Source organism: Aulonocara sp. 'chitande type north' Nkhata Bay, linkage group LG10, assembly GCF_057382095.1.
Source record: "Aulonocara sp. 'chitande type north' Nkhata Bay isolate Kocher_YH1m ecotype deep benthic linkage group LG10, A_spYH_male_GT1.1, whole genome shotgun sequence".
NCBI lineage: Eukaryota > Metazoa > Chordata > Actinopteri > Cichliformes > Cichlidae > Aulonocara > Aulonocara sp. 'chitande type north' Nkhata Bay.
Window position 1 is genome coordinate 33,017,880 of NC_141353.1, and position 121,896 is coordinate 33,139,775.

At 40.2% G+C, this 121,896-nt stretch overlaps 1 protein-coding gene across 2 annotated transcripts; it reads right to left on the reverse strand.

Annotated features, from left to right (window-relative positions):
- Positions 1-3,105: 3,105 nt before the first annotated feature.
- Positions 3,106-121,632, reverse strand: gabra3 (gamma-aminobutyric acid type A receptor subunit alpha3). Of its 2 annotated transcripts, XM_086309586.1 has the most exons (11): positions 121,229-121,632; positions 91,469-91,566; positions 59,536-59,657; positions 53,973-54,040; positions 33,085-33,305; positions 25,095-25,177; positions 24,158-24,301; positions 21,869-22,021; positions 19,302-19,507; positions 9,774-9,812; positions 3,106-9,628 (listed from the first exon to the last, which is right to left on the reverse strand). In XM_086309586.1, the coding sequence occupies exons 2-11, from the start codon at positions 91,549-91,551 to the stop codon at positions 9,320-9,322; spliced, it is 1,428 nt and encodes a 475-aa protein (XP_086165712.1). In that variant the 5' UTR covers positions 91,552-91,566; positions 121,229-121,632; the 3' UTR covers positions 3,106-9,319. The 2 variants fall into 2 exon arrangements, with proteins under 2 accessions (XP_086165712.1, XP_086165713.1); XM_086309587.1 differs by lacking the exon at positions 9,774-9,812.
- Between the last annotated feature and the right edge of the window lie 264 nt (positions 121,633-121,896).

Here is a 121,896-nt window from a genome sequence, read left to right on the forward strand (position 1 = left end):
GCTGGTCCCTTTTTTCTTCTCGTGCTTCATTTTATTTATTTATTTCTTTTTCTTAAAAAACATTTTAAACCTCTTTTGCTCTCTTTCTGTCTCTCCTTGTCTGTGGTGTTTGTCACTGCTACGTCCCAAGAGGCATGGCTTCTGCTGGTCACGCTGGTTCTCTGGCTGGTGCACCTGCTCTCCGTTAACTGCTCACTCACCCTCTGAATTTAAACACCAGCTCTTCCACCCACTCTTTGCCAGATCTTTCTGCCAGCTCTGTGATTGTATCAGTCAGGCTCCCTGATGTTTTGGGGGTTTTTTTTGTGATTCTTTGTGCTTTTTTTTTTTTTTTAAATCAAGGGACATGTCTTGTTTTTCGCTGCGCTTCAGATCTCCTTCCTGTGTGTCATCACAAATCCTGACCTCTAGCCCCTGCATCAGAATTATGTCCACTTTTTTTTTTTTTTTTTACTTATTCTCTTAACTAGGGAACTCTTGAATAGGTGTTCTGGTGGCTAAATCATTACAAATAACCAACTTGGAAAAGTAATAACATCTCAAATATATCTGTATCTTAATTTAAAAAGGGTCAGTGGTTGATTAGTGGAATTAAACTAGAGATAATTCGACTGTGTGACTCTATTGTTGCAGAAGCACCATATTTTCGGAGTGTTTTGAAGATGTTTGCATTACTGCAGTTCGACTTGTCTCTTGTTTTAAACAAAAACTTCAAGGTGAGGTTGTAGTTGATTGTGATTGGTTGTTGATACTAAATCCATGCCAGCAAAGGCACCTGCCTCCAAGGACGAGGAGTGCAGACTGTCAAACATTAAGCAAGCAATAACCTCTGGTGCTGAAAAATAAAGCCAAAGCACAAGTGCCAAAAAAAATGCAGTTGTGGGAGTTGCAACTTGAGGCTGTCTCAAAATAATCATGGTTTCATCTCAGTTTCACGTACAATGGGAACACGGCTGCTTTGATCGACAGTTGGCAGCTGCAGTCCATGGCCAGGTCTCACTTATACTAATTTAAGTCGCTAACTGAATGAATGGACAAATATTACAAGTTTCTGTGTTATACATTAAGTATCTGATGAATGGCGTGCGATCCAGGCTGTATTCCGTCTCTCTCCTGGTGTCAGCTCCTGTCCAAGTGGTAAACTTGATGGATGAATGAAAGGATATATAATGTGTGTGAAGAGGGAAAGGACACAGCTTAAGTGAGCTTGCTTGCATTAACTGATAAGATAGCAGTCAACATCTCATCTAAATACCACCCCCCCACCCCTCAAAAAACAATCAAGCAATCCAAAAAAACCCAACATGGTGCACGTTCTCACTTTAATGTGGCAAAAACTCACAATAAGTAGTGACGTGTTGTACACAACAGTATATAACGTTCTAGATTCGGGTGTGTTAAAGAGTTGGCTATTCCCCTTTTTCTGGTAAGAACACTTTTTTGTGCCCGTTTTCAGTAACTTTAATTAGCATCCCATTCAGTATAAAGCCTATTCACGTGGTTGCCGTGCCACTTAACAGAGTATGCAGCATGCCGAATTACTCAAATAAACAAATTAGTCCTAAATTGTGAGTCAGATTGCCAATCGTAATTCTATCAATCCTTTGGCCAGATTGTTGAACCATAACTAAACAAGAATAACCTCAAGTGTTGGATTACAGGATTACATCAGCAGAGCTGGCTACTTCCTCTCTGCTTCTTGTTGCTTGGGAGACTCTTCTAGTCTTTTTGGTTGTCACATAATTATGTTTGGGTTAATGTCACAATCTTTTTATACCTTTTTTTTTCTCTGTCAAGGTTAGTTTATGCTACTGCCACACTCAGCTGCACTCATTCATAGCTTCACTCGTATCTGTACTGAAGGTCATTTGCTGTATAATGGTAGAGCTTCTGAAATATTAATATAGTTTACTTAGCATAGAATAGCTCTCGAGTTTAATTTTCCATCTGCCTTTGAAGATCCAGTATTTGTTTAATTATTATTTCTTTTATAAGACTTCTCCTCTTGAATAATCAGGCCTCATTTTATCTTAAAGACCTCAGAGTATCTTATCATCCCAACAGGGCACTTTTCTCTCAGACTGCAGCCTTATTTTTGGTTCCTATTATATTAGCCTATTAGTAGCCTATTTAATAGTAGAATGGGAGGCAGAGCCTTCAGCTTTCCTGCTCCTCTTCTGTGAAATCAGCTCCCGGATTGGATTCATGAGGCAAACACCCTCTCCACTTTTAAGATTAGTCTTAAAACTTTCTTTTGGGATAAAACACATAGCTACAGCTGGACCCAGAATGATCAATGAATTATGCTGCAATAGATCTAAGCTGTTGGTGGACTTCCCATAATGCACTGACCGTTTCATCTTCACTTAACTTTTTTTTTACTCTCCATGTGTTTATACACTAATATGCATTTAATCATTAGTTATTATTAATCTCTGGCTCTCTTCAACAGTGTGTCTTTTCTCCTTTCGCCTCCAATTGGTTGTGGCAGATGACAGGGCCTCCCTGTGCCTGGTTTGCCTGACGTTTCTTCTTGTTAAAAGAGTTTTTCTTTTCCACTGTCACCAAGCGCTTGCTCATGGAGACAATCTATCAATCTATCTATCTTAAACTGAAAATGAATTGAATTGAAACAAATTCTCTGGGATGTTTGGTTGTGCTTTGTTTTGCAGTGGTCACATGTCAGCTGCAGTTGTTCCTCTCTTCTACATAATCCATGTGACTTTGGTCCACTTTGTTTTTGCTGTCTTGCTGTTCTAAACGTGGTGTGTCTGGTTTCAGGCAATGACTAGGCTGGGGTTTACACAAACCCTATTAACCTTGTCCGTTCTGCATTCATATGAATCTGTTCCACGTGAGCTGGCTGGCTGTAATGTTAAGATGTGTTTCTGCACCTTTGAATTACATTAAAGTCACCCCCCTGAGCTAGCTGCATTCTGACGGTATTGTCCCTTGTGCAGAGTTGCACGTCTGTGAGATTGAAGACTCCCCTGAGTGGCTTTTGGTGGACTAGACTTGAGGTTCAGTAGCCTATTCTCTATAATGGTTTTCATTAACTGAAATCAGACATTTATCTGACCAAACACTCAGTCACACTAGCAGAAGCATGAAAGCACTTTAACTTTATTTACTGTAAAGAACAGCGATTCCCGGACAAAAGGATGGAGACAGCTTGTCAGCAGCCCCACACAAACCCTGTGTAATAGAAAGGTGAAAGGTTAAAATAAAAGAGCTTATGCCTAACAGCTTTGCTTCACAAGTAATTAGAGATGAGCGTCCTTTACCACAGCAACCCATTTTTTTTCTTTCTTCTCTTTTTACATCAGTGAGTTCCATCCTTCATCAAACCAACTTCACGTCACAAAAAGAAGCGCATTAGCCCTATTAGCAAGTTAGGTGTCATCATCTACTGGCTTACCATAGTAACTGGTCTCCAGTTTGCATAAATTATACAATAAATTTACTGATGGCATGTGCGATCTATGCAACTTGGCATCTTACTGAAAGAAAAGCATCCTTTGTGTGATGTCAGGTCACTGGTGAAGTGAAAATAAAACTTATCTTTGATGCTTTACTCAGTGTCCTGCTAATTCCACTGGGTTCACAAAACATTTGTGTGTCATCACGTTGTTCCGAGATGTGTGTCGGGACTCTCATTTTAGCAAACGGAGTGGTTATCCCAGTGGAAGATGGTGTTCACTCCACTGAGTGTGAACAGGTCTTTAGTGTTGCTGTAGTCAAAGCCTTTTTCCACGTTTGAGCTCTGGGAGATGAACAAAACAGGCGCGCAGACAATAAAACAAAGAAAAACAAAGCACTTTACGGGCTAAGAGATAGCGCGCACAATATCCTTTTAGTGTTAATGAGTAACTTCATTTATCATTGCACAAGCATGAAAACAACCTTTTGTGTCTATGTCGTGGGCGGGGTGGTGGTCTAATTTTCTCAGGCGTGCGGTTGTAGCTAAATTTAAAGGTTGTAGTTTTACACATGACGCCGTTCCTGTGCAGTTGAAGGCACCTACAGGGCAGTCAGAACTGGACTCCAGCCAGACAGCAACAACTTTCAAAGTCTGTGGACAACAGCACAGCTGCCTTTGTCAAAAACACAAGCTAGTGTTCATCAAATGTTCATCATCAAAACTCTTGTGCTGTGCAGATTTTACTTCATTTTTAATTCTCTGCTGTCACTTCAGTTGCAGTTACTCTTTGTAACACTGATGCCTCCCTCCCCTCTAAAAGCCGTCTGGCAGTTTTTGGCAGTTTACTCATAGTGAAAGGCTCTCGAGGGTTGCATTTTTTTTTTTACTTTGTAACGTAATGTGTGTAATGTAATGTCTGGCTCATGTGCCTTCTGGCCAATGTGCAGCATTAAATCAAGTTTTACAGGTAACCTCCAGTGTGTGTACATCTACCAACAGTTTTTTGTGTGTAATAGAAAACTGTAATTTCATAAATCCTGACCATTAAAATGTATGGGAATAACACTGCATCTGTTAATTTGGACAATTCATTAATAGCAGGCAGCACATGTTAAATAACCATATAAATGAGGTACAACATTAAATATAGACTATTTATCATGACATATATTAAAATCGTCAGCATACACTTTAAGCCAGATGTTGTGCCCTTGCTGTTTTGTCTGATTTGTGTGTAATCTACAGTGGCTATAAATGTTGTGAAATATAATAAATTTTAGGTGACTGTGCTTTGACTTGAATGTGTGCAATATGTTTGTTCCCTGTAGGATGTCTTCAGGCTGTAACTGAATTTTCCCCTAATCAACCACAAACAAAAAGGACCCGCATGCACAGCACAGACAAACACACAAAGGGTTAAACAACAATAGTCGTCAAATGAGCCTCTAAAGGAGCATCAGGTGAGTCCAGCGTGTTGAAAGCGTGCACCTTTGAGGCTCGGATGTCACCAAGAAGGGCCTTTTAACTCCAAGACAAAATACACGGTCCTTTTAATCCTCATTTCCATTTGCTATATCCCATACAGTAAGCACACGAATGACAGAGGGCAACACAGAGTCCAGTCACTGAGCATATAGAGACCACTTCCTAACGAAAACACAAAGTCCACAAAGTTCCCGGAGCTGTCTTTGTAGAGGAAGTCTTTGATCTCTCAATGCGTAGAGACATGCAGTGAAATTGCTGGAGAGAGAACACAGTGTGTACGACTCTGCTTGCAGACAGCTGCTTATTCACAGTTAGGTTTGAAAAGTGCACACAAGGTACGGATCGTGTTAATAGCTCGATGAGTATTATCTCTACTGTACATCTTTATAATACCATAACACGTAGTGTTACAGAGCTCAATGTAAGACAGCAGTACTTATCAAATGTAAAAATAAATGACATGACATATCAATATTCACAAAAACTATCGGAATTAATTTCACAATATCTACAAATTCACAACTTAGTACTATTCTGAGCAATTATTCTGCGCAATTAGAATTGTTGCCATTTAGTTGAATCATTTGTTTAGTTTGCTTATTTTATCTACAGCTTTCTACGCATCAGGAGTTTTGCATAAATGCTGTTGAGGTTACGTCGTATAAAACATAGAATATTTAATGCTGTACTGAATAGCATAAATATATTAATATAGTAATATAGTCTTAATATACTCTATCTCATATGGATGACATGTTTCTGCTGAAGTTAACTCTGGCCCTGTGAGAAAAGGATTTACCACGTGACTAACACAATCATAGCAGAGCCTAAATGGCAACAGTACAGTGGAGTCCTGCTCATCGAAATCATCCCAGGAATGTTCAAATCAATCAATCAATCAAAACGAAATAAAACAATTACCACAGGTGTACATGCAGACTCTTCAAAACACAGTTTTTTCTTACAATTTCTAGTTTTAAAAACTGCTATTTCTGCACTATGACATGTGTTGGCTGCTATGGTCTTTCCAAGCAGACTGGATGACGATGATTACGCTGTAGTTTAGCGGCAGAGTGAAGTGGTCGTGGTCTTATAGCTCCGGAAGTGTTTTACCCTTGTTTGCTAGTCACAAACACACAACATATGCGGATTTAAATTTTTTTTATAATTGAAGAGGTGTAGAGAAGTATGTTATTCTGTAAATATTTAACTTGATCAGTACAGTCAGTACAGCTTGGCAGTCACACTAATTTCATGTTGTGAATGGGGTTAGACATGAGTTTATGAATGCTGTAGTACACATGAAATCACAAAGCAAATTGATCTTTGGTTATCACATTATACCAGATCCTGACATGACAAGGGTCTTTGGGCATATTAAGTAAAGTGACTGTTTCTGCTTAGAAGTACGTACCTACAGTACATTTATCCCACTACCCAGAAGAGTCATACACAAACATTAATGCTGTTTAGCAGCAGCCAGCAGGGTTTATAAACCCTCAGTGGATGTGTAAAATGGATCATTTTGTTTGAGACTAAATTCTAAAAAAAAGAAGAAATAAAGAAGAGGAAACAGGGTGTTTTCATTGAAAAGTGTATAAATCAATGAAATGTATCGGATTAAAAAAAGCTATACCGTGCCGGGATGATGTGTGGTGTTCAGAAATATTTAGAGGTAATACGTATCATTAAGACACAGCGACGTGCTTCACCCTGTTTGTTATTATACATTTAATTTGCCCGATGAAATGAAATGAATTTCTATTCCTCGATTTCAGTGCAGAGGTTAGTATCACGCCTTATTTTGCCATTATAGCCACTGTGTTTCTAATGTCTGTATAAGGTTTACAAAGAAATGCACATGCTGTTGCAATTTAGCTGCATGTGGAAGAGAGAGATAGGGTCTAGCTTTGTGTGTATGTCCACATATGTATGGCTTGAAATTAGACGCACTGATTTATCGTAATGGCTAAAAGAGTCAGTGCTCTACAAATAGCCACTGATTACATTTTATAATAATAAAAATGTAAATATCTCATTTGTTCTTCATTTGATTATATATCAGTTTTTAAAAAATATAATAATACATCTTGTGTTAAATTATACACATTATTTGATAAGAATAGCTTGTTTTCATCATGTTATATGTCGGTTAAATTCACAACTTGTTCGATGTACTTAACTTAATTCTTTCAATCATGGAACAAAATTTTCTATTGTATTGTTGTTGTCCTGTATCTTCATGTATGAACTGGCTTAACATTATTTAAGATGACTGCAGAGCCAGTTCAGTATGTGCGAACTGTGCGTGTGTGACCAAATAAGGGTAAAAACACTCCCAAAACTCTGTACCAGCTGTAAAGCATAAACATTGCATTAGTATGCACAAATAGTTGGAATTATGCGTGTTTATACAGATGCTGGGTTATGAGAGGTTATGAGTAACTGGGATGAAGTACAACACATTGATACCAAGCCCTATTTCCTTAGTGACAAACACCAATATTTGAGGCCAAAGACGAAAAAACGTGTACAGACTTCACCATGCATTAAGCTATGACTGAACACTTCTACGTGGTTTGTATTAACAAACCTTTACAGGTGCCACAACACGGTTCACTCACTGTCCTAAGCTTACCACTGAAAATGGTAAGCTTAATGTATGAAAGAGTATCGAGTACAGTGGTTGTCAGAGCAGGTATTTAACATGATGAAAAACAGTTTGCTTAGCATAAAAAGCAACAGAAATGGCTTTAGAGTTACACCTGCATAAATGCTTAGCACACATAACACAGAGTGTCACAGGAATACAGACACCGCTAAACAAATCAGAGACAAATTCAATGCACGAGCGATCATCGCTCCATCGTTAGTGGCTCTTTGGCGCAATCAGAACAATTTGTTGTTGTTTTATTATTATGAATTTTGCAATGCAACTGTCGCCAGCGATGGCAGTGTCTCCGAAATGTGTTCAGAAATGCTGCATGACTGTGACTCGACTTTTATTACAAAACACAGTATATGGAGACAATCAAATCAACACCGACCGACTTTACACGATAAAGTATAAAAGGGCAAAAAATACAGCACGAATCAAAACGCTTGTGCATGAGTGTGGCTACGGTGACCGATGGAAACAAAATAAGGGTGAAAAACAAAAACAATAAAAAAAAAGGTTTCAAGGTGCCTGCTCACAGTTTACTTAAAGGGCGAGTGTCTGCTATGATTTAATTTGTGAAACGTGTCACGTTATTTGCATTTGAACGGCGAAAAAAAATAATGTGTGAATTCGACTTCAGTCTGAGGTAATGGCGGTAGTTTGTAATGACTGCTCAGCTCACAGAGATGTCAAAACATAAATGGCACACGGACTATGATATATCCTTTAATATCTTTGCTTCAGCTTTTCACTAGTGCTGAAAGGTCTGTTAGCCTTCGGCACTCATGGGAAACATTTACACTTTATACCCATCTCCCCCGGCGCGGTGCGTGATGCACAGCCCATACTGCACTACACTGCAGAGCATGGATGCCAGTTTGTAAATGTTTGTATGTAATGTAAACACACAGACCGTCGTCTATATGTGTGGAAATGCAAGTGTAAGCATGTCAAAGCCTTTTTTGCTTCGTGATGTGTGTATTTACCAAGGCACGTAGCTTCTCTGTCGTAGGACATAGCCAATTAAACCTCAAAGAGCCACTGAACTAGAAAATGTACAGGCAGCCCAATGAGACGCGAAAGCAGTTGCAGATAATACTGTATTGGGACTGTTGAACTTCACCGCAAGCTGAAGGTCAGACACTGACGATTATTAACGATGTTCCTATGGACCTACACAGGCTGCCCCCAGCTAACAGAATAACAGTAAAGCGACCAGCAAATGGCTCTCTTGGTGTCTTCTGATGCATGTGTTCGTGTGCATGTCTGCATGCATATCTCAACTCAATGCACGTGACAGTCTTATTATTGGTAATGAGCTACAACGAGAACGTTGAACGCATGCTTGCCCTGACTTATCATAAGAAAAGCGCAAACATGTCCAAATTTGGTGGAAAATGCAATTTGACTACTCTACAAAACAGCAAGCCGTCAAAGGTACAGCAAAGATCACCGGGTTACTCACAACAGAGAACAGGGCCAGAGCTAAGTGTGGAGGGGACGAAACTAAAAAGAAATGCTGCACAAACACAGACTGACGTGACAATGTGCTTCCTCCACGGTCCACTACTCTATGTGAATCTACTGTATGGTCAAATTTGCCTTCGATCTATACGGACGTGCAAAATATCAGATGCCTAAGAAAAAACAGACACACAAAACATGCGCGCACACACGTACACACGCACAAAAAAAGATGTAATGGACTTGGCACACCGAAACCAAACCCAATCAAGCCGAGCATTTGGTCAGACTCAGTTTAGGTTGTTTGCCTTCATGATAGCGGGCTTTCTGTTGACATATGTGGCCCAGTAACCCAAGTTGAAGATGAAGAACAAAATTGGGAAAATGATGCGTGATATCTTGTCCACTTTGCTGACGCGGTTGTAGGATTTCTTGGCCTCTATGTAGGGGTCAGGCATATAGGGATGCTTCGCCGATGCTCCCGCGCTCTTGGAAATGGTCGTTAAACCTTGATCTTTAGCTACGTTGATGGCGTAGGTGGTTCCGACAATGTTGAAGGTGTTGTTCGCCTTTTTGGACAAAGTCGCAGATTCTCTTCTCTGAAAAGGAAGAAGGAAGTAAAGCAAAGGTCGTTAGGAAGGGGGGGGCACCAGACTCAACCATACTTCCATTTGAACTCATAAAGAGGAAATAGAAGCAACACCACGAGACACGACACACACAAGAACAAAACAAAAGCCTAACCATATCTTTAATCCTGGCCATGTTAGCCTGAAACGGTTCCTGAAAAGAAAAGTAGAAAAGAAAAAAAGTTTACCAATTATATTAAAATTACCCAACTTACATACTGTATTCATCAGTATCTAGCTGGAACTACTTTTGAACATACCGTCAAATCAAATCTGCATCATACAAATCTGGATTGCAGAACGTAAAGGACCAAGATCGAAAAAAAGAAAATCATGATGAAATTAAGAGTATGGGAATAGGAACAGTTCTGATTTGCATCATTGCAGAACCAGGCTGGACTGGCGTCTGATACTGCTAGCAGTAGCAGTAGCAGCACAGAGCAGGATTAGAAGGAAAAGCAAAATAACAGCGCCTGAAAACATGTCTGACAAACTGTATCAATGAGAGCAGCCAGACCTCTGCAGGCAAACAGATTGCGATACAACAAACACGACAAAGGCTCTGTGTGATAAAGCTGGCTGGAGAGACTGCCGTCTTAGTTCTACTAGAGGGAAATCATTAGACTGTCTTTCATATTGAAGTCGCACAGGGAGCCAGAATTTTATTTGCTAAATTGGTACTGGCTCAAATAGCTAAACTTGCATCACTAGAGGATCCTGTCAGCCTAGCGAAGAACAGTACAGCGCACACAGTAGATGTGGGAGAGTAAGTAGGACACTAAGATTGATTACCAGGCAGAGTTTTAGTTTCCTGTGTGGCATCCAGTGTGCGAGTCTGTACTGTGGTAATTTCCTTCACACCATTCATCCCCACTGTGGCCACTTTAAGAAACTAATTCAGTGCGTGTCTTGTAACAGATTTTCACTTTCACAGCTCCCCCTTTTCACTTTTGCTTTGAGCCCAGTTTTAATTTTTGCTCCACTTTTTTTTTTTTTAGCTTCATTTAATTTTCCTTCCTTTTTGCTTCTCTCCATCTTTTTAATTAGCATAACTAATGTCCCCTCTACCCCAAAGTGCTTCACGGTGAATCTCTTACAGCGCACAGCTCATCACCAAATATTTTGTTTGGTCTTTATGCTCAGTGTTCACATATACTCACGAATGGAGGCACAGCAATGGTTTTACACATGACAAGACATGTGCCGTGGCTATGTTCAGTGTCTCGAGTGCGTGTAAATCTCACAGGGAGTCCTTTTTAATGTCTGCCAGTAGGTTTTGCTTGTTTGTTTTTTTTTGACTTTGTACTGGAGGCAGCAGGATTGAGGAGGAAATATATTTACTGTCATAAGTGTGTTTCCTTGAGTGAGCAGGGCAACAGGATGAGTATGATCCTTCAACCTTGAGGAGAGCTAACAAACTTGCAGGCAGTTGATTGCTTTAAACCGGTGCTTGAAGCACCTGCTATCTTAAGTCAATTTGAACAGAAAAAGAAAGAAAGACAGAAGAGTCACACTCTTGCTCCCAGATAACCAGGTACCTTTCAATGATATTGATTCTAACTAGGGTTGCCAACCGTCCCTTAAAATACGGAATCGTCCCGTATTTCGAAACAAAAGTATTGAGCTAATAAGGGACGCACTTTGTCCCGTAATACAGTGAGAATCAAAAGTAGTCTATAAATGTTAATGGAATTAACACTTTGTTTGAAAACATAATTCCCAGCCCCTCTCCTGCTTTGTGACCAATGAGCTGACAGCACACTTATGACAATTCGAGTATGACAATTCAGATTACCGCTCATCTCATTGGTCGAGGAAAGGTCGCTTGCGGAGAAAATACCGGAAGACAACAGATGACCACAACAAGAAGCATGGCCAACAGGGGAACAAACGCCGACACTGCGGTGCAAGTCTCGGATGACAGTACACCTAAAGCTGGGCAAACACTGTGCGATTTTTTCAGTCACGTTATTCAGCTCCTGCTCAAACTGCACGATTGACTCGCAGGGGTTAGAAGTTCGTATGTCACGATGTACTCTCACACTATACCGCCCGATGCTCTGATGCGACCTGAGAGCTCACACTGTGCCTCCATAACATGAAGGTTATAACAGAAAATCTGTCGCTCGCTCTCTCTGTCTTTCACTCACACAGACACACCACCACCATCAACTTTGCTAAACTGCTAATGAAAAACATTGATCAGGCAGCTGTGATTGAGCAGCGATGTAGATCCAACTATTTTCACGGTTGTTGTGGTCGTGATAATTTTGTGATGCCACATCGAAAAGGCTCGGATGAGCTTTCCAAAGTTCTACAAGTTGTGCCTCCATCGCTTGTGTCCAGATCACACGCTGCACAGCCGTGCTGCTCCGTCTTTTTCACCAACGTTTACGTTTGCGCGTGAGCAGTGTGAGCCCCTGTGGTGAGACCCTCACGAGCGATTGATGATCGGGAGCTGGTCGTGAGGTGTTAATCACTTCTCTTTACCCCACGTATACTACACGACGCACGATGAAGGCCAAAATCGGTCCGAATACTCAAAAATCGGCTCAAAATGGGCCAAAAATCGCACAGTGTGAGCCCAGCATTAGAGCAGCAATGTTTGTTCCCCTCAGAGAAAGGGAAGAATGGGAAAAGGAAAACACCTGGCTGGAAAACGTTAATATGGGCATGTGCAGTGAATATCAGCGCTATGTGGCCAGAAGTGTGATAATATAATTTATTTTGTGTAATAAACAACTGCAAGGATAGATGATTACAACAAATTGATGACTAATACATAAAAGTAATACATAGATGAATAATGATGATGAGTTATGATGCGTAATCATGGGAACAAGCGGGTTTACAAACAGGAGCAGCTGATTAGCATTAGAAAAGCTGAAATAATACCTCAACTGAAGCCAATTGTACTAAATGCACTAAATGTGCACTGTTACAATAATATTTTTCTTTCTATTGTTTTCTATTATTTTAAGTTAAGCAGGACAGAGTGCTTTTAAAGAAAGATTTACTTATATTCTCAAAAGTTAAGCATGACAGGCTTCTGTTTAAGAAAGAGACCTGTTTTACTGTGTTAATGTTGTCATTTTGAGCTAAAAATAAATGGCTAAATGATCATTTGTTTCACATGTGTTCATATCACAAAGAATAGAATATGCATCTACTTAAATCAACTTCAAGTCAAATGGTTAAAAAAATAATTTCACACACAAAAAAAGAGCTAGAAAATTCACCACACTGGGAAGGGTGAAGACAACTCGGTCGCCCGGCCCTGGCCACGAGGTGTCCCTTATTTATTTTTCAGGGAGTTGGCAACCCTAATTCTAACACAGAATGAGCTGCTCTATTGGAGGTTTCTGTCAGCAGGAAAGGCAAATTACTACAATATCACGCATCAGGGATACATCAATTGTAGTAACAATATAGCTCAATATGGCTACCCGTCACGCATCTTTAAAGAGCAGAAATTCAATCATAAAATTTGTGAAACTGGATCGACTGCAAAATGGATGGAACACAGCAGATAGCCATCAGTCACTGCCAGTGGTGAGTGTCATGTCCGACAGTAGAATGACTTGGCTGATGAATATGTGTATCCGAAGTGGCAAACACCAGTCCTGAGAAATGAAGCCAAACCACAACTTGATTTCCTATAATGGCCACTTGAGACTGGCTCCAAACGCAAGTCCACACAGACTCCTGTGTTTTCACAGCCTGCTACAAAAATCAGTTTTGGCCTCGATAGCTAACAGACACTCAATTTTAGCCTCGATAGCTAATGACCGCTATACCTTTTGCCACTGTACCTGTCAGGCGCTATTGTTTTAGCTTTGATTGCTAGCAGACAGTATATTTTTAGAGTTGATACCTAACAGATGCTATATTTTTGTCCTCAACAGCTAACAGATGCTAACAGATGCTACCATTCTGGCCACTATAGTATCTTCACGGAAATTGTATAAGAGGCCTACGGTATGTATGTTTGGAGAGGGAGCTTCAAATTAATAAGTATGTAGCCGCTTTGAATGACAGGTGGGTGCTAACAAAGGATTCTGTAGTTGCTAACCGCCTGTTTGCCTTCCCCTGAGTTAACTTGAATGGCTAACTTGAGAAAACTCTCAAATGTTCCTGCGGTGCTGCCTTTAAGAGCATTTTTAATCAACAGAAATACTATGTTTAGAGTTCTCCACCAGTCTGGAGAAGAAAGCCTGAATGAAAGTGGTTATTAGCCTGTATTTAGAAAACATAAATTGCAATTTTATGGTCGCTAAATTAGAGGTCAGTTTATGTCTGTTTATAGTGAAACTTTCAGTGAGTACTAAAAGTGTTTGGCCGTCTCAATTTAACTTGCTGTACATTATGAAGGCTGTGTACCAAACTTCTAAAACCAATTTTCATACTGATCAGTGAATGTTCTGCACTTACACCTCTAAGCTCTAATAATACCATCCCAAACTGTTCAGTCTTTTAGACTATGGATGCTATCTGCACAGTAATGTAGCAAATTTTCTCTTCTTTTTTGCTGTTCCATTGTCCTTGTAGGTAATAATTTATATGGTCTAATTATTGGGGGAACAGTATGTAGCACTGGGCTGTATGCATGTTTTTATGAACCTTATGTAACAGAGCACATAATTCACTAGCAGCCACAGATTCCTGTGTACTATTCAAAGTCATTTCAATAGCTGCAGGCAAAAATACTCCATGAATACAATGCATCTATTGACCTTGTCTTTGTAACTTCTGAAAATTGTTGCATCAGAATTTCTTGATGAGTGTGTTTAAGTGTCCTGGGGGTAATTGTGCCTTGCTGTGTCCTGCTGTTTGGAGCTCAGTGTGTGCATGTGTGCGTGTAACTGAACCTTGTGACAGTCTGTCCCTCTCTAAGACTGGAGCTGAAGTGTTGGCGTAATAAATAGCCCCAAGTATGTGAGCATGTGGGTATGTGAGTGTGCAGACTGTCTATAGGGAGCCACGATGTCCCTGTTTGTGTTCCTGTGGACACGTTTTGACGTGAGCATTTAAGTGTGTATTTAGGTAGAGGCACTTGCACTATCAAAATTTGGAGGAACTTGCTAGTTGCATGGGTGGCCTCTCTTAATAATTATGTCATTTAGTTATGATATTATATATAAACATGAAATAGACCTTTCTGATTTCACTTAAGGATGTGTTAATGTACACTATATGGAAAATAAGGATTCTAACATTTGAATTCAGGTGTTTTCTGTCCTTTTGCCACAGATCTATGAAATCAAACACCTAGCCATGCGGTCTGCCTTTACAAACATTTGTTAAAGAATGAGTCACTCTAAAGAGTTCACTGATTTCAAGTGTGGCACTGTAATAGGGTGCCATGATGGCAACAAGTCAGTTCGTAAAAGTTGCAAGCTATTCCACAAAGAGCTGTGAGAATCTTGAGAACTGGATGAACTCGGGCAACGTAAATTTACAGAGTGGGGCTGCCATGTGCTGAGGTGCATAGGGTGTGAAAGCCACCAACAGTCTGCTAACTCTGGCATTAACATCAGCACAAAAATGGTGCACCAGGAGCTTCATGACATGGGTTTCTTTAGGAGAGCAGTTCCTGTAGGGTCTAGTGTGTAGGCGGCCTATTACATTTGTTAATATAGCATCGCATGGAAAACGCCAACAACAAGGGGTCAGCAATTTAGTGGTATTTCATGCTTGCTACATCAAAAAACTTGTACAAAAGAATGCTTCCAAGTATCCTCCTTGCAGTGAGGAACACAGCTTAACACCCAAGTATCTCTATCATTATTGGGACTGAAAAAGTACAAAAGTGCACCCCTGGCCTCCAGAAATGTCAACTCACCTTTGTTCTTTCCACCTGAGTGCATCAAAACTTCCAGAATACATTCTACTGACATGCAAGTGCTTGTGCTAATAAGAGATAATGAATTATTCTGGTAAAATGTTGATGAAGTTATTATGTACTGCAGGTGCGTAGACACACACATGCGCACACACACGCACACACGAAACCGCGATCACCCCTTGGCCGCAGCAGAGCAACCCACAGCCAGTGCTTCTGCCTCTGCTGATAAAACAGCACATGATATCCAACATAGCAGTGTCCAATCATGTGTCACAGAGTGCTGAGAATATGCAGGCTTTTCCAACCAAACTCCCCACCGGCTAATTTCTGTAATAACCTCACCTTCAGCCGGAGAGGGGAGAGCTAATTAGGCAGATTGCCTGTCACAGAAAATGGTCGAATAAAAGCAAAGGAAAACTACATCGATGCTCCATAACCAGTAAAGTAAATTAGTGCGCACACACTCATCTGTGGATCATATCTGAGACCTAAAAAAAGAAAGCAGCCTAAGGGTGATGAAGTCATCATTTGGTTCCGGTAGGAGTGGTGGCTGAAACCCTAGCTCTGATGGCTGCGGGGCTAGATTTTTAAAAAAGACTTACTAGCTAAAACTTCTCTCCTGAAGAAGAGGTTTTGCTTATGTAGCTCGTGCTCATTAACAGTCATTTTTCTAAATTTGCTAAAAAAAAAAAGGGAAATATATGCAGTGCCTGACTGCTTTGGATTCCAGTAGCTCGTTCTAGCAGGCAGTGTGTTAGGAGTGTCACGTCTCCCTCTGTGACCCCATTCTATTTTATCTATCATGACAACTGCATGCTCAGCACAGTCCCTGAGAACCCAGTCCAGGCTGTTGCCATTAAGACGAGCCATCAAAGAGGAGGGGCGGGGAAAAAAAAGAAAAAGAAAAGAGAAAAAAAACTCCTCTCTGCAGCAGTGTAACGCAGCAAATTATCCCCACCAACTGAAAAGTTCTGTGGCAGCAATATGCATTTCTGCCAATCGCTCCGAGGACCAAATGTCAAACTATAGAAAAAGCGGGAAAAGGCTGTACTGATTGTGTCAAACAGTTTGTACAATGGTAGCAGAAAATAGATTCGTGGCACTGTCTGTCACAGAAGAAATAACTTTCCCTTTATGTTGTGTCTGTGGCTGTGTTTTTATGCGCTCACAGCAATACAGTAATAGCACTGCCACTATTTACCACTGGTACAGCTTCATAATGTTTCTTATATGAGTCTTATATGTTTTTCCAAGCACCCCAGAAGGCTGTCCTTTTAATATAGCTTTGCTTATAAGCCACAGTTAATACTCCTTTTCTCAGTTTGAAATGGACTGTGTTATACATATATCAGGTAAACTCATTTTAGCTGCACAATTACTAACTTATATTAGTCTTTTTATGCTGGTGTGCTTTGTTTTTATTGTTCTAATGTTCAGTTCTATGTACCAGGTCTGTCCTTATTGAACTTAAGCTACTTCTTCATGCAGCCCCCCCTTTTTTAGATGAACTCACTCTGATCATAGACTGTATATAAAAGATGGGTGTAGCCACCAAGACCCTGTTTTGTTTTTTTGTTTTTTTGACAAAAACAGAAAAAGTCTGACTGATCACCCCAAAGCATACCCAGCCTTTTGCTCCTTTTTGAGTCTAATGAGGACAGAAAGCTGTAAAAAGAATATCATGCACATTCAGTAAGACTTGAAACTATAGCTCTCATGGCTGGGGACTGCAGAAAAGTGTTTAGTGAAGTCAAAGTTTAAGTGAGCAGTAGGGTCATTTCCCCAAAGAGAGACTTCTTCTTGCATCCAGAGAAGTTGCCTCCTGCTGGCCACAAGAAAGAATCCAAACCTGAGCGACTTTAGCACTTTCACTTTTCAGACCTGGAAGCTACGTCAGTGTTTTATATGCAGTCTATAGTTCTAACTGGCTGACATGCAAAATGCTCCTCCAAGAATCTCTCCATGGTTCCAATGTCAGTGACTCACTATGTAAGTTAAGAGAAATAAAGGTGATGTTCAGTACATGCTAAAGTCTTTTGCTTTTGACTTTCTAGGAGCATTTTTACATATGTCTATCTAAGGCTTTTGTAAAAGAGCTAAATAACATGAGAATCTTATATCATAACAGTAAATGACACAGCCTGATTTTAAACTGGTATTTAGTGCCTGGTGAGATTGATGTTAAAAGAAAAGAAGACTATTTTGATATTTAATGTAAGTTTTTAATCTGACTTAGTTTCTTTCATTTCACTACGTCTGTGTGCCTACAATTGTTTTTGATTTAATGCTATCATTTACAAACACATGAAAAGTCCACCAGAGAGGCTCGCCCTGGGCAGGATTAACTTTTAAGGGAACAGCAGAGTATTTTATGTGGGAGTAGGTAATAGATAATAGGTATGGATTTGTAAATAATTGGATATAATTATTATATTATTATATAATATTATACTACTGTATATATTTTTAACTAACTGAGCAGATTTTGACAATACTTTAAACATACGACAAATAACTTCAAAAAAAGGCAGATGTAAAAGTGAGGTCAGAGGTCAAATGTGACATGACATTTAGATGCAAACTATAGTGTTAATATTTAGAACCTCCATATACTGGCAGCATTTCCTAAATCTTCCAATACAAACAAAGGCTGTGAAATTTTAAGCACATAAAGGTCATTTTATGAAGGTCTGGCCTTATTTTATCACCATTATTATTATTTCAATTATTATCAATCAGTTATTATCACTTTGACCTTCAAATCATTGAGTTAAAGAAGAGGTCAGAGGTCAAATGTGACATGATATTTTAAATCTTTCTATATGTTGACAGCAAACACAACGCTTGCCATACGTTTTAAGTTATAAGGCTTTTTGTCACTCTTCGACCAATAAATCACGAGGGTGACCATGAAGACCGTGGTGGATCTAAGACACTTTTTAATGGCTCGTGCTCTACACTACAAAAAAGTTTGATCAGAATTCATTGAAAACTTTTCAAGCTGTCGTGATTACAGACGGAATGATCTTTCCAGTAAGGTAATCATACAGATCATATTGCATTTAAAGGCTGAAGCTGTCATGAGAAACATGTGGCTTGATTTAGGTGTTTTTTTTTTCTCTTTGAACAACAACTTCTTTGGATACATATCTGGTTGTTCCCTCAATATAAACCATTAAATAGGCTTAGGCACGGAGATCTTTTTATTTTATTTTCTTTGTTTGGCTATTGATAATGTACAAGATGTGATTTATCTTCAATATCACGTGATTCATTTTAAACAATATACTATATAGATGTAAATGCACCATCTTTTCTGGGGAGAATAAGGCTGCATTGACTTTAGGATGAGAGTTGAACATATGCTGCCATCATAAATCAGGGCCAGCGTCTCTGGGAGTTTACCTCTGTTTTTGCTCTCACTGTTCCGCCCCACTGTCTCTGTTCCATTTGGCAATGAATAAATAAAAGGTCTCTTTACAGGCTTTACAAAGTACTCCATGCTGCATTAAGGATACTTTCTATGTGTTTCCAAACTGCAATTTCCCCTCATCACTCCTCCAGAATCAAGTGACATTTTTAGCAACTTCTTTTTTTTGGATTAATTTTGAATTTAGTAAGCAAAGAAAAGTTGCGTGAGCCTTTCCCCTGAACTAGCTGCCTTTCATTCTGTTTTTGTCCTCACATATTGGTGATAGTTAATGTTGGTGCGCTGCGATGAATCGAAAGAGCAGGCGTCACACATCCATCATTTTTTTTTTTGATTACATGAAACTGTTGCAAATGAGAATCACTCACCCTTATTTCCATGCCCTCTTTTTTCCCATCCCATGCCCAGCTGCGCTTGGTGAAGTAGTTGACTGTGGCAAACTCAATCAAGGCAGAGAAGACAAAGGCATAGCACACAGCCATGAACCAGTCCATGGCGGTGGCATAGGCCACTTTAGGAAGGGAGTTTCTAGCACTGATGCTCAAGGTAGTCATGGTTAGGACAGTGGTGACACCTGAGGAGAGAATAAAAGATCAGCAGATATTTCATTATTTCTGAAATTAAACATTTGCGGTAATTCAATTCAATTTTATTTATATAGCGCCAATCACAACAACAGTCGCCTCAAGGTGCTTTATATTAAGCGTAAGCAAGTGCCATGTAGTTCCTGTGCATTCAAGAGAAGGAAATTTTCTACCAATGTCTTCAGTCACTGGGAAATTCTCTTCAAAAATTGGATAAATAACAATGTGGCAGTGAACTGTCCCTTTAAAAGAAAGTTACTTACAACTCAGTCATGGTTTGTTTGGGTTTTGCTATCCTGGCACTAAACTCTCACTTTATACTGACCAACATCTCTTTAGAGATTTAAGAGAAAAGAAAGCTGCACTGCAACATAACAATAGTCTGGATTATGGCTAGAAAAAGAAATGTTAATGCGTACTGTCTCTTTAAACCTAATATAGATTCACTTTCCTGGGTTTGGTATTAGGTGTAAGTTATAAACTAAAAATGATGGTGTAGTTCCCTGCATTGCAGAGCTTTACATAATCTACTGTATGAAATCAAAAAGTCTAGCCTCATACAGATGACATAACTCAGTGGTGCATAAACATTCAAAGTACACTGGGTCAGTCTTGCAAGTTCAAACAATGAGAATGTAGAATCTCTGTAATGACCCACTACGGAGGATTTTTCAGGCTATGTTCTTCTGTTCAAACCAGTCTGATGAATGTATTTTCTTACTAGACTTATCTACAGTACAACGAATGAAAATATTGAAAGTTTCCTTTAGCTTATACACAAACAAAGAGACATGCTATTGACCTGCATACATAAAGCACAACCTGTCTAAGCTGCAGGATTGCGTGCAAAGGTAAATCGCTAAATGACACCACTTTTGAAAAATGAGCAGCAGATCTACATCTGCTAAAATTAATTAAGGCGAAAACGATGTCTTAAAACTTTCTAAATTTCGCAGATCATTTCACAACCTGGCCTTTACAGTCAGGGCGAATGGAAATGAAAGGCAGCTCGGACAATGTTCGCCCATCGAAGCGCATCGCTTTATCTGTTCCAACCTTTCTCATCTGATAAAAGACGGATACAAAGGAGGCTTAAAAAGGCTGCAACAAAAGAGTGATACATGGCTATTCATGGGCTGATTGATTTGCAGGTAATGCATTTCTAATCTTGACTTTGTTCCACCATTTACATAAAATTAGAATATTCATCTGTACAAAAAGCAGTCCTCATTACAACAGCAATTAACTGGTGTCAGAGACGAGGACATCCGGTGCTTGCGGTAACAGTGAGTAATGCTCTTATATAAAATGCAGGTATAAATCAAAAAGTATCGAGTCTTAACTAGAAATATAACTTGGAAGGTGACTGAGGATGCAAAAACAAAAAAAATAAATTAGATTACGCAGGTAATGACAGCCACATGCTCTCATAAACCAAGGGACTGTAAGCATGATGGCGAGAAAACTAAAACCAACACAGCTTGAAACTGTCCACTGAGAAAACGGCACTGATTAAAATTACTATCATAATGTGAAGGAAATTGTCCCCTAAAAATTCAACCTCTTATGGGGCTGAAGTGATTCTTAGACGACTGTGTAAGAAAAATCTAATAGTGGGTGTATTTGTGCAGAAGTGAAGGAGATATGGTTATTCAGACTGCACAAAGGGAGCTGGAACAGTTTTTATCTTCTCAGCAACGCTTTGCCTTGCATACATTTTTAAAATCTTTTGCGCAATATATGCTTCTGCATGTACCTGTCTAAATGCAAAAATGCTAACCGTGTTTAGATTTACATAAGACTACTCATATTGATTATGCAACGCAATAACAACAACTGCAGGAGAAGGAAAATTACATTCCTTATTTGAGTACCTTTGAGTTGATCACATCTGACGCAATGTTCTTAGCATGAATCAAGTTCGATGGACAAATTGAATCTATTATTATTCATGGCTTAAAGGGAGAAAACACAGTCAATTGTCGCGATGGCAACTGGGAAATGTCTCTATATTAAAGAGGAATTGTTATGAAAAATAAAGGAAAAATATGACATGTAAATGCTTTAAATCTTGTTTTATGTTCTCTGTATTAACAGCAGAATAAAGTCAGAACTGATAAAATAAATTATTTTCAGTGCTCCTGTGCACCTGAATGTACTAAGCTAACTAAAGCTAAAAAAAGAGAACTTTCATGCTCAAACCTTTTCAAACCGTTTACTTGTTTGCCAAGTCCTTAGACAGTGCATTTCTGTTACCTCATCATTTAATAGCCCTCTGATTAACTAGCTTCTTCAATGAATCATTTAATGCATTTATTTGAGCTGGATTTAAAACACGAGATAGCACTCACCGAATACTGTGCGCGCCGGAACGGATTCTCTGTTTAGCCAGAAGGAGACCTGAGACAGTATGACAGTCATGATGCACGGAAGGTAGGTTTGAATCACAAAATAGCCAATTTTCCTTTTCAAATGGAAATATGTTGTCATCACTACATATTCGCCTGAGGGGAAAAGAGACAAACAGAAAAAGATGGAGAGACACAGACAGGGTCATGATTATTAATATACTTGTTCCTCGCTCAGAGCAACACAAGGAAAAATATTTGAAAATTGATGCATTAATGTTTGAACATTAACGTGCATGTGACAAGACGTGAGCAGTATTGAGACAGAAAATGCTTAGATGCTTAAAATATTCCAAAGATGTTGATGCACACTTCCAAACCTTAAGCTACAGACTGTATATAAAAGATGGACATAGCCACTGTGTCAACACCCATTGGCTAGTTTGGCCTTAATGCCTCAAGCTGAGAATGCTAGGTCCTAATGAGCTGAAGGACTGCATTCTCAAAGGTTTCTATACAACATGATTTGATTTTGGAACAACAGGAGTCGCCACCTGCTGGCTGATAGTAAGAATGTAAGTTTAAGTAACTTGCATTGGCTCAGATGAGAAGCTATGTCCATCTTTTACTTACAGCAAGAGTTTTTAACCGTAAGAGACAAAAAAGTATAATAATAACTAAATAATAAAGACTGTAAACAAACAGACTGGCAGATGACATCACATTGATGTCATTAATAAGACATATACAAAGTGTCACATTCTTTTAAGTGCACATTTACATGTTCCTTGGGATGTTTTTTGCTGTTCATATAAATATGTCAATTATACTAGCAAATGGATAAACTCACATCTTCTCCAACTGCCAGCTCTCAGTGCCATGTTTGCAATCTGTGTTACGAAGATAGGACGAAAAACAGATTTCCATCCCTGAGGTGTTTTTTTGGTTTTGTTTTTTTCTGAGGAGAATCAAACCAGAGCTGAACGGGCTCAAATCCTCCCATCCCCCTAGATCACTATAGTCCATTAGGTTTAAAGTTTAAAGCTTTTCCAACCGCCATAAGCTGAAGTGGTTTATGAAAGAAATCGCACTGACTCTATCATGAATCTTTGGTACTTGTCAGACTTCTGTTGGTCTTCTTCCATCGCTGCAATTCTCCTGACTTACATTCAACCCACCAAACAGCACAAACAATAAAGATACTCTCAAGGAACGCATCCTCTGTAGAGTTAAACAGGTGCAGTTATTTAAAGGAGACACACACATACACACACACACTTTTATTTCTTGGAAAACAGGAGTGCCATCTAACAAAGTGGATTCTTGGTGCTTTAGTCTCCAAAGACAACTGAAGTCTGACAGATATCAGCGACTCTGTGGCTCACCTCTTGAAAGTTTCACAAGCAAACAGCTTGAATGCAAAGGTTAAATCTCTCAAAACTGAGAGCAGCGTGGCTCGCTGGTAAGCTGTTTTACTCTTGTGATTTCCAAATGCCCCACTAAAGCAACTTTTTATTTTTAGCTTTACCATTACAAGCTCTTTGGTACTTTATCTAGTCCTATTACACCATTAACTAAAGCTGCTGATTGATGTTAGCGGTACATGATAGTGACTGATAAGTATAATAAAAATGCAGCACATTCTTGAAGGTGTTTGAACTCAAATGATCTATTACCAGTGAGATGCTGCTGCTGTAAATATTTTCAGCATATGTGAGTACCCTGCCCTCACCGTGCTATTTCATCCCTTTATATTAAATTGCTAACATAAGCTTTAAGCCCTCCAATGGGGAAATAACAAAAACATTTATTTTTGTGTGACAGATAAAAAGGATTCTGCAACAGTTTTGAAGATAAGATTTTAAGATCAAATGAATATGCAATCAAAAGAAAGGGCTAGACGATGGTTATCATAGTTGACTCTTGGCTGAACCCCAAAGGAAAGTGAAAAAAACCAAAAAGAAACTTTCACCTCTGGCAAACGTCTTCATATTATCTTGGTAAATATGCTGAATAGTTTCAGTCATCATTTTCTCGATGGAGCCAAACAATGCAAGATGAATTTAAACTGACAGAAACTGTTGAGAAACTGCAGACTGTTTATTAATTTGGAAGACAAATTACACAAGAGCCACTATATCTCAGTGGAATAGATTATATGCAGTTTATCTTTCAAAAGTGAGAATTCGATCACTTTTGAGTACTCAAAATCAACTTTTTGCCTGTTCCAGACAAACTCTGATTTCCCTTACAGTGTATTGTATGCTGCTGTCTGTACCCAGAATGGCATACCTGTGCTGGAACTGATGGTTTCTTTGCCAATAACATGTCCCAGTAAGTCATATTGGTTCAGCCTGGAGCCGTCCTCTGCCACAGCGACAGACCTCTCGTCACCCTGGGTCCACAGGTAGATCACCTCATTATTTGTGTAAGCATCTGAGCAAACAGAAGACAGCCCCCAAAAAACAGACAGCATAGGTGAGAGCTCAAAATATGGGTGCAATATTTTCTGTTTTTCTCCTACCTCTGCACATTGTAGGATTATCAGCATTTGCTTTGGCAAAAAGTTAACTGCTGACTTCAGGATCTAAAAGACATTTTTCCTAAATTCCAGTAAGTCATTCATGATAATACGCAGCGTCCATCCAGTATTGATCGGGCTGATAGACCTGCGGCCGATAATGATATCAGGTTTCACAAAAAAATTCCTTTTACTGTGTTCACCACCCTGAGATTTAATCCTCACGCTTCAGGGGATCACTGACTTTTCCTCCATTGCCACTTTTTTAACTAAATGTATCCAAAATGAATGCTCTACCTATCAGCATCATTTTATGTTGAGAGATATAAGCATTGATGCTAACACATCAAACTATATCTAATGCTGTGTTTGAAACAGTAAATAGCCTATGCTTGTGTATGGATGGTTACATGCCCCGCACTATGAGCATACTGAAAGTAATTTAAGCACATTAACTGTCGCTGTGGCGATGCCTAAAGGGTGCAGCCCAAAGAGGGAGAAGATCTTTATTAATAAAATTTTCTCTTAACTGCTTTTGTTATATTACCAAACATCATACTGCAGTGTAGTTTTAGCCTTTGTTTTGTTTTTCTTCTTTTTTTATAGTTCAGGAAAAGGTTCCTAACACCTGCAGAGAACCATCCCCACTGTTTCAGATGTCTGATCTTATATAAAACACTTTTGTTTTGACCATCTGGACTGACTTACAACTTCCAAACTTCAGAGGACAGGCGTGTGCATCCATCGGGAAATCCTCCAGGTGCATGGGGCACTCGGCATGAATGGTCAACCTGTGGGGGCAGAGGGAAAGAAAATGCATCACTGTTCAGTCTGCAGGATGGTTGAACAGGTCATTATAAACAAATGATGATGCATAATGATGTCAAATATTTCTGCAGAAACATAATTTGGAGCATTTTCATAGAGATATGTGAGACATGTTGGGAAGGTCTTATGCAAATTGCTTTATCGTGCATCAAAATTGGCTTTCCCACAAATCCAAATGTAGACCAAATAATGCTTTAATCTCTGAGTTTATTTCAAAACCAGGGATTTGTGTACGTGTGAATAAAAACTGAAGGAGAACAGATTATATCCTCTCTCTCTCTCCTCCTTTGCATCACCACCCTGTCAGTGGTAATTAGAAGGCAGACATGGACTAAATCTCCAGAGAGCACCCAAATTTGTTTCAGTTGGTCAAATGGCCAGGCCACAAAAGGCACTCTGCAAGTAAACAGAGAAATTGTGCACGTTATCTCACTCATACATGTTTAATCAACATCGGGGCTACATTTGCCGAGTTCAAACAACACAGCAACTAATTAAATGCCATCCTTTGGTGCACTAACTCACACATAAACCCCCCAAACTGGGTTATTTAAACTCAATTATACCATATTTACCCTGTACATCCATTGAAAACTGGGTTTTTATTGGGTAGATTCTTTTGGTCTCACTGTTTAATGTTGCAGAAAGTCCCACAAGTTTATTTGTAGCCACAGCCTTAAAATGTGTAACATCGCGGGCTGCCTCCACAGACAAACTTTCTGTTTCCAATTAGCTCATTGTGTTGTATTTACAACAATGCCAAGCCTGTTTTTGCCTCTAACTCGCTTCTGTGCTCTCTGTTGCTGCCTCATTACTGATAAGTGGCTCACTATCTACACAAGCTAATGCTTTACAACATAAATGTGAGAATCTTTTGCATCACACGGCACTTAAAATCAACATTCACGCGCTGTACTTATACTCTGACAGAAACAAAGGCTACAAGAAGACAGAATGGTTTTGATTAAAGACAAAAAGGCAAGCTGTCTTCATACAGAGCTTACAACTATATCATCAGCCTTGCAAAGAAGCGCTTGGGCATAGAGGTACCTTACACAGCATGTGTCAGCAATTTATGGTACTCACAATGACAATGCAGACATGCTGGTGTTTTTTGGGGAGGTGAAGTCTGATAAACTTTGGCAACGTTTACAGAACCATAAAACACCAATGAACACACATTGAAACCTCTAAAAAAAGGTTCCTTTTTCTGTCAGCCACTTCTCCTTAGCCACCCTTAGTAACCTAGTAAATGGTATTTTTTATATTCTAGAGGTGTTTACATTTCAGACTCAGGATTGTAATCAGGTGAAATGGACCACATGTTCCAATATATGATAGAGAGAAAAAAATTAACGAAAATAATAAAATTGCAAAAATAAAATTAGTACTAGTAGTTTTTTGGTAGGGTTGTCTAACATTACAGTGTGATTGCGTCTAAAAATTAAGTTAAATGTATTTTGCTTAATGTTTCTTTGCTGCCTTCAAGCCGCTGAATGGAATTCTTGTCTGAACCGACATTTCTGCCTTTCTTCTCTTAACCCTTCCTCTTGCCTTACAATTTGTTCTGGCATTTTCTCTAAAATAATATATTCCACTTTAATGTATTTAAATAGACCTAGCTTATTATACTTTCAAAGCCTTATTAAACCTTTCATGCCTAATTTTAGTTTTAGCATATATATATTAAAATATATGTATATATTTAAAATCATATGATAATTAAATATATACAGAAAGAATTGGCCACACTTATATGTGCAACCGGACAAAAAAAATAAAATGTATATATATTATAAAAAAGTATTATTTCACCCATCACTTATGCTCTGTTTCATAACCCGAGACTTATCAAATCAAACAAAAACACTTAACTGATTGACAGTGACTGATTACTCAAATTTAATTTAACAGTATTACTCCTTCCAGTATTAATTTATTAAAGTACTGCTGATGACGGGTGACAGGAATGGCAGCACTGTTCATAAACCAAAGCACTGGGCAATTTGAAATTGGATCTGATGACTGGTGCAAGTTAAGTGATCGTTATTACAAAGTAAATATTGATGTGCAAAGTGAATGACAATCGACTGAATAGCTGTTAAAACATGTTACTAAAATATTAGTATAATTTGAGTAGAAAGCTTCATTTGGAAAGCATCGTTTTGATCTGCCCCCACAGAAATTCTTAATTTCTTGAAGGGCTTGAAACATTTGCAGGCATATGCAAGAACAGCCAGACTAGAACAATAATAAAGGAAGACAAAGCAAAGAATTAATGAGGCGACTGCTACCACTGTGCTCTTTTGAACAATGTGAGACATGATGGGTACCACCCAACTATTTTCTAATCCAGGACTGTGGGGGCAGCAGTCTAAGCAGAACCCCACCACCTCCTCCACTTCTTGTGTATGTGTGCATATGTGTGTTTCGGATATCAGAAAGCTTCCAAACCACCAGGGAGTAAAAATTTCCCAAGTGTGTCCCAGAACCTCATCGGAATCTTCTCCCTCCTGAACTCCCTTCTTAGAGTGAACCCAGACATCCTTCAGGAAAAGCTCATTGTGTCGGTCCTTTTGTTTTGCTCGCTACTGACTGGTTGTGGCCATAAGGGAGGGTCTGAACAGTTGCTGCCCAGAAAATCAACAGCTATGCCTTGTGGCTGTTTTCACCACAACAGATCTCTATAGCTGCACTGATCCACTGATCAACCTGCTGCTTCAAGGTAGAGTGATCAGTCCACCCTCTTCCAGCAGAGAACCATGTCTTCAGACTTTTAATCCTCACACTGCTTAGCTGCTTTGCAGTGTATTCACTGTGTACAATAATACAACACTTGCCTTCACAGATACCAGTTTTTATATTTGTTTGATGCCTGTCTTTATTTGTTCATGTGGATCACACCCACTGCCATCACTGAAGTCTTTCTTTAGTTAAATACAATTCTTTTGTTAAAGTAAAAATGTATTTCACTCTGGAAAAGGGGGGGGGGGGGGGGGGGGGGGAGACACAGGAGTCATGCTACTAGCAAGCTATAGATCATATAAAACAATCTATTTATTTAGTTTTTTATATACTAAATATACCAAATGTTTAAAGACAAGACAAAAACTTGTGTCTTAGCAGCATTGCTTTTGTATTGTGTTGCTTTTATAGTCACATAGCAGCGTGTTAAGTGAAGCATTACTTCTCAGCTTTGGCCGTGTTGAAAGGGCTTTCTGATTGTAAATCCCCAAGTACGGCTGTACAGTTGTATTTGTTTTTGGTGGTCTCTAAGCTGTTAAGTCCACTTAGTAAATGATACATTCGCATACAATAAATTCTTGAAACAGCTTTTAATGACAAATATAAACCTGCATAAACCTCTCTCTCTTTAAAAAGTACACCTGAGTCTTCTCACAAATTAATATTAGTGAGGGACAGAGAAATGCCGAAGAAGAAGCAAGGAGGTTGAGTTAAAATGAGGTGAACTGTAAATGAGTGACAAATGCTTTCACAAAAAATAACCGCAGCAGCGCTGGCAGACAATACCAGCTCTCTAAATTCAGAAATAATGATGCAATCCTGCAGAGCCGAGGCCTTCATAGCATTTGTCAGTTCAGATCCTGTAGACGTGCTGATTAAATGGATTTAAGCAGTTGTTTAGTGAGGAATGTCAATCAAAGCGGGGCGCTATGGTGACGCACTGTGCACTAAACTTCCCGTGAGACAGATTTATATTCTAAAGCCTAATACCTGTGCAGTATGTGGAAATTTAAGGTATCAGTCTCTCCTTGGGAGTGTTTTCCAGTACCTCTAATAACACAGCAATATTTTCATGCAGATCCCCTTCAACTAATCACCCAAAGCTTAAGATAGATGAAAGGTAGCCCTAAAATTGAGAAAGTTCTTTGCCAGTGCTTTCAAAAATACATTCCATATTAAGTTTATGATATGAGTTTTATGATAGAGTCAGTAAAAGTAGGGATGGTCTAAAGAATACTTTGCAGTTTTTCATTAGGGCTTGGCAAGATATCAATATATTTGACAGAATTTTATATAAGACATGACATTATTGATGCTGTACATTGAGCGCGCAGATTTTCACCTACATGCATTTTAGCGGTTCAAAACAGTTAATCTCTCTCGCCGACTGCTCACACATTAGAATTCCAGATCTTAGTGTTTTTACTTTTTTGGCTCAACTCTGCAATGATAGAGGGGGATGCAGTTGTAAATTTGCATGAAGTAAGTGTTTATTTTCTTTATTCAGGCAGTAAAGATGGTTAACAACATTTGGATTTATGTAATAACACTATTTTTACTTGAACTATTCAGTTCATTTCCATTTTATTTATATAGCACCAAATCACAACAGCAGTCGCCTCAGGGTGCTTTACATTCTTAAGTTAAGACCCTTTAATAATGTAGAGAAAACCCCAACGATCAAATAACCACATTTGAACGTGCAATTGGCGACAGTGGGAAGGAAAAACTCCCTTTTAACAGGAAGGAGGGGTAGCCAAGTGCTGCAACCATTTGGGGATGATGGGAGGACAAATAGCACACTGCGGAACTATGGTTTTAATGCTAATATTATATAATGTAATAATATTAAGGTCTCTAATGTATAATAGTGTTAATAATATTAAAGTATGCCATACCCCCCCCCAAAAGCATTGCAATGGGAAATACAGAATTCCTATAAATGAGTTTTATTTGCTGGTGTTTATTTTAGCTCCATAATACAACTAAGCTGGTTCCAAAAATGCTTTTGGGCCTCTAAGGATTATCAAGGATGCCAAGGATTATCATACTTAATCATGCAACTTTTTCATCATCTCACAATACATTTCCCTGCTTATTTAAACATGTTAGTCCTTGTAATACTACATCAGAGCTCAGGGATCTTTGTTGGCCTTGGCAGAACTGCCACAGCATCAGATCTACTCATGTGGGAGCACAAAATGATTTTTTCACCATTTCATTTTCACCCCTAAAAATCTATACTGACCTTGTGCACGAGCATCATAAAAACATTTCTGCAGCCTTTTCACGGCCTAGTGCAAAGCTGGTGAATGCTGATCGACAGGTTCAGTGTTTCCAGCCAAAGCAATCACAGAATTATTTTTGCTGTTATTCAGTACATAATGGTATTCAGTGACTATGACTGTCTTGCTGATGCTATTTACAGTGTACTTTACGCATGACATACACACAATGACACTCCTTTGATCAAGTGAGTATTATTCACTCGGCTGTCTGCGTGTGATACATATATGGGCCAGACTGGCTGCAAGTCAGCTATCTGACTCACAGACAGGTAAAAAGCACAATTTTATTCCTAAGATGTTAATTTTCACCCTAGTGCCACCACGGTGTTTGCATTCATGCTTTTAAATAAAATGTCTCTAGCTATTGAATTTGCTGATATACACACATCATCTTGTAAAAGCTAAACTAGGTTCTCTCATAATCTTCTAACTTTTCTTTGGAATCCGGGACTATAGTTTCCAATTTTCTTTCTATCAAATGTTCATGTTCTAACTGAAAAAAATATGACAAACATTCCGATTTCATTTGATGAAGGATGAGAATTTTGTAAATTCTCAGCTTGAAAAATGTTTTCAATGATTCAATATTGACTATTATTGCTGCTGTTCCTCTAATAGCCAGTTGAGGCAAGCTGGGAAAGTGAGTCAATAGACTGCCATGTTCAAATATCTGTATATAATGATTAGAGCATATTTATGTAAATATGCCTCTATGTACCCTTAACATTGGGCCAATCTGAATGAAACTTTGCATGGACATGGTGACACATACAGTAACTTCCAGTAACTTCTATATGATCTTTAAAAAACCCCATTTATTATAAATCAAAACTAAGTTTTTAAAAATGTTTTAATATTGGCGACAGAATTTTGCTTGACTTGACTAAATACAGGATGATGAATTTGAAAAACCATTACAGGCCTGGCAAAAACTGCCCACAGGCTGGAGTTTTATTCGTCCAACAAAACAACATTAAGAAGCATTTTTACACACTGATACAGAAAATGGCTTTGATCTTTATGGATAGTTTTCCTTTTCATATGGTGGGTCAATTTTGTTTGAATCAACCCATCTACATAAACTACTGGTCAAAAGTTTTAGAACACCCCATTTTTTTCAGTTATTTATTGTGATTCAAGTTGTTTAAGTCCAATGCATAGCTTGAAATGTTACAAAAGTAAGTGCTCAGATTTAAAAAATAAGGTTCAACAGTATGCCATCAAGCAGACGAAAAGGATGGTTCCACAGTGTGTGGCATCAACTGTCAGACATGGAGGAGGAGGTGTGATGGTCTGGGGCTGTTTTGCTGGATCCAGGGTCGGTGACTTGTACAGAGTGAGAAACTAAACTAAAACAGCTACCACAGAATTCTGCAGTACCCACTGGTTGCACCTAGTTGGTCAGGGGTTCATCCTACAGCCAGATAGTGATCCAAAACTTAAGTCCAAGACATGCCAGAACTACCTCAGGAAAAAAGAACAAGATGGTAAGCTTGAAAACATGGAGTGGCCAGCACAGTCTCCGGACTTAAACCTCAGTGAGATCGTTTGGGATGAACAGGACAGAAGAGTGAAAGCAGAGCAACCTTTAAGTGCCACACATTTATGAGAACTTCTGCAACAGATATATGAAAAACTTTCTGAAAAACATTTGATGTCTATTGTAGAAAGAATGCCAAGGGTGTGTTCAGCTGTTATATCTGTCAAAGGTGGCTACTTTGATGAGTCAAAAATTAGAAAAATTGGGGTGTTCTAAAAGTTTTTACTGGTAGTGTATAATACTACTACTACTATTACTACAACTAATAATAATAATCCAGTCGTTAAGTCTGACGTCACTAGCCGTGTCTGGGTCTAAACTCCGCTGCAGGTCGATCACTATGGCATTACTGAGAGTTGAAAAACTGTCTAAAGTCTTTCATCTTTAATAAAATGATCAACGTTCTGCTCTACCAGGTGTAACAATTGAGTTTAACATCCAGGCATCCATGAAAACGGAATTTATGACATTTAACGGAGTTGGAAGTTAGCAGGAAGTTAGCTTGCTAGCTTCCATCGAAATACAATATAGCATGTCCTGACTGCGTGGTTTTGGAAACAAATTAAAACATACAGCTCTGTTATCACTTCAAACATAAATGAAGAAAGAAAACTAAACAGCAGTGACGTTTGTAGGGTTACTGAAGTTTGGCTAGCTGTAGCTAATGATGTGCTACATGACCGCTAGCGACACAGCTATGTTAGTATAATATAAACAAGCTAACTTTTTTTCCACTCGATAAAAGTTAACGTGAGTGCTGAGCTGTAGTTACATCCTAAGGTTTTAAAAACTGAGCTTAAATAAATGATTAGCGGTAATAAAAGCCGAGGGAGGTCAACAGTGATTACTGACTGTTTTAGGAGCTTTTTGAGATTAAATAGAAGAAAATACAAAACATTAAACATGTTAACAACACAAAAGCCATATTAAACGCAGACTACTTTAGGCCCAGAAGTAGGATTCGTCATGTCATCACTTAACGACCGGTTAGTGTATTTGAGGCTGAATGATAGGAGAGGAATGCTGTCACAGTCAACTGTATCCCAAGCTTCCTAGCATAAGCTTATAAGGAAGCGAGTCACCCTTTCATACATATGGAGAACTTCTGGCTGTAAAAAGTGCTGAGTGCCAGTGGGTGAAATCTTTTATTATGCTTTCTTTTTTCTTTTAGGAATGTCAAAATAAGGATGCTCTCATGCCAAATTAAGACGGTTAATATATCTACTAAACAGCACCTGCAGATTTTTTTTTTTCAAGTGATGGTGTTGACCTCCGAATCACCACAAAAAATGCTCACCTCATTGTGTATAGAAGCGTGCCGTTGTCGACTAGTCGTAGCAGTTTGTTAGGAGTTGTCATGTTGTGGGCTACAGATTTCTTTCCATTGTGGAAAAAAGTATCAGGAGTCCAGATCTTACTGGCCAGGAGGTTGTTGAGGGGTAAAACCTGCATGGGCCCATCGAACTTCAGCCGCTCATCCCTCCAACTCTGGCGAAAGAAGACATCGATGGTGTACTCCTGATGGGAAGAGAGTTTGAAGAAATAGTTAGCAAGGCAACAATTCACAAAACTGGGAACATGGCTCTCATTCAAGCCTTACGATGCTCTTATTTGTGAAAGCATACAAAAAAAAGGCTACATGATGTTAAGTTGAGCCACCTTTTTTGTTCCTTTATTTCCACTTTTGCTTTTCCTGCTTTAATGAGTCAAAGTGCATTTCCTTTTTTGTGTGACACGATTACTGCTCCGTTAACAATGTTGTGTTTCTCTCACACTTAAGGTGTTGGAGCCTCAGCGAGAAAGCTTGTAGAACATCTGTTTCATGTTTTATTAATGTGCGGCACAGTATTTCTGCATCGTCACCAACACACGAAAGACCAAACAAACTAAAACAAATGCGGGAAGTAGCTGTTCAAAATGAATTTATTTCACATTATTCATTCAATGGGTCTTGTGTCCTAGCAACTGCTTTTCCTCGCCAGCTGTGTACAGCGGCTTTGCAGACAGAGAGCTGAAGCTTGAACAGAGTGAGATGTGGGGAAGCTATGCCACAACAGTGCGCAACAAAGGCACGGTCCACGTGTTGCTAGCCATTTTGGAGCTTTTTGCTTGTTCGCTGAAACAGCTCAGGTACTGTGAACTGTAACTGGCTGCCCCCCTGAGTGACACCTTGATTAAGTCATTTCCCATTGGTTTTAACAACAGGATCCCATCATGCTCAGTGGGAGAGGGTGTGCAGCTTTCATTCAACACAGCAACAGGTCTCCTCTAAACAGCACAGGATGGATGTCTGTTAATTGATGCGATTGACCTCCTAAAGGCCTGCAAACTTGCAATGCTATACAATAATTACATCGCATCTGTCCTCACAGCAGTGCTCTAAATAAAGCCCACAGAGAGCTTCACAGACTGATAAAAGCCAGAATGTGACTAACGTGCGCAACCCTCAATCACTTTATTTCATCTTTGCCCCATTTATTAATTAACTGCAGTCTCTGGTTCTTTCTTTTTTTAAAATGGTAAATGGTCTGTATTTGTATAGCGCTTTACTTGGTCCTAAGGACCCCAAAGCACTTTACACTATACACAATCATCCACCCATTCACACACTGGTGACAGCAAGCTTCAGTGTAGCCACAGCCACCCTGGGGCGCACTGACAGAGGCGAGGCTGCCAGACACTGGCGCCACCGGGCCCTCTGACCACCACCAGTAGGTAACGGGTGAAGTGTCTTGCACAAGGACACAACGAGAGACTGTCGGAGCCGGGGCTCGAACCGGCAACCTTCCGATTACAAGACGAACGCCCAACTCTTGAGCCACAATCACCTACTAAAGAGTTCAAAAAGTAAATCGTTAACTGTTTTTCCCATTAATTATGTCAGACTGATTCCTTCATGCATTAAGTTCTCAGTGCTGTCATCAAAGGACTCTCCAGGTCACAAAAAAGACTAATGACCAAACACATGTGGACAGTAGGGCAACCATGACACTGATTTATTGTTCTGTCCTGTGCATCTTTAACAAAAACTTTCCTGCACAGTCTAAGAAAGTTTGCTCTATCTTGGCATACAAAAAAGGAACCCTAGTAAAACATTTAAATCCCCATCGCCAAGGTTATCCTTTTGTTATGCATGTTAATCACGTCTTTATGAGATGCCAAAGCAGGCCTCAATTAGTGTAAAACATGCAGTGATGTAAACTGACAATAGTGAGCTTGGCCCAGCTGGGGTGAAGCCATCATTTGTTTGTTTCTTTTGGACAGAACCTTCTGTAAACATGGGGAATTAATTTGAAGACTGAAAGACAGAAGTGAGGAAAAGTATAGTCAATCTCCACAAGGCCAAATGGCACAAACCATTCAGATGCCAGCTGGTGTTCCTCCAGGGACTGAGTGATTGATTTCTCCTTGACAGAGGAGACAGAGCGGAGCGTCTACCCAACAGTGGCTGTCAAATATCTTTTTTTACAGCAGTCAGAATCATGAATAGATTAACTATGGCAAACAACTCTAATTTAAAGAACCCCTTTAAACACATGACACAAGTATTGCAACTGCATTCATTATTTGTCTTCACATAATACACAGACCATTTTTACAAGATTGCTGGCATCTTGCCTTTATTAGAAAGATGGATATTTGGGGTGATTGATGTGCCCTGGATGGATTCAAAGTGAAAGGTGCAGATGCTCTGCCTTTTTTTACCCAGACAGCCCACAAATAAGTACAAATTCCATAACTGTAAAAACATATTTGCTAAGGATGTATGTTTATTGCTGCAGTTAAAAAACCAATGACATCATAAAAGTGGCAACTGGATCTAGACTACAAGAAAATTTGTGGAGCATGCTGAGCTGTAAATTAAATCATTTGATTGGGCTCTGATAAAAAAATGTAAAGATTTGCATTTTATGGGTTGAAAATTCCTCAACAGGATGTATAAGCTCACCTTAAAACAAAAAGGTGCCTTTAAATGTTATGTATTGTGGACATGTATATATAACCTGTGAAGGACTGCTGACCTGTACAGGATGTACTCTAATCTGTTCACTATCAGCTGAGACTGAATCTATTTCCCTGGAATCCTAGTTGGATATTCAGTTTTGAAAATGAGCAGATGAAGGGTCACCTTGTAAAGCTAGTGCTGACATAAAGTCAACAGCTTGAGACCAATCAGAGGTGGGTGGTCCACTTCCTTCAGCTGCCCACCCTTCAGTGGCAGGTCTGTGAAACGGCGCTCATTTTCAATTAATCCTCAAGGCTCCCGATTCACAGGAGTGATGTTTGGAGCTATAGTTTAAACTTGGACTTCTGATGTCTGTAGAAGCATCACTGTACATTAACCCTAACCTAGACTTTTAGATGACTTGGCAAAGGTAGCAGCTGGCAGGATGGGCTCCTTGACTCATTTTACTCCTCTCTTGGTCTCGCATTGACTAAACAATAAAAAATATCCCTGCTTTTGACATTATTGGGGATATAGCAACAACTCTAATTGATAGAGATGTAGTTTTTCGCAACAACCAATTTTTAGCCCACTGTTTGCGAGCAGATCTATTAAAAAATTCTAAAACAATTTGCATGAAACTGTTACTTTTGGAGTTGACTGAAATTTGGGTTCATGAATTTTCAGTAGGATTAATTACCGCAGCAACACAGGAAAAAATGGGAGACATTCTCTTGATGACATACTTCTGGAAGCAGGAACTCAGTTCAGGTATGATGTGGAGGGAATAGTCAGCCTTTGTGTGGGTGTGCAGTCTTGGACTGTTGTTCTTTTGTAATTTAGCAGTGGGGTGAAGTTACAGTTTAATGACTATAGAAAGTAATTATCTAAGGCTACCCTTATTATAGTCATTACTTAATGTGAAAAAGAACTAAAGAAAGGTACTTCACAACAAAATACCGTAAATGACTGCTATAATCAATATTAGAATAACAATTAAACCAAGACTAAAGTAAACTAAGATGAGCTCACTGGCCACTTCACTGAATGCCCCTTTTCTTTCAGAATTGCCTTATTTCTTCATGCCATAAATCCACAAGGTGATAGAAACATTCCTCAGAGATTGTGGCTGCAGATGTGCCAGCTGCATGTTTGTAACCCATGATATGAATCTCTTGTTCCACTAAATCCCATAGGTACTACTGGATATAAATCTGATGGTCATTTAAGTAAAATAAACTTAATATCGCGTTGAATAAACCAATCTAAGGTGATCTGAGCTTTGTCATATGGTGGGTTATCTTGCTGGGATAATGCGCCTTTGTCAATGTGGTTATAAAGGAACGGACAACACCAATACTCAAATGATGCTGATTTGGTACTAAACACCCAAAAGGTGGCAGGAAAATGTTCCACACAACATTACATCACCGACAGCCTGAATCATTGATACAAGGCAAGATGGATCCATGCTTTCTTGCTGTTTATACCAAATTCTAACTGAATGTCACAAGACTCAGACTCATCAGAAAAAATCAGGACTCGTCATGCTTTTCAAATCTTCTATTGCCCAATTTTGGTGAGACTCGCAAATATAGTTTCCTGTTCTTAGTATACACAAGTGGCAACTGGTGTGGTCTTCTGTTGCTGTAACATATTAGCTTCTGCATACCTTGGTTGTAAAGACTAGTTATTTGAGTTAATTTTGCCTCCATATCAGCTAAAAAACCATTTTCCTCTGACCTCTCGAATTAGCAAGGTGTTTTTGCACAGAGAACTGACACTTAATGGATATTTTCTCTTTTTCAGACCATTTTCTGTAAACCCTATAGACAGTATATGTGGGAAAATTGTAGCACATCATCAGTTTCTGAAATTTTTAGTTTAGCCCATATGGCACCAACGACCATGTCACATTCAAAGTCACTTAAATACTGTTTCCTCCCCATTCAGATGTTTGGTTTGAACTTCCAAAAGTCATCTTGACCATGATTACATGCCTAAATGCACTCTTACTGCCATGTGAATGGCTAATTATATTTGCATTAAAGAGAAGTTGGACAGGTGGACCCAAAAAAGTGGCCAGTGAGTGTATTTTATGAAAGGATTCAGTCACAGTTACAAAGTCACAAATTATCTTTCAAGCCCTTAGTTGTTTCGAGAAGCAGCAATTTTCAGCTACGGAGCTTTGATGAAGCCTCTGTACCCTCGCTGCTCACCAAAGATAGCAACGAGCTGGGATGGACAGATAGATTAGACTGACATTTTTCTCACATGTTGTGAAAGGACCACAATGTGGCTAAACGGCGAGAAAATCTGGACTTTGATCTGATAAACACAGCGATGACTCCAAATAAATGCTAATAATGACTTTTGAGTTAGATGTGTAAGTACAAACAGTTTCCATTTGATTTTTTTCTCACTATATCATCAACAGATTTATCACCAGCTGCAGATGTTTGATAATAAATGTCCTCTTTTAATGGGCTTAGATGTAAATTAAATTCCTCCTAAACTGCCTGACTGCACCCCTCTAAGACCATAAAAAAATGAAATTTCATGAAGTGAAAGCTTCAAAGGGCAAAGCTGGGGTTACAGTGGGGCAAAAAAGTATTTAGTCAGCCACCGATTGTGCAAGTTCCCCCACCTAAAATGATGACAGAGGTCAGTAATTTGCACCAGAGGTACACTTCAACTGTGAGAAACAGAATGTGAAAAAAAATCCATGAATCCACATGGTAGGATTTGTAAAGGATTTATTCGTAAATCAGGGTGGAAAATAAGTATTTGGTCACCTCAAACAAGGAAAATCTCTGGCTCTCACAGACCTGTAACGTCTTCTGTAAGAAGCTTTTCTGTCCCCCACTCGTTACCTGTATGAATGGCACCTGTTTGAACTCATCATCTGTATAAAAGACACCTGTCCACAGCCTCAAACAGTCAGACTCCAAACTCCGCCATGGCCAAGACCAAAGAGCTTTCGAAGGACACCAGGAAAAGTATTGTAGACCTGCACCAGACTGGGAAGAGTGAATCTACAATAGGCAAGCAGCTTGGTGTGAAAAAAATCAACTGTGGGAGCAATCATCAGAAAATGGAAGACATACAAGACCACTGATAATCTCCCTCGATCTGGGGCTCCACGCAAGATCTCATCCCGTGGGGTCAAAATGATCATGAGAACGGTGAGCAAAGATCCCAGAACCACACGGGGGGACCTGGTGAATGACCTGCAGAGAGCTGGGACCAAAGTAACAAAGGTCACCATCAGTAACACACTACAACGGCAGGGAATCAAATCCCGCAGTGCCAGACGTGTTCCGCTGCTGAAGCCAGTGCATGTCCAGGCCCGTCTGAAGTTTGCCAGAGAGCACATGGATGATACAGCAGAGGATTGGGAGAATGTCATGTGGTCAGATGAAACCAAAGTAGAACTTTTTGGTATAAACTCAACTCGTCGTGTTTGGAGGAAGAAGAATACTGAGTTGCATCCCAAGAACACCATACCTACTGTGAAGCATGGGGGTGGAAACATCATGCTATGGGGCTGTTTTTCTGCCAAGGGGACAGGACGACTGATCCGTGTTAAGGACAGAATGAATGGGGCCATGTATCGTGAGATTTTGAGCCAAAACCTCCTTCCATCAGTGAGAACTTTGAAGATGAAATGAGGCTGGGTCTTCCAACATGACAATGATCCAAAACACACCGCCCGGGCAACAAAGGAGTGGCTCCGTAAGAAGCATTTGAAAGTCCTGGAGTGGCCTAGCCAGTCTCCAGACCTCAACCCCATAGAAAATCTGTGGCGGGAGTTGAAAGTCCGTGTTGCTCAGCGACAGCCCCAAAACATCACTGCTCTCGAGAAGATCTGCATGGAGGAATGGGCCAAAATACCAGCTACTTTGTGTGCAAACCTGGTAAAGACCTATAGTAAACGTTTGACCTCTGTTATTGCCAACAAAGGTTATGTTACAAAGTATTGAGTTGTATTTTTGTTATTGACCAAATACTTATTTTCCACCCTGATTTACGAATAAATTCTTTACAAATCCTACCATGTGGATTCATGGATTTTTTTTTTCATATTCTGTCTCTCACAGTTGAAGTGTACCTCTGGTGCAAATTACTGACCTCTGTCATCATTTTAGGTGGGGGAGCTTGCACAATCGGTGGCTGACTAAATACTTTTTTGCCCCACTGTATGTCTGTTTCACCATCTTGTGAGAAGGTTTACTGGGGAAATCAGATAAGGTTTCATTTTATTTGTTGCGTATAAAGAGCACAGTGCATTATGGGAACAACTCTTAATAAAATCGAACATATTTGTGTTCATGTTTTTTCTGCCTTGGGTACTGCAGAACCAAATGAACTAAAATGAATTAGGTAAAACCAAATCTCTGCCACTCTCTCACATGCCACAACTAAATGGGTCTCTAATGTTTTCAAGTTGGGTTTAATGGCTGAGAAATTTCAGTAGATACTGAAGGGCTCGCCACTGCAGTATAAAAAATAATTCACATTAGTGAATTATGGAATGAAAGGAAATTAGGAAAATATGAACAGTTGTTGAGGTAGGATGTACACGAGACTGGGCTAAATGAGTCTAGATGTTAAAAAACGAGATCGAGTGTCTGGATCTCTGGTAATGGCAGGAAGGTTGTGTCTAATATCTGATAGAATATTAATGCAGCCTTTTATCATAAATTAATGAGTTCATTAAATTCTAAACATTTAATTATTACATCCTCTTGTAATAATGTCACTATGGCTTTGTTTTAAATTGTTTCTTTTCTTTTCTTTTTTTCGTTTCAATGAGTTCTTTTTATCAAATCAGTTTTTAGCCAAGCAACCTGAACAAGCCGTTTATGCCAGGGAATTTCCACTCGGTAACCCATGCTACTGTTATTCGTGACTACAACTGGAGACATTTTTTCTTTAGATTAGCAGAATGGTTTGACAGGTTTGATTTAGTGCCTCTGACAAGATAGCATATTGTGCACAAGCGCCGTTTCCCCAATTTACTGTGCAGAAATGCTATGCGTGGTACACAATATGTCATCATGTCTTGTTTTTGACAGTGCACAGCAGCCCAGAGATAAGATACTGGTTCGCTGGTGTGGTAATGATACAGAATTAACACAGCTTTTGGGCCCAGTTCTTCTCTTCTGTGGGCATCGTGTCGATCAGTCAGAGGCTTGATTAATAATTACAATTTCGCCTTTCTCTCTCCCCTTGCCAATTATTCTGTCTCACTTGGATTCTTGTTTGCTGTTCACCTTTCCCTGCTGAGAGTAGAACCTGCGTGAGACTTGCATTGAGTTGTGAATCCCATACCAACTCCAATTATTGTCAGAGCTCACAAGCTTCTGCAGCTCTGAGCCGTAAACATGTTTTAGCACTTCACTGCATCACACTTCAAATAGGAACATTTTGTTCCACGAATATAAAGTCAAGTATGTAGCAGTAATCACATAAAAGCAATATGGAAATGGGACTCATTAGCAAATTATGACTGTTTGGAGCTGCATGCAGTGATGCAAACATGAATGAATTACATTTAGAAAGGAAATTTTGGTTTATCCATCATCACTACTACAAAAATAGAATAAATCCATCCATGCATGTTAAAAAAATGCATACGTAGTGTCCCCTGACAGTGTTTTCACAGTCCGCAGTAGAAAATGCAAGAGAGATTTATGAGAGATCAGGGTTTCCATCTTGTGTCCAATGGAAATCACGTGATTTAGATGGAACATATTCAATTCAATTTATATATCACCAAATCACAACAACAGTTGCCTTGAAGTGCTTTATATTGTAAGACCCTACAATATCAGAGGAAAATCCCAACAACCAGACATCTGTCCCTCTGAGCAAGCACTTGGCAACAGTGGGAAGGAAAAACTCCTTTTTAAAAGGAAGAAACCTCCGGCAGAACCCAGCTCAGGGAGGGGCAGCCAGAACAAAGGACACACTAGAGCTGGGCTATATGGCCTAAAATTCATATCGCGATATAATTTGAAGCATATATATCACGATATATTCTTTTCTTCTGTATAACGTATTTTCTACACTATAAGGCACACTTAAAATCCTTTAATTTTCTCAAAAATCGAGAGTGTGCCTTATGTATGAATTCTGGTTGTGCTTACTGACCTTGAACCGATTTGGGCGTGCAGAAATCTGTTAAAAAATGTTTTAGTACAACTTTGGTAAGCCGCACTGCTTGATGGATTGTCAGAGCATTACGGCTGCCGTAGTGAGGAGCTTCGCGGAGTAATCTGGGTCCAAAACTCCGTCCATTTCAGGTCCCAAAGTCAAACGAACACTGAGAGTTAAAAAACGGTCTAAATTCTTTCATCTTTAATTAAATCATCAGCGTTGCTGCTTTGTCGGGTGTGACAATTAAGTTTTAGAAGTTACAGGAAGTTAGCTCGCTAGTTTACACCTAAACATTTCATACCATGTTCTGAACGAGAGATTTTTTGAAAATAATTAAAACGTACAGCTCTGCTACCACTTCCAACATAAATGAAGACAGAAAACTAAACAGCAGTGGCGTTTGCAGGGTTACTGAAGTTGGACTACCTGGTATATAATGTTGTGCTACATGATTGCTAGCGACACAGCTATGTTAGCATAACTTTAGCACAGTGAAGCTGGAGGATGAACGCCAACTTTTTTTCCACTCAATAAAAGTTAACGTGAGGGATTCTGGTGGTCAGGGACAAATGCAATCGCATAGCAGGATGCTATACACGGGCCAAACTTCAGTCAGGAGAACAACTGAGATTATTCATCCACAATACGAGGTTAGTTATTGATATACTGCAACAATATGGGAATAGAACAGCTGCGAGAGAATTCAACATTAATGAATCAATGTTACGGAAGTGGAGGAAGCGCAGTTTTTGGCTTTCCCCTTATTTCAAGAGTGATTAATCTCTTTGCTATGACTGTCACCCGCCATAATTTGCAGATGATAATGGTTGTAACCGCTGCGATGCTTTCGACCAAAACAGGCACAGCTTGATGACATCATCAACATGCGCTATCGCAATAGAGCGATATAGTCACAATCTCTATCATTGGCCAAATTTAGATATACGATTTATATCGTTTCTATTATATATCGTTTCTATCGCCCACCCCCAGGACACACTATGGAATATATGTAAACTGATGTGTGGCATATGTATAAAAACTGAATACCATTATAGTAGATCTGCTATATTAGATTTATAGTGGCTCTGCTGTACTACTTTAACATGGATGTTTTTTTTATCCTTGAACTTCCCTTGAGTTCTAGTCTGTATTTATCTTACACTGCCCTTTGGTGCAGTCCCTTAATTCATCCTGTTTGAAAGAAGCTGATTAGCTTTCCTCTATTTAACCCTCAAGCAACCAAGCACTTAAATGTAAATCTATATGAACACATTTACATTTAATTACAGAATCTAATGCTACTTGTTGTAATACTAATAATATTTCATTTTTAAAACCTGAGGTATGTTTGAATCAGTAATGCATTGCAGTATTCTGGTATTTTAAATGACCAGAATACAGTTTTCTCATCCTTTATAAGTGCAAACAAAGATTTTTTTCTGCAGATTTAACCTATTTTGTGCAGAAACATTCAAAATATTTAGATTACTGAAATATCTAGAAATATGGAATAACTGCCTACAAGCTCGAGTAAGGTTTCACTGGTCAAGTTCACATCTTGCGTGTATTTATGTTTTAAAAATCAATTGCATAAAGTATGACTTGTTTGTGGCTTTGCTCTGGGCTGCGTTGGTGAAGCGTTGCTCTGGTTCCATAGGCAGATTCTGTGTCAGAATGGTTGGACATCTCAGGGATACTACCTTCACTATCCGGTGCCAACTCATCTCCATCCTTGAGCTGTGTTCACTGTCACTTTGGGCACTTTCAGCACTTTGGGAAAGTATCCAGTAAATTTTGATACTCTGGGTCTGTCTGAATGTATGAGAACAGTACATTTAGAGCTATCTGAAGCCTGTGCTACCGGCTCACTACAATTTCAAACAATACAATGAGCTCCTTATAACTTTTCCAGTATTTAACATTAGATTTCCCTTAAAAAAAAGAGAAGATGGCTGCAGCTGCAAGACTCAAAAGCATAGAAGCCATACAACAGTTTTGCTTGTAATCAAAAAAACGCTATCCGCCACTGCCATTTACTTGCTAAGGGATTAGGATTAGGGATGGGAATCATGGGGTTTCAAGTTAGTAGTTCAATTCCTTGGAATTGGTAGTCTGCTAGCCTATCGATCCTGCTTATCTGTTCCACTTTCACTTGCGCTACAATCAACTGATTTCAGTTTGTGTGCTGAAGGACGACTATAGAGTTGCAGTCTACAGCGTGAACATGGACATTACTTTTATTTTTACTGGACAAAAAAACAAGAGTGTTATGGTGCAAAGTGCATCGGGGACAATTGCACTATGCGGCTAACACAACTTTGGCTCTTTGCAAGCATCTGCACAGACATCATGCTAACGCTAAGCTAGCCAAGAACCCAAAGCAACGTTAGCTGAGCCAACCCCCGCCCAGCAGGCAGACCCTAAACCTCAACAGGTATCAAACTGATAAGCAGTCAGACTCCAGCCTGTGTTTCTACCTATTCATGTTTCTAAGGTGAATCGCTGTGGCGATCACTTTATAGTCTCTTTGTACTGGTTTTTGTCTTTGCTTTGTGTTCATACCTAAATACGAGGAGAGAGATCATATGTGTAGCCTCATTCAGATAATGATTTGTCTCGGTGTATAGATCTGTAGCCACATGAGACTGTGTTTTGGGTCATTTTATAGAGAAAACTTTATTCTGGGAGTATTGCTTTAAAGAGTTCTGTTCTGTGGCATATTTGTAATACATTACTTTTTTTGAGTAATGACTCTAATGCTGATCACAACAAAAAGGTGAAATACCTCCAACATTCACAAAGATTTGACCACACAGCATGCTGTCAAGTTGCACCAATGTAATGTCTTGGATATGCTTCTTAGCGATGGTGTGTGGTGACATCGAGGCCAACGAAAACCCAGTGAGAACCGATAAGCAATTGAATGAATAAGTGATATCGATAATGGAACTGGAATAGCTAAATTCTTATCACTTCCCATCCCCATGAAGGATGCTACAGCCTTCTTACTTCTGGCTGCTATTAGAAGAAAAATATAGGCTTTTAGGTTGCAAAAAAGTCTTCCTGTTCTGCTTTCAAGTTGTTCCTGTCCGACACATGAATCATGCCGCGACACTGGGGAATACAATGACCTGTACAGTGAGTGGAAAAAAGCTCTATTTTCAGAGTAAAGTTTTTTTTTTTCACTTTTTTTTTTATAAAAGGTGGTGGTGATGACCAATTTAAATTTGGTTTATTCTCTAAAAATGGCATAACTGGGTTAGCAAGTCCTTGAATAAGGACAACATGATTGATACAGATTCCAGGAGTTAACCTTCAAATTTTAGCAGCACAAAGATTCATCTGTTCTCTCCAGAATTTTAACTTGTAGGGGGTTTGTTTTTGGAGCAAATTTTTTCTGAATTGTAAACATACAAATATAGGCTGTCATTTTTTCACATAACCCAGTAATTTTTATCCCCAGAAAATTTTGCAGCCCTGGTGAGATCGGGCCATCACTGCCGTCTTTGTCAAACCGAGCCTCAGCACAGTGCATGTGACAGCCTAAATCGCTTCCCATTTCATCAGCAAAGGCCTGTCAAATCCCACCATGAAACAGGTACATGTGCTGTGACACAGCATGCATGTGGATACGACGTGACTCCATTGACTTACCGAAAGGGCAGGAGAAAGACACATACGAAAGACAGAAAAAAATCCACCAGATCGAGTGAGAAAGGGGGAGCTCGGGATAGAGAAACACACCAACCTACTTACTAGAGATCAGCATCAAGATCGTAACCTACATTCTGTGTCTTAGTGTGACAAAGTGCAGAAATCTTCTCTTAGTCAGACACAACTGTACAAAGTGCCCTGCTACTGGCCTAATATTTGAATCAAGCACGATGAATACGCAGATGTGAGCGTTCCTCTTCTTCCAGTATGGGACACTAAAGGTAGATGTGGCGGAAAGGGGTACAAGTGACGTCTAAATGTGTGGCCCCAGGGCGAGCAGACATTTCTAGGACACTTGATGTTACGGAGATCGGTAGTTGGATGTATACAGCAGAAGATAAGATTAAGAGGTCATTGAGTGTGCTCTGACTGTGAATTTCTTGTAACAGTTTGGAGAGAAATATCTCTACAAGTATAGTGTTTGTTTTTTCATGATCCCACATCAACCTATTGCCTGATCTGATTTCATGAGACTTTGTTTGGTGATATTGTTCTTCTTGAAATTGTTTGTTTCCCCTTATACACATAAGAATGAGGTCTAGTATGAGAACGCTTTTTTTTAGGAGACAGCGTTGCACGATAAGATACTTTAATGGCTAATTCAAAAGATATCTTATGCTCCTATAGAGCTGGTTTGCCTTTTTGTTTCAGTGACTCTGCAGCTGCCTCAAAGTAATCAGTTAAACTGCGGTTAGCTGTAGACAAAACAAAACTCTCTTGTGTGAACACATCAAGGGAATACCTCAAAAAGCTTCTCTCCACCTCTGAAATACCTCCAAGATTAGCCGTTTCCTCTTTTTTAACTGACCTAGAAAAATGGTTCAGGCTTTTGCTTCCCCAGTACTGTTTACTGCAATGCCCTACTCAGAGGCTGTCCTGCTCCACGCTCATTCAGCTTGTTAGCCTGAAAACTCATCATCCAGAAAACACGATCCCGCGACCTCAACCTACTCTAGAGATGCCACCGTCGGCTCTGACGAGTGTCTTCAAAGCTCAAATATACAACCATAAAATAACCCACCCTATAGGATTATATATAAGACAGCACTAATTTTCTAAATTTGAAAGAAAAACTACGCCAACTTCACTTGTCCTAGAAGTCACCCGTCGATGTGGAGACAGGCACCAATTTCAGACAACTCCTTATTAAAATGCACAATGGGGATTTTAACCCAGCCTACTATCCACATATTTTCCTTGTACAGCAGTTGCTCTTGTCTTGTGTTATTTCTTCCTCTGCTTAAAGGAACCGAAAAAGCTCAGAGTGCTGATCTATGACCAACATTTTATTCATGCAATGCTACACAAAACCTTTGAAGACAGAATTTAGTAGATAGTGTAGGAGGAGATTACTGGAGTATAAAAAAAAAGAGATGTTAATCTCCAAAAAGTTGCTATCTGAACTGGACCCTTGCAATGTATGCACAACAATGCAAACACAACACTTTAAGCAGTTCACTGGTACAGACAAGATGTGAGCAAGCGAGAGGAACAAAAAGAGCGTCGGCACTACATATGCAAAAGATGTCCTATAAACACATTTGCAATGCAGATATTCAGACACTTGACTTTCGACGTCAGTTCCATTGTGGGATGCCTTTTGACGGCTTAAGCCTGATCATCTTTTCAGACTAGGCTGTGGAAAATCTTGAAAGGAAGTACTTGGAGCCGTTATGCAGCTTTCATGGAGCAAGAAAACCCAGTGTAGCCTGGGGCCAAGATGAGTCCTTCTTGGGTAATGACCTAAAACTGACAAGACAATGAAGAAATTAAAATAATAATAATAATATGTTGATGCTGTGTTTCCCACGCTGCTACTCCACATACACTGACAGCAAGACAAAGGTGCCAGCGTGTGTGAACCAGCACTGACCTAGCTAACTGCAGCTCTGACCAAAGCATTACCACAAGTGGGCTTCTGTGTCCCGAGGTGTTTTCTGTTGATTCATGCAACTGCCAAGTGGAGCATGTGAAGAGAATAAAAGACTGGGTCTAGAACTGAGCTCTGAGAGACCCCAAAGGTGACATGTCCTGTCTTCTGTACTAATGCAACAGAGCCCTTCTCTCAAAGCAGGGAAACTGCTGTCTTTCTCATATTAATAATCATACTCAGCAAGTGTCACATGCAAACATTAAATGAGTAATCACTTTTTTTAGGCTAGTTGTAGGAGGGACATTGATATGTCATTAACTTTTAGTTGACATGGCACAGTTGTTAGCATACGGGTACTTATTCACATATAAAAATTTCCTCTTATTTTGTTTTATTTGTGTCCATATAGTGAACATTGATCCCAGGAAACTCTTCTAGCACTTTATTTGGTGTCTGCCAACACATGAGCCAAGTGTCTCCTTTATTGCTTAATGCTATGTTCACGAGCTAGTTACTGCCTGCCACTGGATTTGGAGCAGGCTGCGTACAGTGGGACAGATGTGTTCTGTGGCAGCTGGAATGTGGCATGTGTGAAAAGGTGGCTGTGAGTGCAGGTGTATCAAAAGGCCTGCGATATGTTGAGAAAAAAAATGCAAAGAACGAGTCCCATATGGAAATGCAGTATTTTACATGTGAATTTGATGATCATTGAAAAGTTATGGGCCTAGAGTTTTTGTTTGAAAGATACAGAGTTGTCAGCAGATCTGCACTTTATGAATGTTCACTTTTGCTCTGTGGTTAATAAACAAGAGTTTGCAGATGAGTCTTCCATGCAAACTAAAGACAACTGTGGCAAACTGCTAGCAACCAAGGAAACGGCAAGGAGGTTTTTGGTGCAAAACCCTCTGTCACTCGGCAACCTTCAGCAACAACTCATCAATTGGCCAGGGAATGCACATTTTTCCCTAGCGATCGGTTGTTGACAGGGGGCACCTGAATGGTCTCAGTGAAACTGAGGGTATTAGCGATCGATATCACAATGTCTGCCTGCAATCTCCAGCAACTGGCAGGGGAATATTCCTGTAACAGTTGGTGGTTGCCAGGCTGTCGCCTCTGATCTCTAAGCCCGTGTGACTGGAGCCATGGATAACCAAGTCAGTATGTTAACAAAGAGCCTCAAGCTTTTCCAAGACGTTTAGAGAAGATTTATCAAGATTTTGATGTGAGAGTGTTCCTTCTTTACAACAGTTTGTCAGCATGTTCATGTACTGAAATGATGCCAGCACTGTTTGCAAAATACAAAAGACACAGCTGTTGTATCAGCCTTACATGACAGTCACATAGCTCATAGAGCACATACTTATGGATATGCTTATTTAGATCGACATAGAAATAGCTCATGAAATGAACTGTGCTTGATCAGAAGCTACACTATCATTTCATCTGTCAAATAAGCAGTGTGTTCACACTGTAGCTCACATTATGTTGAAATAAATGTTGAAAGACCGCTGTTTGAACATCCAATCAATATGCTGAATATTTATATATTGCGGGGCAGCACGGTGGTTAGCACTGTTGCGGTACAGCAACAGCAAGAAGGACCTGAATTCAATTCCACCATCAGGCCGGGGTCTTTCTGTGTGGAGTTTGCATGTTCTCCCCGTGTTTGTGTGGATTCCCTCTGGGTACTCCGGCTTCCTCCCACCATCCAAAGACATGCAGCTTGTGGGGATAGGTTGGCAACAGGATGGCAATTTTCTCGTGACTACCAAAAGCCAGTGCCTGCCCAGTTATTGCATTACATTTTCGCATTTGACAATCAAAAGTAAGTAGCTGAAACAACCACAGTTGACTGCAGAGTTACTGAACAGGTAGCAACTGGTCTCCAAACAGTTGAGTCCCGACTCTGGAAACATTTGCAAATAACTGTTGTCTAATTTATAAATGTGGACAGATTTCCAACACATCTGAATCAATCTCAGACCCCATTCAACTGATAGAGAGATAGATTTATTGTTGATTATCGCCATCCTGAGACACCAAAGTTGCTTGAAAGAAAGCGAATGACTGCAAGTGGTTGCAGGCCTGGTCTTTGAATCTAAAGTATTGAGATTGCAAGCTGACTGCACATGATCGCAATAACTTTGGATTGATTTGGGCCATTAGAAAGGTGTGTGTTGACTCAGGGATTGCATAGCATAGGAAAATAAAGAAGCCACCAACCACGTAGACTAATATAAATTCTGACTTGCATGGCGGTACCTCTTTTGTCGTCGGTTGGCTGGTCTCCTCCTCTATTTGTTCTTTTTTCTTTTCACTAATTAATTAATTTTCTGATTCTTCCAACAAATCTCTTCTTTTGTGTACTAATACTGACATTTAATTACTTCATCTCATTTAATTGTATTTCATTTACAGTGGGGCAAAAAAGTATTTAGTCAGCCACCGATTGTGCAAGTTCCCCCACCTAAAATGATGACAGAGGTCAGTAATTTGCACCAGAGGTACACTTCAACTGTGAGAGACAGAATGTGAAAAAAAAATCCATGAATCCACATGGTAGGATTTGTAAAGAATTTATTCGTAAATTAGGGTGGAAAATAAGTATTTGGTCAATAACAAAAATACAACTCAATACTTTGTAACATAACCTTTGTTGGCAATAACAGAGGTCAAACGTTTACTATAGGTCTTTACCAGGTTTGCACACACAGTAGCTGGTATTTTGGCCCATTCCTCCATGCAGATCTTCTCGAGAGCAGTGATGTTTTGGGGCCGTCGCCGAGCAACACGGACTTTCAACTCCCGCCACAGATTTTCTATGGGGTCGAGGTCTGGAGACTGGCTAGGCCACTCCAGGACTTTCAAATGCTTCTTACGGAGCCACTCCTTTGTTGCCCGGGCGGTGTGTTTTGGATCATTGTCATGTTGGAAGACCCAGCCTCGTTTCATCTTCAAAGTTCTCACTGATGGAAGGAGGTTTTGGCTCAAAATCTCACGATACATGGCCCCATTCATTCTGTCCTTAACACGGATCAGTCGTCCTGTCCCCTTGGCAGAAAAACAGCCCCATAGCATGATGTTTCCACCCCCATGCTTCACAGTAGGTATGGTGTTCTTGGGATGCAACTCAGTATTCTTCTTCCTCCAAACACGACGAGTTGAGTTTATACCAAAAAGTTCTACTTTGGTTTCATCTGACCACATGACATTCTCCCAATCCTCTGCTGTATCATCCATGTGCTCTCTGGCAAACTTCAGACGGGCCTGGACATGCACTGGCTTCAGCAGCGGAACACGTCTGGCACTGCGGGATTTGATTCCCTGCTGTTGTAGTGTGTTACTGATGGTGACCTTTGTTACTTTGGTCCCAGCTCTCTGCAGGTCATTCACCAGGTCCCCCCGTGTGGTTCTGGGATCTTTGCTCACCGTTCTCATGATCATTTTGACCCCACGGGATGAGATCTTGCGTGGAGCCCCAGATCGTGGGAGATTATCAGTGGTCTTGTATGTCTTCCATTTTCTGATGATTGCTCCCACAGTTGATTTTTTCACACCAAGCTGCTTGCCTATTGTAGATTCACTCTTCCCAGTCTGGTGCAGGTCTACAATACTTTTCCTGGTGTCCTTCGAAAGCTCTTTGGTCTTGGCCATGGCGGAGTTTGGAGTCTGACTGTTTAAGGCTGTGGACAGGTGTCTTTTATACAGATGATGAGTTCAAACAGGTGCCATTCATACAGGTAACGAGTGGGGGACAGAAAAGCGTCTTACAGAAGACGTTACAGGTCTGTGAGAGCCAGAGATTTTCCATGTTTGAGGTGACCAAATACTTATTTTCCACCCTGATTTACGAATAAATTCTTTACAAATCCTACCATGTGAATTCATGGATTTTTTTTTCACATTCTGTCTCTCACAGTTGAAGTGTACCTCTGGTGCAAATTACTGACCTCTGTCATCATTTTAAGTGGGGGAACTTGCACAATCGGTGGCTGACTAAATACTTTTTTGCCCCACTGTACTTATCTAATTATATACAGTGGGGCAAAAAAGTATTTAGTCAGCCACCGATTGTGCAAGTTCCCCCACCTAAAATGATGACAGAGGTCAGTAATTTGCACCAGAGGTACACTTCAACTGTGAGAGACAGAATGTGAAAAAAAAAATCCATGAATTCACATGGTAGGATTTGTAAAGAATTTATTCGTAAATCAGGGTGGAAAATAAGTATTTGGTCAATAACAAAAATACAACTCAATACTTTGTAACATAACCTTTGTTGGCAATAACAGAGGTCAAACGTTTACTATAGGTCTTTACCAGGTTTGCACACACAGTAGCTGGTATTTTGGCCCATTCCTCCATGCAGATCTTCTCGAGAGCAGTGATGTTTTGGGGCTGTCGCCGAGCAACACGGACTTTCAACTCTCGCCACAGATTTTCTATGGGGTTGAGGTCTGGAGACTGGCTAGGCCACTCCAGGACTTTCAAATGCTTCTTACGGAGCCACTCCTTTGTTGCCCGGGCGGTGTGTTTTGGATCATTGTCATGTTGGAAGACCCAGCCTCGTTTCATCTTCAAAGTTCTCACTGATGGAAGGAGGTTTTGGCTCAAAATCTCACGATACATGGCCCCATTCATTCTGTCCTTAACACGGATCAGTCGTCCTGTCCCCTTGGCAGAAAAACAGCCCCATAGCATGATGTTTCCACCCCCATGCTTCACAGTAGGTATGGTGTTCTTGGGATGCAACTCAGTATTCTTCTTCCTCCAATCACGACGAGTTGAGTTTATACCAAAAAGTTCTACTTTGGTTTCATCTGACCACATGACATTCTCCCAATCCTCTGCTGTATCATCCATGTGCTCTCTGGCAAACTTCAGACGGGCCTGGACATGCACTGGCTTCAGCAGCGGAACACGTCTGGCACTGCGGGATTTGATTCCCTGCCGTTGTAGTGTGTTACTGATGGTGACCTTTGTTACTTTGGTCGCAGCTCTCTGCAGGTCATTCACCAGGTCCCCCTGTGTGGTTCTGGGATCTTTGCTCACCGTTCTCATGATCATTTTGACCCCACGGGATGAGATCTTGCGTGGAGCCCCAGATTGAGGGAGATTATCAGTGGTCTTGTATGTCTTCCATTTTCTGATGATTGCTCCCACAGTTGATTTTTTTTCACACCAAGCTGCTTGCCTATTGTAGATTCACTCTTCCCAGTCTGGTGCAGGTCTACAATACTTTTCCTGGTGTCCTTCGAAAGCTCTTTGGTCTTGGCCATGGCGGAGTTTGGAGTCTGACTGTTTGAAGCTGTGGACAGGTGTCTTTTATACAGATGATGAGTTCAAACAGGTGCCATTCATACAGGTAACGAGTGGGGGACAGAAAAGCTTCTTACAGAAGACGTTACAGGTCTGTGAGAGCCAGAGATTTTCCTTGTTTGAGGTGACCAAATACTTATTTTCCACCCTGATTTACGAATAAATTCTTTACAAATCCTACCATGTGAATTCATGGATTTTTTTTTCACATTCTGTCTCTCACAGTTGAAGTGTACCTCTGGTGCAAATTACTGACCTCTGTCATCATTTTAGGTGGGGGAACTTGCACAATCGGTGGCTGACTAAATACTTTTTTGCCCCACTGTACAGATATACACCCACTCATTTTATTTGTGTCTTTGTTACCCGGCACACTTAACCATGACAGCATGAATATTTATGTGTCTCTGTACTCTACAGTTGAGTTAGTTAACATAAAGAACATCTGTCATATACCATTAAGGAAGTAAAGCCGTTCACCTTTAACATCCTCTGTAACCGTCTTCACGCAAGTTTATGACATCCTCAGGAGATCCTCATCGACTCGCGTTCGAGTCTGACAGTGTGAACACAAGCTGCTGTAGAGGAGCTACGCTTAGAGCCCCAGAACAGAGTGAAGCAGAGCTCCAGTGAGACCGAAACACTCAAAGTTTGGCAAAAACGCACTAATCTTGCTATGTCATGCAGGCTGTCAAGCCAGCTCTGTGCTCAGCCTCGGAAACAAACCCAGAGCTCAAGGCGGTCAATTAGAGCTGCATGATCAAATATGTCAAATGCTGTACAGGGTCTCATGACAACGCATAAAAATTCTCAGGCAATTGCTGCTTAAAGAGGGTCATCTGAGGCTTTTAAAGGCTGTGTTTTACAGGGAGACCACTTTGACAAGGAACAGCACCATCCGAAAGTTGTCTGCTAGTATATAACATAAATATATGTACACAAAACCATTACTACTACTACTAATAATAATAATAATAAAAAATGCATGAATAGCTAAGACCAACAAATCCAACATCCTCTACAAGGACCTTGAAGCAAAGATGCTTACACAATCCAAATGCCACACTAAGCACCTCTGCCAAACAGTAATAGGTAAAGGGATGAAAGCCTTCTTAGGTTTGATGATTCTGATCAGAGTGAGGAGGAAGCTGAGGAAACTGATACTCACCATGTCTGTGTCTGAAACGGGTCCAAAACTCGTGACATAGATGTTTGTCCTCACTTCTGTTACGCTCTCTGAGGAAAAGAGACAACGAGGACCAGAACACATTACGGTCATTACTCAGTCTGTACACAAAAAAAGCATTGCTGGAGCTCTGTCTTTGTTAAGCTGATTGTTTGTGTGCATGACAGTGAAGTTTGCTGGTTGGATTTTAACTAAGCTACCTTAGAAAAAGCCTAGAGTATTAAACGGTTAGAGAAACATCTCAATTTGAAGGAAAAAAAATAAAACAAATGCAGAAGACTTATGCATGCTCAGGGAGGAATTTGTGTCCTCCTGGACGGCTTAATACCTGGATTCAAACTGTCTTTATGGATCATTTCATCAAATCCGTGTTCTTGTAGCACAGGCTGCTGGTTTAAGAACATAATGCTACACCAATAATATAAGACATTTTCTAAAATACACACAGCACTGGCTATAACAGTCCTAAGGATTTGGCCCAGGAGTTGTTGTTTGTTTTTTTTCCTTCTTCCTTGACCTCAATTCGGAGGCAAAATGTTGCTGCGAGCAGCTTCACAGATGCTTCTGAAAGTTATCCATTCAGTAAAACTACCATTTGTTTGGCTCAAGCTCGTTTTTGACCACTGAGGCATAAAATTTGCTTTGGGCCACGCCCAAGTCTGTATCTTCAGAGATGAGATTCCCTTTTGACCCAAAATGATTTTAGTCAGCCTTAAAGGACTACTGGCTCAGGAATAATATGCAGCAGCTTAACATTAAGCATTTTTTAACTCAGATAATGTACACATGTTTTGCAGTTACACACACATACAAACACTGAGTCTGATTCTGTCATAACTCTATAAGACTTTCTACTGTGTGTATTCTTAAGGAAGATGTATTTCTTCAGTTTTAATGACATGCATCCTTGCATGTTATGTAACAATAAAAGCCCCATAATTGCTTTTCTGTCATAATGATTTATAGATGATTCCTGAATTTGCAACACCGATCACACTGATCATTATACGGCATGCTAGTGCAGACCTTTAATTGTGATATGAAATATGCGATGTGGAAGGATTGTTTCCAAACACGTCACTAATGATTTTAACATCGCATTAAGTAGGGCATGAGATGAAAGTCATGACAGATCAAAATTTGCCCTCTTCAGTGTGGGCTGAATCAGCTCCTCTGGGGTAACCGTGTAAAGCAGGCTCTTGGGCCGCTGGCGAGACAAATAGCTGCTCCCGGTGGTGCAACGACTAGAGAGTGATGAGGCTTTTCTCCAAAAGTGAATGGATCCTCGCTCTAACTGTGTCCCAGATCTAAATGGCCACCCACAGGTGAGGTCTTTAATCCTTTAGCAAAGACGCCCCCTTTCCATCCCAAGGGAGGAGATCCACTTCCACATTAATCATTTCTGTGACTCAAATAGCTCTCACAAATACACGATTATCACAACACCAAGTCAGCAGTTTCCATGGAAGACATAGGCAGGGGAGCAGAATGATTTGCCCTGTTTCTGTTTACAACAAAGCACTGGAGCATAGGGCAGAGCTAATAGATGCTGCTGAAAATAAAATGAAATGGCATTTTTCCAGTTTCTGCCCAGTCTGCTTGTCTGAGATGGTCCCACATGACTGTTTTTTCAGAAGGCATGGGGTGGCCAGCAGGAGGAAGATTGGTGCTTTTCTTCTTGTGCAGGCAGCAGCTTTAGACATTAAAGCGTCCCTGCTATACAAAAGCGTGGCGCCTGGTCTGTGTGAAGGCCAGATGCTCCTAATCTAATCTGCAGATTTAAACCTGTGTCAAATAGTTTTACAATATTTTACATTTAAAATACATTTTAAAATATATCATAAAATGTTACATTTATAATTTATATATTTTATACATTCCTGTCATATTTTTGATGAATAAAGAAATAAGAGGATAATAAATGTCACCACCTTCCTGTCTATTAAATATCAAAGAGGATTTCAAATATGAAAAATTCAAACAGGTCCCCATTCTGTGCCTTCATAAAAAGTAATAAAGCTATGATACACCAGTGCATAAAGCAACTTTAGAAATATGTACAGCTATGGCACCCTACTTACATACAAATAACTGACATATTTTAACCAATCAGAATCATTTCAGCTTCAGTCCTACTATTTGCTTTGCTTAGTGACAATTTTCCTAAAGAACTGTGAGTAAAGAGGTGTTGATAGAATTGTGCTTTAACCTATAGGCAGTCACTTCTGTACAGAGAGACACCTGATCATCTGTTTTGCCTTTGGAGATGGGAATATAACACGAACAACCTATGTTTGGTTCCTTTTCCTGGTTACTGCCACAGAGCCCGAGTCATCCAGCATGGTAGGCCTGTTGCCCAGTAGGTATGCTCATGGCATGTGAATCAAGCAGTAGAGCAGAATTGGACATTCCAGCTGACTGGCTGAGAAATGGTAAAGCACGTTTGAGCATGTGGGCTTGCTGTTGTCCTTTAGGGCACGGATATTTGGATGAAATGGCATCAATTAGTGGGATTTCCACTGACGTGTGTGCTTATTTGCCATTTGGGCATGATTGAACAAAGATGTTCACCCAAGGGAACGCACTTTTCCACAAGAGTGATGTAAAAAAAAAAAATGCTCCGTATTGTCCACTAGCAGTGCATAGTGTCAGTTTGGTTTCATGAAGCCAAAAACCTTCAGTTGAGAAGAAAATTGAAGTTTCAGCTACACTAGTCTAATATCTGATATTTACACCACAAAGAAAATGTCAGTAGTTTGTTTGAATATATACATTTAGAAAAGAGCAACATGAAAATTGCATAAGGATATATAAAATAACCTGCACCCTGTGCATGTTGGGCCAATGGCACCTGTAAGTATGTGTGCTGATGAACAGGAGTGTGCTACAGGTTTAGAAGTTTATAACCTTCATAAATATGTGTCAGGCACTGCTGCAGCAACTGCTGACTGTGTTGATAAGGGGCCAAATTAGCCTTCCGACCTCACCTAACTCACTTCCTCAAGCACCAGTTTGAGATGTAGAACATGACACATATCAGTTATGTAACAGTTTTTTTTTAAAGAAAAAAATATATCAATTCTATTTATAAATAAATGTGTCTCCTATACATCTGGACTGAACCACAGTGTTCAGTTGGATCAATAAGTGCCTCAGTGAAGCATAGAAATGCTGCTCCTTAGACCTGCTCTTTTGACTAAACATAGTCAAAAGACATACAGTGGGGCAAAAAAGTATTTAGTCAGCCACCGATTGTGCAAGTTCCCCCACCTAAAATGATGACAGAGGTCAGTAATTTGCACCAGAGGTACACTTCAACTGTGAGAGACAGAATGTGAAAAAAAAATCCATGAATTCACATGGTAGGATTTGTAAAGAATTTATTCGTAAATCAGGGTGGAAAATAAGTATTTGGTCACCTCAAACAAGGAAAATCTCTGGCTCTCACAGACCTGTAACGTCTTCTGTAAGAAGCTTTTCTGTCCCCCACTCGTTACCTGTATGAATGGCACCTGTTTGAACTCATCATCTGTATAAAAGACACCTGTCCACAGCCTCAAACAGTCAGACTCCAAACTCCGCCATGGCCAAGACCAAAGAGCTTTCGAAGGACACCAGGAAAAGTATTGTAGACCTGCACCAGACTGGGAAGAGTGAATCTACAATAGGCAAGCAGCTTGGTGTGAAGAAATCAACTGTGGGAGCAATCATCAGAAAATGGAAGACATACAAGACCACTGATAATCTCCCTCGATCTGGGGCTCCACGCAAGATCTCATCCCGTGGGGTCAAAATGATCATGAGAACGGTGAGCAAAGATCCCAGAACCACACGGGGGGACCTGGTGAATGACCTGCAGAGAGCTGGGACCAAAGTAACAAAGGTCACCATCAGTAACACACTACAACGGCAGGGAATCAAATCCCGCAGTGCCAGACGTGTTCCGCTGCTGAAGCCAGTGCATGTCCAGGCCCGTCTGAAGTTTGCCAGAGAGCACATGGATGATACAGCAGAGGATTGGGAGAATGTCATGTGGTCAGATGAAACCAAAGTAGAACTTTTTGGTATAAACTCAACTCGTCGTGTTTGGAGGAAGAAGAATACTGAGTTGCATCCCAAGAACACCATACCTACTGTGAAGCATGGGGGTGGAAACATCATGCTATGGGGCTGTTTTTCTGCCAAGGGGACAGGACGACTGATCCGTGTTAAGGACAGAATGAATGGGGCCATGTATCGTGAGATTTTGAGCCAAAACCTCCTTCCATCAGTGAGAACTTTGAAGATGAAACGAGGCTGGGTCTTCCAACATGACAATGATCCAAAACACACCGCCCGGGCAACAAAGGAGTGGCTCCGTAAGAAGCATTTGAAAGTCCTGGAGTAGCCTAGCCAGTCTCCAGACCTCAACCCCATAGAAAATCTGTGGCGGGAGTTGAAAGTCCGTGTTGCTCGGCGACAGCCCCAAAACATCACTGCTCTCGAGAAGATCTGCATGGAGGAATGGGCCAAAATACCAGCTACTGTGTGTGCAAACCTGGTAAAGACCTATAGTAAACGTTTGACCTCTGTTATTGCCAACAAAGGTTATGTTACAAAGTATTGAGTTGTATTTTTGTTATTGACCAAATACTTATTTTCCACCCTGATTTACGAATAAATTCTTTACAAATCCTACCATGTGGATTCATTGATTTTTTTTTTCACATTCTGTCTCTCACAGTTGAAGTGTACCTCTGGTGCAAATTACTGACCTCTGTCATCATTTTAGGTGGGGGAACTTGCACAATCGGTGGCTGACTAAATACTTTTTTGCCCCACTGTAATTAAGATTATTTTTCGCCAACCCTAATAATGGCTAAAGAGCCATAAATATCTGACACCTTGTAACCCATGCATTTAAGTCACAAGTTAAATAGATGGATTCATGCTTCACACACCCCTTGATTACAAAAACGCCAATAATTCAACTTCAACATTTTCTTTAACAGGACTCATATTCTATTACACAACTATGTTAATAAATTTTGCACTATAGCACTTTTTTCCCACTCCCTTAGGAAGATGTAAGTAATTCTATTCTGAAATGAAACAACTCCTGATATTTAAATTAAATGCGACTGTTACGCTTTATTCTACTGTACGCAATGATTCACGCATCAGGACGACAGCTTGAGGTTTACATCAAAGTTCTGTCTTTGCACAGCAAACATCACTCTGCAAAACACGATGATAATTTGCTACTTAAATCCAGAACTTACCCAGCACACCCACTCTATATTAACTAATATTAATGGGAAAAAGCCACAACAGTGAAAGAAAAGTATGAAAATAAGTAAAATGACTTAATCTCACTTAATCTGCAAAAGAAGTTCAACTTAATCAAAAATAATCCATTTCATTAACGCAACAGGAAGGAAATGACATAGGACCTAGTAGATTAATTAATGTATTTAATGATTTTCAGCATTTGGGATTACAGTGTGATTAACATTTTTGTGTATCCATCATCAGTACAGCTGTTTAGGAACTAAGCACTGCTTACCTCCCAACCCGGGACGGAGCCTGTTGTCATATCCATCCAACAGCCTGTCTAAGATTCGGGTGAAAATGGTGATGTTGTCTTTACTGTCATCAGGCAACGGCTCTCTGTGTCCAACTACTGCCCTGCAGGGAAAAACAAGGAAAAGAAAGTGGAGTTCAAGAATAACAAAAGCTGTCAGATTTAGCAAAACCACTGATATGCTGACACTGCGTACAACAGTGTGAAAGCCTGCTGTTTGTTAGTATCTCCCACTGTCTCGACTGGGTGGACTCTCCGTTTTTAGAAAAAGAATACATTTATAGTAATGAGTTGTTTCCCAAAAAGAAAACACTCAGCAGCATTTTGTTAGAGAATTCATCATATGCTATCAACCATTAGTTATTAATTTACACGACCCACAATCCCCAACATAACAATACTGTAGTGAAATGAAAAGGCCACTATATGTGGAACAGTGATGAGTTAATGAGTACCATCTTTATTTAAGTTAAAATCCCCCTGGGAGCTGACCTATAATATAAAAGTAATCCTCGTCAACCACCCCTCCATGCCCACATGCACTCTTCCACATGCAGCCCTTCACACTTCTGTAAGGAAGGAAACGAATCGTGTATATTCCGTGAAAGATCCTCAAAGGAAATCCCAGAAAACTGGGAAACTGTGTTTTCTCTTGACTTTCTGTAGCTTAATGCCTGCTAAAATAACAAGTCAATATAAAGAGTCCACTGGAGCTACAGCATTATCCATTAAAACACTTACTGGGTGAAGGTCACCTCTTTAAATGTATGCAATTGTAATTATTATCAGCTCGGGGAGTTAGGGATCTTAAAAATGGCCTTCCTACACAAAACGCATCATAATTTTGAGGCATCTGGGCAAAGTACTTCAGTTTAGCTAAGTGGCCATTATGAGGGCATGTGTGGGCAATAAAAAATATCAATTAAGCATCAGGGTTCCTTCGTGTTCTAGCGATTATTCCCTCCATAATGTAGTGGCACTCATGTTGTACAATACACCAAGCATAAATGCTTTTAAAGCTTTACAAAATATGATAAAGTGCTGTTTTTATATTAGGCAGGTTGAAATGTGTAAACTCTGCCAGTTATACTTTATTCGGTGTTAAATTAAACATTAAAACCCTCTGGTTTATATAAAGGATACTGTGCTATCAATATTACAGGGAACTTTGTATTTATATTGATTATAAAGGTAATGTAATGCGGCACAGTTAGCACTTCTTTTACAATGTGTTTTTTATTGCTTTTAACTTTCTTTTATGTTCTGCATTAGTAGAGAAACCTTGACTGTTTACTAATCGATTTCCTAACATGTACTGGGGGCTGCGTTAAATTGTTGGCGCCTCACAGGGAAAGCATTTGGGTTGGGTGACTTTTACTGTGAAAAGCTAATGAAGCAAGATGGTTATTGCATAAAATGCATGTATGAAATAACAGTTTATTTTCTTTTTTGACAGTGGATCAGTTTTAATTATGGACGACAGTAATAGAAGTTTAATGGGATGAGCTCTTAGATGAAGAGCCGGAGGCGAAAGACGGCACACCTCCACTGTCTGCAAATTACACTTCCAATTATTTGTGATTGACTCTTTGAAACATTGTTTGTTGGACTTCACAGTAAACAGAAACAAGTTGCTCTTGTGTGTTTTAAGTATTTAACTCATCTGAAAGCTGCTCATTTTGAAATAAGAACACTGGGGGCCTTCTACCAGTACATTGCATAACTCTCACACAACACTACTGAGAAAAGTACTTGCAGCACTCAGTGATTTGTGTCTTTAATAACATAGCATTCAACATGTGCTGTAAAATCTTCCACTGAGGTCTCATACCATGTCTACAGTTAGGTTCATACTTTGTTTTCTGTTATTTTGAACATCACCAAATGCTGTGTTTCCTCCCTCGAGGCCTTTACTGCAGCTGCCTTCAGTTGCTGCTTGTTTGTGCTTCTTTCGGCCTCCAGTTTTGTATTTAACAGCAGAAAAGCAAGCTCTTTATTGGACTGAGATCAGGTAACTGACTTGGCCACTGAAGAATTTCTCATTTCTCTGCCTTGAGAAACTCTAGGGTTGTTTTTGCAGATTGCTTTGGGTCAGTATCCATTTACAATGTGAAGTCCTGTCAGTTTTACAGCTTCTGGTTGAAAAGTTCATCTTGGTTTTATCTGTCCAATGAGTTTATTTTTTTCAGAACTTTGAAATGTCTTGTTCGAGAGCTGTTTGAAACCAGTGGTTTCACTTGGGCAGCAAACAGCTTACAGCCAATTGTCCGACTGGTTTTGAGCCTGAGGCTCAAGTAAAAATGGCTCCAATTACTAAACAGTTACTAATTTGTTGTAAACCCTTAAATTAAAGCTGGAAAGTATGCCCTTCAATCACATCTTGGTTGTTTGATTTAAAATTCACTGAGGTTGTGTACAAAAGTTGTGCACCTGGGACTAACTGTATGACCACGACAGGTTCACAGGTTTGGCTGTACCCCCAAGTATTAACAGCACATGCTCAGAAAGTCCCAAGAAAGTCGGAAACTTTCAGAGGGTTCATATCACTTCCCCGGGTGAAAACCTTCCTCAGTTATGAAACTTGTGCTGAAATGCTGCTGGTAATTTTAGCATTCAGGGTGGCAGCAGAGGGATGAGTTGAGACTTCACAATAAAATCAAATAGGGCCCAAAAAAGTTGTCTACCCAGAGGAAAAATGTAAAATGGAAGAAATTGCCTCTGCAGCAATCTCCCTTGATAGACTTGATGATGCCAAGCAGGCGCAAGTACACCGAGTTCACTAAGTGCACGTTTTGTTTGAACAACGACAGTGGTGTTTTTGTGCATTTCTGCTGTAACTGCACAAGATTTAAAAAAATCATTAATCTTCTTCTCGTTTTGTTGAAATGACACAACTGGAATTTCTGTTCGTCTTTCCTTTTCATGCCCTCATAAATGGACACTCTTTTCTATGCTGTATATTAGTTATTGTAACAAAATTGACTCTTCTAGTATGACTCATCATTTTACCATTAAAAAAATATTTTAAAAAAAGACAAAATCTGATTACAATGGATTTCTTTTTACAACCGCGTCCATCAAAATGACAGAATCAAAACCTAATGCCACCTCTGCACCAAGGTGAACATGGAAAATAATAAAGAATGCAACTTCCAGAACCGAGGGCAAGTGATAAGACAGATGATGTCAGATGTTTGAGGCTTCGTAACTTGTGAGTGCACTCCACTGAGACCGAGCCTTTTAACTCCAAGCTCACGACTTGAACCCCATCGAGCAGGGCATGTTTTGATATATTCCAACTGTCAAATAAGCACCTACCTCTATAATTATGCTCTGGCAAAAAAATATATTAAAATATGACAGCATAACAGTGTACTCATAAATATTTGAATGAAGTAATACTGGATAATTCTGGATTTTCCATTCACGCAACTTATCAAAAATGGACAGGCATGTGTGTTTGAAGTAGCTCAGACACACCGAAAACACCAAAATACAAAAAAAGCTTTTAGAAATGGCTGGGAAGAGTTTAACTGCAATAGGTGATATCTCACTTAACATGAATCCTATATCAAACAAAAAGCCTCTGTGGCCTCTCAGATGGCACCGATGGAAATTCAAAAATTAATGAGAACCCCTTAGTCGCTAAGAAACCGTTCGAGCAACATCTGCTGCACATATATCCACTTCAGAAAAAAAACAAAGCAAATGTGTGGCGTGTAGCATCTGCATGTTTAACTGAAACACACACGCTTTCTGTGACACACACACACACAAAAACACACACTCTTGTAACCTCTTCCAGTAGGCGCCAGCTGTTTAAATTCACTGATGAGGACTAAAGAAATGGGACATTCCCTCTGTATTTGACATCATTTTTATTGAAACACAGAGGTTTTATAATCGTGCCAGCTGCTGTGTTTCACTCCCTCAACCCCCTTCATTATTCACACCATCTCAACACAAGCACATGAATCCAATTTTAAAAGAAGCACAAAGAACCAAACAGCCATTATATCTGCACATAACACGATGTTTGAATTTCGGGGGGGGGGGGGAGTTGCAATAGGAGCAAAAAGACCCCCGAAAAAAACAATTACTGCTGTATGTCTTGGTTTCGTGTCAACGCCAAATTTGACAAATACTTTCTTTTATTAAACATTGATATTAGTCATAGGCTCAGCATATAAATACTGTTAATTATTGATGACTTCCAGGATGTCTGATCGCATTATTCTGTGTAGCTACTCTAAAGTTGGACTTTGATGGTTAAAAGTGAATTATGAATATTTGAACATGAGATGAGTGATATTTACCGATGCTGTGTGAAGACAGCCCGGAAAACTATCAGTAAAAGGCCCCAATTCATCATCAGATCAGTTTGCAACAGAATTGTGAGAATTAATTAATTTTCATTAGTGGCTGCAGGAAGACATGGAAAGATTAGTTGGACCTCGTACTTTTTAATTCTTATTGACCATTTTCATATCAAATGAGTGACTAACACAGACTAACAGGAGCCACTTGTGACATTGAACACAAGTGGCTCGTGTTTTATTTACTGAGGCAGTGACTGTAAATGAAACCGATATGACTGCTCTAAAAAAGGTGCAGTGCGCTAGCGCTCGGAGCTTCGGCTTGTATTCTTCTCCAGCCTGAGCAGGTTTAATAATAAGGATAAGTGGAAACAGCTGTGTGGGTGTGCAGGACCTTTAAGCTAACAATGGGCCTTTTTCACAGTGGGTACTTGACTTGTATCTAGGAAGAGCACAGGTGTTACAACTAACTTTAACAATGGCTCTGTTATATCGTGCTGCAGAAAACGGCATGGCAGCAGCAGGAGCCTGAAACAGGAGCAGATAAATGGTATTCAATTCAAAAGGATAACAAACGTCTGTGCTTTGTAGTTCTTTGTTCAATTTGCAAAATTATCCATATGAAAAATGCATTTGAAATTCTCGTTATCCATTTTATTTTCCTGGTTGCTTCACTTCATTTGTAACATCGCCACCTGGTTCTTTGCTTTGTTTTGTCTGTGGGAGTGGACTGTACCAGTTTCCAGGGGTGTCTAAACCCACTAACTTGACGAAAATATGACGTAATATGTGCATTTGAACACATGTTAATTTATCAGCAACACTAAGGCATTAAATGTTAACTCGTGGACTGGATCCAAAGGCCAGTGAAGTATTGTTGATGAGAGGACACAGAGTAACCTTCAAAGCGCCCACCTTGAGCATGTCCTCTCTTTCCACACCGCAGAGGGTTTGAATATATTGTGTATTTAACGATCCTTATATCTGAGTTACAATGACTAGCTACTGCTAGTTAAATGAATAGACAGAGAAATGTAAGTAAAGACTTGTTAGTTGCAGTCTATTACTGCCTACATGACAATGGTACAGTCCATGTTTTTTTCATGTAAAATATCCATTTGTCTATTTATTTAAAAGGGTGGTGTAAGCCCATTTTTATGTTATTTATTTTGATGACACAAATTAAAAAAAGAATTGAACTGTGAAGTGTTACACTGAACGATTACTTATTAACAACCATTAACAGGAGTCACTCTGTGCTTTTGGTCCTCTTGATAGCCGATTCCTACATATTTTCCACAAAAAGTCTCAGTTTCCCCACACTGCACAATTGCTCACTTACATGAAAAGGCAGACAGTGAGCTGCTATATCTCAAAATCCAGACAGTAATTAATATTTGTACACAACAGCACTACACTCCCTGTTAAAGTGATGACGACTGACTATTTTCTATAGACAGGAAACAAACTTGCATGGACTTTTGCAGAGCTTTATCCTCGATGTTTAGGAGCAGCAAGCACACAGTGTTGCAGAAACAGATTATAGTAAAGCATTTTACAGCCCTGAAATTAAAAACCCAACGCTGCAGCATTTGTCACCAAATTAATGATATCAAAAACGCCGACTCACTGGAGCGGCGAATGGTGCACGCCGTTAACCTGAGGTTGGTGTTACCATAGTTTTAAAATATTTAAAGCCTAAATTATAATATTTAATCACTTTAATTTAGTTTGGATTTTTGGCTTAGATTTTGACTGAGTACTTTTGCAGAGAAAGCTTTAATTTGGAATTTAAATTGGCTGTTTTGTCACTTCCATGGTTGCAGTACAAGGCAGGAGAGCGCATTAAAACCAAGCTGCTGGTGGCATATTTTCTGATGGCATCATTAGATGGGATAAACACGGGTATTAAATCAAGGGTATTCTGCCTCCTGGAGCACAAGGAAAAGTTTCTTTTTTTTTTTTCTTTTTTTTTGCCTGTCCCGTTTGGCTCTTTTGCCATCAGAATTGTTGTCTAAAGGCAAAGAAAGATGCCCAACGGATTTACTTTACCAAACTGACCATCCCAGCCTTGCCGTAATGGTCCATTTGATTCACCTTTTATTGTTTATTTTATTTTCACTTACTGAATACGGGACAGACTTGACTGGGGGAAAGAAGGGGAGAAAGAAAGAGGGAAAGAGAAACAGCTGAGAAGAGGGACGGGGGAGAAGGGCAAAAAACAAAAACCAACAGAATGAGCAGAAAAAAAAAATGCATATATCGATCACCTGGATCACCTGCTGAGAAAGAAAAAAGAAAGCAAGCAGAAGAGAACAAGAGTAATAGAATAAACAACATCACAATGATATATGGGAATATGACAGTAAATACTAAATGTTAAACATTATTGTGCAGCACATAAGATCAACAGAACACAGTGTGCTTTGAGGTAGGAGCCAAAAAGGGTGTAGTTTGTGGGTGTGATCACCCATGTGTACACCTGTGAGCATGGACGCGCTTGTTTTTTGTTTTTTAAAAGGTTCCTTCATGTAATGATCTGCTAGAGGGTGTGGGGGGGCCACAGCCCTGTCCTCCAGGGCGTGAAGCAGGTGTGGAGGAGATCAAAACTCCAGACATCCAGAGGCCCCCAGAACACAAGAGACCAAGGAAGACCAACAGAGGGGCAGCTGCGCCACTGTCCCGGAAAGAGCTGAGGAGAGTCCCAGATGAGGGCTCACTCAGCAGCCGCGGAGCAGAAGCCAGGGGGAGTTGCAGTGACGCGCCCGTGAGCTCCGCCGGCAGCCAGCTGCGCCTGAGTGACCGAGCCCCAGGCCGAGAGGCCGGGGGCACCCCACCTCCGAAGTGGCCCAAGCGAGCCCCAGGCTCCAGGCCCCGATAAGCGGCCGCCAAGGATGGACGCCCATCCCCGGACACTGGCAGGGGAAGTGGTGGTAGGGGGAGATAGGCCTCCAAACCTTGGAGGGCCTGAGATGTCCCCAGAGAGGTGGCGCTTGACACCCAACCTGACATATAGACACAGACATACAGGCACACACAGATACAAACATCCATTCCCACCCTCATGCTCTCATATGCACTTACTCCACACTCAACCAACGTGGAGACAGACATAAAGAGACGTTGTACACACGATCACACTCCCCAAGCGTACTCTACAAACCGGGTCTAGGTGCCCCCGCCCCTGGAGGGGGGAACTGCACCCAGACCCAGGTGGTGTTTCCCTTTTCCCTGCGGTGGGGGGAGGCAGACCGCCCCGACTCCGCAGCAGCAGGAAGGCTCCACACTCCAGACCGCAGTCGGACGGCCAACTCCTCCTCCTAGCCCCCCTGCTCCAGCAGGTCGCAGAGAATGGGGGTGAGAGAAGACTCCAAACCTCCCTCCACCCGCTCATTGTAATGTTGATGCATGTGTGTTCTAAGGTGCATTTAAAACCCAGGAGGGCATGGAGCTACCTGCCAGAGAGCAGCAGGTAAGCGCATGGTCCCTCCTGCTAGCCCTCAATGTCTACGTGTATTTAAAATTGAGAGGTGGGCAACGATGCCAGGGGTGGGGTGTACACCCTGATGGTACTTTGGACTCCGTGTATCGTGCCCACCCCCAAGATCCTATATGTATGTGTAATGAGAGTGTGAGTAATGTGAATGTCTAAGTTGTGGGATAAAATTGAGGCAGAGGCAGCCAGAAGGGGACAGAGGGGGGGGGGTAGCCTCCTCTGCACCCTGGTGACATACCCCTACTCCAAGGCCCTGCATGTGTGGGTGGTTGTGGTGGACCGGGAAGAGGGAGGCAGCTGGAGATGGGGAGGGAAGGAAGGGAGGGGCAAGTTTCTAACCTAATCATATATGCGTAAACTTTTTGGGAAGTTTACTTTCTGTAGTAGACACTATGGATTTAAATGTTATCCTGTGAAAGTTTCTTAATTAGCAATGTTCTGTAAAAGGCGTCTCTTTAATTAATTATTACTTAGTCCCATTTCTGAAGGGCATCCCTGATTTCCAATATTCCTCAGCTGAAATGAAAGGGACTAAACATCAAAGGCCTTTGATACTTTTAGTGGCACACCATATTGTTTGTGAAAGCTAACCTCGATGTGGTCACTTTCTGCTGTAGTGTTAGCGTCTTACATGGATGACTGACACCCTGAGAAGAAGAAGCAGACTCGCTGGGCTGGTGGTGGGAACAAAATGCGTGTGGGCCCAGCAGTCTGAGTTAGTGGAACGGGCATGCACTGAGTGAGTGGACTGGCGCCAATCCAAGGTTAGTGCACTGAACCAGTCTGACAGGTGAAGGATTGCACTCTTGGCCGGGGAAGAGATGTAGTGTTGGTCTCCCAGGGCATGCTGGTGCCTGCTGGCAGCCAGAAGGTGTGGAATGAGCAGCGAGGCTGGAGGGAAGTGAGCGGTAATGAGAACTGTTCGGGTGGCAGGAAGAGATGAAGGTGCTTCATGAGCTGACAGAGTGATGGCAAATAAACCTTAGTGAAGAGGAGTAATTGTGGAAGCTAAAGTTCAAGTGTGCTGTTGTGTGCAAATGTGTGCTTCGCTCGGTGACGGATCTGCCTCGTTTTGTGGGGCCAGTTATTTTATCCCACAGCCTCAGGATGCTGAATATATAAAGCAGTTTCAAACTATTTGATTAAATCTTCGCTGTACACACAACAGGGACTGAATTTCATTACCAGCTAAAGGAGCTCTGAGGTTACATCGGGGCTGGCCAGAGGAAAAGGTAACCAAATCAGATTTTAGAGAAAAGTTGTGATTGGATTTGAAGATTTACTGCTATACACCTACCACCAACTTAAACGCCCCGTCACTTCCTCAGTGTGATGCATCCTCATTTCAAACAGGATGTCTGTGAAGACAGTGAGGGGCGAATCTCAAGTGTGAGGCAATGAGCTTCGGTGGTTTTATTAGAGAGAACGGTCAGAAAGGTGAGGCCGCTGGAAAAATTGTGAGGATTTTATTCATTGAACCTTCAGGTTACACCCACTTGTGCAGCATGAGTCACCTCTGAAAATGCTTTGTTCTCCTGAAGGTTCTCAGTAGCTTTGACCTAAACACAGCTAAACAAACCAAATCCATGTTGAACCCCATTTAAAAACAAACAAAAAACCAGCCTTTTCATTAACAAGAATGTGACTTGTCTAGCAATGAAGCAGAGTGCGCTGAAGAATACAAAATAGATGGACCTATTTGCTTTTCCTTACTGTCATCGATTCTGTTACAATGCTGGATGTTCATATTAAACACAGGCAAAATTTAAAGTAGCAGGTTTTTCCTTCCCACCATTCCCAAATGCTTGCCCATAGGGGTTCGTCTGATTGTTGGGGTTCTCTCTGAGTCTTAGCTTTACAATATCGAGTATTGCAATATAAAGGTGGCTGTTGTTGTTTTTTGGAGCTGTATGAATAAAATCTAATTGAATTGCTCTAAGGAACTACTTTCCAACTATTTTTTTCTACTTTTGGCCGTGGCTGATATTAACGGCCAAAGTTTTTGTCTGTATATTTCACAGACATCAAATTCACCCCAGAGCCCAGGAAGCAGTGTGTAGAAACGTTACCTTGCTCAAGGGTACCTCAGGGTAGCCGTTCAGTGGATTTGAACCCTCGAACTTCTGATCATGGGGCAAACACTATACCTACTGAGCTATTCTGGAATTTTGAGGTAAAAGCAACATTAAATCACTTAAAGACAAATGTCTTGTCTTGATATTCAAACCCAACTGCCAGTCCTGTCAGCTAAAAACAGGAAACTGAGGCTACTGTTCACACAGTGATTCCACCAGAATTGGATGATAGAAGATGTGAAAAATGTTGGTCTGATTTCTGCTGCGACATTGAGATGATAGGGTCAAAAGCTAGGTGTAAATAGCATGAAAGCATAGATCTATCTTGCCTTAACAAACAAATTAGTTGCCAGGAACAGTTTGAAACCTCCACAGCAGCAGGAAGAGGAGCCTCTTTTTCTGCAGTCAGTCAATCAGAAGAAAGTCATCTTTTAGAGAGCTGCATAAAGGGCCAGTATCAGTTAAATAAAAGGTTTTTCTTTTTTCTATCTGCAGCTTTAAAAGTAAATTATGCAAAGCTACTCTAGTGGAGTCCCAAAATAAAAAAAATATATTGCTGGAAAAGAGCAGAACGGGTCCCCTTTAACATTTGATGGAACAGGAGGAGGCAACAACTGGAAAGATGTCACATAGATGCTCATTCCTGGTAGATTACATTGTAATAACAACAGTGCAATGCTTTTCACACTAGTACTTGCAATGGACTTCATAAATTGTGTTTCATATGTTAATCCCCAACAGTGTGTGCCCTTGGATTGTTTTTAAATGAAGAAAGAAGGGCATGATTTTTGTTCCTGTGCACATAGTGAATACATACTTGTACACTGGAGAATTACAATATATATTGGACAGTAAATGCAGCACTCTACAGCTCATATTAAAGCAGTACATGTGGATTTGACGCACCTATTGTAGTGCTGCATCATTCGTATATTACCGAGAGCACCCTTTTAAAGTTGAAAAGCTGTTGAACCCTGATAATAGAACAGGAGAAAAGGAAGGAACAAACAAACGGTCTCGTTGATTAACTTCCATTCCAACAAATTTTTAATCTCTTAAGCATTTGGTTGCTGCTGCTGTTACTGCTCATACAGTCTGAATTCCAAGTGGGCACCTCAGGAAATGCCACAGCATCCTCGTCCAACTACCTTGTCTCTATCTCAAATGTGCGTCACCCCATCTGAGTTGACGTGAGAGCTGCCGGATGACTGATAAGAATCCTGATATCCAAAGTGGCCTGACGACGCACCCGCTGAACTTCTCGCTGTCTTGCCGCTGAGAGCCAAAGGCGACTCAAATCGAATGGAGGGGATTAGTGAAGCTGCTTGGAGCTTTGGGAGAAAAGATATACTGGAAGCTGATCATTTTTCTTGACTGCAGCTATGGGAGGGACTGATTAATTAATTAATTTAAACATATGAAGACAAATATTTCCATCTTCCTGGGAAGAAGGCATGATGGGAAGAGATTTCTACAGGCCTTTTGTCAATAAATTTTGAATTTAAAGTTTGCATTTATGCATGAGATAACCTTTACATTATAACTAATCTTCCTCACCAGATCCTCCCACTCATATTCTTGCCACATCTACCAACAATATATTGATAATATTATCCGGCGTGGCATTATGCAGTATATTGTCCCTTGCCTTGTATCATTCATAGCCTTTTCAATGTGACTGATTTTTCTTTGCTTGCGTCTTTATTCTGTCATCCACTCGCCTGGTTTAAGCAGATAATATGCACCAGAGAGAAGCTGAAGTAGGAGGGTGGGGGTGAAGTGCTTTGGGTAATATCAAACGGTACCTTTGCCCGACTGCAAATGTCTCATCTGCAGTCATTCCTCTAGGCCAAGATTTCTCACATCTTTCACTCACTGTAGTTGAAGTGTTTGAGAGGAGCTAGTCAAAGAAGTTCAGAATCTGTTGGAGTGGAAACTGTTTGAAAATGTGATAAACAGGCGTTTAAACACATCAGAATGACAAAAGGCCTTTTGGCCGTGCTAACGGTGTTCTTTTTGTCAATCACTTTCTTTGGGAGCATTTTTCTCATTGTGATGGCAAGCCACACATGGTAAGCTCCACACCTCACCGCCACTTTAGTTTACTTTGCAGTCACTACTTTAAATATATTCTACTTATTGTTCAATGTTGTTTCTTTATTAAATTTATTTATTTTTCCATCGCACCTTCCAATGTTTATATGGTGTGCACACATATTAACACTGCAAGGTCAAAGTTCTGTTTTATGTTATATTAATACATCTTTCTTTGTTTGAGTTACCTGGGGTTTGGCTTCTCCTCCTGTCTGGCTAAAGGTGTGGCAAAGTACTGGGAGGCTGAAGTACCACTGACAGCCTAATTGGATAGCACCACATGCTTCATTGCCTGGGGGGTGTTTCAAGTTTGTTTAATTGTTTTGTATTAGTTGGTTATACGGCAGCCATTTTGTTTTCCCCCTGTATGTGTCATTTGGTTTAGCTAAACCAGTATTTATGTTCCCCCTGTGTCATTTCAGCAGGTCAGTTTGTCTTAGGTTTGTTTCAGGGTTTGTTAATTGTTATCTTGAGTTTAGTTTATTGAGTTGACCTCTTTTATTGGTCTGCCTGTTTAAGTTTTTTGGCTTTGTTAAATATATTTTCATATTTTGGGGTCAATAAAACCCCTTTTTTTTTTAAATTAAACACCTGTGTCCTTTATGCCTTACTGCTTGGTCCCTGATACTTATCATTTCAGATGCTGTGAAATTGTTGTGCACACACTCACTCCCTGTACAAAGAATCCATTTTACAATAACACCTTTTTTTTTAATGACATATTTATACTATATAAGTACCAGTTCCTACCATCATTACAGTTATAAGTGCGATCATATTGTGCATCCAGTGCATTGGTTAAGATTCAAAGAAATAAGAATGTCGGACTTATTATGTGCTAAATTCCTAGACTTTTTATACCATGCAGCCTGATAAATTTTCCTCTTACAGTCCATCTCATCCAATCATCTTTCTACTAAACCTTGAATCTTTCCCTATGCAGTTTCTTATGGCGCTCTTCCCACAGGAACTCCAGGCACTCCCCTGGCAGCTGGGCTGGAGTCCCTCCAGTATTTTCTCAGTTAGCCCCCCCTAGGCCTTTTACCAAGTATGCCACACCTGGCACTCTTTTTAAGGCAGGCACCTCGGGGACATTTTTAGTACTGGACATACTTTTCTAGTGTGTGTTTGGAGTAGATGCCAACTTAGGTTATGTGTCCACTGGGAACATTTCCTCTGAGCTTTATATCACTGTATTGACTTATGAGAAACTGCTACAGATTTCATACGATGTCGGGAGATTTACATTGAGTTTTTCACTCAGAGCAGAAGAGTGAAAGAAACCTTTGGAAAAAGGTTTTCAATAATTGTTCAGCATTAATGACAGGCATGTCCAGCAATTCTTCCCAACATCTGTTTAACACTAAAGAAACAGGAGCAGGCCAATTTGGAGCCTCCTCAGCCCATTGATTACCATTAGGCTTAAAGTTGGAGACTGTGGCACAATCTGTTCAGACAGAAGAACAAGAAGAGGAAAATAAAATCAATTGAAAAACGTTAATTTCCAGCTGTACTACCATCAGATTTGTCGAAAATTGTTCTGTCTCTTGTGGTTGCTGTGTCATCGGTATTTTTGGAAGTTTGCAGTCCCAGATTTGCACAGAAATACAGTGGGGCAAAAAAGTATTTAGTCAGCCACCGATTGTGCAAGTTCCCCCACCTAAAATGATGACAGAGGTCAGTAATTTGCACCAGAGGTACACTTCAACTGTGAGAGACAGAATGTGAAAAAAAAAAATCCATGAATCCACATGGTAGGATTTGTAAAGAATTTATTCGTAAATTAGGGTGGAAAATAAGTATTTGGTCAATAACAAAAATACAACTCAATACTTTGTAACATAACCTTTGTTGGCAATAACAGAGGTCAAACGTTTACTATAGGTCTTTACCAGGTTTGCACACACAGTAGCTGGTATTTTGGCCCATTCCTCCATGCAGATCTTCTCGAGAGCAGTGATGTTTTGGGGCTGTCGCCGAGCAACACGGGCTTTCAACTCCCGCCACAGATTTTCTATGGGGTTGAGGTCTGGAGACTGGCTAGGCCACTCCAGGACTTTCAAATGCTTCTTACGGAGCCACTCCTTTGTTGCCCGGGCGGTGTGTTTTGGATCATTGTCATGTTGGAAGACCCAGCCTCGTTTCATCTTCAAAGTTCTCACTGATGGAAGGAGGTTTTGGCTCAAAATCTCACGATACATGGCCCCATTCATTCTGTCCTTAACACGGATCAGTCGTCCTGTCCCCTTGGCAGAAAAACAGCCCCATAGCATGATGTTTCCACCCCCATGCTTCACAGTAGGTATGGTGTTCTTGGGATGCAACTCAGTATTCTTCTTCCTCCAAACACGACGAGTTGAGTTTATACCAAAAAGTTCTACTTTGGTTTCATCTGACCACATGACATTCTCCCAATCCTCTGCTGTATCATCCATGTGCTCTCTGGCAAACTTCAGACGGGCCTGGACATGCACTGGCTTCAGCAGCGGAACACGTCTGGCACTGCGGGATTTGATTCCCTGCCGTTGTAGTGTGTTACTGATGGTGACCTTTGTTACTTTGGTCCCAGCTCTCTGCAGGTCATTCACCAGGTCCCCCCGTGTGGTTCTGGGATCTTTGCTCACCGTTCTCATGATCATTTTGACCCCACGGGATGAGATCTTGCGTGGAGCCCCAGATCGAGGGAGATTATCAATGGTCTTGTATGTCTTCCATTTTCTCATGATTGCTCCCACAGTTGATTTTTTCACACCAAGCTGCTTGCCTATTGTAGATTCACTCTTCCCAGTCTGGTGCAGGTCTACAATACTTTTCCTGGTGTCCTTCGAAAGCTCTTTGGTCTTGGCCATGGCGAAGTTTGGAGTCTGACTGTTTGAGGCTGTGGACAGGTGTCTTTTATACAGATGATGAGTTCAAATAGGTGCCATTCATACAGGTAACGAGTGGGGGACAGAAAAGCTTCTTACAGAAGACGTTACAGGTCTGTGAGAGCCAGAGATTTTCCTTGTTTGAGGTGACCAAATACTTATTTTCCACCCTAATTTACAAATAAATTCTTTACAAATCCTACCATGTGAATTCATGGATTTTTTTTTCACATTCTGTCTCTCACAGTTGAAGTGTACCTCTGGTGCAAATTACTGACCTCTGTCATCATTTTAAGTGGGGGAACTTGCACAATCGGTGGCTGACTAAATACTTTTTTGCCCCACTGTATGTATGTGACATTTCTGTCACCAGAAATAAAAGCTACACGTATATTATACTATGATAGGAGTTAAAACCATTAATATGTAATTTCTTTAAGTGTACAGCAGGTGTATGTTTCAGCTAGTAGTTGCTCATTTTTAGAAAAACTAGCTCCTCTTTCCATTCAGTACACACATTCATCTTGCATGGTCATCCCACACACAGTCTGAATTCCCCAGTCCATCGCTGTAAAAGCCTCTGACTTACTTGATCTTGGAATTTAACAGTTTTCGCCTCTCTTGTTGTCCTTGATCTGTAACTAGCTTTAATTCAGTGCCATGACAACCAAGGTCGGCGAGAGGGCAGAGAAATGTCTTTCTGGTGTCCGTTCAGCTTGCAGACAAAAAACTGACTAATCAGAAATGATCGAGTTGCAGCGAAAAAGAAAAGCCAGAGAAATGAAATCTCAAAAATAATGAGAGCAAGGTCAGCATAGTTCAGTATTGCTGTCATAACAGCTATTTGAGTCTAATCAGATTTGGACTCCATGCAGAGATCCACAGCAAGGTTATACCATACTGAATTTAAAGTAACACGTGCTTTAATACTCCAGTAGTGATGAGACATTGCAAGAGGAAAGCCTTGGATGCTTTATTTGGAAGTATGCCACCACAATAGATATATGCTTTGGTGTAACAACTCCTTACAACAGGAGGAAATTATCTAACGTAGAGATATGATCTGAAACGTGTTGCGACACCAATCTGCTTTGGAGGCCCAGAGTTTCACCTGCACTACTGATTTCATCGGGGATTACAAAAGCTCTACCAGCACCATCAGCAGCAATGAAGATATCAATTACAACTTTAACCCTCTCACATCTAAGTAACCCTAATCCCTAACTCTCTGCTTGCAAAATATGTAATATCTGGATTTTGCAAATTACTCTCCAAGAAAAAACATAAACAACTGACAAACTATTAGTCTTCATTATGAAACATGATTACAGCAGTCGTGTGAAAAAGAGAGATCTCGGAGTCTAAGCACATCATTTCTGCTTCCATGGGAATTAAAAACAGTAAGTAGCAGCCATTGCAAAATTCACCTGAACAAATCACAAAGCTTCTGGAACAATGTCCTTTAGGCAAGCGAGACAAAGTACAGCTGTTTGGCCATAATACACAGCACTACAACTGTCAAGCATGGTGGTGGAGGGGCTATGGTTTGGGCTTATTTTGCATTCACAGGAAAAGAGTCGACCATGAACTTATCTGTATACCAAAGTGCAGCCGACTCCCGAAACTTTTGAGGGTTACACTTAGAGAGCACCCGCGGAATAAAAAACGGCAAATTTTGGATGCGTTTCCTCCACTTCCATACCATTGATTCATTACGTTAAATTCTTTCGCAGCTGCTCCATTCACATCTTGTTGTAGTACAGGGGTCGGCAACCCCAGGCGCGCGTGCCACAGCTGGCACGACCATAGCTGGGCTAATGGCAAATGCCCGGTATGCCCAATGGTGATTTTCCGTTTTTATGGGCCGATGATTTTTTTTTTTTGTAACGGTATAAACAATGAAAGGTTGTGGATTGGCCAGATGCTGGCCGGTGTGTAAAAATAACTCAGTTGTTTGGTGGTGGCTATCGCGGAGCTTCCACAGATTCAGTAACATTAGCAAGTGGTGGAGGCCAGCAGATGGATGAGGGAAAGGGGAGGCAAGAGGAGGAGAGACCCGGGGAGGCAGGAGGAGGAGAGACCCGAGGCGGCCGCTGGTCCGAGTGTCAGGTGAACTGAATTTCAGGTAAGAGGTTATGACCTGCAGTTTATCTGGGTCAGATATAAACCAAGTTTAGGGGTAGTTTATTTTCATTGTGCTGACTTTTTACAGTCAGTTACAATAACTCGTACTGCGTACTAGCTAGCATGATGGAGTTTCTATACAGCTGGGTCGGTGCTATGATGTTACTGATAGTGAACTTTATTTTATTCATAAGGTTAGTTAGTAGAGTTGCCAACCGTCCCGTAAAAAGACAGAATCGTCCCGTATTCAGAGAAAATATTACGCGTTTCGTCTTGACACAAAGCTGGAGTTATTCTGTGTCTTTACACTGCACAGCTGCCTCGTCTTCTGTCATTCTCTCCCCCTCCCTCTCCTGTTTCTACTTCAATCATGAAACCGTTCAATGATCAGCTGATCGGCTTTTCTCTCGTTTGTTTATCGCCCACTTTTCGCCAGAAAGAGGAAACCGCCGGAGGTCGCGTTAAACTACAGCAGCACGTTTAAGCTTGATCAGCTGTTGTTAGAATTTATTTAACATTAATTTCCAGTATCAGTTGATGTTTGCTGGAGCCACAGCTGTAAAAGCTGCTGGTCATGATGTTGGTTTGGTTATCAGGTGGGAGGGAAACATGCAGATGAAACCAGGAGATGTCCTTACTGAATCATCAGAGCTGAACAGGTGATGGAGAAACAGGTTTACCTTTTAGGTGACATGAATGAGTTGAAGGGAAGTTATAAGGGAAGGAAGAAATACACGGATACATCTGTAGATTCGAGACAGAATTCACAATGCGTTTTTGGGACTTTCAGGTGTATGGACCAATGTTTTATTTTCTGATCAAACCAGAAAGCTTTAATGAGCAGCTAGACTTGTCTCGCATTAACTGGCTCAGTTAATGCCAGTTAATGCAACATCGAAGCAGCTGGAATCTACAGCTGTGTGTGCTCATGGAGCTTGCATTTTCACCTGCTGAACATCACTACCTGACAAGTTTAACTGTCTTCAGAGCATTGCAGAGGCCCTATTGACAGTATTTGGCTCTACATATCTGTGTGAGCAGATTTTCTCTCACATGAGTGTCTTCAGGTAGCCGTCTGAATGCTGGACACTCGGAGACCTGTGTCTCTCAGTGGGAGACCAGAGATCCGAGTGTATTAACAAACATGCCATATTGGCTCAGTTTATTTTTCTTATGATTGTTGTGAGGAGACCATAAATAGCATTTGCATTTTCTGTTGTACAGTTCATTTGCTGTTATGGAATTCTTGTTATGGATAAAAAGTGTCTTTCTTTTGTTTCAAAATAGCTGATAACTTCGCTGATAGCTGCCAACATCTGCAAATAAATATAATTCTATAAAGTGGTTCTCTATATTGTGTAACTGTTAATATAGAGTGTTATTAAATTTATTGCTAATGCAATCATATAACACACTGACTTCTGAGGAAATTTTAGATGGCACTCGTCATCAGAAAGGTTGCCGACCCCTGTTGTAGTATATTAATGACTAACCTTGTATTGTGGATGAATTATTTCAGTTGTTCTCCTGACTGAAGTTTGGTCTGTTTACAGCATCCTGCTATGTGATTGCATTTGCTCCTATCTTAGTGAACCCTTATGTTAACTTTTATCAAGTGGAAAAAAGCTAGCTTTCATCCTCCAGCTTCACTGTGTTTATGTTATGCTAACATAGCTGTGTCGCTAGCAATCACGTAGCACATCATTATATACCAGCTAGCCCAACTTCAGTAACCCTACAAAAGTCACTGCTTTTTAGTTTTCTGTATTTATTTATGTTGGAAGTGATAGCAGAGCTGTACTTTTTAATTTTTTTAGAAATCTCTCAGTCAGAACATGATATATCATGTTTAAGTGGAAACTAGCAAGCTAACTTCCTGCTAACGTTAACGGATGTTAAAATTAATTGTTACTCCTGCAGCAACACTGATCATTTCAGTAAAGATGAAAGATGAAAGACTAAACATTTTTTGACAGATTTTTGACCACATAAAATCGGTTTGAGGTCAGTAAGCACAACCAGAATTCATACATAAGGCGCACCGGATTATAAGGCGCACTGTCGATTTTTGAGAAAATTAAAGGACTTTAAGTGTGCCTTATAGTGCAGAAAATATGGCATTTTCATTTTATTTTTAATCCTAGATATGCGTTTGGGTGCCATCTAGGATCTAGATGACAATTCCCACCTTTAAATTCAGAATTACTTCACAGTTTCTTTCTGAATATATTGCAGCTACAAGAGAATTAATTTCATGGGAGCACGCTTTGCAGTAAAGTCTACACCTAAAATCTCGGTCATACATGTCGCAATCCATGGAATTTCTAGCAAAGAAATGGGTGTCTATTTCTTTTTACGTTTCTTAGATTGTCATGATTTACTGATTAGGAATCCATCTTTAAAGAGTATACACAGCAGAATCTTGCAGCTTTTATGACCAACATATGTATCTCCATCTGACGGCGAGGTGAAATCACTGGAACAGCACTTTTTCTCTTCCTTGACAGAAGTGTTATCCTTTCATCGTTTTCCATCTCAGAATCACATGTTCTCCCGCCTTACTCTCTTTTCAACTTGATATCCCCCTCTCTGTTTTTAGCTGCCTCCAGCAGAAACAAACATCTTCCGACCTCTAAAAATGTAAATGTTATTGAACTAGTATATACTATTCACTACTGTGTCATCTATTACAATATATCCAATCATGTGTTGAAGGTAAATGTGTGAAGCAAAAATTTACCATCTGACGTGACATTTTTCATGGGTGTTGGCAGAATAGCTCCTGCGGTAAAAGCCTGTGGTCAGTGAGTCAGTCACAGCAGCTACACTGCAACATCCAGGACAATCAACTGACCTTCCATGCGCACAATCGCACATCTGCAGTACTCAGGTCCATTTGAGAATTAGAAATGAAATCATGGACTCTTAATTTGAAAATCAAACTAATTTGTCTTTAAGAGTAAGATGAAAAAATGTCTCATTATTTTTTTCTGAAGGAGGCCATTGATGTCCTGATGTTGGCTGAACTTAAACATGTGATGCGAGTTTTCGAAATAATGCTACACCCAAAGATTATCATCGTTATCATACCTTTATTAATTAAAATATCCATTATGTACTTTTTTTCAGTATTCAATTAATAGATCGATCAAGTCCTGTTTTATTCAGTGTTTGTACCAATAAACTCCAACATTAGAACCACTGACAGCTGAAGTGACCCTGATGATCTCATTAGAATGCCACCTGTCAGGGAGTTTGATATATTACATAGTTTTTTTTTCTCATCTTTGCCGTTTCTGTGCATGAAAGCCTGCAGCATGCCACTAGAGTTATGTTGGCTTGCAATGTGCCTGCAAAGTTTTGCAATCTGTCACATAAAACAGCCAAGTGGGCTGGGCAAAAGTCACGAAGCTGGAAGCAAGTTGGTCTCATTTGTGTAGAATTTCTATGATGTATCAATCCAGGAGCACAGGTAGTAAATTAGGTAAATCCCAGATTTAGTGTAACAGCTGTGAAAGAGGAGATGTTCTGCAGAAAACTATAGAAGAATCCCCATAATTGTTTTAGTTCCTGTTTTAACCCAAGTTGAGTGGTTGGTACAACAGAAAATCATTCCTCAAGAAACTGGTCTGGGTGGCAGCACAATCAAGCTCCTTTGGCATGTGCACAAAAAAGCAAGTTGGATCCCTACAAGCCCTACTCTGCTGCTAGCGTCACAAGGAGGACCTACCCAATGTAGCATTGTCCAAAAAACAAACAAACAACAAAATACAACTTGATACCAAAAATTCAGATTAGATACTCATTTGCAGCAGTATTTATACCAACAACTTCTTCACGCCCTCCAGTTGACAACTTCACACACAACCACTGCAGACAGATAGACACACAGTTCCGCCCCTCATTAGCAGCTAAAGTCGACGTCCACAACACTGAACAACATTTTAGGAAGAATTTCAAAAGTTCAGTAACATTGAAGTGTTAAACACTTTTCATGACCTTGATGGAATACTGACCTTAGTTGTTTAACTATTAGTAATAACCTGGAGCCATATTAGTTTTCTATTAAGTCATCTTTAAGGTACTAGGTACTGGTTAGGGGCTTTGGCTAATAATAAAATGATAATGTTTGAGCTATGTTATCAAGCCTGAAAATGCTGCATATTGTCACCTGTAAAAAAGTACTTCAGATACTATGAAAACTTACTTGTATAGTAAGTTTCTGTTGATTAACTTACTGAATTTGTTAAGAACGTTAAATAACTATGTAGGTTAAATCTGCACTATGAGCTCTTGAATGTGATAGGAAAAGAAGTTGTACATATCTTGGTTATAGAAAATATTCAGCCAAATAAAAATATTTATATCTATATGCATCTATATCCACGCTGTAACTGCGCCACTATTTTCCTCCCCTGGGACCCAAAGTAAAATCAGCTGATTCTCTATAAGAACCAGATCTTGATTCCCATCCCTCTAAATGAATTATGAAGAAGTCTCTATTCTTTTCGCTTAATGCTTAAAAAACAAAAACAAAAAAGTCTGTTTCCATCTGCTGTACAAAGTAATTTGTACAGAAATATGTTACGTCTGAAGAATGGGCACCAGCTGGTTAATGAGAAAATAAAAAAAATGGGAAGTGGACTGTAAACCCAGATCAACTGGCACACCTGGATGCTGTCTAAAGCTTCCAGGCAACATTGTGCTTGCCGATTTCAATGAGATGTGACAACCTGGTGGTGTACATCACACCACCACCTGCGACACCACATGTGCTAAAGCTACCGGTACAACTGCAGCTGAAGGAAGGAAGGAAGTGCTATGTAATCGATTAATAATCTAATAGTCAGCAATATGTGTTTTTTCACTCTTTAAGGAAAAATTGCTTCCTGCTGCACAGCTTTAACTAGCCAGTCACTGTAATTTCCCATATAGTCATTGAGCCCATCATGTGGATACAAAATCTTGACCACATTTAAATCTGCAAGTCATTTAAAAAGAAATTCCTAAAGACATGTAGTCTCCCATAGCTAATTATAACCAGAACGACACCGGCTCCCATATTTTATGAATCTTTTCCTGTGATATAACAAGAATAAATGTGCACAGCTCTGACTGAACGGAAAACTGAACACACAGATGTTCTCGTCTTAAATTCAATTTCAAGTGTCGTATCATATCAGCCTTATAAACAGTCAATATATTGAGATGTCTTGAAGGTGTAGGGCTGTGGTAAAAATAGCACTTTATTAGTGGTAAATAGATGCAAGATTTTAAATATTACACACCTTACGCACATTCTGTTTGCCCCCTTGTTGGCTGTTAAAACAGATTTCACTACAATACGTAGAAAAGACAGACTCAAAACACGAAAAAATATGTACATTTATAAGGTCTTCATGCATCAAGTCCAACCCACATATCAAAAATGCATTTGTAAAAACCACACACTGTTCTCCAAATATACAACTGTAATGCATAATGACAACATAAGGCACCTTGGAATAATATTTCCACTTTATTCCAGATCAACATGACCTCATCCAAAACATTATAGTGATGCTCATGCATAAGACCTAGTAGCACCATTGTATTTTGTTCATCTTTCTGCAGACTGTGTTAAACATTTTTACCACGTTTAGACCAAAATTCAAGTGAGCTGCAGGAATATTTCAGGAACACTAAGGCTACGTTCACACTGCAGGCCTTAATGCTCAATTCCAATTTTTTGATCAAATCCGATTTTTTTGTCTGGTTGTTCACACTGCAAATAAAATGTGAAAGCAAACAGCTCTAGTGTGAACGGTTCATGGCCCTCAGAGTGGCCCCGCATGTGCAAAAGAAAACGTCGCAGACAACGCGCTCTGTTTCCGGAAGTAAAAATGGTGGCTACAGAGCTAGTAGGTGTTGTTGCAGCAGTCTATCGATTTCTGCACAGTCGTAACCGACAGAATTTTGACAAATTAATTAGAGAAAAAAGGACACTGAGAAAAAAAGAGAGCCCGTGCTTTAACAATGGCTTTGTTTGGAGTAGTGGCTGCTACCTCCGTGCAGAGGCATATATGGACACAGAGTTGTTTAGCTTGAATAGAACTGTCTCCCCACATGCTAATCAAGTCCACTGACTCGCTCCGTCTCCAGTGTCCGCCGCCATGCTTTCTTGTTTGTCTTCTCCGGCGCTGATAATTGCCTTTTGTCTTGTGTCAGTGACGTAAAAGACGGATTTAATGTTGACCATTCAAACAGCAGTCGCTTTCTAAAACATCAGATATGTATCGGATTCAGTACCACATATGAAAGTGACCCAGATTGGATTTCAAAATATCAGATTTGTGCTGTTCAAACTGTCATACCATGATCGGATATGGGTCGCATAGGGTCAGAAAAGCAGGATTTGATGCACTTTCGCCTGCAGTGTGAACGTAGCTTAAGTTTTACTATAAGGTAAATATCACATTAATATTAATGAGAGTAAAACTTAATATGTGAGCAAGTTATGAGCTTGCTGATAATTATTTTTAGATAATTAAAAATGATTCTGTGGTAACTGAATTTGAAAGCAAAAGATACTGTGCTCCCTTTGATTTTGTGATAAAGAAATATCACAGACATCCTCACCACCAAACTGGACCACCTTCAGATCCCCCCGCCACCTGATCCTGGATCAAGGACTTCCTAACCAACTGGCCTCAATCGGTCTGCCCTGACTGTACACCAACCCATCCAACCAACGTCATTGTCAAGTATGCCGATGACACCACTGTGGGTGGGCTCATCTCCGATGGGGATAAGACATCGTACATGGAGGTAGAGAACTTGTCCCACTGGTGCTTAGAAAATAACCTGAAGCTGAACGTTCTTAAAACCAGAGGTGTGGACTCGAGTCACATGACTTTGACTCGAGTCAGACTCGAGTCATTAATTTTATGACTTTAGACTTGACTTGAAAAAATGTTCTAAGACTTGTGACTTGACTTGGACTTTTACACCAATGACTTGGGACTTGAATTGGACTTGAACCGGTTTACTTGAAAAGACTTGATATTTCACCCCAAATATAAAATTTAACATGCATATTATATAGAGATTGAAAATGTGACGTCATTCAGGGGTAGAACCGCAAAGGATTCTGGGAACTCGTGGCAAGAGGTACTAGCGCACGCAGGCTTTCAATTGAAATCAGTCACACAGCGATAAAAAGAAACACAAAAATGTCAAGAAGCTGTTGTATTATTAACTGCAATAGCCGGTCGCATGACAGCCACGGGAAGCCGACGGGTAAAGAGATCGGTTGTTATCGGATTACGTCGTTGAAGAGAAATTGTTCGAGCCATGTTTCCGAAGTAACAAAGACGCGACGGATGGCCTGGATTGCAGCCATTCAAAGATCAAATATAACGTCCCAGAACACTCCAGCTCACAGGTTAGTCTGCTCCAAGCATTTACACGAAGGTCAGTGTTTTTTAGTAGTTAATACGTCATGTTCTTAACATAATTGGTGATATAGGTTACAAGCAAGTCTGGCGCTGAACAGAAATTGTCGCGCTATGCTCCTTTATTTATTGTGCATAAATAGTGAATTGTCCTGACACAATATTGCGTTTCGCTTCTGTTATTATGGTACATTGACAAAAACATATACTTTTATTCACAGGATAAAACAGGTTTTTTGTATCACTAATTGCCCAGTACGATTACAGCATACAATATTATTGTCACTGCTACATTTCTGTGATGCTACCAGAAATTATTTCCACTACTAATTAATTACCCTTGAGCTCAAAGGTCCTATTAATAAACGGTTAACGAATGTGTATTCATGAAGACAATTTGTGAGACTGGTAAACTTATGATAGGTACGATCAGAAACGGCCCTAACCAATCTGGCGCCCTAGGCAAGATTTTAGGTGGCGCCCCCCTACATCAGCAGTGTAGTGTAATGTTGTAACAAATAATATTTCTATTAAATAAGCTTTACTTTGCATTTTCATTAACGTGGGATTATTTTTTGTATTTAGAAATAATAGTACCAACTTTTTTTTTTTTTTTTTTTCAACATTTGTGGCACTGGCGTGGCGCCCCCTGATGGACAGCGCCCTTAGCATTTGCCTATACGGCCTATGCCACGGGCCGGCCCTGGGTACGATGGTCTTTCATTCTACACGGTGCATTTCAAGGTCCTGCACCCATCCGGCAGTAAACTGTACCTGGGCTTGTTGCAGTGACCTGAAGTTACTAAACTTCATGAGTGTATGCACTCACTCCAAGAACCGTATAATTATAAATATGCATATAAATATGCTACGATGAGATAGCTGACTTCATCTAACTAGCAAATGTTGTCCAGGCTACGTTGGTGATGCAGTTTTTTTTAATATGTATGATATTTTTGTCATGCGATTTTAAAGCCGGTCCTACAACCGCATCCAAGAATAACATGCAGCTTATCTCAGAACTGTCGGTGAAAATTATTCTTGGAGCTAGGTTTAATTCAGCTGCATTCTAAAGAGGTGCAATTTCACAATTTGTGTATATTTTCTAAGTTCACTATTTTGTCATGTGTTGAGAAAAACACAGATTTTAAAATTACATGGTCTAACATTTACATTTAGCATAACTGCAACATTATTTTTTCGTTTTTTTTTTTAAAGACTCGAAAGGACTTGAAATTCAAAATTTCAGACTTGTGACTTGACTCGGACTTTTACACCAGTGACTTGAGACTCGACTCTGACTTGCCTGACATTACTTGAGACTTGACTTGAGACTTGAGGATAAAGACTTGAGACTTACTTGAGACTTGCAAAACAATGACTTGCTCCCACCTCTGCTTAAAACAAAAGAACTCATAATGGACTTCAGGAGGCACAGACAGGTTCAATCTCCTCTCATTATAAATGCCCTGGTAAAGAAAGCCCTCTGCCATCCCTGGAGGCCATCGCCAGCTCCTCCTGTCTTGTTTGCATTTCTCTTGTTTTGTATATATGTATTTCTCCCGATTGCTATTTATTCCTGCCTCGTTCACCATAAACTATTCTTTGCATTAGGTTTTCTTTTTTTTCAGTAAAATTTTTCCCTTTGACTTCCACATACTTCTCCCCTGGTAGCCAAACCCTAAAGCTGCTCTTCTTGTATAAAGTCTTTGGCTGTTGACCAAACAGCTATTTGAACCTGTTTGCTTGTTAAATTTCAAGCAAATAATGTGTAATTCAGTATGTAAACTGTAATACTTCTACTGTGTTTTCAGATGAAGAGTAAAATAAAATAAAATAAAAAATAACTAAATAAAAAAAACAAAAATCACTTTCAAACTGAAACAGCCCATGTACTCTGAGGAACAGAATTCACAGATGCAGTTATGATGATGATCTAAAAAATAAACTTTGATGCATATCACTTGATGAAAAATACAAATTAGCTCATAAGATGTAAAAAAACGTTTTTATACACTTTTTTTTTGTATATCTACGTCTATATAGTCCATGAAAACCTATTGCAATCTTTTGTTCACAACACTGGAGTCGGCGTGACAATTTCAAAGGCACCGCTACGTTTAAGTATTTTAATCTGTACGGCTTGTTTATCCATAGCTTTACTGACTCAGACTCAACTTCAGAAGGGGTCGGGGGTGGATGTTGCTGGTGGCAAAAAATATGGGATGCACTGAAAATGATTGTGCTCCACTGAAAGTGAGTCAGAGCTTTTCCCAAAAAGAAAGGAACAGAACCCACAGAGTTATGTTAAAACAACAAAAGCAAAATTGAATCCAACAAGTCTATAAACTGGTAATATCTGAGGGGCCATTTTAACAAGGATCACACATTATTTTCAACATTTGTGCATTTTCAGGAATGAGCGGTCTGTGTCTAACACCCAGCTGCACAGACACTGGGAAATCTATTCTGTCTTCATTTTGATTCATGCCTGCTGGGGATGTCAGCTAATTGGTTGCTTGGAACATTATTGACCAGATCTTCAGTATATCAATATAAAATTGACTGAAACTTCAAAGTAATTAGAGCACGGATCAATAAAATTTTTTCCCTTTCATGCTGTACCTGATCTAACTGTATATTTTGTCCATGATCCCTGTTCAGTTCTATATTAGCGTCTTGCTGGTGCTCTTAAAGGACCCAGTTTGGCACGGTTTGTGGTTGAGCTGGTTTGTGGTCCAAGTGACCTACAGCCCTGCCCCTGCAATTTTCTCTCTCTCCCTCTTGAGCCACGCCTTAATTTTTTATATTTTGCTAGGAAAACTGGAACTAGGTGAAGAGATTTTCAGGAATAGTTCCCCAGGCTTCTAGAAGGACATTCAAAACTCGTCTTTGGATGCTGTGTGCTTTTTGTTCTGTTCTCCATCTAGATGATCCACTGTGTGTTTTTCTATGTATGTATCTATGCTTTTAGTGCATTGGCAGTATGTTTGCGATCATTGTCATGACGGAGCATGTATTGTATCTAAATCTGTATTCAACATCTATTACAGCTGTAGACACTCACTTTTGTACCTCTCTTTTGACCTCCTCCACATATTTTGACAATGATTTTAAACCAAAAGGTTCAAATTTGGAGTCATCACTCCATAAGACCTCTGTCACTGTCTGTCAGTTTAGTTCTTGTATAATTTATCATACATTTTTTCCCTGCTTCCTTTCCTTAAGTATGGCTTCTTGACAGCCACCCTTCCCCTGAGACTACTTTTGATGAGGTTTTTTCTGCATGTTAGATGGATCTGCAGAAGGCCAAGTTACACCTGTCAAGTACTATTGGTGGCTGTAGCTCAGGAGGTAGAACAGGTCATCTACTAATTGGAAGGTTGCTGGTTTAATCCCTGCCTGCTCACGTCTACATGCGAAGTATTCCTGGAGGCAAGATACTTACCCCAAAATGTTCGTCTATGCATCCATCAGAGTGTGAATGTTAGATAAAAAGAACTTCTGTGAATGACGCAAGCTGTATAAAGCGCTTTGATTACGGTACTCAGCTAGAGTAGAAATGTGTTTTAAAAGGACCAGTCCATTTATTGTACCATTTATTTCAGACTTGAATTTTTCATATTTCTTAACAACATGACTTTCAGATACCGTTTATCTGCTGTACATTGTGTTTTTTTTGGCCTGACACTTGTTTGTCCTCCATTTGTTCAGTTTCCTCATATTTTTGGAGGATGCACTGCATATCATGCTGAGATAAATCAACTTCTGGGAATCAGCTTGGTGCAGAATTACTACTTCATGTCAAACTCTGCTATTTTTCCCCTTTTTAAAGCTTCAGCTAAAGAAATTGGAAAAGAACTTGTGTGTTGCAAAAAGGCTTCAGGTAAAAAGTGCCTGAGACGTCATTGGTTCTTTGCCAAGTTTTCTATTATGTGTAGACACAACACTGTTTCATCCCATAAGTGCCTTTTTATGGTCGAAACTTGAATGGCTCATAGGTCAGTGTTAAGTTGCTTAACAAACAAACTAAAAAAATCCCCTGAATGTGAAAAAGGACGTTAATGTTCAATGAAAAACTTGATTGAAAAAAGATCTGTGTGTGTGTGTGTGTGCTCTTTGACCACTTGACCAGTGACTCAATTGTTCAAATGATTGAGGCCCCTATAACACTGGCTAAGCCAAAATAACTGATAAGCCAACTAATTAAATCAAATTAGAAAGGAAACACGGTGTATACAATTGGCAAATCTTGACAGGTAACCTATGATTTGACATTAAGTAGATTCTCAAACCTCTGACTTTCTATTTCTTTTGACTCCTCTGAGAAACTATTTGGCTGGTCATTCAATCAGGAAAGCAGTTCCGCCATGAATACCTTACCCTTGTCCAGACCCGTGAAACATTAACCTTGACAACACCACTGAAACAGAATGTTAACTGTTGACCTGGTCACTTCTCAAAGTGATGCCCCTCTCTGCCCTGCTGTAAATAATTCATGTGGGATGAGCTTACAAAGCCAGCAGAGCCTGGGCAACTTCAGAGCCAATATACAGGCAAAGTGTACATATAGCACTTTCATTCTTATAGCTATTGATTATGTGCCATGTTATCCAGAAGCTTGGCAATAGATTACAAACAAAACAGACAACAAGATGGCCTGACTGTCGACACTTGTTAAGCGTTGACTGTATAAGTGGAAGGCAGAGTGGAAACGAGGCAAGCTGAAGGACTGATGGACCTTCGCCATTATGCAGACTTCTCATTTATATGTGGTCCATGGATTGCTGGGAATAACAGCTTAATCATGCCCTGACTTTCAGTGTGGGGTGAGGAAATTTGTTGATGTGCAGAATGACAGATCCTTATATAGAGGATTTGTCTGTTACACCTTAATCCATTAGGAAAGTCTCCTGCTTCAACTGTAGTAAAGCCGATTTGGAGCTTGTTGATAGCATCAGTGGGCATCAGGGAGGTGGCAGTTCTCAGAGAGAAACAGCTTTGCTGATATGCAGATATTCTGGGAGCATGTGCAAGCTCATGGTCTGAGGATTATACCCAAAGTTTGATGGACAATTAAAATATACTTTTACTTTCAGATGCAAAAAAATCCATTTTTCAGTTTAGGTTTAGATTTCAGGAGAGGCAACACATAAAAAAAAGTCTTTATTCAAATAAGCAAATGTGAAGCCTCATGTAGTACAAGTTAAACCAAAGAAAAATGTTTTAAGCAGAGACTGCTGTGCTACATTGCGTCTGAAATAACTGGAAGATGATTTTTAGTGAGTCCCTGTCACGTGTCACATCAGGCACATGCATTAAAACCTTCTCTGACTGCTCGGGCAGTGCTGCAGCAGCATGTGGGTAGGGCTGCTGTGCTCAAAGCCAGATGGCCATGCAAGGGATATGTGCTCTCATATCAGATATGTTAGAAACTAAACGTTAGCATAGTCTGCAGCCTGAGCTTTTGGATCATAGAGATATGGCTGCCATCACCAGATGCTTTTAAACTGAAGTAAACCTTAAAATTAGATCAGTCTTAGCCAAGTACTGCAGATGAAGGGAACACCTTGTTTTCTAAGACCAGGGGAGTTTAGTCAAAACCTCGAGAAGAAAAGGTAACACTCTTTCTAAAAAATGTGTGTTACGCCGGCGTGCTCCTGTTTGACTGAGTTATGGTACGGATACAAATTTTGATGCAAACTCTAGCTCGAGGTAGTGTGACACCTCCAGAGATCAGCTGTGAAAAACGTTCAGTGAAGTCACTGAGACACTGTTTACTGGAGACAATAAGTTTGCAAAATAAGAACTGTGTGCATGCGTGTGTGTTTGGGCCGGCTGAAAGAAGTAGGCTCCAGAGCTTCATGAAGAAGAAGAATGTCTTAAATAAAGTAATTTGCCTGGTTCTGCTGCATCTATTTAGATAAATGTCAAACTTTTTTTTATAAATACAACAATGTGGCACAAGTGCAGCTGACTGTTAGAGTTAAGTTCTGTCTTATATGTCTGGACACTTTTTCAGTCAGTTTAGTCTGTGTTCATCACTGACTAAAGATCTGTTGATCTACATACACTGTATGAACCTGGCTGAATTGAAAGCTACTTTAAGACCAGGGCACAGGTTCTTGTAAAAAGATGTCTTGCCAGGCTTGGCCAGCACCTTCCCCTGGTCCCACATTTCTATTTAATATATGTAATTACAAGCACTGTGTGCTCCTAATAAGCAAGAAGAGCCAAGTGGCACAGTGACAAAGCAAACTGGGCTAATCCCTGTCACAGTGTTCTGATTTCCTTCCCCGACCGGCTTTCTTCCAGGTTCGGCAAGCCTTTCCTAGCGTGTAAAATCTTAAAGTGATTTACACTCCGTCGCGTCTGCCTGCCATAACATCCTACCTTATCAACAATGCAAACAAGGCAACCTGTGCAATCTCTGCGTTTGAAATTACAAGGAGTATGATTAAAATGACTCCTAGACATGCTGGAGTTTTCTTTTTTCGCTGACTCGTAACACGCAGCCTGAAAAAATATGCACAGGATGCAGGAGTGAAAATGCTGTGAATGGACAATCATAGCTATGTTGTGCTGCACAACGCAAATTAACTCAGCAGTCAGTGAAATTTAGACGAGTGGTGAAGACAGCACTAGGTGCATTTAGATGGGAGGATAACTCACTTTATGTCTGTTCTGTTCTTGAGGACACATGTCATGTATTCTATTTTAAGAGTCACAGTGCTCTGAGGTCCTTGGGTACAAAAACTTCAATATGTGCAAGAACAAAAGAAGATGAGTTTTTCTCTATACACTGAATTATTAAGCTCTTGCAGAACTATATACACAAGAATTGAGCCATAATTCTTAACATTTCAATTCAGGTGTTTTCAGTCCCACTGTCACAGGTGAATAAACTGAGCATCTGGCCTTGCAGTCTGCCTTTACTGTAAAAATATTTGGGAAAGAATGAGTCGCTCTGAAGAACTCATTGAACTCAAGTGGGGTGCTGTAATATGATGCCACTGTTGCAACATTCACTTTGTGAAATTTCTGCCTTCCTGGATGTTCCACTACAATCTCAAAGTGGTAGTATTGCAAAATGGAAGCATTTAGGAACCACAGCAACTCAGACCACGGAAAATTAAATGAAGACTCAACAAGTTGCCAATGCTCTGCGGACGGAATAAGTGCAGAGTAACAAATCTCCTCTGGTGTTAACATCAGCACAAAAACTGTGCAACGGGAGCTTCATGGCATGGGTTCCCATGGCAGAGCAGGTGCAATGAATAGGTGGTTCAGTAATCCATACAGCATTACAGTTATTGCATCTGACAGTCACAACTAAGATTCTAATTTCATACATTTCTTAAATTTTCCATGCAAATAAAAAAAGTTGGTTAGGCTGCAGAAGCGAGCCTGATCAAACAGGTCCTAAAAAAAACAACCCCACATCAGCAGCAGACACCCGAGTACTGAACTTGAATGGGCATTACAGCGTGACATATATATTTTTGTGTACCTGCATTCAGGAATGAGGCTGAGGAGCAGGAGGAGCCAAAAGCCAATATCCACTGACTGAGGCTTCCAACGTGCAGCAGCCATAGTCTCTGCGCAGGTCTGCAGAAGGAAAGAGGAGACATAAGTGGATGGTGTTATGTTTGGAGACTCAACCAAAATATCCAGTTTTCCATTCCTTATTTATTCCATAATTTATTTCATCTTCGCACTCTGCACCACTGCACATATCAATATAAATATGCTATACATGTTGTTATTGCGACCTGTCCAGGCTGTATCCAGCCCTTTCTCCCTATGGTAGCTGGGATAGGCTCCAAGCCCCCCGCGATCCCGAATTGAACAAGCGGAAGAGAATGGATAGATGGATGCTGTTCTAGTCTGTCTACTCTGCAAAATACATTGAGAGCAAAGAAAATAATAAGGCCCAATTCCCTGTATTTGTGCACATACTTGGCCAATAAATGTGATTCTGAATTACTCAGACTTCTGAATGTATTACTCACAAAATGTTGTCCGATCTAAGTCATGATTATAAACAAACAACATGACTACGCTATGATGAAATAACACAAACAACTGGACTAAATATAGTAACTCAGAACCTCTTTTAGTAGAAACCGTCCTCATCAAACTACACCCTTTTTGGCTCCTACCTCAAAGCACACTGTGTTCTGTTGATCTTATGTGCTGCACAATAATGTTTAATATTTAGTATTTACTGTCATATTCCCATATATCATTGTGATGTTGTTTATTCTATTACTCTTGTTCTCTTCTGCTTGTTTTCTTTTTTCTTTCTCAGCAGGTGACCCAGGTGATTGATATATGCATTTTTTTCTCTGCCCGTTCTGTTGGTTTTTGTTTTTTGCCCTTCTCCCCCGTCCCTCTTCTCAGCTGTTTCTCTTTCCCTCTTTCTTTCTCCCCTTCTTTCCCCCAGTCAAGTCTGTCCCGTATTCAGCAAGTGAAAATAAAATAAACAATAAAAGGTGAATCAAATGGACCATTACGGCAAGGCTGGGATGGTCAATTTGGTAAAGTAAATCCGTTGGGCATCTTTCTTTGCCTTTAGACAACAATTCTGATGAAAAAAAAGAAAAAAAAGAAACCGTCCTCATCAGTGTTTTCTTGTAGCTGTTTAAAAGCTCCGGATAATAATGTTTTTTAAACCTTTTAATGATTAAACAGCCCTCTTTAAAACAGACCTGGGCTATGTCTATGAAGAGGTAGAGTGGCACCACTTATTGGAACAGGCAAATGCAATTTAACATATTTCATAGGATATATTAGACCCCTTACATACGACATAAAATTGATAGTAATTATTGCCCCAGATGCTTGAGATGTAAGGTCACAGATGGCAATCTCCTATACATGCTGTGGAATTGCGCAGTGATAGAAGAATTTTGCAGACGGGCCATTCAAATAATCTCAGGGGTAATGGGGATCCAAATTGAACTGGACCCAAAACTATGGATTCTAGGTGACAGAGGTTCTATTAACGTGAATTACCATAGGTGATGCCCCAATATCTAAGTTGGATTATGTTCAGGAGTCTTGGTCTGAATTCCATTCTTTCTCAACTATTCGGTTCTTTATTTGTGTGCCTTGGGTTTTCTTTATTTGTAGGTCCCAGACTGCCCTGACATACTTCTGTAACACTGTAACACTGTTTAATTCAATTTACTTTACAGTCTATTGCAAACTGTTCAGCCCTTGAGGTCAAAAAGCAGCTCCAAACCAAGTTGCTCCCTCCACCTTGCCTCACAGTTGGGGCTAGTTCTTGATGTTGGTGCGCAAAGTCTCCTTTTTCCCCCACTCCAAAAAACAAAACGATAGCAGTGAATGTATTTGATGAGGGCCACTTAGGAGAACTCTTTTGTCTGATCTTTTCAGAAAGGCTCTTGAGGCAAAATTGAGAAAATAGAGAAGATACTTCTAAACTGACAAAGCTTTTCTTGCAATTTGGACACAAACCCAAATCTCCTTTTTAAAATTCTTGCATGCGATGCACCAACAATCGACACCAACAAGCAAAAATATTTTCTTTAGGTTTGTAATAGCAATTGACTGATTCTACTGTGAACAAATGTTTTAGCAAGTTGTAGAGATTTCTGCAGATATTTATTCTTTCTATTCTTTCTGTTACGCTTTTAAAATTACACAGTGTGCTCTTGGTGTGCTCTTAGTAGGACGCCCACACCTAGTAGCTCTACTGAATTTCATCCATTTGTTGACAGCTTTTCTTATTGTGGATAAAGAAACACCAAAGTCTTTAGAAATGCTTTTGGAGGATTTCCAGCTTCTTCTAAGGTGCGATGAGAGCGTTCGTGATTGAAGCATGGCTGCACGAGTCATTCTTTCTCAAGAAAAGCAGACTCAGCATCTGGGTTTTGCATGGCTGAATTCACAGGGCAGGGCACCTCTAAAACTCACACTTCTAATCTCATCTCCTTAATTTGAATGCCTGACTTTAAATAGCTTTAGCACAAAGGTTCACTTATTTTTCCCAGCCTGCCTTTTGAATCATTACAATTTATTCAGTGAAAATGTGAAAAGTTCAAAATTTTTCTTGCAACTGTAAGTACAGAATTGATTACTGATCAAACCAAACCTAAGACTGCTTTTCTTTTAAATTACTCACCAAAGCCTCAACAATAACCTGCCTGTTCTCCTGTGCTCGATAAGTTATATTCATGGTATTTATGGTGTTTTTCAGTCTTAAACACATAATCCTGTGAGTCTGTCTATTATGTGGGTTAAAATCAAAAGACGCTTTATGTCCAACTCAGTGTTTAAATGATCAGTGTGGAAGAAAAAAATGACACATTGTCCAAATAATACTCAGAAAAGCAATGTGTATAAATTTCCTCTGTGCTTAACAGGGATGGCCTGACTTATTTACGAGAGCTGGCTTCATTTATTCTGCGCCTTTATTTTCTTATCATAATAGAGAATTTCTTTTAGGACACTAGTGATTTGAAATGACATGGGCTTATAAGGTTCTTTTGCATCACCACAAAAACAGAACAGCAATGAAGACAAATGTGTCAAAAACAGTTAGATTTCACAGTATTTTTGCATTTTGCATCTCCTTGCATCAGCAGGTGATCTCAAAAGACACTCTTTGTATACATGTGTAACCTTGCAGAAGTTTTGCAGTTTAATGCACCAACCACACAAAACTGCAGCTTACTGGTGCACAGAGTAAGAACACAGACAGCTGTTCCCCATCAGCAAAGACTTCATTTTCTTCCGTGCTGGAAACAGTCCCCTCTGAGTTTCCGTTTGCTGATCCAAAACGAGCCTGGTTAGCACACCAGACAATGAAATAAGGCACGACTCTTTGCTAAAGATGTACACTTATGGAACTGAAATTGTAACCAGTAATAATTATTTTTTCTACATAATTATTTGACTACAATAGTCAGTAATAATACTGTTTATACAGCCTTCAGAATCCCTTTAAGCACATGCTTATTGTAAACTGCATGGTTTAGTACTTAATATATACTTTACTTTAATTAATGATTAGACCTTATCTCTTTAACAAGCATGCATAGGCTATATAAACAACTTCGCATACTGTGTGCTAATTAATGGTTGCCCAAGGGTTTTGGCTATCTGGGAGAAGAACTCAGGCCATGCAGTAAAACTGTGGCTGCCAGTCTAAGTGGGGCACAGGATGGGGAAAAACGTCTTCAAGACATTGTGTGCATGAGAGGATAACCTAAACGGCTCTGTGGCAGCCTTCATCCTCTCCTTCATCTTCCTCCCTTGGGTTCTGCAGTGAAGTCACATCATCTTCCTGACTTCAGCAAAGTTTAAAATGTAGCTCCATAGGCTCAGCTGTGAACACGCAACATGCACTTGTTAGAAACTTGCTTTAAAATAATCTGCCGGAAAATGTGATGAGGTTTAGATAAAGACTGCTGTGGTAATTATCAAAGACAGCTTGTTAGTTTGTTGTTTTGCCACCACAGGTTTATATTCTACTTGTTCTGCAGGTGTGCAACACGACAGAGAACAGAGTTTAACACTCAACTCAGGTTTCAAGTTTTTGCGAATTGTTTGCAACAATGCTTCACTTTATCAAGAATTGTTATTGACTGAAATTCTATTATCGCAACAGTAACATTCATTTAATTTTCTGAATGTCTTTTTTATCCCTTACTCCACATCCAATTTACTTTATGATTTGAGACCTGGCTGGAATGATATTATTGGGCTCAAGCCCATCTGTAGACAAAGAAGTGATGCATGTGCTTAGTTAAAATTCAATTCATTGTTTTATTGTTTGTCATGAATGTCTTTGGTGGCAGATATTGAAAGTAATAGTTCATAATTGGATTAACAGTATATAAACACATGGTTTCCAGAATGAGCAGGCCCATTAATTCTGCTGTAAAAATGTCCAAACATCAATTTTACAAGGACATGTCTAACTATATTTATCCATAGTGTTTAACACAGCACAAACTAGAAATGTACAATGACGTGAAAATGATTTTGTCCCCTGTTAATTTCTTAGATTTGTTCATATTTCTTATACATTAATGTTTCAAAATGCAGTCTTCAAATGATGATTTCATTTATAAAGGAGGAAGAAGTCCATCCAAATCTACCTGAAAAAGTAACTGTAACTGTGATTAGTAAATTCGTTTTTGGAAAGCTGAGTTCAGTTTCAGCAGCCACACCCAGGTATGATTACTGCTACACATGTGGAATCAAGAAATCACTTAAACAGCCTCACAAAGTGAAGCTGGCTTAAAGATCTCAAAAAGAAACAGATCGTACCACAGCCTAAAGGAACTCAGGAACAGATGGGAAACAAAGACATCATCTGTGGTTATAAAGCCATTTCTAAGGTCATCGGACCTCAGCAAACCACAGTAAGAGCCATTATCACAAATGGAGAACTTAAAATAGTGGTGAACCTTTGCAGGAGTGGCTGGCCTACCAAAATTAATCTAAGAACACATTCACGACCCATCAGGAGGTCAGAAAAGAACCCAGAACAACAACTAAAGAACTGCATCCAAAAACCAAATAAAGGACTTGGATATGCATGTAAATAAAAGCTCAAAAATGGAGATCTCTTCTCTCTGGGCCTGTCTGTGAGGGACATCATATACACTATATAAACGCAACTTCATAGTGAAATCACGCACATACTGTGACTCTTTCCACAGCTGTTAGGCTAGAGTAAAAAAACTAACCTTTATTTATGCCTTCATGTCTATGTAACTATTACCTACAGCTAAACTGAAACTAAATTCATAAAATTCTAAATACATATTCTCAAAACAAATGATGCTGAAAACATACAAGCTATTATTACCACTCACTGCATGACACACATGTTCAGTTTGTTGCTTCATGTTAGGATCTTCTGCATTTGCTGTTGCACTCAAACAAACACATTAGTACATGCACCTACATAAAACAGTTTCCTTTATACAGTATATGCGCTCTCTTTATGATGCAGAACAACTGCTATCTTAAAATTAAAACGGTCATTAATAATGCAGCTAATAAGAAGCGGGGCAATTTACAGAAAGGTATTACCTTGCATTAAAAATGAATGCATTCAAAAATTGGCAAAGCTGCTACTGAATGCAGTCTGAAAACACTGAGAAGATGAGAAACAAGAAGCCCGATGACTGGGGTACAGCAGTCACGCAGTCACATGAATGCACGCACACACGTGAAGCAGGCGTGTGGCAATTTCAAGGCTTTCATCATGCTTTTGTGAGATTCAGCCCTCCCTCTCCATTGCCACCGTACAGAGAGAAGATCAAACCCTTTCCTCAGGGGAATCACTGATCTCTATGTTACCTTAGAGCACTGATCATTACAGGAGGAGTAAACAAATGAGTGGATGCAAAAATACAACTCGGGCTGGTGTTCAAACATGCAGTCGCATTAACAGTGTTCCAACCTGTGACTATCTTCCTACACTATATCTGCGATGGAGCTGAGGTGAAGCCGTTTCAATAAGGGTGTCTTAATATTGACTGAAGTAGCTAAGCACCAAGATAAGCCAAGATCCACATCTACTTTAAGTCTTTATACTGGCAGCTGTGCTTGCGAGAATTGGCAATTATTTTAAACAGTCTTTGATGCTTCTTGGCAGTTTGTCACCTAAATTTTTCCAAGACCCGAAGTAGCAAATAAAGAGATGCCTCAGTGTTGCTGCTGGTGGCATTTAGGACAAGCCTTCACAATTTCCTTGTCAGATTAAATAGCTAAGACCGCATCACAATGCAAACTGCAATGAACAAACTGTTTGATAAGTAGCACTGCAGCTCTTGTGGGATGTTCCCGGTCTGCAGTGGTCAGTATCTATCAAACGTGGTCCAAGGTAGGAATAGCGACAGGGTCATGGGAGACCAAGACTCACCGATGCACATGTGGAGCAAAGGCTGATCCGTGTGGTCCAGTCCAATAAATGAGCTACACTACCTCAAATTGCTGAAGACCTGCAAAAACTGCTGGTCTGATAGAAAGATGTCAGAATACAGTTTGTTGCCTGCAGAAGAGACTGCAGACCAAACAGGGTGCCTATATGACCTCTGTCCAGTGACGAAAACGCCAACAATAAGCACGAGCATCAGAAGTGACCCCTGGAGAAATGGAAGAACATCATGTGGATCGCCAGCTGCGTCGCTTACCTGGGGAACACCTTGCACTAGCATTGCCACAAAGCAAGAATGGCTCAGGGATTGTCTGAGGAGCACAACAAAGAGTCTGAGGTGTTGACTTGGCCTCCAAATTCCCCAGATCTCAATCCTATTAAGATGACAAGATGCCCCACCTTGAAACTTACAGGACTTAAAGGATCTGTTACTAACATCTTTGTGCCAGACACCACAGCACACCTCCAGTGGTCTAGTAGAGTTTATGCTTCGACTTCTCAGGGCAGCAAAAGGGGGACCAAAAACAATATTAGGAAGGTGGTCATATATGCCTAATCGATGTATGCTTACAGTCTCTGTTATAAACCAGTGGCTGTCATTGTTAAATAAAGCATCACGTATACCTTTGGATGAGAAATATTACAGTGGGGCTTTTTTCTAACATGGAAACGCAATCCTGATGGTCTCTTTAAAGAAGAAAGAGACGGGATCTGAACATGTTTCCATGCCCACCTATCACATAATCTTATCAGGACAACCAGAATTCAAGAGCACTCTCATTATTTCACATGAATTCACCTAAAACTGGGTTACTTGAGCAGCCACATTAGGAGGTGAATTGTAAATGTAGCCATTTGAATTGAGCATGGTTCATGCAAATCAGCTGAAATGCTACTTTTAATCATTTCAACACATGTCATGCTTGAGGCCATGCCAAGACCCAGTGTCAAATTATACCAATCTTGTGCTTAAGAAATGCTGGTCAAACAGAAAGCTGCAGTCTGCCATGCAAGATTTTGTTTTATTCTTTACACACATCACATTCGGTTTCCAGGCTCTGCCTCTCTCTTTCATTCCCTTCTGCGCTGTGTTTTTGTTAAAAATAATCCTGGCTCGTTAGCCATTAAAGATTTTATGTTCCCATAAAAGCTACTTGATGCCCTCTGGTACCAGAGGTATCATTTCCTTGTCTTCTAACGTCTGTCTGAAAATTGCATTGCTAATTTCCTGACATATATTACCACCTATTCGAGTCACTTCCACTCATACTCATCACTGCATATGTGTCATCTTTAAGGCTTCAAATGTCCGGGGTGAATAAATCTTTTGAAAATATGTAGACATTTCTGTGCCCTTAGGCTCAGTCATAACACGGTTTCACCACAAGTAGTCTTTGTAATTTGTGGCTGAAAAAGTATTTTCTAGTTAAAAAGATGAAAATACAGAATATTGACTATTTCAAATGACTACGTAAAAAAAAAAAAAAAGATGACCTAATTATTTTCATTAGTCAGCCCATAAACTCCATAATCTATCTGTTAATTCATCTAGAAAGCATACGAGACATCACTCTTATTAAGTGTCCTTAAGTCCTTTCCAATAAAAAAGGCAAACAGGCACTAAAAGGCTGGCTTCTATTCACTGTATACAATTCTGCACCAGATTTACCAATACCTGTCATGTAAATGAGGGCTCCAGCCGTCCCTGGGGCTCAGATTGGGCTTGAAAAAGAGAAAACGAAGGAGGGGGAATAAAGACATGGTGCTTTTGTTGGCAAATTAAAAATAGCTCGCCTAAAGTGACAGTAGACCTAAACCACTTTCCGTTTCCTGCTCTTCTAACATTTGTTTTCAATTCTGCTGTCAGTCTATTTTTTTCCTGGGGATAAAAGCATATGTTATGAATAATGCAATCACATTTTACAGAATTAAAGGCTGTAAATGCCTTTGACGCAAAGGAGGTGAATTATCTGAATGGGCAACTATGCTGAGTGATAATAGGTGGTAAAATAAAAAGTGTCAGGGCCTAGTTTCCTACAAGCGAAATGTCACTCTGAGACAAATTTGTTTATTGTTCGTAGTTACACTGCCAGTTGAAACATAAAAGAAAGTGAAATTCAAACTGAATGTATTATACAGGCCATTTCACGGTGTGCAAAATACTACCGCTGCAGCTACTGCACAGCCGGGACGACGAGGAACATTTAATAAAAACAGGAAATCTAAATCAGCCAATAAATACCAATCACTCCAGTAATTGTTGAATTCAGGGCACAGCTCTATAGCTATCTAATCCATGTGGCTGTTAACTAAAAATAGCCCCAAATTCTGTCATATTTGCTTTGATGCAATGATTATGCACTGTGCATCTACCAGCAGTCTATTATTTACAACATACATCAAAAAAGACTCATTGCTTCAAAGTTGAGGGAATCACTAGTGTTCAGGATAGCAGGACACATTAATATCGTGGGGTTTGTCTAAAATCATATTAAAGCACAGAGAATTAAAAGCGTACATTCATGTGGAGCTACTCCCAGCTGCAAAACCGAGTGACAAGTTAGGAATTGAAAATAGCTTCATTCAGTGTAGTTAATACAGAGAAACCCACAGATTTAGAGTCGTAAGAAAGCACAAGTACTGAAACTGAATACGTTTCTTTCTCTTGAAACAAATCATTGACTAAATAAAACAGTCCTAAAGTAATGAAACAAAACAATCATGTCATTGGTAATTAATAGTAATAACATGAATACAAACACGAACAATAATTAGAAAAGATCAAGAAAAAACACATCGATTGGTTTGCTGAAATAACTCCCTACAGTCAGACCAGTGAAAACATTAACTGGTTATCAACTGCTGATATCACCAAGTGCAATGAACTCATGATCTTGTTGCCTTTGAAATGGTTGCTCTGGAAATGGGGACCAAGTCTGCACTCACTTTCAGTCTGTGACTGTTTTCAAAGTTGAAAGGAGGCTGCCAACGTACTTTTGCTGTAGTGTGATTGAGCTATTAAGAAAATAAATGAACAGCTAAAATAGCTTAAAGTAAACAACAGGTGTTTAAGTAGCTTAATGTAGCCTCCTGGATAAGGAATTCAAATAGCAAATGCTAGTAGACAGTTGGAAAGTTAGCAAAAATAACTTGATAAATAGTTCAAAGCGTTAGCTTAAATAAGAGCTGAAACAGCGTGGTCATTTGAAATATTAATGGTAAAACTTTCAAACATTTATGCTCTTTTGGCAGCTAAAATACTAAATAACGATTAACTGTATTTGCAAAATATAATGAATGGTTGAAAAAGTACAGTGAACAGTGAAAAATGGGTTTTGGTTATTATTTGCTATTAAGTGGCTTGAGAGTATGAATCCAGCTAAATGCAAAATGTGAAACTTTATTAGATATTGTGAAATATGGCTGAAATTTGAAACTGGAAAAACAAAAATAAAAACCATAAAATGCTTGAGAGTAAACTTTGCTGTGCAATCAGAATCAGAATACTTTATTAATTCCTAGCAAATGATGTATTATGTGTATTAATGATATGTGGTCCAGTTCATAATAACCTATTTGGAACGTGGAGTGAGTTCATCTGTCTGCGGCCATGTCTGACAAATAAAAAAGTCTGGGAACCACCATTGTAAATGATTCCTTCTACAAAGCAGACAGGTGGAGCTCTAATAAGGGAAGAAGCACGATTTTCCTCTCTGCTTTGGGACTGTGTGTGATATAATGATCATCAGACTGTTCTCAACCAAATGATCAATGCATTGGGCTGCAAGGCAAAACAGTTTCTACTGGGACCCATCACGATTATGTTACGCCAGAGATAATTTGTCAAGATTTGGGTTTCTTCCTCACAGACATGTAATGAGAGTAAAATGAATCCATTATGAACACAGCGCCACATGACAATAAGTCTATGTTGCTGTTTTTAGGGAGGAGAGAGAACGATATATTTCATTCAGTTATTTCCATCTCACTGCTAAGGCTTGGCTGACTCATTTGCAGAGTTGTTCACAAGTGGTGAAAGGAATGATAAAATTATGGCGTGAAACAGCTAAAGTGGCCTGATGGTCCAGTTTAATGAAAGCTAAACATATTTAATCGTGTCTGAATATAAAGCGAAGTGACTTCGAAGAGGTTTTATTAGTGCTGAACTTGGCAGGAATCGAAGTCTCTCACTTCCTGCTTTTACCGAGATCTACTTAAGGAAACATCCTCTCCTGACTGAATGTTAACAGGGCCAGAAAAATGTATGACATCAGTGGTTTATTAGCATAAAGGACATAATAAAAAATATATAACAGATGGAGTTATTTTTATAGAGACGGATTTGGACTTTTCATGCCGAGCGCACACATTTACATGACAGCAGAGAGGGAAAAACAGATATCTGGCTTCCAAAAAAATGAGACCAAAGTGGTTGAAAGCAAAACACTGTCACAGCCCTTAAACCTTTGTCATTTGATGTTCAGAGAGTACTTGAAACTTTTTCGGAAATAAAATGTACACAGTGTGGTGACAGTACGTGCATGTGACATCAAATGAGATTTGATATTCCACAAGGCAAAGCTTTCATGGGATTTAGCTTCTCTCGAGGAAACAAGTGATAAAACAGTGAGAGAAAGTGCAAATTCCTGTACATACTTGCAGCTACCGCACTGTTCAAATGCACCAGTGAGCCATATAAGGCCGCTCCCCGGCCAGTTTGATCAATTACGACCCATTTTTACGTCCCCTTTCACATGTAAGAGTGAGAGAGCAGAATACATTCACAGCCAGATTGATCCAACAGTCCCTTCGGTCTGAATAAAGCCGATTTGGCTAACACCTTGATTCAATATTTCTATACACCATCAAAAGTTCTCACCTGTCAAGCTACAAATGGGAAAGATCTGCAGCATAAAGCTTACCCAGTTGAGCACATTTGCACACATGGAGCACAGCTTCTCTATAAATACTGCTGAGTCGACTATATTTGAGATCCATTTATTAAATCTGCAAAGCATACAATAAAGAAATGGCTGGAATTTGATTCCAACAGAGCTCAACAAAATGCATTCCCACTCTAACCCAGCAAAGCGAACAAAGCTAATATGTCATAGAGAGCATCCCATTATTCACAATATTTTCCAGTCGCTATCAATTATTTGTAAAAGTAATTCCTATTATAAGAGTGGAGCTGAGAAAATAAATGCTGAAATCAAACATGATTATAAGGATACTGTAATGGGGCAATTTTGCCTGCAATAACATTCATTACTCTGCTGGGAGGAAGAGATTTCATCAGATAAGTAGAATAATCATGTAAATCAGTGCGACTTTTACAATTATAACTAAACTAGTGCGGCTCTGCACACAAGTCAGCGCCGCCACAGCTTGAAAAACTGGAAAGCAGATGTTAAACCGGAGACAGGGTGGCTGCCTCGTAGGTGTAATCTGTCAGAGTTCATCAAGGACTCCTGGTGAAGAGCATTACCTTTTCTAGCACTGACCACCTGTGCACATGCGTTAACGCTGGCCTTGTTACACTGTGTGCAGCTCAAAGCCTGAACAATCCAGAATGAAGACCTTGAGTCTTGACATTTCCATTCTGCACCTTTGATAGAATCTCACTGATACGTCTGCTCTATCACAGATATATTTATCGCCATGTTGTCCAGAATCTGTTTATGTTTTTTACTTTTTACAAAAGGCAAAATATTTCTGTCCTCTATGGTATCGTTGAGGATGTAAATGCTTTGTGTGAATAATAGAAAAATATGAATGACAGAAAAAGTTAATCAGTCATCCATCCAGCCATTCATCTTCTTAACCACTTAGCCGATTCAGGGTTGCGGAGAGGCCTATCCCAGCTGTCAGCTGTTGAGAAGCAATCAAGTAATTTTCTGCTAATGCAGTTTTAACACCATCATAAAATAAATAGAAAAAAGTCTTCACAAAGCTTTTTGGGATAACGAAACCAAGTCCCTGTTTGTCCAAGATCAGAGGTTGTTTAAGAGAAAAAATAACTTTAGATCACATAAAGAAATGAAATTTCCATCTGGTGTCCTTTCAAAAATGCATGAAATGCTACATGTTTTGATCACTAGAAGACTGATTGTCAACTAATATTTCCTTGAGCATTAATTTATCAAGATGAAAAAAAGAAGATTTTGTCTGAGGCACAAATTTTAGATCTACTAACAGACATCGAAAGTACCACATTTGGATCGTTTATAGTTCCTAATAAAAGCCACAAATTTTTTGCATGCTACTGGAAACGAAAACACGCGAGCTTTAAATGTGCTGCCCATTGTAAATAAGAGATGTTTTTTCTCTGACCATTAGCACAAATATATTCTTAGCAGAAAATAGATGTCAAATGGAGTATTTTCACACAGCTTAAGCAGGCAAAATTCCTTCAAAGCTGAAAGCATTACATGGCCAGCAAAGCAGGTCCCCACATGGAGGGAAAATTAATATCCCAGTTCAGACTGTGACAAGTTCTGCATCTCCTCAATGGATTATGATTACAGCTGGAACAAAGTCTTTGCCCAGTAGGAGGCGAATCAAATTGGCTGACAATCAGAAGAAGTAGGCACCAGAAGGAAAGGATTGAGAAGATGAACAGTTTAAAGTATTGACTGTTTACAGAGTTCCCCCACTAATGGTAGATTTCTATTAGGCTGGAGACACTTTGATCATCTGTTTTTTGTGTGTAAATGCTTTATTTTAAATGCTGCCTTTTCTTTTCCTTACATATTTCTAAATTTTAAAAAATGGTCCAGTCGCAAAAATGGAGAAACCAATTTCATCATGGTGGCAGTCCACATCTGAGACTGTGTACGTCTTCTACTTCAATTAAAACATCCTTGCAGAAGCCATTATTGACGGTGCAGTAAGAAAAAAGAACATATCTCTTTAGATGTACGTGAAAGCCGGACTGATAGATTTGCCGTCATCTTACTCTGAAGCTATATTGATGCTGCTGCACAGAACTAAGGCTGAACACATTGAGACATGTTTAGCCAATCAGTTAACAGTGACATTGCTATGGGAATACAAATGAGCGTTGCCTGGCAAAGCGTGCAATAGATACGCCATGTACTGGCTCGCCAGAGAGAAAGGACATGTGAATTCAGATATAATGAAATGGGGAAGATAACGTATACGGTAGAAGATAAATTGCCCTGAGGCAACTCTGGGCTAATAAAAATAAGCAATAAGGCTCAAAGTCTGGACCCAGTTTCGTTACTATAAATCCATTTGCATTTAAATTATCACGTGAGAAATCAGATTTAGGTGACGATGCACCCTGCTAACTGGCCTGGGGTGGGGGTAACCTGCATTATTCATGTCACAGCATGCTCCACTTGTTTGGATGGCAGTAATTGTTATATGATTAACCTGCTGGCTGCTCGCTTGATACATTTTCTTAAGCACCTCACCGATGTCTGATTGTTGGAGCAAACCAATCCTTTTATCGCGGTCCTTTGCCAATAAATTCAGGGGAAAATGAAATCGAAAAACAAGTAGATACAGATACATTGAGACAGCGCTCGCTCACCTTATTACCGTCTAAAGTGTTGGATTTCACAGCAGCCTCAACACACTTGGTACCTGGAGGGGATGCTTTCAAGGCTTTCATCACTGAAAGAAATTTCACAATGAATCCAAGTTCATTTTTCTTCTCCATAACCCATATTAAAAATTACCATGCTAACAGCTGTCATCAAAGATTCGAAGAAATCAGATTAATCTCATGGTCATGTTATGAACTCAGAATAATTATCTGTAAAAGGCTTTCGAGGAAAGAATATCCATTACTCAGCTATGAACAGTCAGTTGTTCACCGTCAGATGCCAAGTCACAGCTCCATCGAATACGCTTCCCAAAAGAGCAATGGCTGCAAGCCAGAACACAATAAATCATGAACAAGGAATCACTCTGTACAGAGTAGCTCACAATCCTGTTCATTTTTATCTTTCACATCCAATAAAGTATACGGCTACCAAGACAATTTTAAGATGAGGCCAGGAGCAACAGCAGCTCAGCCTCTCACACTTTCACACCGTCTAGTTTTGTTAATGAGCTGTACCATCCATACCATATTGAAGTTTTCAGGCACTATGCAAAATGCTTTTTCCAAGTGCTACTTCAATACATTCTGAAACACTAATGAACCATTACTTTAATCTGCTGTCACATCACAGCGGATTTCATTTTGCCGAGCTAGGTGTGCTTTACTAATTGGTGAAGGGCTGAACGGCACCCACGGCCTGGTTGCCGCAAAAAGGTTAAAAGAAATCATACGGTCACTATCACCGACACCTAAAACGAGTCACAATGTGCCACCTAGGAAACTTTTCTGCTTTATTTTTAATTATAACAATAAACGTGGATTGTCCAGTCTAATGGCTATAAAATAATGACATCGCCTGCATTTAGACTTGGCTTTAAGTCTTTTACACCAGCCTGTTTTACATACCTGGGGAAATGAAGACGCACAAACACGAAGAGGTAAGTGCTTTTATTTTATTCTGTAGGCTTTGTTTGGTAGCTTAAATAGCAGCTAGTGGAACAACTGGTGTACCTGTGAAAAAGAACCTCATTATCTAAGGAGACAAAGAAGGTGAAGAGGGAAAGTGAAACAAGAGTGAGTCTTGGACAGGCTTGCACTCACTAGAGAGAGGCCCTAGCCTGCAAAGGCTAAATGAAATTCAGACAGCATTAAGTTGACTAGTTATGTAAGGAAAGGTGCCTACTTATGAGCCTAATACGACTGGGTGTTTTAAAAGAGGACGTGACCTGGTCTTTTAGACAGCAATACTGACAAGTTGTCTGTTACCACTGCAGAATCATTTATTTGTTGGTCCATTAACCTAGTGCACCCTGACTTACATCAAAGCTTTCTAGGACATAAAGTGAGTCTGGAAAATGCAACAGCATTAATATTTCAACATAAAAGACCATTCATAAGACTGACAGATAGTCCCCCAAAGTCATCAGTTAAACAGGGTCTGAAGAAGCAGGGCACAGCGCAAATATCTGTCCAACTTCATTTTGTCCGTAGAGTTGTGTGGTTCTTTCCATGTTTTCAGGTGCATGAGTGCAAAAACACGACTCGGGCTGTTAATTCTCCAGTGGGTCTTCCATGTCATTGCCATCAATCAAATGCTCTGTATGTCACTTTGAATCACTATTGTAGGAAAGACGGTCCGTGCATTAACATGTCAGGGATTCTTCACTGCTAGCTGCAGGGTTTTCGGTGCGGCAGCGTCAGTTTGTCAGACAATTTGCTGCTCCGGACCAGACCAGAATATTTCAATAACTGTCCGATGGATTGACGTGAAATACTGGACAGGCATTTGTGTTCCCAGAGGAGCGAGGCTGACTTTACACATCTTCTGACATTTCCTCTACAGCAGCAGCAAGTCAAAAGAGCTAATTTTGTACGGACGATGAACTCTAATGACTTACAAATCCTAAAGCACAAACATGAGGTTGGCATTTGTGATTTGGAGCTAAATGTCTATTGAACTGGTTGCCAAATTTTTGAAAGCGTACATGCCCCGTCCTCAGGATCAAGTCCGAAAAACTGTGCTAAAGCTATGACGTAATAGAGCTGAATTATTATATTGAGTCATCAAATTTAGATGCCAAAGACAGATGGTCGTGGTGAATCCAATATCGAGATAGACCTCAAGGTAAATACTGACTTCTGCAATGAAAAGAAGATCAATTTGGAACATACATAGCAAGGTTTACAAATTAAATCCCACTCTTCTTTGTTTTTTAAAATAATTTTTGAGAGCTAAGTCTTGTAACTTAAGAGTATCATCGATCATACTGAAAGGGAAAGTACTCACAGGCAGGGTTAAGATTCAGAGTAAGTAGAAGCTATAGTCATTACTAACATGCATGACAGCTATATAGCCCAACTGTAATTGGAATGCAAGGTTTCACTCCCAGGTAATAGCCATACAAAGAGCAGGAGAGTTCAGTACACGCACTATACTGGCCCAACAGAATAATTTGAACCATAAATCAAAAATCCATGCAGCAGTTCACCTTGAAGCTCTACAGGCTTGTCTTTGCCACTTAGTGCTAAATTGTGTTAAATATGAGTTCTTGTTTTTGTATCCTACCTAAACAAGGATATACTGTAAGGATTCAAGGATGTATTATATAACAATACACAATATAAATGTGCAGCAGAGTGAATGGGGATAGTTTCAAAGGCGAGACAGTTGTTTCATTTGCGGAAATAAATTGAATGTGATCTGTTGTTCCAGTTAAGATCGACCTAAATTTCAATTTGAAAAGAGCATTTTTAACATTAGAGAAAGTCTATTAATATCTTGCAAAGAATTAATTATAAAATAAGAAAGGAATAAAACATCAGTCACAACGCTTTACCTTGATGAGTATTTGCAGAAATATGCAATCTTAAAAACTCAACAATTTCCACTGAAACCTGAATAATTACCTTAATCTGATACAGATTACCCAAGTGAGCAAGAAGAATATTATTTCAAATGGTAATGTATTTAACAAGCACCGTCATCGGACTGAATTTTAAATAGGCAATTCGTATTTAGACTTATCGTCAGTCAGCCGAATACATTATGTAGGCTCTGGCTCTGCCATAGGCAAGAGTTGGCCACCCATTTCTCCATATGACACAGAGAGATATTACTGATGGTGTTCTTCCATGGAGTACATCAGGCTTGCAAGAAATAGCAAATCTTATCTCAAGAGCAGATGCGCTGCATCAAAAAAAGGCCTTACGTTGCAAATGTGGATCCCACAAATCTAAAGTTGCACACTGAGTTTCATTGCCTTCTTATTACACCACACAGATGGATGGAAAGACAACTTTGATCCAGAGACATTGCTACAGTGCACAAACGCATGTACAGCAAGTTATTCGCAGCATTTCCAGTGTCCCCTACCACTCCATGTTGTCTTTCCCCGGACTGGATAATAACTGTTTTTCTCTTCAGCTGGATGAGGTGCGTGTGAATCTGAACAGAGCTGCGATCTGCTTTGGGCCCTGCTGTGAGTCTCTGTGGATGAGCTGTTTACTGGCGCTTTTTGTGTGGCCAGTAGGATCCCACTTAGTGTGAATGATGGCAGCTGTGAGGGTGCCTCTGGCAAGTGTGACTCCGACTATGGCTGCTCGGTCTCATGTAGAGTATAACGCCAGCTGCTCAGGCTGAGTAGCACTCCAGTGAGCACGACCGATTGTGGCTGAGGTAAGCACGTCTCTGGCGAGAATGATGCTGAACGCAGCAAGGGGTGAGCACAACCCTGACTGTACCTCACCAAAAACATCATCTTGGTGCATCTGGATGCTTGAGATTGTCACTGCATTAGTCCAACTGTGGCAAGTGCGACTGAGTTTCTGTGGAAGGCGTAAGTGCAGGCTGCTGCCACGCAAGCTGGCAAACTGGTGAGGGTGATTTTGTGATCACGGCAGCTTTGACTGCTGGAGCAGCAAGTTATCACTCTGGTGGAGTTTGCTGGTTGGGCAGAGGCTGCGATGAACACAACAACAACAACAAGTGTGACTGCAGCAGTGGTGAATGCGACTCAGTAGAACATGGTTCAAGCTACACTATTTCAAGCACAAATGGAGTGGTGGACTGTTGGGCTCCAGCACCTTCAGTCTGGACACACACAGTTGACTATTATTGTGGTTACAAAGGTAGAAAGCATCCATTAATTTACATGTGGCCTAGATCACTTGAATTTAGTTTTAGGATAAAACCAGAGGTTAATGTAGCTATGGCAACTGACTAGAAGATAGTTATCCTGACTTTGAAACATGTAACTTAAATAACAGATACAAGTAATTCATAAAGAACACTGGCTTTAATGGTCCTGGAAAAGAACTTATCTAATGCACACCAAGGACATCTACACAGGGCTCAGTTATCACATATAACATCACTACACTTCATAATCTTTGACTGGGACTTTAATCTTAACAGAAGTAACAGCTAACCTGTTTTTAAAAAAGGCTTATATATTTTTTTTTCATACAGAAAGAAGACTCCTTGTACTCTTGCTTTATTCAAGGCCCCAAAATGTACACAACTAACTAAAACAAAAAAAGAACAAAGTTTTTCACCAGCTTCATAAATCTTGGACAGCACCATGGTCGTAATTTCCTGACTTGTATGGTTGCCTTCTTTTCTTTCTTTCTGATAGAAAGTAAACTTGTGAGGTTACAGTCTGGTCTTAAAATAAACAGCAGCCAATGTTCCCAGCAAAGCTGTGAGTGCTTCCAATTCCCGAGGCACCGCTCACAATGACTAATCTTTTCACTCGTCTATCAGTTCAAAGATGTAAATGTTTCAAAGTTCATCTGCTTCACAGAATGCACCTGAGATATACATAGTAATCGTACTATCAGCATTATGGAAAATGACAGTATAAAACACCGCTATTTCTGTCTACATTACCTAACATCATCAAAATAAAATATAGCTTCTACGTGTAATTCTTAATAACACTCAAAAAACCCATCGCAACAAAAACGATATCGTGATTGAGCGTGATTTTCCGCTCCTTCCTTCCTGCCTGCATTATTTGGTTACTGCAGCTTACTGCAGTCAGTCCGTGTAAGGTCACACCGCTTTAGTCTTTTGCTTTCAACACTGAGCAATCTAATTCACAAAAGCGGCCTTTTATCATGAAAAGTACTTAAAAAACATTTGCTGCAAAGTGGTATTTACCCATCAATAGAAAAATCCAGCTAAGCACAGAAACATTCAATCAATTAGTCAAGTGGCAAACAATAATTGTAAGCATTGATTACTTGGCATTTTTTAAATTATAGCTCAGTAGCTGCATTTGAATTGACGTGCATCTTGAGTACATACAATTTATTTTTGTGCCCTCTCTCTGAATAGACTTCAAGGCCAGCAAAACTCCCAACAATGGCTTCCAGTGAGTTTGTATTCACTAAAGCTCCCCTGCTCTTTTTTCCTGCTTTCCTCATCCATAATTGAAAACTTTTAGACTTACTTCTTGAAAACTCTGACCGTAACTCGTCACACAACACTAAACACAGACCACTGGGCCGTTCCAGTTTATTGTGTGTGTGTGTGTTGCAGGTAAAATTCAAGTCAACTACATAAAAAAAAAAAAAAAAATAGGAGTGAGCTCATGAGGGCAGGAACGGGCAATATTAAGAGAAAAAGACGGCATTCTTTTTTATGATACGCAAGCTTCCAATTTCACTTCATCCTCATTTCTTTTCTACTGAAAATGTAATAAACCTGACTAACATCTGAATAAGCATGTCATGTCATTCAAATACTTGTGTAATACACAAATGTATAGAATAAAAGACGAAGCCTTTGTTTCAATAATAATTATGAAACTATAGTCAGTTAATAACTATGAAGAGGATAGCTCAAAAGGTCTGAAATTTGAAAATGCAGATTAAAAAAACATAAACATTCTGCATTAAAATCTACAATATACAGCAAGCTGTGGGTAGAGAGAACCGGTGAGGCGATACATTAATGATTGACTAGATGACTCAAAATAGCCAGTATATCTGTGGTTACTGTGTGGGAAGGACCTGGCAAAAAGGAGCAGTATGTTATGGAGGTTATGGGCTTGTTCATAGGCATTGGTATTCACAATGACGAGGAAAGACAGACCTCAAAAGGTTCTGTAGCTTCAGTCTTGATGCCAGATAACACAGTGCACCTTTAGAGCTCTTTTCAGTCCAGACTTAGGCAGCGTGTTGACCTTTCACATGGAAGCATGTGAAAGGTCAACAGCACATTAGATATGGATGCTTTTGGCTCACTGGAGTATGTGATTCATAGAACTTCATGGCAATAAAATATAATGTGTCAGAGGTGTTCTATTGGATTGAGGACAGGTGAGCCTGGTGGCTAGTCAATGGTATCCATTCCAGGAACTGTTTGTACTCACCATAAGAGGACAGGCACTGTCGTGTACCAGGAGGACCCCGGGACCCAGAGCACCAGGTAGGATGTGTAGGGACTGACAGTGGATCCAAGATTACATCCCAAAATGTAATGGCAGTCACAGGGCTGTGGCCCAGCCTATAGAGGTCTGTGTCCCTTCATGGATATACCTTCCCACACTACCACTGTCCCACCATCAAACCGGTCATGTTACCACGTCCTCTCTGGACCCTTTTTTGTCTGTCACATGTGCTCAGGGTGAACCTGCATTTATCTGTGAAAAGAACAGGGCACCAATGGTGGGCCTGTCAGTTCTTGTATTTTCTGGCCGAATGCTAATTGAGCGTCAGGATGCTGGGCAGAGAGCACAGAAACCAATGGAGGATGTTGTGCCCTCAAGTCACCATGTTTGTGATTTTTTTTTTGTCAGACACATTTACATCAATGGTCTGCTGGACATTGTTGCGTAGGGCTCTGACAGTGCTCATCCTGTTCCTTTTTGTACAAAGGAGCAGATTCCAGTCCTGCTGATGGGTTAAGGACCTTCTGTCCAGCTCTGCTAGAGTAACTGTCTGTCTCCTGGAATCGCTTCCATGTTCTTGAGACTTCGCTGGGAGCCACACCAAACCTTCTGGCGATGGCATGTATTGTGCCAGACTACCTGTAGAGCCTCTGTACGGTCCAGGCATCACCTTATGCCACCGGTAGTTACACTGACCCTAGCCAAGTGCAAAACTAGAACAGTCTGAACAGTCAAAAAAGATGTGGAGGGAAAAAATGTCAATGGCCTCCACCTTTAAAACTATTTCTGTTTTGTGATTATTTCATTGTTGCCCCTCTAGTGGACATGTTTTTAATTTCATTAACACCAAAGTAGCTGAAACTGATTAACAAACCCCTCTGCCAACTCTATCCCACAAGTTTAACTGACGTGACGCTAAACTGTGAATATGCATCAACAGCCCCAATTTGCTTAGACAATATCTTGAGAGGAAGCTGTACCTGGAAGAAACCTTTGCAGGCACAAGGAGAACAGGAGAAAACTCAGCCTGGTGGGGTTTGAACCAGGAACCCTCTAGGGATGAGGCAACAGTGTCCTCTCCACCACTGTGCCACCCAGTTAAGACAACAGAATCATTGAGCTATATAATTCCACTGACAGAAAATGTACTGCATCTTTGCAGGACTGCCAGCTCTTCCTATTTTAAACACGTAGCAGAAATGACCACGTTATCTGGGGGTCACTCACGACAGGTTTTACAGGAGGACAGAATCACCACAGCAAGTCATTCTGTCCTCCCAGGGAACTGTGTTCACATTCTTGGCAAGAAGTCAGGCCTATTCAAGGTGGGCGTCTCAATCCAGCAAAGTCGTCACCTTGCCTGTCTGCGGTTTTCATGGATATGTGTCGAGGCAAAGCCAAGGTCTGACTCCACAGCTCAGGGACATTACAGTGGTATTCTTGCTGATTACAGAAAAACATCATCTTTTCATCATCTTTTCCACAGTTGGGTTTGCTACTCACATTTGTGCACATCGTGTGTTAAAGGCTTTGTTTTATATAAATATCACTACCCTCCCATCACTCTTAGAGGACAAACTGACACTGCTGACAGCTGGGATTGCTGTTTGTATAGCCCTAGTTTCACAGTGAATAACCCTTCACAGGTCTCTCCTTTGGCTCTTGTATAAAGGTTTCATAAAAGTGTTTTTAGTGTAGTATATATTTTTTAGGTAAGATGCACTATCACATCAATAAAAGCTTGTGGCAGGCTGCAACCAAACAGCGAAAACCTGAGATATAAAAGATTTTGTTTTTGATGTATATTGTGTCTACAATGCACTTTCATGGGCAAATACAAAATCTAATAAAGTGGCACTGTCTCTTGATAAAAGTGTTTGTGAAGCCATAACATTTTAGAAAATCCATGCTTGCTTTTTTGTTGCCTCTCAGTAAGTTTTGAATATTTATAGCTGCAATAAAAAACACAGTAAAATGATCTTTCAAATATCTAGATAGCATTTTAAGTGCTCACAATGACTGCTTTAATATTGCAGCGCCTGCTTTGTCTAAGCTGCTTGAAAGCTTTTCACTAAAGTGAAAGGACAGGAGCATCCCCTCTGTTTTACCATCTCACTGGACGCCTGTTTTAGCATAGATTTTTTTTTAGAGCTCCTAATGTTTAGTAGTCTTTGAATGACCTAGCCCTGGCTTGTCTCTCAACTTAAGCTGCCTTATGGCTCGGTGTGCAGCCTGAAATCCTCAGACAGGAGCAACCTGACAGTTTTTCTGTCAAGGTTAAAGACTAAAGGTGACCATGCTGTTGTTGTCAGAGCTCCGAAAACTTATGAGCCACTTTCCAGCAAGATCGTGTCACAATTAAAGCTTTTTTCTTAAAAAAAAAAAAATCATCTTTGATATTTATTCTTCTTGCATCCCTGCTGCTTTGACGGCTCTCAGGATGTCGCATTTCTTATCCCTAAATGACTCCCTTTGTTTAAGGCATTTATGTTTGTCAGGCATTATAACCTAGACTAACAAATTTCCTGTGGCGAATGGCGAGAAATCTCATAGTCACAGTTGTTGACAGGAACACTTTATGTTGTAATATAAACTGTAAAATCCCCTTTTGCATCTTAAAGATATGTTTCAGCAGCTATAATGACACCTACTCTATGTTTGCGCACAGCAATGCAACAGTGATGTAAAATAATCTGTGAAGAATACATTTTTACTGTGCGGTACCTGGTGTAATACAGTGTGGGTTGAGATGACATGAAGGTGGCCAAAAGCTACACACGTTAAATAAAACCAGACACAATCATCTGGCAGCTTGTGATAAAAAACAATAAACACTATGGTCTCAGAGAGCAAAAAGACAAACTGTCTGCATGCAAATATGCTTTGAATCACATAGAAATCTTTACAGTACTTTGCATAGACTATGTCTTTAAGGGACAGTTCACGGTACCAAAATGATTTACATATTTTCCCCTCGCCTTTAGCGCCATTTATCCATCGAGATTGTTTCGCTGCAATTTGCCCAGTTTTGGGTCTATCTGTTGTACAGATATAATGGGATGTGATGGCAGTTGCTGCATTTTTAAAAACTCAGCAACAACGTCTCTTTCTAGAAATCTTGACCTAGTTTCTCAAAAGACCACAAAGTTGCAGTGAGTACTTTCATGTATAAACTACTGAACTACAACACTTTTGCAAACAATATTGCTCTGGAGAAGAAAGCAATCATCAACCAATGACAAGATGCTCATGCTTCGACTACTCTGACAGGATGTAAATGATGAGTGTGTCTCCTTTGACTGAGCTTTAATGTTAGCTAAGTGTAAGCTCTGCTTGACTGCCAGATGTAGCTCCATTTAAATAAAATAGTTCTCACATGAAACCACCCATGGAAAGGTTTGTGGACTTTTTGAGAACCTTGATCATAATTTCTAAAAAACAGATATTACTGCAGTTGTTGCTTCTTTTTTAAAAACTTACGAACACCACAAAAACATGGCACCCAGTTCCATTATAGTCAAGAAAGATCCTTACAGCCACTGTCTCCTCAATAGGGCAACACACACCAAAACAAGCTACAGAGACAGGCAGAGACAGGCTACAGAAAAGAATAATGTATATTGGACAGTGAGATGGCTGTGTGAAAACGTCATGAAAACTTTTGAAAATGGATGATAAGTAAAGATTTACTCTTCAACTTTGTTATGAGTTTTGATTAGTCGCTACCTAAATAATGTTTTACATATTACTCCACATTTAATGCAATAAATTACTTAATTACTCAGCAGAAAAAGTCATTTGTTACACTAGTCATTGGATTACTTACACATTACTGCATTATTTAAGTATTAGTTGATATATCTGATTTTTTAAAGGACCAAATATCGGTATAACTTTTAAAAATCTTATATCAGTCGGGCTATATATTCTTGATAAATCAAATTTTAGTGACACCTGAATGAAGCATGTATCTTAAAGCCCAAGATGTCATCTTAAAACTGCTTGTTCTGCAACTCGAAGGTATTTTACTACCACACTAAACACAAGCAAAAGAATTAAGTGAGAGGATAAAATACTACTGTTTTCCATGCTATTCAATATTCCAGCTGAGGCCTACAGTAAGTGTTATCTTAAGGGCAGTGCCAAGCCTCGAGTCAGCGAAGGGTTAGATAAAACGTCTGTGGGTCATTTGCACGTACACATTTTTGGTAGATAATATGAAGCCATTTAAATTGGTTCAAAGCCCAAACTCAACAGGCACCATCTAGATGAAAGGGCACAGTCAGATTTTGCCCTTGCTCTTGTGTGTTTGATTATTCTGCTTTTATTTTTTATTTTTTATTTAACAGCTCAGTCAAAAATATGCATAAAAGAACTGCCAGTAGAATTACAGCAGCAAACACCAGGATGTTACATAATAATGAACAAACATGCATGCCCCTCACATTGATCTCTTGTATCTTGATGTTCCACACACAGTCCCACTTGATACAGTAAAAAAATAGTCAAATACTTAAATATAATACTTAAAAGAAAGAAAGAAAGAAAGAAGAGACAATTAAAGCATCTCTCTCTCACCCCTCAGGACCTTTGGTTCCCAATAATCCCCACTATCTTCAGCCGAAAACACTATGTTACCAGGGCAACAGCTGCATTGATGGTGTAGCTTCATGGACGCGTGTGTGACAAAAGCGGTACCTGAAGCATCACACTTATAATTGCAATCAAGGCAGACCTGTGGCAGAGATGACTGGGGCTGAATTATTTCTGTGTCTCTAAGTGTGTGGTTTAAATTCCATACATGCACGACAGGAGACAAAAACTAGTGTGCAAGAAATTTATGTAGTCATGTAAATCTTTGCCCGTGTGCCTCCACTCCCTCTGCACACATTACACTTCACTGCATTTTTTACCAAGCACCTTGATTCATGAAAAGTACACTTGCCGTCTTTGCCAATAACCTTTAAACAATGTTTCTCAGCTTATCTGGATCATAACCAAAAATCAGGCTACTCAATGTCTTTGCTTTAAAAAGCCAAAAATACCTTTTAGTCGACTGCCAGCCTCGATCAAAAGCCCCGATTTAATACTTTAAATCCCTTCCACTGATAGATGATGAAATAAATGCATGACTTAGGTAATTTCTTAGCGGACACACGCATTTTTAAAGTTATAAAGAAAGAAAGTATCCTTCTTTAAACACCATTTCAGATCCTGAATGTCTATAACAATCGCTGACATTTTATGAGTATCTCAGGACCTGCAAAGACAGTCTGCCTCTCAGGAACAGGCGGTCCCAATATGAAGCTTTAGGCTCTTAGAAGATTCTGACATTTGAAAGATTTGACTGTCAATCTTAAAGGTCATTGACAGTGTGAAAGACGCGTGGGGTTTTGAAGAGTGGGTGAAAATAAGTCAGAGCAAGGTGACGCTATATGTTATACAACCTTCAGCTTCTTATGCATTCAAGTCCCTAAATGACAATTTTATTTCAGGGATTACAGCATACAGATTATATAGAGACTCCAAAGCTGAAGAACGTTTCATTTAACAGTAACCGTGTGCCTGACACAGACTTCATTTGGGTACACTGCTCAGATAAATTAAAGATCACTCATTTGAATGTTTTGTGTTTTTAGTATTTTCTCTGTCTTGTTGGCCGGGTTGATGTTGCAGCTGTCCTGATATCATTCGAATATTTCCTCAGAGAAACATACTCCAACTTCAGCATCTTTGACTGCAGCTGGTGATAGCGATCCTCCACTCATAGTTGGAGAGCCACTTTAAGGCCAACCTGCAGCAGATGGGTGAACTGTGGCGAATATCATCACCAGCTGCAGTCCAACATGGTGGAGGTGGAGTCCATCCGCAAGATAAGAGACTCACTGGAGAGGCAGCTGATTATATTGATTTGTTGTGCGTACATCTATATCCACCACCCCACCCCACCAGTACAAATCCATTCAGCTGGAAACACTGAAAAAAATAATGAATTCATTAAAGATAGAAGTGTACCGAATCCTGCAACATGCTGAATGTTCGTCTAAAGGTTATCTTAGCCTTTATGAAAAACGGCTCAATTGAAAGAAAAAGAAATCATCCAAAAAATAAAACATCAAGTCTGACCTCTGATGATCTAACAAGAAAGGTTGGAATTGTTGTTGGCGCGTTGCGCAACTACAGTTCGGGCTCCTGCAGTCTTTTATCAAACAGCAGATGATAATTTGCTCTGCTCATAATGCACTTGTTGAAAATGCTTTATGCAGCCTTGGCAGGCGGTTCTCTACTTCCTAAATAAATGACTGGGATTTGCGTTCCACACATGATCATCCTCGTCAGGACTGTTCTGTCTCAGCCAAAAATACAGTAATAAAAGTCACCGCACTGGCGGAGGCTTTAACATAAACTACATTTAAAGGAGCAACTGCTCGCAGGGTGAAAATCAGTGACAATCATGGGAATTAGCATAAATCAGCGGGCGTCTGGTGGTAACGTTATTCCTGTGTGAACGGAGCTTCTGTGATTAATCGTCTCTCGTGCACAGAAATGGGGAAATGATTGGATCTCACATTAAGGGAAAAAGACTAAGGCAAGTGCAATTCTTGGAAGCTCCAAGTATGCAGACAAAGAAAAAAAAAAGTTAAGACAAAAGAAGTCAGCAGCTTCAACATACTGCATTTCTTGACTTCATCCAAAACAACAACATTAGGCTTTTCCGGGATGAGGAGAGCATCCAGAATCTGTGTGCTAACCCTGCTCTGCCTTCCCATGGTCCTGCTTTGCTCCACCTCTCATCATCACTGTCACTCTGTGGAGCCAAGCTGTAAAATTTCCCCTCAGAGCTTATTGGTCGTGACTGACACTGTCCTGGTCGAGGTTTCGGTGTATGTGGATGGCTCTGATGATTACCTCTTGTCAGCTGTTTTCATTATCATCCTCTGAGCGTTGCATCATGCCTGACTCCTGTGCCCACTTGACCTGTGTGGTGGAACCTCAGAACACACTGCCATCTCAAAAACAAGACTAACTTGTACGGAAATTCAGTGAAGTGGAGGGTAACGCCATTATTTATGCAGGAATTATTTTCTTTCTGCTCACAAAATACAAACTCACAATTATATATGTATATATATGTATATACATATATATAAATATAAACACTTATACTACTTTTCCCTGGGAGCCATTACCCCCATTTATTTTCTAATCACTCAAGACTCAAGATACTTTGCATTTTTACTGCATCACGTCTTACGGTGCCTCGAGTAACAATAATGCAAATCCCTGCAACAGTCTGCCTCTGTCTTTTATTTGCCTGCATCTGCACGCTGAATCCCAACAATAGCAATTACAAAATAGATTCTCTAATCACTTCAGATGCGACGGGTTCACACAAGTCTCACACAAGCACGGCACATCCATCTGTAGCTCTCGGATGAGACAGCACCTTCTCCTTCAAACAAAATCTGCTCTGGCTGACACATTCCCTGCTGGACAATAAATCTGAGTTTACTTCCTTTTTCACCACACACCCATGCACTGCGAAAAGGGTTCTGTGTGTGTGCGGAGACTCTCTCTCCGTATGTCTCAACAGATGAAGAAACTGGCTGAGAAAAGTCATTTACTTGTGGTCACACTCACGGGCGTCATCGCATTACGAGCCCTGTAGCTTGCAAGACTGAGAGCCGGATGACTGTGCATCACATCAAAACATGAGGTGTGGTAGGAAGAAAAAAAACATTCATGCATGATGTTGCAGAGGAGCAAACGCCTGAAAAAACGTGGCAACATCAGGGTGAGGGAGGGAAAGGATGAGCACCATTCAGTGCTGTGCTTGAGCGACGCCTCCCAGGTCTGGCAATTAAAACCAGCTCCTGGCCTCTGACACAGGCTGGATTCAAGCGTGGAAAAGATGAATGCAAGGATTCATGCAGGTGTACCACAGCTCTTCCTGACGTGTGTCTGCATATGGAGCCTGCTTGTTAACCTTTTCACCATGACACTAAAAAAAAAAAGACATGCAGGAGCAGATGTCTGAAAAGGTGCCACACTGTCTATTACAAAAAAGGAAAAGATCAGAACCAAAGGACTACCCTGTCAGGGACTCCATTCAGCACTCTGACAGCATGGATACCATTTGTTGTCACCCTTGTCTCAGGCAGCAAACAAACAGGAGATGCAAATTCTCTAATTGTGTCTTGTTTGTGTGTGTTGACCCAATTTCACATGATTTTAAAGAGAGGTTGGGATTGCTGGATTTACTTGTGCACTTGGGAAGCTCATGTCATTATTACATTTGCATCATTCCAGCTGGACATCGCTCAGCATGTGCGCCCACTGACACTCCATAAGCTACACCACGCGTGGCTAACTGACAGAGAGGATGACGAAAGATAGTCGTGTTCCCTCTCGTGTTGCGCTACGGCAAAAGCACACAACTACGCCGAATTTAAATGATTAAGAGCAAGAAAATCGTTTAAATAAGAAATAAAAAACGCGCATGCACATGGAACTGTTTTTCCACTGTCGTCATCTCTTAATCTGCTTTTTTTTTTTGGTAAACTTGTCAGTCCCGGTGAATTAAAGAAAAAAAAATACTGATATTAATAAAAGACAAACCGCAGTGGTGTTTATTTCACTGGCGGTGGAGTTGAGACCCTTCGCTTTAATGGAAGACGGTTTTTAATCCAAGGTTAAGTTAGCCTGTGCTCAACAGTCTTGTCACAGGTTGCGGTAGCTCGTTCCGAACACGATTCCCAGCACGCGGGGTCAAAGCACGAGCCCGGAGTTCCTGTGCAGGTGCGGCTTTTTTTCCCTTCTTTTTTTTAATCATTACCAGAAACGTCTCGCGCGTCTTCACCGCTAATTGCCCATTAAGGGAAAGTAACAGCCGCTCAAGCAGTAGTGTCGCATTGTGCTGCTATTTTGACTGTCCTTAGAAGTCGACCTAAGCTTTTAAATAAACAAACAAATAAATAAAATTCAACCACCCCTGTGACAGGTGTATCTCCACAAAAACAACCCCCTCACATTTGTTGCTTACTACTTTAATTCGCGGGCGAAATCGTCGCGGTTGAGCAGAGCCAGAGCTAGTCGCATGCAAGCCGCGCATCCCCCTCACCGTGCATCTTTTCCACTTCAGCATGCGAGGGGAGACCTGTTAAACCATCAATTATACTGCGGTAGCTACACAAACAGCAGTTGTTGCATGTGAATGAAACATTGCCGCTGAGCCCATTTGCAACCGTCTCCGGCAATTATCCTGCCGGCGACGTGTGCGAGATCTTAACAAGAAGAAGAAGAAGGAAAAAAAAATCGCATCACAGAAGACACAGCAGAGGTAATGACTAATAATAAGAAAAATAACAACAGTCTCACCAGCAGCAATGAGGATGATGTTCCTGCTGTTGTGTGTGTGTGTCTTCTCTCTCTCTCACTCCTGGCTTTCCTTGGAGTTGATGAGGTTCTGCCGTTTGGTCCGACTGATTTCTCCCTCAGCTGTTACCGGCCACTGGATTTGGATAATTTTTCTCTTTCTTTCTTTTTTTTAATCCAGCGGTGAAATAACGGGGGGAAGCGGCGTCCTTTCGCAGAGCTCTGCCCTCTTCAAACTAACCTTCCCGCCCCCTCCTTCTGCCCATCTCAGATTGGCGCTGGGCGGGAGGGGCAAACCTTGAACCTTGAACGGGGGCTGGTTTAGGAGGGGTGATCTGTCGCGCTGATCAAATCCCGCGTGGATGTTTGCGGGAGGACTCACTGTTAACTGATCAGCTCGTCACTGATGTTCCCGACAGCTGGAAGGGGGCTCTCCCCCCCAGCCCCCCAAAACACACACCGCCCCCCACCGCCCCTCTTGTGCAGTTATTGCACAGCAACCTCCCAGGCGAGAGGCAGCAGTGAGTGGGCCCACTTACTCCGGCGGATTGAGCACTGACGCAGGTGCCCAAGGTCCAACCGCGACAGACAAGAGATGCCAAGCCTAAGAGCTGCTGCTGACAGTGATACAGCAATCTCATCTGAGTCATTGCAGTGGTAGGAAATGGGAG

What these genes read in the sequence shown, in the direction of transcription:
- gabra3 (XM_086309586.1), bottom strand. Translation starts at nt 91,551, where the DNA reads ATGGCTGCTGCACGTTGGAAGCCTCAGTCAGTGGATATTGGCTTTTGG. An exon ending in GCTCCGTCCCGGGTTGGGAG is followed by an intron (nt 54,041 to 59,535) that starts GTAAGCAGTGCT and finishes TCTTTTCCTCAG; the next exon opens with AGAGCGTAACAGAAGTGAGG. An exon ending in TCCGGCGCGCACAGTATTCG is followed by an intron (nt 19,508 to 21,868) that starts GTGAGTGCTATC and finishes TTCTCTCCTCAG; the next exon opens with GTGTCACCACTGTCCTAACC.